Consider the following 144,179-nt stretch of genomic DNA (forward strand, 5'->3'; position numbering starts at 1 on the left):
TGTGCTTCTCATTCGTTTCATGTCCCTTTAATACTTGATCACCTTGAGCACAACCCTCTAACCTCTTTTAATGTCCCTGCCTGCCAATTCCAGCATCTCCCCACTTCTATATGTTTCTGCGGCCTCCTGTACCCCGGTACCGAGCGACGTGCTCCTTCCTCGCGTGTCTTCCCCGCCCAGGAATCTGGGACGCGGTGCGTTTGCGTGGAGGAGAGTGGAATTCTGTAGCCTCCCTTTCAAGAAGGTGAACGTTCGTTCTGTCAGGTACTTAGGTTAACTGCAGAGCAGCCTGACCTTTGCAAAGCTTGTTTTTCCACTTTGTCAGGGTGGGTCTAGAGCAGCCTCATTCCAGGGCCTGGCTGCCTTAGACGCCGGCCCTTTCAGCGCCCCAGGTGATCAACAGTGACCCTCATTCCACCTGGTTGAAACCCCGTGTCTTCCAGCCCTCGTGAGGATCGAGCTCTGCTCAGGCTATGTCTCCCTGATTGTCCTCTCCCTACCTCATGACCGTTAGCCCTACGTTTGCGAAGTTTGGTTGTCATCAACACAATCAAGGGCGTCCCTAGTGAATTCCTAGAGCTTTCTCCATTCATTTCTCTCCCCCCTTTTGCTCTTCCTTGAAAACATAAGCTACCTTATTTTTCCAAAACTGGGCTCTATCTCCTCAAACCCCTCCTTATGACCCCACTCCCTGTGCCATGACCCAGAGAGCACTGCCACACGGATGGCCAGGGCGTCCCTCCAGATGCCTCTGCTTCCTTGCCTCGAAGATCACAGTTTTGTGTTCTGTTTCCAAGACCTGAAAGCCATTCCAGTTTCTGTCCAGTATTCTAATTGTTTATGGCAGAATGAAAAGTCTGGATGCAGTCACTCCATCATGAGCAGAGCAGACCTTGCATTTTGATAAACGCTGTCTTTAATAGATTCTTTCTTTAATGATTAGTGCTTTTTTTCCCCATTTAATCAAAATCATGAAGATAAGCACTTGCTCTCCTCTACTATCTTTATTGGTTTATTTTAGTAATTAGATCTGCAATTCATCTGAAAAGTATTTTTACTGTATTGTGAGTTAAGGTCAAGATCATTTTCTCTTCATATGAATATGCAAAGAGCTTAGTCTATTTATTAAAAACACTCACCTTTTATTAGTGAACTGCTATTTTAAAGACATGTTGCACATCACTGTTTAGATTTAGTCTTACATACAAGATGTTTTTGATGTTATAAGTAATATCTTTCTTGCAGGTTTTTCTATTCATTTCCTAATGGTACATAAACATAACTGCTGTTTGTTTATAATGATCAGTATAGTGACATTGCTTAATTCATTATTTAATAGTTTTAAATAACTACTTTTTCCTTGTACATAATCATATTGTTCTACAAATAATGAAATTTTTACTTCTCTCTTAACTATCCTTACACTTTTATTTTTTTTATCTTATTGGCCAGGGACGAAATTAAAATATTGAATAAAAGACGTGTCCTCATCTTGTTCATAATCTCGAGGGAATATTTTTAATATTTCACCATAAGGTATAATTTTTGCTAGAGGTTCTTTTTTATATTCTTTATCAGATTAACAAAATTTCTTTCTGTTTCTAATTTGCAAGGAGTTTGTGTTTGTTTGTTTGTTTTAATCATTTCATAAATGAGTGTTGATTTTTTTTCCAAATGCTTTTTCTGTATCTAACAATATTATTCCATGACCTTTACCTCTTTATTCAATAATATAGCAGATTACGTTGATCAATTTTTTTAAATCTGTATTTATCTACCTGGAATAAACCCCACTCAGTCTTACAGATAAAACTTTCTCCTGTCTCTTAAAGCATCTTCTCAGACAAATTCATTATAAACACATGGTGGAGTTTTTCTTAAACTTTTTCACACACAAAAAAAGAGCTTATGTCATGACAATTCAGGTCATTCCTCTGGGAGGGACATTTTAGGGAGGAAAATGGCTACAGAATAGTCATTAAATTGGATGAAATATGATGCAACGGCTGGTTAAACATTATAGACTCTTTGTGAGATTGATTAAATGACCTTAGGCTCTTTCTGAGGTTGAACACTGTTAGGATTTTAGGAGGGGCTCCTAAGTTGATCAATTTCTACTAGAGAATTATTGGAGAATTTTATCAGGAATGGTAATTACTTCCAGAAGGAACACCTAATCACATTAGACCAAGGAATTTTCTAGGTTTCGAACAATTCTTTTTAATGTCAAAAAAAATTATCCATTTATTAATTAAGAGGGTTGTGCAAAGCTATGAAACATGCCTAAGATTCCATCCATTTGTAGAACAAAAGAACTAGTTCACAACAGTAGTTTAAAGGCATAGTGGTGAAAAAATAAAGATGCTATTTGCTGGGGCCTTACTGAGTCCTGCTGATCTCTACACCGTGGTCCATACCTTTTGATCTACCACTTATATTTCTAGCTATTTGATGTAAGAGGATAATCATGTATGGACCACATATAGCTATTAAGGTTATTATTTTAACATGGCTTACACCAAAAATAAGTAAGGAAATGAGACACAGTGGGTGGTGGGTAGAAAAGAAAGAAAATACTTCTATGCTTATCACCAAAGGAAGGATTATATAATCAGGGTCCATCAGTAAAACTAATTAATTCTCGGCAACTATTCAAGTGAGTATTATAGAATGCTTTCATTAACATCAGTACTAACCGTTCATTGTTAAATTAACAACAAAAAGCAGATTACAACACAGTAAATTCTCATTAAAAATAATGTGTGTACAAATAATGTATATAAAAATCGCATATATAGGAACACAGAAAGACTATGGTAACTTATTTGGGGAATGGTAGGCTATTTTTATTTTCTTCTTGATTTTTAATATCTTTCCTAAATATTTTTGCTTTTATAATAAGAAAAATGTTATAAGAATCTATTTTGTTATAGTTCAACACAAATACAACCTTCCCATATTATCTTATAAAAGCCTCTAAAACCCTTTTAAAAAGGAGCTTTTCTCCATGCGAAGCAATTCTTTAATATGCTTTTCTGCATACATATGAACTTTTGTCTTATTTCCTACACCACCTTATTGAGACTACAGCTCAATGTGTTTTTATTCTGAGCATGTCAGCCACAAGTAGAAGACATTATTTCACCATAGCCCATGGCATCCTTTGTGCAAATCAACTGTCAAGGAACCCACCAGATGCAATTTATCCAGTCCTCCTTACCGTTGCTGGAGGTTCTGGAATTATAAAGTCACTGGCCATTTTCTCCACAGGGATACTTTGTTACTCCACCAAGCGCTCGAATTCGCCTGCACAAAAAGGACAGGCCTGAGAACGTAGCGGACTAAGTGTCATCTAGTCAATGATGGCAACAGTCCTGGAGCAGGGTCACAGTTAGGTGAGTGCTCGAGCGAGTAAATCAGATTCCCATTCTAACTTTGAGGGATGGCAAGGCGCAGTGGCCAGCTCCCATGGGCAAGCCACAGCTTCTGCAGAAGCCAGGACTGAGGACAGGGTGCCGGATGGCATCAGCTTCTTGCATTAGGCAGAACTCTAATTGGAAAACTCATTGCTGAGTATTCCAAGCTCCGTGTGCGTCCGGTTGATTTTTATTACCACTGCATAGACTGTCTCAGAGATAATAGACAGCTAAGAAAAAGAGGAGATTTTTTTTCTCCCCACATGCAAGGTGGAAATCAATTCCCAATTGTCTTTTGTTCGTAAATGACATAATAAGTGTCGTCGTAATATATTTCCTGACCGTTGGCCATTGTTATCTGCAATAGAATCAATTAACGTGAAATTTTCATTCTAGATATTTCATAATACCTCAACACCATATGCAAATGTTTGTCACCCAATGACAAAATATTTGTTGAACGCATTAATGAAACCTCAAATATCCAGTTCTCTAAGGAAAGGCATTATACTAAATAAGCAAGGATCCAAATGATTGGGCGATCACCCTTCATGCACTTAATTTTTCTTTAGCTTTTAAAAGTGATTGTGTATTTCTCCAACTTTTTAAGCCATCATATGAAATATAAAGTAAACGTTACTGATCTATAGGCTAACTTTCACGATGTTCTGTAGAGGTAGAAATTTAGGCTACGAGTCAAATGTTTTAAAGAGGCCTTTCAAACAATAGATGGAGAGAATTCACCGAGTATTTGGCAGAGACTCGATTAGAGTTTGCTCAATAAGCACTGAGGGCCCCCCCCCCCCCTGCCGTTCCCCAGGCACTGTGCAGTGTGCTGGGGACAGAGGGACAAGCACAACACAGGTCAGTCTGGAAAAAACACAGATAAAAAAGCAAATCGCCACAGCAATGGGCCAGCACCCTAAGAAGCATGCAAGGTGCTCGAGCAGTATTTTCGCATTAATCAAATTGCCAGCTTTAAAAGGACAATGTATCTAAAAATTCACACTGCAAAGTGGAAATGAGACACTCTACTAAAACTCTTAATCGGGGGAAATATTCCAGTCTCTCTCCGATTGGTCACTCGTGTCTACATTAAGAAACAGGTTTTCCTTGCGGTTTGATTTGGGGAGGTTCAGTCGTGAGTTTGGCTCTCGGTAACATTTCAAAAGAGAAGTTGGTATTTGTTTGTGGACGCAGATAACAGGGCATCTGTTACTGTTGTAAAACTTAGGGGGTAAAATGCTAGGGGGCAAAGGGAATTCAGTGTATGCTCTATTTCTTATAAATCAACAGAGATCCTATTTAAATGTTACTTATGCAGCATCGCCACATAAAAAAACACAGAGAGGTAATTTTCTAACTTCGTAAGCTTCCCCTTCTTTTACCCGGTGCAGAGCAAGCACAAAAAGCCATTTTTATGCATATTCTCCTTACAACGTGTAAATGTGTCCCTTAAAAAAAAAAAAAAATGACAATGCCTTATTTCCATGTTTTCTATTTTTTTGCGGGGAAACTAGCTATCCCGCAGATCTCCATGCCTCGCTCTGCTGCTCTGGACGTGCATATTCAACAAAGAACCAGATTTAGAGAAGGGAGAGGAGCCCTAACTCCTGGGAAGCCAAAATCAGAAGAACGTTGCGAGCATCGCTTCCATCGCGGCTCATAAAGGCAGTCTCCATAGCAACATCATTTTCCCAAGGCGCAGAAATGCTGCAGTTTATTTTATTTTTTGGTGGAAAAGCACAGGGTAAGATTATCATTTTTCCCCCATATTCCACTTGTCTTTTTCCCTCACACAGGTCAGACTGCATCCAGAAGGAGCTTTATGGTCATAAAAGATGGCTCTGTATTTAAGGGGAATAATACTCTTATCTGAGTTTCTTCTAGAAATATACAGTGTTAGAGGATTTGGGATCAATCTCAATGAAACGACTCCGGAAATTAGAAACATTATTTGACTATCACTCTGAGACCTTGGGAGCTGGTTACTTAAACATGACTGTAAATCCAACAAAAAAACTGTCTCAAGAGTCAAATAAAATCCAATTTGTATGGCCATACAGCTTAGAGGAACATTTCGCCTCTTTCTGTGTTTTGGTGTTTTTTTGTGTGTGTGTTTTTTTTCATTTGTTTTGAGGATTAGGTTTAGAAGGAGAACGGCTTATAGTAGTAATAATTTTTCATTAATAAAAATGTATTTATATTAATCCTTCAGGTATTTTTACTTTTAAAATGCTTTTTTGTTTCCTTCATAAAAAATAATGGTGAAAGAAGAAATGTAGGAGTAATTGACAGTAATTCTTTACTCACTGGGCTATTTAAAGGATTATTCTTAGAAAAAGTATTGATTTTAAATAGTCTCTTCTTAGTAGTCAAACATTGAATAGTCTAACATCTCTGGCTTTAATGCTAAACAGCATTTTAATATTATAATTGTATCACAATTCTGCAAGTGCATTTGCAACTTGGAGGAGGGGGAATTCTAAAACAAATTTTCATCCAAGAACCTGGAATAAATTCATTAGGAATAAATACCTATTTATTCAATAAACCAGAAGAAGTCTCTTCGGAGCTTTCATGGCCGGTTGACAACATTTGCATAATTAGGTGAGAGGCTTTCTGATGTTTTTAAATCAATCACATCATGAGTCTGGCAAACCAGAGTGATGTTAATGAAAATAGTTTGTACTATCATTAAACAAATAATTCTTTTTGTAGTATATCCATTCTATATTAGAGATTTATAAAATTACTTTGTATCAATTAAAATTACAAAGTGCAGAAGAAAAAACATGAAATTCAAGTATATACGTAGCATAGACCTTAACAGTTTCCTCCAGGACAATGTGTTTTTCTTCTTGCTGTTTGCTTGATAATGATGAAACTAATGCTGTTAGGAGAAAATCATGAACTAGATAAAGAAATTCACTTTTATACATTTTATTCAGATGTGTAACATAACTTATGTAGCTTCCAGACAAAAGAGCTTTTTGGGTTAAGGTTTACGTCTTCCAAGGAGAGACAAATTGACTTGTCCACAAAGAATATTTGGTTGATGGAAAAAGTCTAAGGTCAAGAAATAGCCAACTCCAATGAAACAGAGCAAAACTGACAAATGAGCCAAAACTAAACAGAAACAGAGCCGTCAGACTAAGCACATTGTTTCCTAAAGAACAGTCAGTCACAAAGGTTATAAAAATGTATTAAACAAACATATCAATATCTAATTTTAGTGTTATCCTCATTTGAACATGGAATATTTATAAATGGCAATATTTCTTATACTAAATGATCAAAAGCCATCAAATATTTATCTTAATATGTACATTGAATAAGTGTATTCTATCTACTGCTTACATCGCTGTAGCGTAATTTTACCAATACATGATTACAGAATCCTCTGTTAGCTTAATAATTCTGTTTTCTTTTACTTTAATGCTTGTTTGCAATTTAAAATCCTCCTAGCACTCGCTTACCTTTTATATCTTTGAATCAAATAGAAACTTTTTTGTATCAAGCACAAACTTTTTATGGCATTTACTTTCCTCTGCTGATAATTCTCACCTTACCCATCTGTTCCAATGCCTAACATATTTCTAACCACAAAACTCCTTCGGTACCAGCGTAACTTGTAGGTCCTCTGGGCAGATTTCTCAGTCTTCTACTTGTCCACCTGCCCTGTGAGCCCCACAAAGCTTGGGGCAGCGTTTTCCACCCCGCCTGGCACCTCGCATTCCTCTCGTTCTTTAACAGCAACGCAAGCTTCAGGTCTCCTGAAGAACTGTTCCCAAACAACCTGTCTTTCTCAAACCTACCCGCGGAATATCTACCTATGAAACTTCTACAATTATTGTATCTCTATATTGCTTCAAGCCTCATGCACACCTCCAATTTCCACTCAGGGTGTTGATTCTAGAGGACAGGAGAGTAAATATGATTTCTGACAAATTAGATGCATTTGAACCGCTGCGGAACTCCTGATTTAGAAAGTATTTTCAAATTCCCTCCAAATGGCTGAATGTTGCACATCTACTCACAGCCAGATTTAAAATTTGGGGGGGGGCCGTCTGTAGACTGAGATTTCTTTTCTTCTCTTCCCCTCAGTTAAAAGGTCAAATGGAACCCCCCAGGAGACGCTAGCTGTGGGTGGCGGGACAGGTGGCACCTGTGCAGAAGGATGTACCCCCGGAGTGAGAACAACCTGTTTCCGTTACTCAGCTGTGTGCCCTGGGTCAGTTAGTGCCTGATCCCACACATGTCACGTCCACGTGACGACATGGTGGTGCTGGGCAAGCCCCACTTTAGGGACTGGGGGGTCAGAAATGATGGATATCATCCAGTTCACGACGAGCGACATGGTCCTCTAGTGTTCCCGTCAGGGACCCAGTCTCTACCTTCCGATTCCTAGTACCACACCAAGAGCTGTTTCTTGAAAAAAAAACCCACACAAAACCAAACCAAAAACAACAGAGAAACAGCAGTTATTTGACTAAGCACGCAAGACTTTGCTCAAATATCCCAAAGAAATGGCTTTCAAAAATTGGGACCTCAGGATCTGTAAGAAATGCATTTTTATTTGTAACCCAGTACAATGCACTAAGGCCTTGAACAAAATGAACACGTTTTAATAAATGCTGCCTTACTACAAGCCAGGTACAGATAGTTTCTGTCCCATTCTATTCTCTTTCGTATGTTTTGAATGCTACTCAAGACCTTTTAAATGGATTTCACAACTCACCAGTGGGTCACAACACACAATTTGAAACACGCTGCCCTCCAGGCCTCACAATAATGCTCCTCCTGGGATTCACTACAGGAAGCACAGAACAATCCAATCCGCTATAAAAAGTTCAAGCTAAATTGATTCCCCTGGTTCGAAAGGTCCAAATGGCAGAGCTGTTTGCCCTGCAGGACCTGCTGAAGAGGCTTAAGCCCGGCTGCCCGCAGGGTCACCGGAAGTGGCTGGGGGCAGCAGCCCAGCGGGACACGCTTGGCATCAAGACTGAAGGGGCCTGTGCTGCGTTTTCCTTCCCTGTAATACAGGATGCAGCAACTTGTCCTTCAGTTTCTTTTCTTTTCTTTTTTTAAATATATCTTTATCGATTCCAGAGAAAGGAAAGGAGAGGGAGAGAGATAGAAACATCAATGATGAGAGTCATTGATCGGCTGCCTCCTGCACGCCCCCGACTGGGGATCGAGCCCGCAACCCAGGCATGTGCCCTGACGGGAATCGAACCCTGATCACCTGGATCCTAGGTTGACGCTCAACTGCTGAGCCATGCCCGGCCGGGCTTGTCGTTCAGTTTTGAGGGGGTTTGCCTACATGCTTTAGTAGTGGGAATGATATGTCTCAAATACCACCCAAAGTGTGTTTCTTACCAAGAACCACCACACTCGCAGGGAAGAGATGAATCCTACTATGAGAAGCTGGAGGGCAGAATCCACACAGGAAAAGTGTCTGCCAGACAAAAAGGGAAGTGGGGAGACTTTCAGGTCCCAGGTGGGGTCTGAGGAAAAAGAAGGAACAGAAGGTCAGATGTAATATTGTATGACTTATGTAATATGGATGAATTTGCTAAAAACAGCTATGTAAATTGAGGAACCCCAAAGTTGTGGAATTTTGTCCCCAGTAGGTCCTAGGGGCATTTTAATGGCTCATGACATGAGGGTCACATATGACAACATGTCTTCTGAGCTGGAAATGGCAGGTTGGCATCACGAGTTTGGAAGAAGACAATTTATCAAACTGATTTCTCTTATAGTTGAGGCCTGTGTGATGGAAATTCCTAGATTTACATGGGCCTAAAGAAGGAAGCAGAGGATTGCTCATACTTGGATCAACTCTCCAGATTTAAAAAAAAAAAAAAAATCAACCTGGAAGGCAAGAGAATCCGACAGAGGGGAAAACTTTGGACCACTTGCAAATGGTTGGGAGGTAAAGGTAGCAATCAAGGTGACACTGAATCCCCAGCCCCAGGATGCTGTGGAGGAGACACCCAGCTAGTGCCTGGAGACCATCAGTTATGCCTCATAAGGAACCAGTAGCCCGAAGCCAGAGATCCAGAAACCAGAACCATGAAGTCCTCAGAGAGGTCCCACAATCCCCAGACAGCAGCAAGGGGGGCCACACAGGCCACAACGTCAGCACAGCAGCCAGCTGTACCAAGGCAGACCCCAGAGCGGGTGCCCAGCTAGACAAGAGACCCGTGAGAGTCCTGAGGACACACAACAGTTCACACATAAGCCTGGTTCTCTCCCCTCGTCCTCATGGGAATGTGAGAACTGTCTTCTCACTTGGGGCGTAGGATGGACACCAGAGAAACAAGCCTGAAAGGTTTACATTTTTCTTGCCCTCCGTGGCAATGGAAGGTTGTTAGAAATCTTTGATAGTGATGGAAAATAATGCAACTATTATATTTTATAACATATGAGTTTATAGGTGTACATAAGTGATCCTACTACCACTTTGAACTGTATTTGATTAATGAAACCAAGTGAAAGTGTGGTGGTTGAGCTTTAGTTGTGCACCATTAAATGACCTGATAGGCTGAACTACAGCAAATAAGGAAAGATCCATTTTCTTTGGGGAAAAATGAATATTGTGAATAGGTAGGAAACATCTATCTATTCATTCAACAGACAACGGAGTGAGGGCTAGGCAGTGTCATTACAAATCAAGAAATCCAGAGCCACACTTTACAAATGACAAATGAGACCAAGAGAAATAAAGCTTCTTACTCAACATTCCCACAAAGTTAAGGGCAGGGCAAGGACTCGGATCCAATCTAGGGCACTGTTCATTCCACAAATAAACTAGCTTCCGTAAACTCCCTTTTATGTATACACAGCCTAGATTTGCAACTGGGGCATAAAAGTGGAAGAAAACCTCTGTATATTAAGTTTCTACTCACTGTACGTCAGTTGAAAAGGTGATGCAGGAGATAAGTGAAATACTTCAATAACCTGCTTCTGCAGGATCCATGCATTATGTATGAGCAAGGGGGATGCGTAATTGCCGTTATAACCTCCGAGGGGATGAGACGGTAAAGAACATTTTTCATTCAAACCCTGTGATACACAAGTACCGCATGCATCAGAGAGATAGGTAATTATCCTGACGATAGATATTTAGCCACAGGGTCTAAAGGCAGAGAGTTACACTAAAATAATAGATTTTATATAAGATGGCAATTGTTTCATAAATAATAATATATTGTGTTTGCAACATATATTGAACGATACTCAAGTAAACCAAAGTGCCTAGACTAACACCACAATTTTAAATATGGACCTGTACAAACTCTCATTTGGGCAAACGTCTCTTCCCACTCAGAAACAGAGTCCTAGATTCTAACCCACACCTTGTATTCTTCAAAAGGGCAGTGTTGCTACCTGCTTCATTCATTTCCCTCTTTCGCTGTTTTACTTTCTGCATCCTTTTAAACTCTAAATAGCCTGGCTCTACTTCTCTGAACCCCCTCTAGTGGATGCTGGGTTGATTCATTGACTTCCCTTCTGGACAGATGTGCTCCTTCCCCAATACTGAGCTTCTCCTCTCCCCCCTTCCAGGTGGTCACCCTCCACAGAAGATCAAAGTCAGGCCTCCTTACCAGGGGCTCCAGGCATCCAATGACCGACGGATGTAAGGGTATGGAGGCCTGGACCCCTTGGTCCTGTTCGGGTCAACTCTGAAAGACCACCCAGCTCCACCTGCCTGCTAAGTTGGAAGAGGCCTGGTTGTGGTTACAACGCAGCTCAGCTTCTCTCCCCAGTCAGTTCTACTCCCTTCACTCTCCACAGCGTGGATCCTAAGAGCGCTCCCCACAGCAGCTCCTGCACACTGAAGCGGGCCTCAGAGTCGGCCTTCTGGTAAACCTGCCCATAGCGGCCGCTCCTCACCCTGAAATCCCAAACCCTCCCAAAGTGGCTGTTTTGTTCCCTCATAGCTCCTAAAACTCATATAAACAATTGCCTACAAATAACAAACATGGGATTATGTTCATTACATATATTTAGCCTTTTTATTGTGGTAAACAAAATAACATGAAATCTACCACATTAACAAACTTTCAATAAGCAGTACAGTATTGTTAACCATATAGCATTGCTGTACAGCAGATCTCTGGAATCTTTTTAACCTTGCATGATCCTTTGCATAGCAACTTGCGGCTTCCCCTCCCCCCAGCCCCAGGCAATTACCGTCCTGCTTTCTACTTCTATGAGTTTAACTACTTTAGATCTCTCATGTAACTGGAATCATAGAATATTTGTCCTTCTGTGATTGGCTTTTTTCACTTAGCATACTGTCCTGCCGAGTCATCCTTGTTGCCATCTATGACAAGGATTTCCTTCCTTTTCAAGGCTGAAGAATATTTTATTGTATGCGTAGATCACATTTTCTTTATTTATCATCCATCTATAGACATTTAGGTTGTTTCCACCTCTTGGCTATTTAAATAGCATGGCAATTTACATGGAAGTGCAAGTATCTCAAGGTCCTGTCTCCAATTCTTTTTGGACAACTACTCAGAAGAGCATTTTGTTATTAATTGTCTTGTTCACAGATTAACCTTATATACAGGCCTTAATATGTGATCAATCAATTGAAAAATATATAAATATAATCATTTGAATTATGTCTACCATGTCATGATCTTTGTACATTATGTTGTTATATATCTTAGGAAATTAGGGTTAGGGATATGCTATGCTATGATTTTTGTCTTGCCCAAGATTAAGAGCATGAACTAAACCAACTTTTCACAACCTGTGGTTTGTAAATGACCAGCAGTGTGTCAAAGCATCCCAGAAAGTCCATGACAATGGTTCTCATTTCTATTGTTAATTAATTCATAAAACAAAACTGTTTCTCTTTACAATGGAACATGGAGTAAGCCGGTAGAGATCAAGTGAGTGGTCTGATATGCCCTTGAGAAATACTCATGGATCTGTGACTCATTTGTACCTGACTAAACACCATGGTAGTTTTGAGGGGTGTTGAGTTTTAATTTTTTTTACTACTTTTAATTTTGGTCATATCCTGTGTAATGTTTACTCATTTTTAGACCATTCATTAAAAGCAAGAAGCATAAGGAACATTGATTTTGAATTAAAGATAATGAGAGGCTTATAAAGGATGAAAGTCCAAAATTAGGTTTTAGGGTAATCTTTACTAGATCACAATGTTTAACTATCATTTTAAAATGATTTTGTGACTTTAACAATCAATGTTAAAAAGATGTTACACAGAGATGGAATACCTCCAGTTCGACTTTTGCCTTTTTGGAAATAATGATTACCTAAACTTACATTGTATTTGTGAAGCATAAATGAAACAATTTTAAATGGCCTCTCCTATTTGTTTATCTAAAAACAAAACACAAAATCATGGACAAAAATACAAATAACAAGATTTTCAAAAGCAGATAATGAAAGCTGCTTTTATATATTTTCCATAATATAGTACATACATAGTACTTAAAGTTCCACATACATTGACTTCCAAAATAAAATACATCATTCATTATTATTTATTTTTAAGTCACACCCTTTCTGTATAATTAATTTAAAATAAAGTAACCAGCAGATGTGACTTATTATTTGAAAAAAAGCTAAAACTTGTTTTACATGTCTTGAGAATAGTCATAAAAACGTACTATAATTTAACATATTCCACCGTGTGTCTCAGGAGACACTGTTTCCTGGTTGATCTCAGCAGAGAGGATGCATTTAGATAAAGCACCAGTGTGACATCTAAAAATGATTGGAAGGCAATTTAAATTTTTACTGCTGCTTTTGGAAAGCATTAAAGTGGGACTGTATTTTTAACTCTGAGCAAAATGTGTTAAAATCTCTTTCTCTGAGAACTCTCTTTCAATATCTTACACAGTTGCTCCCACTTCCCTTCTCTGTCCACCCAGCTCCCCCTAATTCTTTCTCCCTCAATTTTTTCAGTCCTTCCATTGTCCTGATCAACATCTATTTTAAAAGAATAATAAAATAAAGAGGCAACCCTGACATCTGCACAAGTAATTAAGCATTCTCTCTCTTAATGTGGAGATGGGGGAAAGACTGTGACATTCAGATTCAATATTTTTTATTTCTACACTTTTCTTTTCATGTCCTTTGAAAAAATTGATGCATAATTTATATTCTGTTTTATATGTGCAGTTTGATATATTTTGACAAATATGTACACCTGTGTAACCAACACCCAAAGTTCAAACTATGTTGAGCATTTCCATTAGTCCAGAAAGTTTCTTTGAACACTTATGAGGCAGTTCCCTACAATTAATAGAGCCGACCAGCATGATAATTTCTATCGCCATTTTGTGATTTATTCATATGTTTCATGGAGCAGTATTTTGTTTCTTTTTATTGCTAAGTGGTATCCTGTTGTATGAGTTTACCATTGTTTGTTTATCCATTCTCTTGTTGAGGCGCGCTGGGTTTTTCTAGTTTGGGGCTCTCCCACTACTTTGTGTTTAATAATATATTGATCTATGTTTTTACTTAAAGCCACTTTGTTAATTTCACATCCATCATGTCAGCCAAAATTTAAATCTCACAGCACATTTAGGAAAGGTTATGCAGAATCCAGAACGCTTATACTCTGCTGGATGGAATGTAAATTATTACAATCACTTTGGAGAGCAATTTGGCAATATTTAAAAAAGTAGTTCAGGCACAGTCTCTACTCTCTAGTGATTCCACGCCTAGTCATATATCTTAAAGACATCCTTAGATAAGTATATGAGGAGATATCTACAAAAAATGTCTATAGCAGCAGTTTTTATGAAAACAAAAGTCAAAACAGCATAAATGTGTTGACAGCAGAATGAAAAATTGTGACATATATCCTTAAATTGCACATCGTAAAGCACTAAAACTAACTAAATATGAGTTACTTATATCTACTCAGAAAATTCTCACAAATATAATATTGAGCAAAAAAATCAAGTTTAAAAGAATGTCATACTTTTTATTTAAATATTTAAAGCAATAATAGAATAGCACATATTATGTAGAAAATGTATCAAGAAATATGTAGAAATTATATACATCAGATGGAGGATAATTATTTCTGCAGAAACAAAAGAGACATAAAAGACAGGAAACTTTAATTTTCTTTAAGCTGGGCTGTGGATACATGAGTGGTCATTATAATATCTCTTGTGTCTTATATTGTGTCTGAAATATTTAATAATAACAAATTTTTTTCCATGGTACTAAACCACTCAGAAGTGAATGCATGATGCAACAAATTCCTAAGGAGATCTTTCAGAAAATATACTAGAATAACAAGAGTTTATGCTACACTTTTTATTTTATGTTTGGGAGACACGGAAGCAGCCAAATTCCAGGTTCTTGATTCTGTGAATCAGCATTGGAAACAGTTAAACATGATGAAGGAGGGGTTGGGTACTATTAAAGAATATCTGATCTTTTCTAGGGACTAGAGTAGTTGCTTTGTGACATTTTCAGATTGATCCTTTTTACTATTTGTGCTAAAATATAACACTTAAATAGATACAAATGTATATAATTTGGGGACAGCTGTATGCTGGTAAATGTTTAGAAACCTGCTTAGGGAAAGGGGGACAACGAAAGCCCGCATTTGTAGCTATGGTCAATTCCAGTGGTGTAAACACTCCCACCATAGCTGATGTATGCTCTTGACCAGCCTTTAATGAATGCAAAGTTGGGAAGAGATGCACACATTGGCTGATATGATGAGATCTGGCAATTCACTGTGGGAGGCAGGTGTCACAGAACACGTCCCCTAGAAACTAGAGAGGTCTGACGCAGTGGAAGTCACCCACTAGCCAAGATGATACTGAGAGTTTCCCAATGGTCAAATGAATGCAGAGTTACTTTTAAAAAATACACTGAAAAACAGGTAGAAGAGCAGGTTCTTCACAGAGAAGTTTACAGTATTTTCTATATTGAACTAAAAACACAAGTCTGCAATTTTCCTGCATTTCAGAGGCCAAGTCTTATCCTTCTGGAAAGCAGATCTATTTCCAATAAAATGTCCCAATGTCTTGACTACCCTAATCAGTGTTGGTGCATTATTATCACAATGAAATAGTGATGTCCTTGATAGAAAGAAGCCAACAAATACAGTTAAAAGAGCTAAGCTGATAGTGACAATATGGCACTGTATGGACTTGGTTGTATATGGAGAAGATTACACATAGGTACACGTTCTCAGTTCCCAGAAAGACTGTAGGAAACCTAGGTGTGCACGGCTGTGCCTGGTTCCATCTATGAAAAGAAAGAGTACGGCCGGGTGAGAGAAGTTTCATGTACATCCACTTAGGGGCTTTAGGTCCTCTTGTCCCCCCTCCTCACTACTGCACTGTTGGAAAGACAGAAACTAGTGTTCTGCCTCCTTGACAGGAGCATGGGCCTAACACAGTTGTAAAAGTTTTCTGAGAGGCACAGGTCAATTTTCCAGGCTCTTTTCCAAGCCCACCCAGACTTCAGGCCTGCTTGAGGTTTATTCCCAAAGGCAGATCAAGAAAAACTTGTGATAAGATTAATATCTCAAATAATGTGGGAAATTCTGCAATTCAGTCATAGTTTTTGTTCTGTGTCTCACGACCTTCAGCTCAGCACCCCAGATGCCTACAGTCATTAAATGATGGTATTTAATATGCTAACTATTTCTTTAACCCTAGATCAAAACTAGAAAGATGATCTAACCTAGAAAGTTCCTTTCTTTAAGGTAAAATAGGAGGTCAGCCTGAACAATGTGATTTTCCCGGGGGGACTTAAGAAAATTACGATGTCGGCTTCTCTGTTAAAGATTTAACGTGAGATAAAATTTCTAAAATTTTCATTTGGGAATGTTCTGTTCATGGAGCTGGCTTATAGTAAATATTGCTATAAATGTAGCTTTAAAAACATTTCCATTATTTCCAAAGAGCCATAAAAATAAATTTTGCTGCTCTCACTGTTTAATAATAGATTTTTAATTACTGCTTATTTTTTCCTTGGGATTTGGGAGGTTTGTTTTATTTTCTGTCTACTTTATGAAGAAAGAATACACTCAAGAATTTATTTTTTCACAAAGTTATGAACATTCAAGAACTTGTTTCTTATGCTGTGCTGGGGCCTCTCTAGCTCTCAAGGCTTCACGGCATATGGACAAACAGTAATTCAAAAGAGAGATGGTGTGAATAATTTTCTTCAGGGATCTCCCACAATTGACTCTCAGGTTATTTTCTTAACCTGTCTTTATGCCCTCAACTGAAATGCTTTTAAAAATGTATTTTGTCATAAATCTGAACTGATTCTTAGAAAAAGAAATGAGCTATCAAACAAAGGAAATACATGAAGGAACCTTAACTTCATATCACCAAGTGAAAGAAGCTCATCTGAAAAGGCCACATACTGGAAAATTCCAACTATATGACATTCTGTAAGAGCCCAAACTATGGATACAGTCTAAAGATCAGTGGCTGGGGGTGCAGGGATGGAGAGCACAGAGGATTTTTAGGGCAGTGGAACTGCTCTGTGATATATTTTTTTTAATATATCTTTACTGATTTCAGAGAGAGGAAAGGAGAGGGAGAGAGAAATAGAAACATCAGTGATGAGAGAGTCATTGATTGAGCCCACAACCCGGGCATGTGCCCTGACCGGGAATCGAACCCTGATCGCCTAGATCCTAGGTCGACGCTCAACCGCTGAGCCACGCTCGGCTGGGCTGCTCTGTGATATTATAACGATGGATACATGTCTTTATACATTTGTCCAAATGCACAGAATGTACATCACCAAGAGTGAGCCTCAACGTAAGCTGTGGGCTTTGGGTGATTATGCTGTGTCAATGTAGGCTCATCAATTGTAAAAAATGGATCTTTTCTACCAATATTTTGAAGTATAAACACTACTTAGAAATGTCATCTAGGCTAACCAATAAAAAAATAGCCTCGGTGTAAAAAATACACTGTTTTGGAAAAAAGATGTGCTTATTTTTTGTTCAGTCAGTTGTTTATCTACAACAGAAAACTTTTGGTTACTATCACACCAGCTGCTTGAATCGTGGAGAGTAGTTTCTCTGAGTTGATCCAGGTTAATCAGATTAGATTGGAGACAATCTTCCATCCCTGCACAACTGACTCAGTCTGAACTTTCAGTCAAGACTTATTTATCCCACCCAGCCGGGTGTGCCCGGCTGCGGGCTCGATCCCCAGTCAGGGGCGTGCAGGAGGCAGCCGGTCAATGATGTTTCTATCTCTCTCTTCTTCTCTGAAATCAATAAAGATATATTTAAAAAATAAAGAAAGATTTATTTTTTCCTTGGGAGTTTTAAATTCTTTTAGACTCCTGTTTAAAAGAAATTCTGCTACTTTTTGTATACTTCTGTGTTGTTTTTATTCCTGCAGACAGAACGTACTTCTTTTGGAGTATAAAAAATATATATGCAGTGTTCCTCCACAGGCTGATTCTTTAAGCTGATATCAAGTAATGCCTTGGTGGAGATGAACTGACAGCTGGTTGAGAACTTTATAGGTAACTTTCAAGGCATAAGTGAGACGGAAATCACGGGGGAAGACTGCAGAGAGAAAGGCGAAGAGAAAGGCTGTTCCCCTCATTCAAAATTCTGTCTCAGGGACGTCTGCTTAGAAGGGCAGATTGCACGGATGCATTTCCCATGCTGTCTTCAGGACTCCAACCAAGATGACGGTAAATAGATTTTTTTTTAAAAAAAGGTGAATGTCATAATCTCACAAGGAAAAGAGAGTAGTAAAGGAGACAAGATCAGACAGGTCAAAAAAATTTTAGAAATAGGAAAACAGACAGATGAGTGATAAAGGATTTAGCTGAATGGAGGAAGCTGGAAGCTACCTGCCTTCCCCAAAGCACACGGCTGGCCTCCTGAACTCCAGAAGGGCCGAGGAGCTGAATGTGTGGGCAGGTGGGGCTCAACATAGGAGAGATGACGGAGATTCTCTACAAGAAACAGTTTGGCCCGGCCAGTGTGGCTCAGTGGTTGAGTGTCGACCCATGAACCAAGAGGTCCCCACTTCGATTCCCGGTCAGGGCCCGTGCCTGGGTTGCAGGCTCCATCCCCAACAGGGGCATGCAGGAGGCAGCCGATGGACGCCTCTCTTATCCTTGTTTCTCTCTCTCTACCCTTCTCCCTTCCTCTCTCTCTCAAATCAATAAAAAACATATTTTTAAAAAAGAAACAGTTCAATAATAGATCCCTCCCCTACCCAATGCCCCAGAATTGAGCACATTCTTGAGACAAGGAACAAATGTTTGAGAATAGCAGGGGCCACATTTTATCATACTCTATCGCCAGACGTGGACAAGAAGGAAGGCGGAGGAGTAGGGAGTAGCAATTTTATTTCCTTTTACACCCCCCCATGTTGTCATAAAGTACTGAGGCCAGTACTTGGGTCTAAACAGCCATCTCTCGAGAGGAGTTATGACACATAACTCAAATGAGCATATAATTAAAAAATCATTTTTTTATTTAGCTTTGAATTGTGTTATGAAAATTGCAGCTTTTTAATTTTTTACACATCTTCTTAATTATGTTTCGTTTTGTGTATTAGTAAAATTAGTTTTAATTCCCTACTTACTTGCTGACCAACAATGGGGAGATACACAGTTTGAAAGTGGAGTGGGTGCTTAAAAATGTAGTAGCCACAAAAATGGACACCTGGTAAACACATTCCCCTATAAAATATCAATTAACTTAAATTTATTCAGGATCTCTAAGACTAGCTAATAAAATTCTAACTATCTTAAGAATCAATAACAATCAGTAATGATTCTATGAATCAAGATAATCATGATCATTCAGGGTATATTTATTTCATGAAAATAAAATGTACATGACTTGAATTCACAGCAAAATTGTCACAGAAAAACTTAAATGCAAGGAATGATGTCATCTAAGCCGGCTTTGTCTCCTAGAACAGTGATGAAGCTCCAGAAGTCAGCAATGCATACAAAATGCTTTATCCCCAATCCTATTACTTGACACATTGAAGATCCATATCCCCACATATTAATATCACACCATAGGTTTGATGTGAATCTTTATAGTTCAAAACAAATAAAGCAGGGCACAAATTTTTACAGAATTAGCAGTGATGGCTATTTGTCCCAAGTGGACTTTATCAGTTTTTGTGAACTGCTAGAAGTGGGTAGCTGTTTGTGTGTTTCCATGAGCTATGTTCGCACAAAATTTCTAAAAATGTAGGATTTCAAAAATATTTTTATGTACCCACCACTCAAAGTCTAGTCTTGAAGGTCAGGTCTTTGAGTGCCCCAAAATGCCATGACGCTGGGCCCATACCTATTTTCCTACTGACTTAATAATATTCTAATTATACCTGTGACTTTCCCATGATCCCTTCCGAAATACGCTGGCCTTCTCAAGGAGTTGGCCACTGCTGCTTTGGCATAAGACTGCCACTCTGCCAGGCCCAGCCATCCAGGACTCGTGCCCACTGCTGTCACCATCCTGAGCATGTCTGGCCGCATCATGAGCCATAGGGCCAAGACCAGGATGGACCTTTTAATGCCTTACTGAAGATTCAGCGATAAAGGGGGAAATTACAACAGAGAGTAACTATCAACCTCTCCTGTATACACTGATCTCAGAGTCCCCAATTCCTTTTCTGGTTTATTTCCAGTGTAAGCTAAAAATTATGTCTATATCTCCTCCTGAAGCCCTTTTCATCTCAGATCCTCATTCCAGAAAACAGCTGCTCAAGCAAGAATACATGCAATCTCAAAGAGTAAATTACAGTATACAAGCAGACTACACTATAAATACAGGTGTGGGCAAAAATAGGTTATAGTTGTTCCTATGGAAAATAATGCAATAATTAATAAATAATGCAAGAATAAACTCTCACGTATTCACAACTGTATACCGAGTTTGCCCACCCCTGTACACTCATAAAGCAGAAACACATCTCTCAGAGAAGCAACAAAATCTGTAGAGACATAGCTTTGCCAAGAACTTATGCACAACAGTTAAAACTACCAAAGAGGCTACATTGTTTCTCAGTTTAAAACATCTGTAGTCATGTTTACACACACAGGAAAGAGCCAGAGAATAAAGGAAGGGATGCTAAATTGCAAAATAAGAAAGACTTGCAGAAAAAATACTCTCTTAGGATGATTAAAATTAGGAGAGAGAAGGAAATGGAAGTCAGAACGCAAGTGGATGGAATAACCTTGGAGAAACACAAAATCTGGATGGAGCTTGGGAACAAAGGTCTGGGGAAAGATTCTAAATTAAAACTGAAACCTCTGCTATGATCTGGGGAACAGATAGGGGGGAAAAACATTAGGTTTCTTTGAATCCCACAATTAACTTCTGGATGGTTAGTAAATAAGCCTCTTCACCTTCCTAAGTTTGAATTAACTCTATAAAAGAGAAGTATTATTGCAGCCCTGCTTCTCACATTAAGAAATAGGAATAAAAAATGCATGGTCCTAGAGAAATGAAAGATGGCAGGCCTGCTTCAAGTATATATAGTCTTTCTCATAGTCAAGAGGGAACATACATGAGAAGCCTTGCGTGCTTGCTGAATAATTACTGAGCAGAGGCACTGATCCCAGTAGGCGGAAGACAAGACTTCCTCCTGGTTAGCTCGAATGTCCCACACTAGAGGCAGGTTTATCATTAGGTCTATGATACGGAATATGGATTGCATCAGATGTTATGAAAGAGGGTCTATGTGTTCACTAAAGCAGAACATCACCGTGGTCATAATGGCGTGAAGGCTGCCTCATTATTGCCATAATTGGCTGTAGCGAGGATGTAACTAAAGAGACTGAGTCTTGAAATACTCTGATTTTAACATTCTGATTCCATGGTTGATTAGTTGTGAATTTACACATCTGTAAACTCCTTTTACATGTGGTAATAAAAGTGGCACTTCGCAAGGTTGCCGGCCTTTCTCTGTCTGGTTTTAGTGAGGCCGCACTGGTACGAGTGATTGTAGAAGACAGAGGCACAAAGACAACCCCAGGGGAAAGCAGGACAAACGTCTGGAGTGTCTGGGGAGGGTGTAAGCTTGTGTATGTGTGAGGAAGCACTGATGTGCCACTGGAGTCAAAAACCAGTCAGAAACCGGGGCAACACCATGGATTCTCCCAGTTGAGTGCCTCGTGGCTTGGTTCTTAGATCTCTTTTGTATATATTCTCACATTGAAGGTTTTCACCAGGTCTTTGCTTTTAAGTACCACCTCATTAGTTTCCTGACCGCTGCTATCGCCTGGTACCACGGCGACTGCCTAGTAGCACAAACTAGGTTGCTTAAAACAACAGAAAGCTTTTGTCTTACAATTCTGGAGACCAGAAGTCCGAAATCAAGTTGTCAGCAGGGCTATGTCCCCTTTGAGTCTGTAGGGCAGAATCCTTCCTGGCCTCTTCCTAGCTTCCACTGCTTTGCTGACAGTCCTTGGCTTCCTTTGGTTTGCAGCTGCATCATTCCAGTCTCTGCCTCCATCATCATCACATAATGTCATCCCCTCACGTGTCCATATCTTTGTGTCTGGTCTCTTCTTATAAGGACACCAGTCATATCAGATTTAGAGCCTACTCCACTCCAGTATGATCTCATCTTAAGTTGACTACTTAAATCTGCAATGACCATATTTCCCTAAAAGGTTACATTCTAAGGTACTGGGAGTCAGGACTTCAACATATCTTTTTGGGGGGAGGGGACACAATTCAACCCACAGCACCATTAATTTAGTGATGAGTCCCAAATCTACACCTGTAGTATTGATCCCGAGCCATCCCCCAGTTGCCTGCTTGGCAGCTCCACTTGGATATCGACATAGACATCTCAACAAGTGCAAAATTCAACTGTCCCAAACCCCCACTTTCAAACCTTTCTGTTCTCAGCCTTCTTCATCTCGGTGAATGGGGCTAACATCTGCCTCATTATTCAACTAAAAACTCAAAGTCATCCGTTGTTCCCCCTCCCCCCTCATCTTTTACAGAGAGTCCATCCACAGCTTTCCCTTGTCCTTCTACCTTCATGAAGGGAGCTGAATCATCCATTTCTCTCATCTATTCTGCCACCACACAGATCCAAATCACCATGAAATACAAAAATAGCTCCCACAGTTTTATCCTTGCTCTCCTTCTAATCCATTTTCTATATAGCAATCAGAGAAAAAAATGTAAAACGTACATCAAATCATGGCACTTGTCTTCTTGAAACTCTCGAAGTCTTTCTGCCACATTGAGAATAAATGTTGAACTTCTCAGTATGGTCTACTGAGAATAATGAGGCTGAGTCCAACACCCCCATTTCATACCACTGGCCCCTGCTTATATTAGCCTAGTTGCTTGGTATCACTGATTCCAGAAATTCTCTCATTTAAATTTTCTAGAGTCCAAATATGAGGTGCTCATGAGGCTTGGGGAGAAAGTGAGTAGAGGAGGGAGAAAATGGAAAGCCCAGCAACTGGCATTTCATGGTCGCAGGGGAGACCTGGAGTCCACCTACTTCTATATACTCACTTTAAACCAATCATTTTCATTTCGCTCCTGCTTCCTACCACTGCCTTCCATGTCATCTACGCCTCCAAGCTCTGAACATTACAGTGGGAGTAACTTTTGCAGATACTCAAGTGAAGGTGTCTTTGCCATCTGCCAGGTCGGGTGCTTCTCCTCAACTGACTTCCTAGCTTCCAAAACCCATAAAAAGTTTTGTCTACAGACATGTTTTCTCTTATCTCTTTGACCTTATTAATCAATACACTTTTGATCCTTAATTCTTCTTTAGTGAAAGTTTGGGAGAGAGAATAGATACCTGTGTGTAATCAACCTGCCTGGTTCATGAGAAGCCTCGCTACGTTAACTTGATTTCTCTATTCCAACTCTTCTATGATAACAACTGGCAGATTTGGATCAAAACAAACACTACATCATTTGTTTAAGAACAATGGGTGGGGTGCTAGTTTACAGCAGTGTTTCTCAACTTAGTACTATTGACATTTGGCACTAAATAACTTTGTTGGGCAGGGCTGCCCTAAGCATTGTAGTATATTTAGAAGCATCCCAGTTCTGTCTCCAGATATTATCAGATGTATCTTGGGGGGGGGGGGGGCCTTGGTTGAGAACCACTAGTTTAGAGAGAAATCAGAGTACTGTTACTAGAGAAAAGAAGAGAGAGTGACAAACATAAGAAAGATCCTCTACTCCTTAATTTAACCAACAAAATATGACTTGGAATGCCTTGCAGCGAGACATGCCAATACTTTTGATCCAGAGTTACTGTATGATCTCGGGACAAGCAGGAAATGGCAGGAGCCGAGGTGGCTCTGAGGAACTCGGCATTTGGATCCTTTGATCTTTGTACAAGTGTTTCACTATTTGCAGAGTTGAGAGTCTGCAGTTCTCAGTATTTCCTCTCTGTCTACCAACGTGACATTATGTATGTCATACATAATTTACACTTATCACATATTTTTAAACAGACATTTATTTCCCACTCGCAATATGTCAGGCACCACTGGGGACACTGCACATACATGCAGCAGTGATTGTGATATGTAGGGCCTCAACCATCATGGTGTTTAAATTGATAGCAAATAGTAAATCCATCAATAAATAAGTTAATTCAGGTGGTGATAAGTGCTGTATATAAAATAAGAATGTAATGTGTTAGAAATGAATGGCGGTGGGGGAAGAAATGGAGAAGGTAAAATTAGCCTGGGAAGTGAGGGAAGACCTGCTAAATAAATGACATCTGACTCGGAGCCCAAAACATAATTAGAGGGTATAATAAAAGGTTTCTCATTTGAAGACCTGGAAAGAAACATTAGAAGGAAACAACCAGAACTGTGTGTGCGTGTACATGTGAATATGTGTGTATGTGTGTAATCTGTGTATACACGTTTGTGTACATGTGTGTATATATGTGCTATGATCTGAATTCTTGTTTCCCCCCCAAAATTCATGTTAAAATCCTAACCCCCCCCAAAATGATGGTATTAAAAGATGAGGCCTTTGGGCAGTAATTAGGTCCTGAGTGGGGAGCCCTCCTGAATGGCATTAGTGTCCTCATAAGAGAGACCCCACAGCGCCCTCTACCTGCTTCCACCATGTGAGGATGCAGGGAAAGGCAGATGGCGAGGAAGCGGGCTTGCACCAGAGCGAAGCTGCTGGCACCTTGATCTTGGACTTCCCAGCCTCCAGAACTGTGAGAAATAAATTTCTGTTGTTTATAAATCACTCGGTCTATGGGATTTTTGTTCTAGCGGCCCGAATAGACTTAAAAACGGTACATATACAGATGTACATTTAATTAACTTTTCTCCACACCCTTGCTTCTGTTTATCCACAGCTACTGCTTCCTCGGTAACGCAGGCCAGCAATGACCCCTCGGAGTTGCCTGCTTTCTCCTAGTATCACGCTCCTGCATTTTCGGCTCCTGCTAGCGCCTGCCTCATTATTTTGGTATTTCTGAATTTGAATTCATCTGACGGGCTGAACTTTCCTTTTGCTGTGAGTAATGCCATAAATGGCTTGCCAGTCTATAGATTGACTAGTCTTGGATCAGATGCCCTTTCTTAATCTAATCAAAAAGTCTGTGCTGGAGAAAGGGCAATTGGTATTGCAATCCCTTCCTGCAGTTTCCCTTGAGCAGGGGCACAGACAAGTCAGTCTCTCTTTAAAGAGTCTGGGTAAGCAAGCTTCCTGACACACATCTCCAGAAATCACCAGCTGGAGCACTCTTGCCTGTGTACTCAAGGTTATTCTACCCTTCAGTTCTGCCATCGTTCATGTTCCATTTTTATCATCCAGAGAAATCCCTGGAAGATATCAGAGAAATCATCCTGGTAGTTGCAGAGGTTAAAAGAAAATAGGTAAGTTTGTGTGTTCCTCAGAACAGTGTCATCTTGAAACTGATTTTCCCAGAATGTGAAACGAACATGTTTTGTATTTCTTAGTACATATTCTCTGGTGTGAACCATAAACTTCTTTATTAAACCAAATATTATTGCACAACCATTTGAGCCAAACTATGTTTAAAGCTCTGAGCAAATGATCCATGAACAAAATGATGAAATCCCTGAGTTGGGAGTTCACACTGCAGTGGGGACAAGCAGTGGCTATTTACCAGACCCTCTGTGACTGCCCAGCACTCTTAGAGCACCTTTCCAGTATTTGCAAATTTTCCACCTGCATGGTCTTGCCTCCCCAAGGAAGATGCCACAACTCAACATTCCCAGACTCTCTAATAACTAGATTATGGGGATATGACTATGGCCCTTCCAGTCATATGCATGAAAAAGAGATTAAATACAGAAAAAAGTGCCATAAAGATGAAGACTCACAGATGTCTATTTTTTGTGTGTGCTTTGGTGTTGCAAAAAAGTCACATAGGCCAGAGAGGGACCAATAATAGGGATTCTTGTAGTAGCACTTGGTGCCTAAGATGCAGAGTCCTCATGGTGTAATTTGGGCATTTTTCTAGATTTGTGCCATCCAATATGGTGGCTAATAGCTTTATCCAGCTCTTGAGCCCTCAGAATGTGGCCAGTGCAACTGATTTACTAAATTTTTTCATTTAAATTAAAATTTCAAATCAGCTGCTTCATTCAGTTAATAGAAAACTTTTAAGTATATTTGGAATAACTTTGATATGTGTATCTACTTGTTCAACTGTAAATTTTATGAAATGAAAATACAGATCAGATTTTTTGATAGAAGTTTAATATCCAAATTGAAATGGGATATTAATTGTAAAACACACACAGGATTTTGAAGACAATATAAAAAATAATGCAACATATCTCAATAATCATTTATGTTGGTTATATGTTATAATAATATTTTGGATCGACCAAGGTTAATAAAATATATCTTTAAATTAATTTCATTCTTTCATTGTACTTTTTAAACATGGCTATGGAAAGCTTTAAATACATACGTGGCTCATGTGATATTTTCATTGGACAGCAATTTCCTAGACAAATGGTTCTCAAATTTTAATATGCATCATAATTTCCTGGCAGGCATGTTAAATCAATACAGTGTTTTAATTGAGAATAACAGAGGGTGATCAGGGAAGAAATCTGAAGAAGTGACCTTCCAGGTGATCTCTGAAGGTTAAGATTTGGGGAGAGGTCTGCCACAGAGAGATGGGAGAGCATGAGCTAGGGTTCTGAGTGAGACAGGAAAACTATCAGTACTTCTGAAAAGCTCCAAGAGGCTCTTGTGGCCAGATCACAGTAAGGAGAGATGAAAATGTGATAAGAAATCAGAAAGGCAGATGGGAACCAAATTGTACATGGCATTGTAGGTCTTGGTAAGGAGTCTATTCAAAATATTATTCAAAATGCAAAGGAAATCCATAAAAAGAATTTCTATCAGTGGGATGGGGGGATCTGAAATTATTTCTAAAAAATTACTCAGGCTAATGCCTGGAAAACTGATGGAATATGAGAAAGTGGAAATGGGCAGAACAGTAAGAAGACTATTGCAGCAACAAAGGAAGGGCTGAGCAAAATATGCTGAAACAACCTAATGCAGTTGTCACCAGCTACTGACAGTAAAGGTTATGGAGATGGTACAAATACTGAAAATGTTCAGGATACAATGTTAACTGAAAAAAGCACAGTATATAAATTTGAGCAAACATTACACTTCAGCTATGTGAAGTTATGTATGCATACGAAGACTAAATGAGAATATACCCCATCTATCTGGAAGCAGGAAAAAAAAACAGTGAAAATCTGGGCGACAAGTTTCCTTTTCTAAAATTTAAATTGAGCTAATATTACTTCAGAACAGCATATATTGGGAACTTTTGTTTAGTTAATTGAAAGGTTTCCCTTGCCTATCCTCTTGGGAAATATTTTTATCATCTCATTTACTCATTTTTAATGGATATTCTTACAGGTTTATTTTCTGTGCAGTTTTTAGAATCAGAGCGGTTTGAAAAATTCATGTTGGTATTTTTTACTGAGTTCAGTTTAATTTCCAGATTTATAGGTTAATTTAGGGAAAACCGATACCTCTAAACTCTTGAATTTTTCCATCAAGAATCGCCGTTTACTTATGTCTTTCATTCCTTCGTGCACATAACAGAACTTTCCAACTGACTTTTAATTTCATAAAAGAAAGCCATTGAAGTTTTAGTCGTGCACCTCTAATTAAGAGCTTTATAGCTGATTCTCTTTGATTTTTCATGTACAAAAGCAAGTGACAGTTTTCCTTGCAGCCTTTATAATCCTATTTCCTTTCTCTTGTCGCATCCCGTAGGCCAGTAACTCTATAGCGCTGTCCAGCAACAGTAACCCCGGCGCGCGCTCTCGCGGGGCGTCGCTTTCCTTACTTTATGGAAAATGCTTTAGGCGTTTAATAAAAAAAGCATCTTTTTTTTTAGCTTTCAGTAGAGACACGGGGTACTCTCTGTGCCCTTTCCACTTACGCTGCATCTGCACCCCTGGCTTTCTTTGCCCAGTACCTTACACCTCGAAAACATCCTACATTTGTTTAAAGACAAAAAGGTAAGATTCTTGGTCTCTTCATCCATTGCTTCAAAAAGAAAGAAAAAAAAAAAAAAAGAGTGGAGGAAAGGGCGCAAAAGGAGCCCGCGAAAGCTCCATAGCAACAGCCCGAGCAGAAAGGTCCCGAGTCCCCCGGCAGAGGGTCGCGCCCCGGGGTCGCCGCAGGAGGGAGGCCGGGAGCGCGGGGAGGAGTCGGGGCCGCCCCCGCCCCCAGCCCGCGGCCGCGCCGCCCCCGAGACCCCCCGCGAGGGGGTGGCCCCGGACGCCCGGCGGCAGCCTCGCCCCCCGCCCGAGCCCCGCCCGGGAGACAAAGGGCCCCGGGCCCCGGCGCAGGCGGGTGCGGTCCCCCGCGCCCCGTCTCAGGCTCCGCGCCATGGCCAGGTCTCCGCGCGCCCTCGCCGTCGGGAGCGCTGCCGTCTCCCTCTGACCGCCCCGCATCCCTCCATCCCCTTCCCGTTCCGGGCTCGCCCTCCGCCCCCCGCCAGCCCTCGCTGCAGTCTGTCGGTCTGTGTGTCCGTCCGGCCGGCCTGGCGCGCAAACCTCCGGCCACCGGCTTGGATGGACGCGCGGAGGCTGCCCGGGGCTCCAGGGGTCTTGCTTCCAAAGTTGGTTCTGCTCTTTGCGTACGCAGGTCAGTGACACGGGGACGGCCGGGGGCGGGAAGGGGACCCGGGGCCGCGCTCGGTCCCGCTCGGGGCGACGCGGCTGGGACCTTGGCGGGAGCGCAGAGATGCTGGGGTCCCCGCGGGGCGGGCGCGCTCGGCTCCACTGGCTCGCGGTTTATTTGTTTTGTTCCTTGAACGTTTCCTTCCCTCTCTTCAATTTTCTTTTCGTTGCCTTTCTCTGTCTACAAAGCAACGTGGAAACCCCAACCCCACATTTAGGGGATTTTACTCTCTGGATAGCGTAACGTTTACCCAGTCGTGTCCACCACTCAGGAATCCGGGCGACTGGAGGCTAAGGGGTGGAAGGAAAACATTTTGTAAAAGCACCTGAAGTTTCCCAGTAAACCCGTGTGGTGACCTTTCCATTTCAGTATAAGCTACTCGCTGCGCCCTCCACCCTCGAATTCTGAATATTCCGCCTTTTCCCTTTTGGAAATAAAAGCCCTTAGGCCTTTGCTTCTGTTCTTTAGGAGATGATTCCCAAGTGTGCTGGCCTGGGCAGTGGGATGCTTCGAGGTCAAACATAAGGCCTCCGGGAGACAGTTCACCCAGAGTCTAGCCTGTTTTCGGGGATTTCGTTAAGCCCTTGCTGGTGGGTGAAGGGCATCTCATTGCCCTCCTCCTAGTCACTCTCAGGGAGAGTCGCTGATGACTGATGGGGCAAAGTGGTTTTCCTGTTTTGCAATTGCTATGGAGCCCCATGCTGTGGCCTTTCATTCCTTACTCATGATTAAGTTAATTAAACGGGAGTTTTGCATCTGTTTTCTGGTCACAAAACAAGCTAGAAGCAAACGTGTTTTGCAAAATGTTTTCGTGTCTCTGATTTCCTGTGAGGAAAACCAGAGGCTGGTACCTGTGGCCTTGCAATGCTGTCTACGTAGGCCTGCGGCTTACCTTCTAATATGCGTAAAGGTTGGCTTGGAAAGCCGTGGAAAGGCGCTAGAACTGAAATGAAGACGCTCGTCAGCATGGCCTGGACATCAAAAGCTTTGAACTCCTCTTGCAGCTTTGCGAGGAGTGACACACAGCAACTCCTGCGGAACTTTTCGGTCTGTTCCTTCAAGTGCAAAGGAGTGGTTTCCCTAAGTTAAAGATACTTTCTTATAGGGAAAATGCTGACTTTCCAATGCTGAAATTCATAAAAGTCGGGAAAGCGCTTCCTCCTTAAGGAGGAGAATCCGCATTGGAATCTGCTCGCTCTCATTTCTTTGAAGTCATCCAAGGCGTTCAGGACTTGAGGGACCAGCAGAATCAGCTGTGTTGATAGTGGTTTTATCTCTTTATTAGTTTACTTGAAGCAATGAGAATTCTTTCCTACCTCCTCTGTTTTTCAAAAGCATCCAGAAATAAGAAATCGGGCAGAGCGAAGAAAGCGGTGACAGCCTCACTTGCCCGCACGCACGCTCACCGTGGAGAACAACTTTCATTCTTTTGCCTCTCCCGTTCCCTGAGGAACACAGAAAGCTGCCAACTCGCACCTACTTCCTCCCCATAGTCCTTTCCCCAGGCTCAGGAGCCCCCAGAGCTGGCCTGCTGCAAGGTGGGGTCCTTTAGAAAGTTTCCTTCCATCATTCATTCCTCCTCTCCTTCCACATCTCTCCCGGCTAAGCTACAAAACACGCAGCCCTAAGCCAGCGACGCTCGTCTTTGACAGGGGATGTTTCCTGAATGTGTGCTTCGGTGCCAATTCCTGAACTCTTTATTTCAGAGGCCTTTTCACGCTGGCCGTGTTCGTTCAGCTAATATTTGCTGAGTGAGCTATGGGGAGTGATACACAGGACAGAGCCCCTAGGCTCTGAGTCTTGGCCAGGAGACAAGGGGTGCCCGTTACTCAAATGGGCCATAGGAGAGGTACAGCCATGTGCTGTCGGTGTTCAAAGGAGAGGGTCTCACTGCTGCCTAGGAGTGTAAGCTCCGTGAAAACGATGTCTGTTTTGCTCAGCGTAATGGTCTCAGACACTAGCAAAACACCCGGCCCATAAGCGGAGCTCAACCAGTATTTGCTCAGAAAAAACTGAATTGAGTAAGACTTTTAGGAACTAGACCTCTGAAAGATAGGGAAGTCTTGGACAAAGGAGATGGAGTAGCACAAAGGCAAAAGCCAAGAGATGGGTCTGTGCAAAAACAGATGATTCCGTTTGGTTGGAAGTCAGAGTTACCGCTGGAAGTGAGGATGGGACGAGATGGGGGAGCCCTGCAGAAGTAAGAATGGCTCAGACACCCTGTTCAATGAATTGCCAGCCTGAATGGGACAGAAACACAAGTAGATGCGCTGTCCATAACGGGAATTATTTTCCCCAAAGCAAATGTGTTAAATTCATGTTCCATTTGTTAAGGAACTAAGAGCACGTTTCTATACCCAGAGCATCATGCTGGACTGTGGAATCGCTTTTGGAGAGGCCCAATGAAGTGTTTATATTATTGTCCAACTCCCAGTGCAGGCCACAAAGACAGGATTTGGCCAAGGTTTTGCCTTCGTGGCTTCTGTCTCCTCCCTTTCCTTCCTCTCTTATCCTCAGCTGTAGCTTAAGAACCTTTTCTGAGCAAACGTTTGCAGCCAGATGCTGCTTTTCCTGTAGGACACATTCCTTAAGGTGGCGTTGGGGTGGGGAACCTTCTTCCAGATCGTGCCTTCAATTAGTCACTGAAAAAAGTTTGAATTGGGTGATTTTCAAGGATATTAACTTGAATATTGGAAGCAATATTATTTGTTTTCTGAAGGTCTTTGGAATGTTCCATTTTTTTTTAACAAATGAGAGAATGCTCCTGTATCGTTCAAACTCTGATCTTCACAGAATTAGTCTCAAATAAACTGGAGGAAGCAAGTAACATATCAAAACAAGCTTTGAGGTGTGGTTGGAACCTCGGTTTGGAAACGTGATTGTGAATGTATCTGCCATGCTATTAAATCTGCCCTTTTCAGTCATTTAATTCTGGGAAGTAGACGAGAGGGCTGGAAAATGCCATAAAACTAATGAACAACGTGTGACATGACGGAAATGTTTGCTGCAGGTAAAATCCAGCGCTGCTTGGCTACAAGATTTTGGGCTTGGTTTCCCGTAACACTGGCTCAAAATATTTTTATATCACCACGTCCTTATAATAATAGCCATTGGAGTACAATAGTAGTAACTGAATCTTTGATATTCATGGAGATCGTAGTAAGATGTCACTGTCCTGGACATCATTTAAAAAGCACCTCATGAAGCTGCTTACACATTGGTTGTCCTGCTCCCACAGAATAAGTGGGGACATCGGCTCTCCCTGTCTCTGAGTGGCTTTTAGTAGCTTTTAAAAGCAGGAAGCAAAACATTCCTGCTAAGCGCTTGAGACAACCGAGCAGTCTAAATATTTGAATTAATTAAACAGCACAAAAAATGAGACCAATAAACATTCCCTGGGAAAATGATACAATAAATAGCCTTTAAAGGTTTTATGTACTCTGCAAAAAGCATGCACTGTCAATAAATCATTACAGTGTATTTCCATCTTCAGATTTTTCGAGTAAATTTAAGCAGTATTACTGCATCTTACGAAGGTAATTATTTCCCCCTCTCATTCCGTCTTCCAGCGTCCCAGAAGAAGGCATTAAAGTCTGTTAACTTATGAGGTAGAAAAAAAATTGAAGGAAAGAAAATGTGAACTTTTTTCACTTGTTCCACAAAGGCCACGCATTATTGATAAAGGTGAATGAACTTTGCTACTTTTTAATCACATCCTTTTGTAAAAAATCATCTTGGCAGGGAGGCAATTTAAAAGCAAAACCTAAATTTCCCTTTCTAGATAAATCAATTGCATGGACATATAGATGTGGATATAACATCTTGTACTTTTATGTTAGGACTTGGGCAAGAAAGCAGAAGTCTTCTATAATTTAGAAAACAGTTGATATTACCTTCAGAGACTGAGCTGGAAATGACTTATTTTGTGATTTTTGAACATCTGACTTAAATTATCAGACCATACTTAATGTTTTCCTGATCCTGTACCTGAGACTCGCATATCCATTATAATTTATACCACTGACTATAATTAAATGGTAACCTTAACGTGTTAAACATAAATTATTTAGGTGGAATAAAGAATTTTTAAAAGCCAGGGTAATTTTTGTTCAACATTTTGGGTATAATTTTCCTTACCAAACGTGGGGGGGAAAAGACAGTAATTTGGCTTTGTTAGCTCCAACACGTCCTTTTTAATCAGAAAATACCTTTCCCCCTTCCCACAGTGCTGTTTCATAGATTATTGATTCTTCAATCTGACATTAAACTCTTAATTATTCACAAGTTAATTAGCCAGGGACACTTTTTATTTTCCAATCCAAATGCATCGACAGGATGTGCAGACTCCTTTGTGTTACCATATGTAGGCAAACTGTGTTTATGAAAGTAGAAAATGGTAAAGAAGGGAAAAGATAAAATGCATTGCCATGAAAAAGTACATTATTTTAAAATTATTTCCATTAAATGAAGGTGAGAGTAACACCCTAAAGTCAAAAGACTTTCTCATTTAAAAATGATCCGAACTCGACTGACAATGTGAATGGGTAGCTGGATCACTCGTCCCTCCCGTCATTGTCTCAATCAGTTCTGGCCGCCGGTTATGGTGCTTGATGCTGGAGACTCAGTGATCTCTCCCTCTCTCTCTTCTTATTCTCACCCGAGGATATTTTGATATTTTTCCCATTGCTTTTTCAGAGAGAGTGGAAGGGAGAGGGAGAGAGAGGAAAAAAAACATTGATGTGACAAAGACACAGCAATTGGTTGCCTCCTGCACGATCCCCGACGGGTAGGGCATCGAGCCTGCAACTGACGTAGGAGCCCTTGGCCAGGATGGAACCCAAGACGCTCTAACCACTCAGCCACCTGGCCAGGGCTGCTGCAGGAGAGTCGAAGAAGAATGGTCTTTGCCCGTTCTAGCTTTATGTCTAATAGGGAAGGTAGACTAGTTCAGATGCCTACAAACTGCTTTAGAATCCTGAGTACGTGAAACGAAACTCTAAATGCACCGAGGAGTGATCGAGGTCTGGAATGGAATACTTTTTCATGAAGCTGCGATTTCAGCACTGTAACTGGACATATGTTGTTTTTATTTTGTAGACGATTGTCTTGCTCAGTGTGGCAAAGACTGTAGGTCTTACTGCTGCGATGGGACCACTCCCTACTGCTGCTCCTACTATGCCTATATTGGGAATATCCTCTCGTGAGTATTGGTCAGATTTGACACTACTGACGCCCTTTCCCATGCCCAGTTATGTTTACAAAGAGTACTAAGTTATAGGAGTGGGCAGGAAATTTTAAGAGTGGCTGTTGACATAAAATCTCTATTGGAGATACTAAATCCTCACTACCTAGCACATTACTTGACAAAATGTACAAATTCATATACAAAATAAATTGCCTTGATTAGGAGGGAGTTAAAAGAAATATGCTTTTATTGCTTAATTTGTGTTTTATAAAAATAATGTTTTAAGTAGACCTTATTCATATCATTGATAATTTTTTCAACCTTGTAAATGACATTGTCTGCTTTGTCAAAAAATTTATGTTAGAATTTGTCTTTTAACTATGGCCGGTTTATTTTGCCATCCATGTATTTGTCTAACTCATTCAGCAGATATCATGGAAAAGGAACATTATGAGTAAAAAACAGTTGAAATATGAAATGTCAGTTTTGTATGTAATGCGTTTAAAGCAACTTCAGGGAACAAGTGTAGAGCCCAGGCAGCCGAGACACCAACAATGTAAAGTAACAGCCGCTGCACAAAGCAGTGAGACCTGCGCCCTGGGACTGTGGGAAGCGTTTCTCCACAATCGACTAAGAATCTGCTCTAGAGATGCCTCTGGTCAGAGGGATCGGAGAAGCAGGAACTGCCTTCGGGGATGTGGGCCTTAAAAGCATGCAGCGCTCAGTTTCCCCACACAGACATGCAAGGTGAGAAAGGAAAGGTAGAGAATTAGGCACGTAAGAATTTCCTGAGTCAGAACCACCCGTGGCCCTGAGATAGCAGAAGCCTGGCCTCTGCTCTCCTTAGCTTTTATTTTTCAGGCGACCATCAGGATGAGTTGGCAGCTGTCCTGCTGTGGCTTAGCTCATGCCCTATGAAGCCTTAGGTGGAGCCAGGCAACACTGGGCCCTAAAGGATGAACATTGAGACAGCTTCCAACTCAGCCTCTATTTCCTGAGAACAGAAAACCTGGGGCAACATAAACTTTCTAGATTCAGAGTTGGGGCTGATGTTAGAGAGCATGTCTCTCTGAGTAAGACTGAGAAGAATCCGACTTCAGGATCTTCTTAAAGGCTGTCCTGATTACGTGAGAAAGGCCAGGCTGTAATAAAGATGGATGAATGGAAGTGCATTCTTTGAAATGCATGTAAACTCTAAATAAAATGTTCGAATTTTTTCTCATGGAAGACTTGGTGGAAAGGAGATGAAGTCTCCTTCTTATGTTAGAGAATGGCCAGAATGATATCTACAGGAATTAATCAGCTCAGAATACCCTAAATATAAGTATATAATGATGTTGCACATTTGTATATCACTTCACACTTAAAATACATTATGACTGAGTTCCAGTTTTATTTTCAAGTGGTCTGCACATGCCAGATACGGCTGTTCAGGTAGATGTGTGAGTGGGCCCGGCAGGTGGCAGATTGGAGGAACCAGGCGTCAGAGTGATTCTGGGGGTCTCGGCTCCTCTGGCTCCTGGCCTGTTCCCCTGTCCACTGACTACTTCATGTGTTACTCCCTGATTTCTCACCTGATAGCTACCTCTATCCTGGTAAAGATACATGTGAGACATAATTACTTATTAATCAGGACACTTAAAAATTAAGTTTACATGTGTGCTTTATATGTTTTAATTTGCGATCAGAGTCGTATTTCCATGGTATATATTCTAAGTATTTGACTGATTTCTCACCACATAATTAAAGTATTAGTTAAACTGATATGTTCATCTGGGTTATTAGGGCCATGGACTTGTAATATTGGTGGAAAAAAGGATTTTGTTTTTTAGGGAAATAAACACAGATGGATATTATATTTCAGGCCATTAAAACTGAATTTTCTGTTCAAAATAGAAACCACTAAGTAAAGCCCTTGCTAAACAATTGTTAGGGGGAAAAAGGAGGGGGTGCTTTAAAGTGTTTTCACCACTGGATAAAGGAGAATACATTTTCAGGATTTCCAGTTATTGTTTAAGATTTGAAAAGAGTTCTTAACTCCACCCAAAGCTTTTTCTTTTTTTTTCTTTTTTAAGTTGGGTGTGGGTGGAGGGGTTCAGAGAAAAAGAATCATTCCAAGAATGCTTAGGAAAGTGTTTTTGTGCACATGTTTTCAAATATTGCTATTTTGGAACTCATAAACTATGCTCTCTCTCCCAAGCATCCAGACACATTCTTAGTAAAATCGTTTTAATCACCTTAACAGAAAATTAAACCTTTCTGGTTATCAGAAAAATAATAAGGAAGAAAGCAATAAACACAATGGGATGTTTTGTCCTCTAAATGAACAACTTTATAAATTGGTTATACTTTGGCTTCTATTTTTGTCTGTTTGAAAATAGGAAATATCTTGGCTCAGCTGAAAATGAGCCAAATAGAGTACAGAATACAATGTGGGTCATTCTAGACTGTTTGGAAATGGCAAGGTAAGGCACACTTACCCTGGTGGCTGACTCCTCTCCCCAGTCATCCTCTAAAATATTCGGGGTGGACGTGTCTCCTTCTTAATTCTATTTACTTCATCTCTCCTCTGTTTTGCAAAGTAACCACTAAGACTCATTTTGAAGAGATCAGAAGAGCTAACTTTCAATTTATCTTTTAGTTGAAAAGTCTTGTTTTACTCAGGTCCCTCCTTTACTGATATTTTACCTGAATATGAGTTAATCTTGACAAATAAATTGAGATCCCCCCCCTTTATTTCCTCTTCTAGTTAGTACTTTTAAAATTCACTTGTGTCTCATGGAAAACTTTACAAATTAAACTTTTAAAATAGCATATCTACCTTTTAATGGAGCTATAATTGACCTATAACATTATATTAGTTTCAGCTGTAAAGATGATGATTTGATATTTGTATATATTGCAAAATGATCACCACAGTAAGTCTATTTAACATAAGTCTATTTAAAATAGCATATTCTATTTTTAATCATTATGGTCACAAATAATGTTCACAATATAGGAAAACAGCAGTGTCATTTTCCAGAATTTAAGAATACTTTTACAGAAGTTGGCATACACTATGTGATCATTTATTTATAAATACATACTGAGTGCCCATAACCGTGGCAGTACTGAGCCGGGTCCTGGGATCCAAAGATGAATCAATGATGTAGCCTGACCTCTAGGATCTCGTAATCTAATGAGAGAAGAGCGTGTGGACAATTCTAATTCAATGAACTAATCTCTGAAGTGTTATTGGAGGGCCAGGAAGACAGAAAACAGTGCAGTCTGTGTTTGTGCGTGTGCGTGTGCGTGTGCGTGTGTGTGTGTGTGTTTAGGGAGAAATGTTTAGAGAAAGCCTCATGAACGTGAAATTTGAACGGCGCTTTGAAGGCACAGTATCTACATAAATGGACAGTGAGGAAGGGGTGTGCACCTTCCAGACAGAGAGACTCTTGCTTTCAAAGCAAAGACATAAGAAAGGAAATGCCCAGTTTGTGAAAACCCATGTTGTTCAGTATTGCTAGCGAGGTAAGAGTAAATTTCGAATATAATATAAGAATGGGTATGTAAGGCAAAAGATAAGCCCTTACTTTTGCGTACTTTTATTGGTAGATTTCATACATTTATTGGTCGGGCCTAACACAACTGAAACAAAATAATCCAGTAGTTTTCTAGAAATAAGACAGCTGGTTTTATATAGAAAGGACACATTATTATTTAGACAGCACTGAGACAAGGGACAAAGGTGAGAAGGCACCGAATGCCAATTATTTTTATTCCATAGAGAAAAGATTTGGAATAAACATTTTGAGTTGTTACACTATTTAGAACTATTTATGACAGAATATGTGACTTTGGAATTATTTTTGACATTTTTTTTTTTTTAATCACAAAAGCAACTACCTGAAAATTCAAAGCCCCGCTATGCTTGAAAACGAGAATTGGGCCAGGTGAAGAAATAAACAATTTCTCATCAAACTGATTCTGAGACATTTCATTCAGCCACCCTTTTGCACGGAAGATAAACATCTGTGATGAATACTGAAAAGGCTATTTCAATTTTTGCTGCCGAAGAAATGGAATCAACATTCCCCAGAGAGAGGATCCAGAGTAAAGCTGGGGCTTGTGCGACAGTCTTTAGAATCGGTGGCATTCAAGGGAACAGGGTGTGCGGTTGGGGGGCTAGTTGCAGTTGGACTTGACCGAAGGGGAAGGAAGGTGGGCTGCTGTGGGAGTGAGAGGGCAAGTGCACAACACTGACCAGGAGCCAGGAGTGACTGGGCTGGACACACAGAGGGGAGCTTTAACCCCCTTACTCAAAAATAGATTTTGCTCTTCCAGTTTTGCCTTTGTAAAATGTAGGTCTGTCTAGGGATTCGTCGGAGAGCCATCTGGCCAACACAAAATCCCCACGGGGAAAAACCAAGAGGAAGAACTGATAACGGAGACCCTGGTGGGATTAAGTTTCTTTTCTCCTCAATGAAATGTGAAAGATGTATTGCCTGCAGTTTTGCAAAGACAGCTACTAAATATCACAACTGTGATTTCAGAGTCGTGTTATGCATGAAAGCAAAACTGAGTTAAAAGATAAAGGTTTCATATTTTCAAATGGCATTTGAGGTTCTGTGCTCATTAAGTAGCTAAGCATTCTGTAAAAAACACACGAGGCTTTTCAAATACTGGCAGAAACATAATGCATTTTGAAAGGCCTTTGGCATTGGCAGAAACATTAAAATTAATTAAATTTAAATTTTCTTAGTACTTAGATATGGAAAAAACACTTCTGGAAGGGAGCCTATGAAGCAAATCCATCTGTGGGAGCCTTATTTTTGTTTTTATAATGATGCAAAGATAAATAACTAATACAGTGTTGAAATAAATATGAGCTTGATTTAAAATTTAACAGATAATTTTTAATATAAGAAGTCAGTATTTCTCAGAAGACATACATTTACATTTTATGGGTTATTTTTTTAAGAGCCAACATAAATGTCTAAAACTTTTCTCAGTCAAATCTATATCCTACTCTTTCAGAATTGTCTTTGTGAATTAAGACTAATGTCAGAGTCATAATTTGTTTTTAAGAAGGAATAGCTGAAGTTTTCAGGACATAGTCTCGGTAACTTATTTCTATAAACAAAGCACTTTAGGTGAGGATCCATCTTCATTTATTCAGATCATGCCCAAACCAAACTCATATCTGCTCAGATATTTCAGATTTCAGGGGCTACCTTAATTAGACAGAAATCAGAGTTGGGTATTATAAGAGAAGGTGTGTTTGGTGGTGGCAGGGGTTATAAAAGTCATAGGAACTACTGTTTATTTAATTTTTTCTGTCCCGGGTACTTAAATTACTTTAGTTTATTAATCTTCAGAATGGCCCTCGTGATCTACGTATTATTTATCACTCCACTCTGTACAGATGAAGAAGCTGAGGCTCGGAGTTAAGTAATTTCTTTCAAAATTCACACAGCTCCTAAATAATGAGCTGGCATTTAAAACCTCATGCAGTGGGTTCTCTGCTTCTGTCGACTGGCTCCTGAAAATCTGAAGCTTCCAGGGTGGGAGAATGGAAACTATTTATTGTCCTAAACGCCAGATTTTGGGGCGAGCCTTTTCTTACCCTCAATATCTGCATTAAATTCTCTCCTATATGCTGCTGTAACATTACCCTTTCTCTATCATGTTATTATTTATCACTTTATTCAAGTTCCTAAATTACCTGGCTGCCCTTCCACACTCTAGACCCTGAGGGGACAGGAAGCCAACCTGACAACTTACCGTGGGAGGGACAGAGCCTGACCAGCTCAATGACCCATGATCCGTTGCTAAACGCAGGTCAACCCTCCATTTAAACATGAAAAACCTGGCATTTTGTGTGTTCTAAATAAAGATGTATCCTGTGGATAAATAATTGCTTAGAAAAAAATCAAATTATAATTTGAATATGTTAGAATTTCTTTTCAGGGAGTAAAATCAGGTATCATTACAAAGTAAAAAGAGTGATTTCTATGGATTGATTCAGTGATCACTTTTTAGTCACACTGTGTGACGATAAACTTATAATCAGATAATAAGGTGAGAACTCAAACGCCAGTGTGATTATAATGATTTAACCGCTTGTCATGTTTCCCTGACAAAGCTCGTGTCTGACTGTGGTCCATCAGTGAGGAGGCCTGATCTGCCTGCCCGTGGCTATTAAGGCATCAGGCTGCTGAACTACTCTATTCAGTTGCGCAACTTTTTGCAGATAAAATGTTTTATTGATAATGTCAAAGAGGGGGGAATTGTGCACACACACAGGGATGCTCATCCCGTTATATGGGAACATTCCTGGTGGGCCGCTGCTGGCTAGAGCTCCACGTGCAGCTGCTTCCCAAACGTAAAATGTTAGGGTGCGCACACCCATGACAAGTGATAGTTTCAGAGGGGTGATAACCCCTCGCAGGGAAATGGGGTTCCATCTGAAAGTGCCAGGGGCGAAGGCCTTGCCCCTCAACTCATAGTATGACTCAGACGAGCAGAATTTCTCGTGTCGATACTCTTACAAAAAGAGGAAGGAGAAAAATCTTACAGGTAACGAGAAAAATGCTTTTTTATGCCTTTGTACAAATCTTACAAAAATAGAGAAAAACATGACAAATTACTTCCAGCGTACTCTGTATGAGTTCACACTGTCAAAAAGGTACGCACAACTGTATGTCTCTATGCTATGCTGCGTTTTGCAAAAAAATAAGTGCTACCCGTGGTTGCAAATAACCAACTGGGCCATGTTGATACAACATTTTCCCATATTCTACAAACACCAGGAATGAAACAAAATCAGTCTCCAAAGTCTTACACAGAGGGAAATATTTGAATTTAAATTTATCGACTAAGTGGTGAAAATTCAACGATGCAGTTGCAATCTTGAATAATATATTAAATAAACAGACTTTGCCCTTTCCCAGGTGGAATTAAACAGGAAGCAACTCTTTGTGAGTCTGTCCTTAATTCATGGTAGCTTCAGTGACAGTAGGTTGTAGAATAATTGATAAAAGTTTTGGGTCCCTCTTTCATGCTGTGTGGACTTTATTCGCCTAATATCACTGAGCCTCAGTTTATTAATTTATAAAAAGAATATCAGTAACAGGTTACCTATATCTCAGAATCAGGCTGAAGGAAATATAAAAGCACTTAGAATGGCTTTGGAAATTTTTCCTGCGATTAATGAAAATATTGGGTGATGAAAACATCTGGAGTTTGGAAAAAGCTTAAATAGATGGGGGGCAAAGTGACTTCTCCGAGGTCATTTGGAAAGCCCATGACTGACCAGCAGAGCACCACTTTGGGTGTGAGGCTCTCTCCCTGGTTCTCTAGTCCAAAACATGGGTGAGCACTCTCAGCATTGAATAAAATAAACGATCTACTTAATCAAATCTGATCACAGCCTAATAACAGCAAAGGTAGCTGATTAAGTACCTTGTCCTGCTGCCTGGCAGTTGCTAAAAGCATAATACAGCCCCCAAAATCATTTGCATCAAGTAGACGAATCTGTCATGTCGCCCTAGGCTGACCTGTGCATTAGAGAAGGTGACTGAAAAATGGGGTAAACCATTCTAAACAGAAATATATAAACATAAGTTATAAAATAATCACACATGTAATACCAAAATTCAGGGGCAATGATTTGCTTTATAAGAGGATTCATTGTGGAGTCCCGGTTAATTCACTATTCAAAATTTATTTTATTCACAACTTTTCAGAAGTGTCCACTGGGCATATGACTGGTTCGCCTCTACTGGTGACCTGACAATAATCAGTGCACAGAACAGTGGTCTAACCACTGGCCATTTCAGGGGCGATCCCAATACTCTATAGATTTGAGCATGTCTTTGCATGTAAAAGTTTAGAATTGCCCTGATCAGGCTTTTTTAAAGAATGTGTTAATCATCCGTTCTTTCAGTATGTCAAGTGCTTAGAAGACTTACCAGAATAAAAAGAGCAGTGGTGTGCCTCTGATGATGTTGTATACAACCTACATTGGCAACAATTGACAGATTGAACGTATTTTCACTGATGGCAAATAAATGCCGGCTGGCATGCCAAATCAAACATCATTGATCCTAGCAAGGATCAACTGAGATCTATCAATTCTAAAATGAGTTTCTTTTTACATAGCTTGTTGGCTTTAAATAGCCAACTTATCATGCTCTATATTTTGCACAGTGTTTGCAGTAGTTTTTGTCTCATTACCTTTTGTTGGAAGGATTGGCTCCAATTTGGGGTAAGACAGAAAGCACACTCCACTCTCTGCCTTCCACTGAATGTAGCTATAGAATTTGGATGGAATGTACAGAGCAGCAATTTCAGGTATATGAAAAGCAAAGAATAGCAAGCAGATTGGTGAACAAGACTAAAATTTGAAGTACTGTACTACCTAACTAGCAATGAGTTTACCAGTCCTCACCGCCCCCCCACCCCCGTTTACTCCACTTTGAACTAAACAGAGCCCAAAACACATAAATAGGTTTCAGGACATGGACAGAGAGAAGTTCTCTAGTTCTGGCCAAATAAGCAAGGTCTCTTCATGCTCAAAGACAGTGGGGGAAGTACCTTGATAATGGTGTTCTCTTGTGTAGCTCCCAAGTGACCTTTTGATTGCTGCAGCAGTGGCAGTAATCAGTGGCAGCAACCGGACCTTATAGGAACCTAAAACCCTGAGAGCAAGGAAACTTCCTTTCTGATTAGAGTCATGTAATACCAGGAAGATGGGGTGAATGCCCATTCCTTTTTTTCTATCTGTGTCCTCCCATGGTTCAACCCTGAATATGAGTGCATTTGTGGAAGTATACAAAGAACAGGATAAATAAAGCCCATCTTTCTGACCAGAGAACCAAAGAGGGTTGTCCCAGGGAACCAGAAAGTACTAGGGAGATCACCAAGATAGAGGGACTCAAGAAAGCGATCACAGAAGTTGCTTGTGAACTCCTAGGCTTATTTCAGTTTGCATATGCATGGCTGTGACCCTATGGTAACAGGCCTTGATAACTGAATATAAGGTAGACAACTGCCCAGGTCTCAGATTGGCAATTGGGTGTTGTACACATGGGACAGATCCAAACATGACTACAAAGCCTTTGAAAATGGAATTTACATTGAAATCACAACCCAAAGAAGCCTGATTGCAATATGTGGTCTAAACTGAACCTGGGTGATTGCCTGCTAAAACAAAAATATCAAAATTCCCCATTAACCTTAAAGAAAACCCAAAGCCTTATAATATTTTAAAAGTCCAGGGTACAATCCATAATTACCCAGTATACAAAGAACCAAGGAAATCTCAACTCACAAAAGAAATGCAATCGTCAAGCAGCAAAGATGTTGGAATAATCTGACAGAGACTAAAGCAGTTATTATGAAAAATAACCCAGGAAGTAAGAGCAAACACTATTTGAAATTAGTGAAAGGGCTAAAAAAGAAAAAGAAAGAAAATATGAAGAACCAATGGAAATTTCAGAACAAACATATAGTAGCCAAGGTTTAAAAAATTCACTGGATGGGCTCAATAGCAGAATAGAGATATCAGAGTAAAGAATAAATGAATTTGGAGGCAAGACAATAGGAATTATCCAATCTGGAAACAGAAAAAAAAAAAAAACATATTGAGAGAAAAAAGAACAGTCTCAGGGATCTGTGGGACAGTAACTAAAGGTGTAGCATTCTTGCTATCAGAGGCCTAGAAAAGAGAAGAAAGAGGATGGTACTGAAAACTTTCCAAATTTGGTTAAAGAGAGAAACTACAGATTCAGGAAGCCTAATAAATCTAAAAAGGATAAGTTAAAGAAATCCACACATAGAAACATCATAATCAAACTATTGAAAAGTTAAGAAAAAAATCTTGAAAGCAACCACAAAATAAACATCAAATTACCTGTTAGAGAGCTATAATTTGAACGAGTCCACATTCCTCATCAGAAACCAGGGAGGTCAGAGAAGTAGTAGTACGTTGTTTAAGTGCTGGGGGGGGGGGGGGGGGATTGTCCAGTCACACTTTTATAACCACCAAAAATATCCTTGAGGAATGAAGGTAAAATAAAGACATTATCAGATTAAATAAAACTAAGAAAATAATTATTGAGCAGACATAATCTATAAGGATTACTAAAGGAAGGTCTTCAGAAAGAAAGCAAATAACACCACAAGGAAACTTGGAATATCACAAAGGGAGAGTAACAAAATTGACATAGACCTAGGTAAATATAATAGGTGATTTTTCCCCTTAAAATATCTTAGACTGTTGAATGTGAAAATATGTAGCATTGTATGTTAGTGCACAAAGAGGAAAGGGTCAATCAGCCAGGCAGACGTGACAATGAAAAGGAGAAATTAAAAATTTTAACATTTGGTTTCTGTAAAAAGCCAATAAACTAATTTTGTTTGTTGAAACTCACTTTACAAGGGAAGAAAAAATGTGTATGTTGACCTACGTACAGGGTTAAATAAAATTATTTGTATTTTCCCTTTCTTTTTCTTCTTTATTTTAAATTATGAGTCATGTCAGTTAATGCAGATAATAAATGGAAGGTTAGATGCTCTCTCTTCCAATTCTAAACCAATATAAAACTTGACAATCCCTGGCTTTTTTATTTGTAAGCCCCTCAACGAGAGAATGAGATCTTTCAGGAGATGCCCACACATAGGCTTTTTATAATGCACCGAAAACCCTCTTCACTGATGGTAGAAATATTAATTTAACATACTGGATGGAGAGTGTGCTCTGTAGGTGACATAGAATAAAGACAAAGACACAAGCCCCAGAAAGTGGAATGTTGATAATTAAGTGTTGGGATGAAAATGACTAAAGTGATTAATTTCAACTTAGTTTTATTAAAAGAAATATATTGTCTCATGAAATGTGGAAGAGAATTTTGGAAGGGAAATGAATGTTATATTAAAACCAAGACTTTTTAATCACTAGCAGGCTTTCCCAACTATATTCATACATTTTTAAAAATTCATTAAACTTTTTAAAAGAATGATATCCTGGGTGTTTTTCTCTCATCTAAATATTGATGAGAAGGGAGAGCTTGCACAGAACTGCAAGACCCCAAAATTCATTCCTTTCTGGAATGAAATTAGTTCATAAGGAAGAAAGTAGCTCATAAGGGGAAAGAGCTTATGCTGAAATGATTCATTTAAAGCCAGTAAAATCTATTCTACTTTTCAGATTATGCTATTAGGAAGACCAACCCCCAGGTGTTTCAATCAATCAATGATCTGATTTAAAGATTTGCCAAACCTTGCGGGGGTTTTTCCCTTATACTACATTTGTTTGTTTCAAATAACACTTAATAAGCCTATATTAGCATAGAAGAAACAAAAATATGTTTTTTTTTCATTTTTAAAATAACATTCAAGCTTTAAAATGTCTTGTGATTTAAATACTAGGCATTAATTATATCTGTTAAGTGGAAAGTAAAGTAGAAATTTCATGGCATTTACATTAGTTTAAATTAGAGGTTCCTGAACTTTAGCATGTATGAGAACACCTGAAAGTGCTCGCTAAAAACATATTTTCCCAGGACCTAATCTAGAAATTCAAGGTCAGTAGATCCAAAATGGGGTCAACAAACCTATATTTTTATTAACCACCTCCCACTAGGAAATTCTGGAATAAATGGCCCTTGGACCACACTGGTCTAAGTAAACCATGCCCAAATTATTTCATTTTGGACTCCTATTATGTTGTTTAGTTATCAAATTAAAAGATATAACAAAACTGTCATTACATGAACTATAGCTTCTTTACACTTATACAGACTTACATAAAAGCTTATTTCAAATTACTATGGTGCGTATATTCTGGAATTTTGAAAATAAAATGTCATGAAGATTTATTTGAGTTTAATCAAAGTAATCCAGTAGAGTTCTTGGTATTGCTTGGGTACCACTGGGTTCTCGGTAAGGCCACGAACAGTCAAACTAACAAAGCTTTTACCTCTACCAAAACTAGGGCTGTAGAATGGTGATAACGCTGGAGTCTCTTCCATAGGTGGCCACGAGGAATAAATTAGTTAGTACTTACGAACCCCTCAGGACAGCAGCTGGTGCTCAGTAGTTCTTAGCTGCCATCTATTCTTCTGCAGCGTGTGCTCGCATGGCATCAGTTATCTCACGCACGCTGCGTGACTCAGAAGTGCTGTGACTATAGCAGAGAAGTAGTCCTGTTTGGTTCAACATGATTTTTCTTGTCAATAGGAGTGGGGGAAAAAGTGGGAATAGAATTACAGCCTTCAGCCGGACAGGACATAACCTTTAGCTTAAATGCTGCACAGGTTGGAACATTTCTTGCTCTATTTTAAGAAAAACAAAAATGAGTGCCGGCACCCGGGGCTCCCTAACCAGACAAACGCACCCTCAGCCTTGCTCAGCTCTTGACTTCTGGCAGATGGCACTTGCGTCTGCGCTGTCTCGGTGCTGGGAAGCTGGCATTCCCATTAGATTGTTTTTTGCGCCTTTTTAATATCCTCTGAGGCAGCCTCCAGCCACAGTGAACTTCCTCTCCAAGCAGGGCATATATTTTCCTTAGTATCCATTATATTGCTCAAGTACTCCAAGCCCAGTAGAATCTACTATGGCATTAAGGAAGCTTTTTAGCCAGGGCTCCTCTCTCTCATGGGCCTCTTCACTGCGTCCCCGAGGCGCATTCATGGGGCCGTGCATTCTGTAACACTTAAAGTCAGATAGTCTCACTGTCTCTTTTAAGACCACAGTCTCTTGCCAGCTCAGTGTTTTCTCCCTCAGGGGGGTTGGAATGGCTGCACCATTTGAGGATCCCGCGGGGGAAGTGGAATTGTGGATATATTCAGTCTAAGTTGAGGACACATTTATGTGGCTCATAGTCCTGGCAAGTATAGTTAAGTTCCTGCGAGCCATTCGGATGCAGAAGCGGCTCCCAACAATGACCAAAGAGCCCAAAGCAGATTTCAGTGCATCATGTTAGTTAGAGCAGCCATTCTCAGTGGGCATGCCGCAAGGATTTTTAAAAGATGCAGTACCTGGCCTTTTAGTCAGGGGCACCGACCCCTTTTCCCTTAGATTGTCAAGTAAAAAAATGACAACAGCCAACACAAGAGCCATCCAGTGTGAATGAATGGAAAGTATACCTATTTTTTTGTCAGATCGGCAAAAAATCTACTTTTTGATGAGCTGCAAAATTTCAGTAATTAGTTTATGTGCCATGAGATGACAAAGGTTGAAAATCTCTGTGTTAGAGAAAACACTGCATTATCTTTCTCTTCTCTGTTTGGAAAAAGATACTGCAAAGTTATTGGCATATCAGGGGGAGCTCAAAGAATTTGCAGCCTAACGATGTAGTAAAACATAGAGGAATTCATCCTGCTGAGTCGTGTCAGGCGGTTAAACTGATACACTTTCCTGGTGAGGGTCCTCAAAGTTCTACACGCTCAGACTCCAGGAAGCACTGCCGCTGGCTTTGGTTAGCAGGTGGCATAGATCTCCACTGGTCTGTCTCCAGTCTGTTTTTTCCATAAACCATATTATTTTTAATTTACGATATTGTAGAACTTGAGTTTTTCTGAGAAATGCATATATCATGTTAGAGCAGAAACGCCTGTAGTTCTTGTTGCTTTTGTTTTTAGCCCTACAATCACTGGGCCTGCGGATGGGGGGGTGGGGGTGCATTTAGCCAAACCTCCTGCTACCTTTCAGTAGCAGGAAGATTTTTTCCCGTACGATTTCGCATTTTATATTTTATTTTATGTTTTTAAAACGTTCCATTTTGTATTTGAAAAGCTGCATTTTAAGAAAATATCAAGAGAATTAAAGCCCACAGAACTACTACCCCAATTCTTTCTGAAATTGGAAACTAAGCCTATCATAGTTTTCTTGACCAACGTGCCAAACTTCCATTTTGATTTAAAAGTTACAAACCATTTGTTCCTGCTTTATTTTCGAAATCTCTGGTATCTGCAGGTCGGAAGGTCCAGTCCCACCTAAGAAAACACCTAATTTATGCATATATTGAAATTATCTGCTTAATCTTTCATTGTTGAGAAGCAAACAGGGTGAGCCAGCTTTCATTTTACTTGGAGGACTGTGCTCATCAGAAGGGAGAAACTTCGCAGGGCAACTGTCTGCCTTTGCTGTCGCTCATTAGCGTTGCCATCCTGGAATTAAACTTCCAATATCTTTCTATGAAAAAAAAAGAAGCAGCCAGGGTGGAGAGTGACATGGGTGGTGCTTTAAACTGGACGGTCAGGAATGAGCAGGTCGGGGGCCCTACAGAGGCGACATTTCAGCAGAGAACTAAACCAGGTGAGGGAGCAGCCATGTGAGAAATTTGAAAAATGCCACTTCACCGTGTAGGAGGCAGACCCAGGGACTCTAACAGGGTGTGATAAAGGAGAAATAGAACTTTAAAAACAAAGCATTTCAAATAGCACGAAAATTTTATAATTGTAATAAAATATATAATTTTAACATAAAATTATTTGCCAAATTAGGAAGTAAACACAGAATAGGGTTTATAGTAGAGAAATTTTGTCATTGAGTCTTTTCTGAAACATTTAACCTGAACTGAAGCGGTTTTGGCTTCCTCGTAAGTTATTCTGTTCATGTCATTTTATACTCAAATTATACTTTATCTTACTCTCTAAACCCATATCTTCGTAATATAAAAATATAGAGATAGATATTTTAATTATAAAATTACATTTTAACATTTATTTAAGTAATGTTCATCAATTTTAATAAAAGTACCTTTCCTTCAGACATTCTCACTAATCAGTATATCCTAAGAACCACCACTGTATATATCCACCAAAAGTGTCACTGGGGATGTACCCTGACTACAAAGAGTTCCTAAAATTTAGTTTTGTAAATCAGAAAAGCAGTTTATAAACATTGCATTCTTATGATAAACATTTGGCTAATAAATCCTTACTAAGTTTTGATATATAAATCCTTTTATTGCACTTGGAATTCAAGTAACTGATTTATGGGTCAGTATGCTAAAATCTATAATTCGATCAGGCATAGATCTTATCTGTGATTTCGGTTTTAACATGTAATTCATAAATCCTGGTCAGTGTACACTATGAGTTTCTAAGTGCTTTGCACTTAGTGGGGCTCAAAGTACATATTTTAGGATATGGATGATTGAAAGTGATAATGTGCACAAAGTTTAGTTAAATGAAAACAGCAGATGAGTAAAATGTTCACTGAGTTAATAGAAGTGATCTCTAAGCTCATTGATTATTTCAAAGTATTTTAGCCTTAAGAACAGCAAAATATTGTAATTAAAATTACGGTTGAACAGATCTTCCAGGATAGAACCGATCTATCAGAAACCACTAGTTGTCTTCTTTTTGTAATTTTAATTTTTATTGATTGATTTTTAGAAAGAGAGAGGAAGGGAGAGAGAGAAACATTGATTTGCTGTCACTGTGTGCCCTGACTGGGGACTGAATCCGAGACCTTGGTGTATTGGGACAGTGCTCCAGCCAACTGAGCCATTGGCCAGGACCTAATTGTCTTCTAATATCCAATCTCGCTTTTTCTATAGTAATATAATTTTCATAGAGCACAATATCTGCTCAAGATAAACACTACATTTCCCAGCCTGCCTTGCGGCTGTGTGTGACCACGTGACTGACTTACAGTCAATGGTACCCGAGCAGAGGTGGGAAGCGCAACTCGAGGCCCTGTGCTCTGGCTGGAACGCACAAGTGGGGAGAGGAGGGCAGGCCCCTGGCACGAGGGTGCCCTCCTGTGAGCCCTGGTGCACTTGTACCATGAAAGATAGATGAGCAGAAAAACATCTAATATTCTAAGGAGTTAATATAAATCTCTGTTACAGCAAGCACTCTTGTTTATCAACAAATTTTATTAAATATTATTTGTCAGGAACTCTGCTAATTATTGTGGAAATAAAGGTAAATGTAATTCAGTCATTGCCTTTGTTAAATTTATTCCTAAGTAATTTGTTTCTTAATGCTCAAATACATAGAACTTTTTTTAATTTTGCTTTCTGTTTGCTGCTAGAATAAATAACTATAGTTAGTATTTGTAAGCAAAATCTGTATACAACCTTGCTAAATTCACTTAGTACTTCCAGTAATTATTTTGCACATTAGGATTTTCTATGTAAAAATTGCCATCTGCAAATAGAGTTACACTTCGTTTCTGACCTGTGTGCTTTTTATTTCTTTTTCTTACCTTATTGCCCTGGGAATATTAAATAGAAGTTGTTAGGTATCTTTGCCTTGTTCCAGAACTTAGGGGGAAACATTCCAGTAAGTATGACAAATATAGTTGTGTTTTTTTTTTCACAGATTCTCTGTCATTTTAAAGAAATTTCCTTCTGCTCCTAATGATTGGGGTTGGATTTTATCAAATACTTTTTTATATCTGTTAAAATGATCATATGTTTAGTATTCTTGTAAGGTGAATTATAGTGGTTGATTTTCACATTTTAAACCATTGCATTCCTCTGAGAATCCCCCATTTAGTCATGATTTTTAAATCCTTTTTATATATTTAGGAATTTAAGAAGGTTTTGTTATGGATTTTTGCACTTATATTAATGAGGGATATTAGTCTGTAATTTTATTTCCTTGTAAATGTCTTTAGTTTTGCTTCCAGAGTTATGCCAGTCTCAGGCAACAGCCCAGGAAGTGCTCTTTTCCCCTCTATTTTCTGAAAGAAGTTGTATGAGGTTTATTTATTCTGTAAAAGCTGAATGGAACTCATCAGAGAGTCCATCTGGGTCTGGAGTTCAGTTTTGGGGAGTTTTTAAATAGTTATGGGACTATTTTGATTTTTTATTTCCACTTACATATTTTTCAAGTTCTTTTTATTTCACCTAAGTTTTCTTTTAATTCTATCGTTTCTACTAGTCCCTTACTATTATATCTATAGGATCTGTAGCGATACGCCCTCTTTTATTCTAAGTATTGCTAATTCGTATTCTTGTTTTTATTCTTCACCAGTCTATCTTATTTAGGGGGTTCTCACTTTTATTGATATTTTCAAAGAAGCAGTTTTGGGCTTTATCAATGTTCTCTGCTGTTTGTTTCCTAACTCACTGATTTCTGCTCTGTATTATCTCTTCCTATTTTATGTTTGCACTGCTCTTCTTTTCCTGGCTCCTTAAGATGAAAAGTTAGGTCATTGATGCTAAACCTTACTTCTTTCCTAATATAACCATTTAAAGATACAAACTTTCCCCTATGCCTGGTATAATTACATCCCACAAATGCGACTATGATGCACTTCCCTAAACATTTACATGAAAACCTATTCATGTCCTTCATTATGACTTTTTTGACCCACCAGTTATTTAGAAGCCTGTTTCTTAAAATCCAGATATTTGGGGTTTTCTCAATATCTTATTATTGGTTTCTAACTTAGTTGTGTTTTGGTCGGAGGACATACTTTGAATATTTCAATTTTGAACTTTATTGAGACTCGTGTTTGACTCAGCGTGTGGCCTGTCTTGGTGAATGTACTATGTGCACGTGAAGAGAATGTGAGTTCTGCATTTGCTAGGTGTAGTGTCCTATAAATGTCAGTTACGCAAATGGTGGTAAGTGCAACTCAAACGGTCTGTATCTTTACTGACATTTTAAAGTTGTTCCTTTCATGCCTTGAAAGCTATCCTGACAATCCCTGCCTTTTAATTGGAATACAGAATTTTCAATTAATGTAATTATTTATGTGGTTGACTTTAGGGCTATGAGCTTACTAAGTATTTGTTTTCTATCTGTTGAGTTAATTGAAATTGCTTTTAGAATTCTATTTTAAGTTATCTATTGGCTTTTTTGCTTACCTTATTTTAGTGGTGCTCTAAAGATTACAATATACATCCTTAATTTTTCAGTCTGTTGAAAGTTAATGTTGTCATAAAATGTAATAACTTCGCAACCATTTTTTAGTGCAATCTTATAGGTTTTTTACTCCCTGTGATTTATGCTATGGTTTTCATGTTTATTACATAATGTGCTATACATGCTACCATTTTAACGTTAAACATCCATAAATACTCTTTAAAATTAAGATCTGAATTTTTATCTGACATCATTTCCCTTTGGCTTAAAGAAGTTCCTTCAGCTTTTCTCATAGAGAAGGTCTGCTGAAGATTTTTTTTTTTTCCCTCCCACCTGGAAATGCTTTTTATTTCACTTTTATTCCTGAAGGTTATTTTTGCTCCATATGTAATTCTGGATTAACAGTTTGTTCTTTTCATAACAGTTTTAAGCTGTCATTCCACTGTATTCTGCCTTCCAGTGTTTCTGCCGAGAAGTCATTGGTAACTTGTTTTCTTGTCCCTATATGTGTAAATGTCCTTTTTCTCGGAATATTTTCAAGATGCTCTTCATCTGTTGCTTTCATCAGTTTAACTGTCATATCTCCAAGGTTTTTTGGTTTGGTTTTGTTTTCTATTTGTACTACACAGGGTTCTCTAAGGTTTCTGAATCTGTACATTTCAGAAATTTTCTTCCATTCTTTCTTCAAACGTTAGATTTACTAAATTCTTTCTTCTCCTTCTAAAACTCCACTTGTATTTGACCTTTTGATATAGTCCCACAAATCCCTGAGACTCTCTTTTTTTTTCTGTCCTCCACACTGTATAATTCTGATTGAACTATCTTCAAGTTGTTGACTTCTCTTTCATTTACAATATGCTGTTAAATTCATCCATTGAATTCTTTGTTTCAGATATTGTGTTTTTCATTTCTAGAATTTTCATTTTCTTTTTTATAGTTAATATCTCTACTGAGACTTCCTATTTATCCATTCATCACAAACGTATTTCCTTTTGTAACCTTAAGCATAGTTATAACAGCTACATTAAAATCCTTGTTTGCTAATTTTAGTATCTGGGTCATCTCACAATTAGTTTCTTTATTTTAAATGTATCTTTATTGTTTAAAGTATTACAGATGTCCCCTTTCCCTCCCCCATTGACCCCCTCCACCCCATTCCTACTCACACGATCAGTTTTTTTAATTGATGAGCAAACATTTAGTTCTGTCAAAAATGTTCTTGGAGACACTTAGACCACACCAACCCATCTACCTAACCTCATGTGCCATGACTACAAGCAAGGCTTCTGAGACAAGAAGGGTTATTATTGCCAATACAGCCACAAAACAATTATTGGACCAATAAAACATGATAGTATTTTTTTTATGTATTAATTCTGTAAATCATAAGTATAAATGACTGTTAAGGGCTGTTTGAACCCGTAGACGTTTCCTAAGCATGGTTGTATATGGGCCGGGCGAAATATCAAGGACCATTTGGCATGGACCAAGTATGCTCACAGACATTATGTATAGGACCAAGTTTTAAGGACCTTTTGACATGAACCAAGTATCTCCGTGGATGCTTTGGATGGGAGCAAAGGTCCTGCAAGGCTTTAATTTCCTTTCCTCTTCACTATATATCTAGTAATTTGTGTCCTGGACATTGTGGAAAATACACAGTAGATTATCTTATTTCTTTGAGAGTTGATTTTTTTGTTTGTTTTATCAGGTAGTTAACATGGCAGGACTCACATCCCAGTCTTTGTCCCTCCTGCAGTGGGTAGCTGCTCAAGTCTCTGTTCAGTTCTATAAGCCTTAGCTGAGCTGCTGGCGGCTTGCCCCGCGCATGAATCATTCAGAGGTGATCCTGAGACTTTTACCAGAATTTATGTATAAAATGCAGTGTCCCCCACACACCCTGTCCTTTCTCCTTTCCCTGATTTACCTCTCACTCGTCTTCTATTTGATAGTCCTAAATTCTGTACTCTGGTTCTTAAACCAGCACACTGCTGGGGTTCTATCCAAGATTTAGCTAACTTGCTTCATCTGACTGGAGTACTACCTTGAACAAAAAGTCTATCAAACAGGGAGTTCACCCAATCCCATTGCCTATTTCTAAGTTTTAACTTTTTTCCAATTTATGCCCACTTTTAATTTCTCTCCAGTGACTTCATGGTGGTATTTTTCATATTGTCAAGAATTTTTCTATGTTTTCTGTAGTGGGGTTGTATCAACAGGACCTATTCCACTCTTACCATTCTACCAGAAGAAACTGCCCACGTCCCTGGTTATTGCCTTTGAGGAGCTCATAGTCTGAAGGCCTAAGTAGAGACACTAAAAGCACCTAGGGAGCGTCTCAGACAAGTTCTTTTATGAAATGATTTCCTTAAAATACAAAATAGATGTCTTCCTTGAAGTGGCATTGTATATCAACCTGTTGCCCACTCGCTTTTATATTAAATCAGAGAGAAGGAGATGTGCTATTATGAGGGGAAGAAAAGATGTGAATTCAGACATAATAAAATGCTGCTTATGAATTTATGAATGCGTCCAAGCTTCTGTTCAACAGCACAGATTGAATGCAAATGTCTATCTGTACTTCCTCCTGAAGCCTTACAGAGCAAAGACAGTAAGAGAACCAAGGGGAAAAACTCACAAGGACAAAAAGACAACAGACAACCTAAGTAGCATTGTGAAATCTGGAATACTTTAACCACTGGTTATGTAGACTAAAAGATGCAGTGATCTGAGTCTGCTGAGACAGAAACTCAAAAAGCTAGTCATTTCCACACAAAACTACAGCAAATCCCAGGGATCGGCAACAACTGATGCTTGAAAGGCAGGTACGCCAAAATAAAACTAAACAAAAAAGGGGTGCAGGAGGACTGAAAGTGAGAGCTTGGACTGAGCATCTTTAAAAGAGAAGCTAGACTTCCTATATCCCTTATCTAACCTTGCTCCATCAAGAGGAAACCCTGGGTCTCCTCCTCTACCAGGGGAGTGGTTTGATCTGACAGCCTCTGGATTTAGAAACAGCGAAGAATTGTTGAGGACAGAGAGTGAGGTCCTGTGCTGAAGTCAGAGGGATTATGGGAAAATCTTTCCCCTGAATAGTGACTTGCTCCCTGAAGAGCTCCAGAAAGGCCTGCAGCCGGGCGTGGGAGATCGGTACTTCCTTCTGGAAAAAGGCAATCTACCCAAAAGTGTAGACCTCCAGCAGGGATTTTTAACCAGAGGGTCTGTGAACTTAAATGAGAATAATAACTTATTTTCGTTTTTACTATCCTCTGAAAGCTAGCCTTTCTGTTATTTCTGAATGTAGAAAACAAACCATCACAGTAATGGCAATACCTGTGCACCTTTGTCACAGTTACTTTCTCATCATATTACTCTGAGGTAGTATTTACACGCACCATCATTTTAGCAGTTATCAGACACAACTCTACAGCTTATTATATGATGCATTAATAATGACACACATATTACTGTATCACAAACTTAACTTTTAATATTTTGATTTAATTGGTTTCATGCATTTAAAAACATTCTGAAACAGATCTTTTTCAGGCTTCACCAGATGACCATGGTGTGCACGCACACAGACACACACACACACACACACAAAGTAAAGAACCTCTAATTTGAGGATACAGGCATTTGAAGACCCCCAACCAAACAAACGTTCCCATAGTAGCAATCCTACCGTGAGACTCTCAAATGGACAAGCCATGCTTCCAAATGAGGTGTTTTCAGGACTCATTTTTTTTACCCCCATTGATCCCCTCTACCCCGCATCCACCCCACCCCCAGGTCTTCCCCAGACCAATGCCTGTGTCCATGGGTTATGCTTGTAAACATCGAAGTTCTTTGACTAATCTCTCCCCGCCCACTCCCCCATCCCCAAATGTGACCTGACATCTAAGGAAGACTAGACCTGTGAGGGCAGCCTCTACCCTGAAAGGCGGAGACAGGACAAAACAAAATAGGATCGAACAAGAAACAAAGTCAAGAAAAACAAAGTGGTGAGAAAATAAATGTGAAAGAAACATCATTAATATCCTAGGAGAAATAAGAGGCTATGTTGCATCCATAAAACAAGACCAGGGCACTGCATACAAAGGAACAAAGAATGCAAGGAGCTCTTGGAAATTCAATTAAGAGAGCTTTAATAAACCGTTCAACAAGCATGCAGAATGTAAGGGCATGACTCATTTCCTTGTTCCAGGAGGTAAAGTCAAAGAGATGGAAATGGCGTTTTATCTGCTCTACCCAGTCTCATGTACAAAGCATTGCCCTGCTTAGCAAAGGCCTCCGACCTCCACTCCCGCGCCCCACCCACGCCCACGCCCCGTCCGCAGCAGCACATACTTGAAAATGAGCGAAGGTTAGGAAATGAATTGGTTACGGGCAGGGCCTCAGTAATTTGCTCTTTCCATAGACGGCGATATTTGATAAGCCAAGGTTCATCTCCACGGTGACCACGCCTGTTCCTCGCCGAACGTTCCTGACTCTCTGCTCAGCCTCACGCAGCAGGCTGCTCCCTCTCCCTGTAGTGTGAGCATAAGCTTTGCCCTGCGGCTTGTTTTGTCCAGGGAATTGTGCAGAACTTGCAGAAAGATTTCAGAGCTGATTCATTTTTATGGCTGGTGCTCATCTCTCATTAAAGCCCCTGCCAGCTTGGGCCACTGAGTGTCCATAAAGGACAAAAACCCCTTCCTGTCCACCCAACTTGGATACAAAGCTCGAGCACTAGATAAACCTTGTTTGGGCCGAACACTGAGTTCTTGAGGTTGGTTGCATTGCAAGGCCGACTGGAACCTCCACCATCGACCTCCCTGCGTCTGCCCTTTATGTGATCTGACTTGTGAGCCAAGGCGAACGTCACACAGAAGAACAGGACAGAGGAAGCCAACTCGGTCCCTTTAATATCCAAGCCTTGTTTTTATTCATAAGTTACCTAGAGTCCAGTGGTTTTAAGTCAAACACTGTAGCTATCCATCCCTTATCTCAGCACCACGCAGTCTCTGGGTCCCTGCATACACCATTCTTTCCAACTAATAAACACTTATTAGACCTTTTCATTTACTTTTCAATTAATTAACCAATTTGTGCCTACTCATCACAGCCTCCTCCAACATCATTTCCCTAAGAAAATATCTCTAAACCCAGATGCCAGGTAAAGTTCCTGGTTTTATACTCCTACACTTGGACCATTCCTTCAGTGTTTACTGTTATCAGTGTTTACAAATATTTCTTTCTTTTGCTTGACTCCATGAGGGCAACCTCTCTGTCTGGGCCTGGCACATAGTAGGTGCTCAGTAAATATTTAATGAGTAAATGAGCACGTTGACTGTAGTATCAAGAAGGCTGAGAATAAGTCTGGATAATACAGAAACAATGTAGTCTGAGGGGGTGCAGAGGTAAAGGTCGCGGCGATGATGAAAACAGAGCCGGTTCAAGGACTGGATTGAGCGTTGCCCAGGCAACATCGAGAAGATACATTTCCATTCCCTGTCTCAGGGTTGCCAGTGTTACAAAAATAGTGACAAAATCAAAGGGAAAAGGTTATCATTTTCTTTCTACCCTAGTATTGAATTTTAAAAGCAAAAAGGCCCTTTGTAATCACATTAGAGTGACTCCTGCCATTCTTTTCTAAAAGGAAAGTCTCTGAAGTATGGAGAAAATGGTGTTTAAAATGTACTAAGGTGGCTTACGCTTTCCAAAAAGTCTTAGGTTCCTGTCTTGCCGGATTTTGGAATGTTAGCATTTGACATTGCCTTCCTTTGATAATGTGCGTCATTTCTTAATTCACATAGACTATACGTACACCTATTTGTTAAAAGCATAATAGAGCATCTCCCAGAAAAGCAGGGCTTAATGCCCATGTGGTTTTCAACAATATGTTACATCTGCCGCCTTTTTCATGCTCCTCTGGCAGCTTCAGGCAAAGAAGGCCAACAAACTCGATGCTGGCCTATCGGATAAGCAAGTCACAAATATGCCCTGGTGGAGATGCCTCGGAGTCCCCCCGACTCCTGAGCCTGATGGGGAACCTGAGGCAGTCCTCGGAGGGCGGGATCTGAGAGTGGCCGCCGACTCGCTGCGGCAGCCCCTGCAAGGGAAAGAAGCCCCAGGGTGCAGACACTGTGTATAAAACAAATGAGATTAGGGAGTCCCCTAAATTTTAGAGGGTACTGGAATAAAACCTGGTTTAGAATTCATTGACTTCACTCCATTGCCGCTGGGCTCAATACTAGTAAAGTGTCACAAGCCTGTCCCCCTCCATCCAAATACTGCAATGAGCAGAGCCTCAATAGGACTGTTCTTTACAACAGCAAACATTCTGAGCTGAGCCTCCTCCCTGCTTCCTTTTATCACTTTCCCCACCCCTTCTGCCCTCACAGCAAAGACCCTCTTAACCTGGTTGATTTGTTGGTGCAGCAGAGGCACTTGCTTTGGGCCAGAATGTCTCTGGTACTCGGCTCTATCAGGAATTACACCTAGCCGTTGCAATGTTAACAGACAAATTTGCAATGACTATGGGAAAGAAAGGAAATGAATGAATGAATGAATGAATGAATGAATGAATGAATGAATGACTTTGAATGAATGAATGAATGAATGCATGAATGAATATAATACAAGTTCCAGGTAACACGAATTTCTATCACAGCTAAGTTGTAAAATAGGAATAGTCTTATTTCCCTTGCAAGTGCAAGGAGTAAAATTAATTATGTAAGATCTATGCAAGCAACTATTACACTACTAGGACGGGGTCCCAGCAGAAAACAGCATCCACAAACCAAAACTAGAAGAGAGTTTAATAAAAGGACCTTCCCTAAAGGTGCAGAGAGGGACTGGAGAAACCAGCAAAGGATGGTACAGTATTCTGGGCTATCAACACCAGAGTCTCTACCATCCTTAAGCCTGAGAGAGCCCAGGGGAGGGAGCAGTTACCAGAATTCAGAGAGAGGAGCTGCGTGAAAAGGACTTCTCATGCGAGCCAGGGCTGTCTAGGGGAGGCAGCCAACTGGCTGCAGCTGACCAGATGGGAGCCAGAGATCAGAGGCCTCACTCTCACTTTCAACCCGCTGTCTCCTGCGGCAGACGCTCATTTGCCGGGCCCCCAACAGAAGGCAGAAGGCGGGCTGGTCTGCTGATGCAGTTATGGGTCAGCCTTCCTCATTACTGAGCAGGACAGAGAAGGGTGGAAGGTGGGTCGGGAGGGGCAAGAGGAAAATACCCAGCACATTAACACAATGTGGAGATGCAATGTGTGGCCACCTACTCTGCAGCTGAGCAACGGAGCGAGAAATCAGCAGCTTGTATTCATTGACTCACTCATTTAACATGAACCCTGTATCCAGCCCTGATTAAGCAAAGGAACTCTACCAGTTCCCTGGCATACAAAGAAATAAGATGCCATTTCTGCTCTCCAAGAGTTGCGGTGGAGAAATCAGACAAATAAGCAGGCGAATTACAATACGTCACAGTGGTATTAGTGAAATATTGGCAAAGTAGTTGTACAAGGTCACTGACAAATTCCTTGAACTGATTTGAAACAAATGCTGACAGAGTGACAGAAATACTGGTGAATGGTATGCCATGTGTGCTTGAAACTCCATGTATTTAGAATTTGATACTGAATTTTATGTCGTTTGAATCAATGTACAGCAAATACACCGGAGTCCTAAAGTTTTGACAGAAGCTTCTAGGCCTTTTGCCATGAAAGAATAACTGGCTTTGGCTGGCTATGTTATGTAAACTAGTGTTTGTTAACATTCAGTTTTACAGTCTTTTCACTCTCAGAACCAATGCCAAGCACTGAACACAAGACAGGCGTGCGAGTGAGCACACACACACACACCACCACCACGGGCAATAGCAACGGTCAAGTTGATGTTTGGTCATGAACAGTTCTCGAATGTGCTGCCTATAGTGTGGCCAAAATAAGAGAAAACTCATCTTCTAAACACCAGTAAAATGTCACCATTAAGAAAACATAATTTTATTATGGCAGAACAGTCGTGCAGGCTACTTGTAAACAGTCTGAATTCTATAAGCAGTGTCTCAACTTCGATGACTTTCACAACACACAAACACAAGCAAACTGGCTGGCAAAGCTAAGCTTCACGGTGCACCCCAAATAACACAGCTTTAGGGTTTGCTGTCTGCCATGGAGGGACTGCTCATTTACTTACCATGGCTGCGGAGTTAGCTCCTCACCAATACTAGCATGTGGGCATTGCTGTTGAGATAGACTAGTGTTGCTACACAACTCATCACTGTCAGGAGAAAAGATGGGTTGAGTGCAGGAACAAAATTGTCAAGAAAGGAGCTTCCAGATTCTTTGGTTTCTGCATTTTGAAGTCCATTGTTACCAAAGGTCTAATTCTTCATCCATGAAGAGTTACACCTCCCAGTACACCTCTGCCCCTCGACCATTCCAGCAAACAACTTAAGTGCTTAATGAGATAAAATCCAATAGCATTGGACCAAAGTGACCTCGGTCAAAAACACTACCTGCAGCTGATATTTTAAAGGAAGTGAAACAGAGGCAGATAATAACCCGTACTGTGTGATCCATGCTCTCCTGTGCCTTCAGGGTCTGTGTGTGTGCGTGCCCTGCTGTTGGCCCAGCCACACTCCAAGTCTACAGCTGTGCACTTATTTCCAAACCGTGCTAACGGCTGCCGCTGCTGCCTCCAACAAAACCATGTTTTGCACAGATTTCGTCCACTTTAGGGGGGGAAAAAAGTTAAATAAAAATTGTGGTTCCCTGTTTTCTTCATGAATTGTGTACTTTATAAATGTAAGGCATAGCACTCATTGAATTAACAAGTGCCTCTTATATATGTTAGTATGTCCCTCGATCTATAAAAGATAATTTATATCCAGTTTATCAGAAACTCATTTCTTTCATAAAACTCTATACCTTTCTAAAAATACACAGAAGGAACATATGCAGGAAAACCTGATGTGTTAGACGGGCTTTGCACTAAGCAGGCTTCTATTCTAATTGCCCCCTCTGCCACTTCACTAACTAGAGGACCTTAGGCGAGTTTCTGAACCCCCCTGAGCCTTACTTCACTTACATGTTAAGTAGCAGTGACAATGCACACCTATCGGATCGCTGTGAGAAATAAGTAATATGTGTCTGGTATACTTGCAAAGTGTAGAGAGGAAAGGCTCAATAATTGCTTAAATTTCACCCAGGCACCGTTTTTTGCTATTAATAATGGAGTGGATAGGTGGGAAATAAATAACAAACCAGTAAACGTTTCTGGTGTTAGCCTGCCTGCCTCAGGTGTTAACCTTTCTTGAGAAGGCTTATGCCAGATTTATGTTAATGTTTTTCCTCCTCTTGAATATTTTATCTTCTGATGGCTGCATATGATCAGTAACCGAGCTCTTCAATAACACTAGGTCAGGTTGATTTCTGATCAGGAAGTTGCTTCTCTCCAAGCATATAAATAATGGTATCATCCCAATAGATGGAACTAACTCTTACATTAAACTCGCACTTTTCCCCCCACTTCAGGGTCTTTCCAAAGTTGCATCAACAAATTTCCAGAAGTTTTTATTTACCAGGAATTTCTAAAAAGAAATCAAAACTTTTAAATGCAAACCTTTTTGAGCTAAAAGCAGTAATTTAGTTATTAAACAAAATGACAATATTTTGGCTAAAATAAATATTTTTATTTTTATTATGTCAAAATAGTTTCTCTGTAATGACATCTGCCTCTTTGTGATAGGCAGTTGACCAGACTTCAATATAACATTTCTAGATTTTTATTCATTCTAAGTGTTGCTGAACTTTTTTTTATCTTTTTTATAGAATTGCCTCGCTTCATTTCTTGGCATTTATATGATGTTTGTATAAAATAGTTCACTCCTCTGTCAGAGCTTTTGATAAAAAGGGAAGTAAAAATAAATGCTTTGACCTTCATTACCTCTGACTTTGTAGAATATTCTATTTCTAGAGACCCAACAGAACCTCTGATCATTGAGCTGTTATATTATCTGAACTAAATATTCACCTAGAACCTATGAAAGATTCTGATACCTCAAACCTGAATTTAGCTTTGAATTTGGCAGCAAAAGTCTTTGTAAAATAGCAGTGTTCTGGAGGAGCTGAGTTTTCTCTATAAATGATTCAAATGGCCATATTCATGCCAAAAAAAAGTGCAGAAGCAGCAATGACATGGAATATATTCATCCCAACACAGGCCATTTTTACTTGACGATGAAAATATCTATTCAGCAATCAAGAACTGTCCATAATGAAAGATTCCTAAATTCAGGGAGAATGTTAAAAGCTACTTAATAGATAGATACCCTTTTTAGTTGGCTTTCTACCTTTGAGGTTTACACAACATTCACTGAGAAAAATAAGTGATTAGGCATTATTGGTTATGTAAATTAGATTATTTCACATAGTTACAATATACTGAGCTTCCACAACTTCATGCTTGCAAAAACAAAACAAAATAAAATAAAAAGCCATAATATTTTAGAAATGCTGCTTGGTTACCTCCAAATTTCCATCCTTTGTTTATTGACAGAATACTTGTTTTGGTGAGATGGTGGCCAATGGAGGCAGAAAAGATGGAATCGGGCAGTGCTTACGGCCTCTGCTCTGGCTCTAATTTGCTCCAAATGTCCAAATGCCCTTTCATATGTTTCCAGAGCAGAATAGAGTTACATGGGGCAGCCATTCCCTGACTTCTCATCACTCATGTTATGAACACACCAGTGTAACTGCAAGAAAAAACAACAACACAGAAGAGTCCAGAGCCTCTTTATCTTTGGGGTCAACATACTTTATCGTCTAATTCATTATGAGTGATTGGCCTGAACTCTTGGCTTCTTTTATGCAGGGAGAGGACATCTCAGGCAGATATTGAGAATTAACGGGGCCATAGTGTTTGGAGGACATTTGATGTGTTCCTAAGTGGGGTTGCTGAGTCTTAAAATGCTTTCACCTCTCACTTCTTTTGATTCCTTCGAACCCTGAAGTAAGGACAGGAATTATCCTACCACTTTAAAGATTAAAAACAAACAAGAGACACAGGGTTTGCACAGTTCCTTAGCTAATAAAAAGTCATAGCAGGGTTCAAAATTAAGGTAAATATCTCTATGGATTAAAAAAGAAGAGAAATACACAGATGTTAGGGCTGGAGTCTCCGTAGAGGGTGGCAGGCAGAGGAGGCCAGATTGTTGATCTGAGGTTGAAACATGTTTGTTTTTTTAATCTTACGCTGGGATACCAAGGTGCAAATAGGTGTTCCTGGAATCCTACAGTTGAAATTGGATTCCTATTTTCATTTGAAAAGCCTATAAATTCTTTTAAATGCAGCTGGAATGCTCATCTTCATCAAATAAATTATAATTCAAAATGTTTGTCGTGGTCTTAACATGCAAATAGTTTCTATATTACAATAAGATTTAAAATGTAACTTCTGTAAAACTTTTAGTAAATTAGAGACTGCCTCTAGTTACTTCAGCAAGCTAAAGTAAAACTCTTCAACCAATGGGAACCACCCACCAAGTAGCAGAGTAAAAGGATTTTAAGTGTAGACAACGATTATAGAGCTTCATGGGGGTTCAGATAGCCTAGAATAGCTTTAATTAATAAGTGGGTCCCGTCAGAAAAATGGTAAGCTTCCGTTTAAATATCTCTGATACGCATAAGAATAACTATTTTTATTTAAACAGTTGTAGTAGGGCTCCATAACGAATGTCTCCATGGAAACCTGTGGGAAGGGAAGCAAGCAGGGATGGCTAGTTGGATTCACAAGTACTGCACTCATCCTGGGGGGTGGCACCATGGGACTGGGAGTTGGAAACAGACTCACTGCTTGAACCTGTGGCAATTATGGGACTGAGGTCAGCTCACCTACCTATCAGAGAGGCAGAAATAGCTGCAAAGAAATAATAGGAGGCACGGACAGTTGGTTCAGAATAAATATTTTGAAGATTCTCACAGACACAGAGGAACAACTTCATGAAAATTTTTGAAAGAGCAACAAAGAAAAACAGGCAGAAATGAAAAAAAAAAAAAAGTGAGGGAGGAAGAAAAGGAAGAGAAATAATTAGAAATCCTGCAAATAAAATAAAAATGTGGCATTGAGATGAAAGAAAAATTGCATAGACTGAGATCTGTGTATGGTGGAAGAGAGAGTTAGTGCATTGGAAATTGGTACTGAGAAATTCATAAAGGGCATCAGAAAAGGGTGACAGAGAAAATGTCCTAAAATCTCCATGCCAGTTATTAATTTATTGCCTCTTAGTTCCATATTCACCCTTCAATACCTTTGAGAACAGATATAATTTTTTTAAAAATATATATTGACTTCAGAGAGAGGAAGGGAGAGGGAGAGAGAGAAGAGAGAAACATCAATGATGAGAGTCATTGATCGGCTGCCTCCTGCACACCCCCGACTGGGGATTGAGCCCACAACCCTGGGCATGCACCCTGACCTGGAATCGAACCCCGATCTCCTGGATCCTAGGTTGATGCTCAACAACTGAGCCAAGCGGAATTATTTAAGCATTGCTCTTATAAAGTGAGCTTGATGTTAAGCTTTCTCAGTAGATGCCACTGGAGGCACATGGGGTCGGAGAAGGTCAGCAGTGTAAACGTGAGCACTCACCAAGAATGCAAAGTCCATCAACAGCCTTGCAGCTGTGGCCTGATAGTAACCTCTTCCCAGCCCTTTAACCAAGGAAACCAGAGCCCTGAAGGTTTCCTCCAACACCAAAGGTCTCCTGCCCACACAGGCACTTAAGATTTCCTCTGTAGGCCCCCTACTTGGCAGCGCATCCCCACCCAACCTCCACTCCCTCTGCAGAGGCCCCTGCAGCCTGCCAGCACCCCCCGCTTAATCCAATTATTGACTTTTTACAAGAGACAAAATGACACAAAAATGTTTAAAAATAAAGGGAGGAAAAAATATACCATGCAAACATTAATCAAAAGAAAGCTTGGCATTGTAAATTTAATTAGACACCAAAAAAAATCTTTAAAGCAAAAAGCACTATTAAGCAAACTTGAAAGCAAAAGCATTATTATGTAAGTATGTTTATTACTTTTAGAGAAGAGGCACAACCCACCAGTCCAGTTATCATGAGAATGATACACGATCCTAATCCTACACATCTATCAACATAATCTTAAATTACATAAGGCAAAACCTTATAGAACCACAAAGAAAAATGATAATGCACAACAATGACAATGGGAGATTTTAACACACTCCTCAGAAACAAATAGGCCTTTCAGATACATAATTTGTAAGGATCTAGATGATTAGAACACAGGTAGATATGTTGGTCAAAAACCTTGCACCAAAAAGCAGAGAATTCACTTTTCTTTCAAGAATATATGTGACGTTTACAAATTACTACTCCCAAGAAAATTTAAACAGATAACAAGAAATAATATCCTACAGACCACCCAAGATACAATTAAAGTTAAATATCAAGCATCTAAAGACAGTTACACTACAACAACTTAGGTTTAGAAAATGGGGGGGTCCAGCCGGGCGTGGCTCAGCGGTTAAGCGTTGACCTGGGATCCAGGCAATCGGGGTTCGATTCCCGGTCAGGGCACATGCCCGGGTTGCAGGCTCGATCAATGACTCTCTCATCATTGATGTTTCTGTCTCTCTCCCTCTCCTTTCCTTTCTCTGAAATCAATGAAGATATATTTAAAAAAAAAAAAAAAAGGAAAATGGGGGGATCACTCATAAATAAATCGTGGATTAAAGAGAAAATCTTAATGGAAATTGCAAAGATGATTTGAACTCGATGGCATCAAAAGAACTATATAAAGTTTTCTGAAATGCAAACTAAACTAGAGAAAAATGGATAATCTTGAAAAGATTGAAAATAATTGAGTTAAGCATTCAGTTCAGGAAGTCTGAGGCAGCAATAGAGCTTCAAGGAAAGTAGAAAGAAGCAAATGATAAAACCATCTTTTTGAACCACTAATTGGAATGTAAATCAGTAGACCCTTTGACACATGGTGAAGAGGAATATTCAAAGATGTTCATTGGGATTTTTTTAGTCATAAGAAAGAGATAAAGCTAAATAAACTCCCAAATATTCATCAAAGAGAGAAAAAAAAGGGAATTGTTGGATATTCAGGCAATGGAATACAGTCCCGTATGCTCACACTCTAGTTCTCTTGCTGTGCCTGGGAAATATTGTTCATCTTTCCAGGCCCAGTAACCCTTGGCAGAATTCAGTTACCCTGGGGATGAAACTGCTCTGGAATTCATTTCCCTAATAATGTTTTTCACAGTGTGTGATGCTGAGTTGTGTCTGCATCTCTCCTGATACAGTGTGAGATTCTCAAGGGCAGGAACCTGGACATTTTTTTTCATCGTTTCCCCCAGTGTATAGTGGGTGCCCATAAATATTGGTTGGAATAAATGAAAGTCTATTCCACCATAAAAAAACAAAAACAAAAAACTATAGCAGGTAAAATGGAATATTTTCTTTTAAGTTTTTTTTTTTTTTTTGAGAGGGATGTCAGGTGCCTTTGAAATTGTGATAAAAACAGAGAATTTAATTAGATTCATATCAATGCACGACTTTGCACATAATTTGAGAGGCTACCATACCCACTTAAACCCACTCATGATCAAGACTAAAGTATCATTTTTGAGATTAAAAATAATGTGCAGTGAATCTCTGTGATTAGAATATTGCCCCCATTGTCAATTGTTACTATTCTCATAGTATATGTAGGTGTCTAATACTATGGTTGGTTTAAATGTGCTAATAAATAAAGACGAAATCTTTGTTCTAGACCAGAGACTTTCAACCTTCATCTCATGGCACACATAAACTAGTTACTAAAATTCTTTGGCCCACAAAAAAAATGTTATATTTTTTGCCAATCTCACACACACAAAAAAAACAGGTATAATTTTCATTCATTCACACTGAACGGCTGCTGTTGTGGTGGCTGCTGTCATTTTTTCCTTTGACAGTCTAAGGGAAAAGAGGTCAGTGCCCCTGACTAAATAGCCAGGTGTCACATGTTTTAAAAATTCTTGTGGCACACCAGTTGAAAATCACTGCTCTAGACGGCAAACAGTTTTGACACAGAACAGTACAACATCCGTGTAAAACCTGGTGAATGTTCACGTCGGATAGAGTTTATTTGTACACGGATGGCAGCGTAACCTTTTCAGTCTGTACCACCACAGATTCTTCTCTTGAGGACAAAGCAGCTAACAAGGAGCTCCGCGGAAAGAGAGAAATGTTACAAATGCTACCTGAGCCTGCTAAAGAGATAGGCTGACTTCTTCCTGAGCATGAGCCAGTGCCCAGTTCTGTCTTGTCCTGTTTTTCCCCTTGAAATATGGTGGCCTGTGTGACTCCGGGGCTGTGTCACAGAGGAGCTGTGGGCAGGCATCTTCCAGTGGATAGCATGTGCCCAGGACCCAAGGAAACACCATTCTCTTTGGAGTAGGACACCCTTGAGCGTTCAATAGAGCAGCAGTTCATCAGGAATTCTTTGCAAAAAATAGATGGTAATATTATTACATGGTCGAAATTAGAAAACATTGAAGGACGCTATAATTTGTTATTGATTCACGTGAATTTGAATGTACCTTTCAGATGAGTGGGTGCTGATGGGTTTTACTGGAATCTGTTACTGAATTCAGAATCTATTCAGTGTGCCACCTGTTTACAAAGTATAAGAATTAAGACAATCTTGAGAGTATCTTATTGGGAGAGCTGCAGCTAGTTAACGCGATTTCTTAGTTCCCATAGAAAGCAATTTTAGTGTAGCACAGAGAGCATGACAGGTTAATTCATGGAGGGACCAGGGTTGCCGATTTCATCTCTTACCTGGATTCCTGCAATTGCTCCTACTTTCCCCCACTCCACACTCTCTTCTCAGCTCAGCATCTACAGTGACACCTTTCAAAATCTCAGGGTTTGATTGTGTCCCTCCTCTGCTCACAGCCCTCCAGCACCTCCCATTTTCATTCAGAGTAAGAGCCTACAAATCCTTCAGACCTCTTAGCCCCTGACTTTATCTCCTCCCATTTTTCCACTGAGGCAGGCTCCCCAGCCACACTGATTTCCTTGCTTGAATCTAGGACACATGCCATAGGCAATTGCTCTATCTGTGCCACCTGCCTGAATGTCCTCGCCCAGGTGTCTGCTTGGCCAACTCCTACACCACCTTCAAGTCCTCCTTTGTCTCTCAGCAAATCTGCATCCCTTCCCTGATCCTCATCTTGCTGACTTATTCTCTCAGTCCCTGTGGAATGCAGTACCTCCGGATAATATTTATATTTTATTTATGGTATAAATATATATTTGCTATGTTTATTGCTTGTTCCCCAACTCCTTCCACAATGTAATCTCCTCAAGGATAGGTATCTTACTTAATAGCTAAAATGGCTCTTGGCACATAGTATAGGCTCTCATTATATTTGTTGAATCAGATGAATGAATGGATTGGCTGGACAACCTAAGATTCATGTATTAATTCATCCCGAGGATACAAAAATGAATAAAAAGATATGGTCCTGTCCAAAACTGAGTTTACCTCTGATCTTAGGAATTATATCAAAGTGTTTGCCACTGATCTCGCACAGGCCTGAGTGAAGGAGCAGGGGTAGTTCTACCAGATCTATTCAACTTCAGGAGAAAAGACATCTGCTGCCAGGAGTTCAGTGATACTCAAAAAATGTAAATTACTGCCTAGATTTCTGAACCCAGAGTGACACCTTGAACCTGAGCCTTTTCTTACATAGTCCATTGGCGGGAAACTAAATTGGGCCACTGTTTGGTGTGGGAAAGCTGAGCTTTCGGAAGATAGCGGTGTGGGAACAAGTATGAAGCCTCAAGGCATAAAGTAGCGTAATTTCTGCTTTTCACAAATGAGATAAAAGCAATTGGTTAAGAAGTTAGCATCCCATACAACCATGTCAGGGGCCTAAGTTTGGATCTCAGATGGTTGCAGATACACAGGAACTGATTTCTGCTTTCATGACTCACTCACATTTGAAATTAACCCTTGCTTGTTAAAATCCAGTGTCTTCATCATTGCTCTGCTCAGACAGTGTAGGTGCTGAGACACAAAGATTCTGTGATGTGGGCCAAGGTCTTAGGGCCAAGTGAGAGGAACACTGATATAACAGAATATCACAGGCGGGGTGCTCAAAGAACCAATATTGGTTTCTCACAGTTCTGGATACTGGGAAGGCCAGATCGGTCAGCATGGTTGGGTTCTTGGTCAGGGCCCTCTTCCTCAAAAAGCTGCCTTTTTGCTGCAGAGATGTGGGGGCAGGGCAGTGAGAAAGCCAGTTTTCTAGTCTTTTTATAAGGGTATTAATCACATCATGGAGCTCCACCCTCATGACCTCATCTATACCTAGTTACTTCCCAAAGGCTCCACCTCCAAATATCATCAAATTAGAATTAGGGTTTCAGTGTATGAATCTTGCAGGGACACAGATATTCAGTCCATAGCAGCCCCTGAAAAATACTTGTGTATGCCTGTGTGGAAACCTGCTGGGGTCTCTTGGAGATTTAATGAAGAATTGTCTGGGCTAGCTCAAATTTTGGAATTCCTTCTCCCCTCCCCCACTGCTACCCCCACTCCCACCTGTGCCAATATGTCTAATGCCCCATCCATCAGTATCTTCTTCTTTTAGATGAAAGAATAAAAAGAAAAATATTTTTACATAAACTAAATATGTCTAAATGAATGAATAAGTTTTCAGCTGCTTTTTTTTTTAATAGCAAGCCATTTCTGGGAAATAATTAGGTTTTTCTGATAGCAGTACTTGAAAGATTAGAAGTAATGCCATATTAAAATTGCATATAATAACATGAAAAGTAAAAAATGGATCCTGGAAGAAATAGGCTCAGATAATCCTAGTATAGGGTGTTCTTTTTCTTCCTTGTAATTCACTTTATTGATAGGTACATTATTTTTAGCCTTGATGGCAGTCAGAATTATAATTGGATAGATTATCCTAGTGAATTCTTAAATCCTGGCTAAACACTTCTTTTATTATTCCCTAGAATCCCTTCATTACTTGCTAGCCCTTAGAATAATTTTAACATTAAGTTAAGCAAAGAATTTTGAAGCAAATAGTCCTTAAAATATGTAACACATTCTAGGGACCAATATAAGTGGCTTTAAATTTCACCATTACAGTACATAATATAGACAGCTACTATTGCCTATTTACATAGATAATTAAAAATTGATTATATTTTGAGAAGCCTCTGTAAACCTATCAAAACTGGGGAACTTATCATCTAGCGAAGCCCATCAGTTTGATATTCTGCAATCAATAATTTTAAGGTGCAATTTTCAAAAGAATGTATTTTTTCCTTTTAGCTCTCATAATGGTGACTTATAGTCATTACAAACTCAAGATTATTTTTTTATAATTTAGTACCCTTTGGTTTTCTATTAATAAATGCATTAATATTTATGCAATGAAAAGTCTCATTTAATATAATTTTTAAATATCCTAAATATGTTTTGCTCTCCAGTTCAAATTGGCTTTCAGAGGGCCCTTGAGAACTATAGGACTGTCACAATGATGTAAATTATGTAGAAAAAGAAATTATGCAGTTGTTTAAATAGAATTTCTTGGAAGGATATGTGATCTAGGATGCAAATCATTATATTATATTCAAGACTTTGAAAAACAGCTTGAAACAATAGTTTGGTGAAAGCCTGGGGAGGGGGCTGATTGGTTCAGCCAGCTCTTATGCCCAGCCCTACTCCAGTGTTGTCTCCCTGGCGTCACACTGCATCTTAAGAAGATCATTCCAGAGTTGGCTGCTCTGGTAGACCTGAAGAGTGCTCACCAATATCAAGGTCTCCTCCTTAGAGGGCACTTAGAAGACTACTTTCTACCCAGCCCTCTTGTAGTTGAGTGAACCCATGGAACAGCTCTGATCATTGGACAGTGAGCAAAAACGTGCACCACTTTTGGACTGAGTTGGCTAAAGCCACAGTGGGTCCTTTCAGCGCTCTTTCCCTTTCGTGTCAAGAACAGATGCCATAAGTAGAGATAGTGGAGCCATTAGAGGCAAAGGGCCTGAATCACTGAGTCACTGAATGGAGGAGAGCTTTCTTGGTGAGTCATCTGCCTTAAGCAGACTGGTTGAGGAAGAAATAAACATTTCCAGTTTAGCCACTGAGATGTGACGCTTGTTTGTTATAGCAGCAAAATCTCAGCCTATTTTAATACAACTCACCTCAATCCTTTCTACAGCTGCTATCAGCACATTTCCATTCTCCCAATACACCATTATCTCCCATTAAGATGTTTAAAAGAAGTACAAAAAATATTCTGTGGTGCTATGAGGAAATAAGGCAGGAGAAGGTGGAAACTTTTGCCAGTTACACAAAGTTGCTTGTTGTTTTACAAAAATGATAAGCTATTTCACACATCAGTGACTTTGTACATACCCTCTGCTGGAATATTTTTTCATCTTGTTTAAATGGCAAATTCCTACTGCTTTCAGCCTCTGCTTATATGTCCTGCCATTTGCAAAACCTTCCCTGATCTCCCCTCCAGGGCCCCTCAGATATAACTTTATTTCAATGGTGTCTTTGAGCTTACATCTGTCACCCCCCACCCCCGCAAGATAACTCTTTGTGTGCCAAGCTCCTAACACAGAGCCATGCATAGTAGATACATAGTAGGTGCTCAGTGCATGTTGAATGAATTAATAACTCTAACTACCATTCTAGCTCTGTTGCCTGGTATTAACATAATTAAAAAGATGTCATGTCTATATCTCAATACCCATCTTGTAATGCTCCTTGGGTAAAATAGACATTGTGTAGTCATATCTTTCGTGAGGGAAAATGTAGTTATTTCTTTCAGCAGTTTGTTGGGAAACTTGCAAATAAACAGTACTTTAATACTGAACTTGTTCTTACTTGGGTTTTGAGGGGGGCACTTTATTGCTCCAGATTGATTTATCTTTGTAATTCTTTTTTTTGGCTTACAGCCGCTGTTATTAGACGATTACCATTCCTCTTAGGGCTGACCTTATTTTCATGTGCACTCTATACTTTGGCTTTGAAAGGGAAACTGGTTGAGAAAAATCAGTTTCTGGTTTCCTGGTTCCTATGGGAGTCTGAATTCTGAAATTTTTGTAAAAATAGGCTTCATTTAAGAGAGCAGCTATTTTAAAATTACTAACCAGATAACGGGGAAAGTAAAGGTGCCTGATTTTTTTTAAGGGATTACGTTTTAAGAATACAACGTTGTTTAGTATTTAGATTGGACTCTTTTTTTCTATCACAGGATAACATATGTTCTGAGTTGGGACGTTCTTCTTGCCTCATCAACTTGAAACCCCTCTCTAGACAGCATAAGTCATGTTTGGCTGACTACTGCAATAATATGCTGTTATAAGTGGGGGCTGACTCATCTGTTTTTACAGGGTTGGTACTGTAAAGAACTGAGTCATATGTCTCCTGTCAAAGTTGAGTGAGAATTTTAAAGTCAAAAATAAGATGAACCCTTTAGAATAGTCAAGTGAAAAATCACAGCAACCTGTGGGCCGAGGGTTTGTATAGCTACCATTGGCATCTTCCCCAAGTTGCATTATTATATTCTTCATACTTCCGTGCAGCAAGTGGAAAAATGCAAGCCCAGAGCTCACTAGCCCTGTTATGAACAGGATGGTAATTGGAATGATTCTAATTTCTCTGCAATCAGCTGTACGCCTTGATCCTCTGTTTCTTACTAGCTTTGTTTGTAAAGATTACAGTGGTCACATGGCTCAAATGAGGCGCCAGGGTCATTTTAGCAAGTGGACACTCACCTGGATTGGGTAGGGAGCCTACAGAGACCCATGCACTTTTGGAGGCTTTTTTCTTCCCAAGAATGAAAGGATTCACAGCATGAGCCCTGAGTCAGGTATGCAGTATCCAAGGTGTACGACTGGGGACACAGGAGACACTGACACTAGACACACATGGAGAGCCGCTCGGACTAAAACCACCAAGCTCATTCATCTGTTGCATCACGATTTAACTCTGACAATGAAACCAAAACAATCTTTGGGGATCCATAAGTCTGTTTCTGTTTTGTTTGTTTGTTTATTTTGTTCTTTAGAAACCCTTCTCTAGACTAGATTCTACATAGGTGTGCAGATATCTCTACAGTGAGCTTGTTTCCTTCAGATAAATACCCAGAAGTGGAATTACTAGATCATATGGTAGTTATACTTTTAGTAAATTTTTTGAGGATCCTTCATGCTGTTTTTCATAGTGGCTGCACCAATTTACAATCCCACCAACGGTGCACAAGGGTTCCCTTTTCTCCACAGCCTCGCTGTCATTTGTTACCTTGTCATTTTGATGTCAGCCATTCTAACTGGTGCGAGGTGGTGTCTCACTGGGGTTTTGGTTTGCGTTTCCCTAACGACTAGTGATGAGCACATTCCATGTGCCTGTTAGCCATCTGATTCTCTTTTTTGGAAAAATGTCTATTCAGGTTTTTTATCCATTTTGATTGGATTATTTGGGTTTTTGCTAATGAGTTGTATGGGTTGTTCATATATTTTGGGTGTTAACCCCTATGAGATATAGGATTTGCAAATATTTCCTCTGATTCCATCGATTACTTTTCCATTTTGATTGATGACTATGTCTTGTTGATTGTTTCTTTTGTGATGTGAAGTTGTTATAACCACATTTTCTGTCCTTTATTGTTGACTTTTTTCACGGTTGTCCTTATGCCATTTCATTGAATTCACTGCTTCAAAACTCCTTTGGGATAAAAAGAATGCTAATAAACACTCGATAGAGCTAAAAATATGGATAATAGAGCCTGTAGAATAGTCATTAAAATGATAATAAATAAGAAAAATGGGGGTCCTAAAAGGTTCTCTTATTTTTAAAAAAGTACAGATTTTAATTTTTGTCCCACTTCCCTTTTGCATGGAGTTCTAAAATTCAGATTTTCCAAAGGTATTTTTTTCTCCCCTGCATGTTATGCTTTGGCTGTTATGATAACCTGAATAGGTACTATCCAGACAAGTGTTTTATTGTGACTTTTAAAAAATGTTACTTGCTCGAGGAGACAAGCTGATGATTTCTGTCAGCTCCTCATTAAATGCCTTAAATCTCCAAGAGGCCATGACAGTGGATGTTCTTCAAGAGTGGTCTCCAGGCAACAAGATTCCAGGCAGATAGAGACTGAGAAGGACACGAAAGGGAACAGAATAAAGTGCTGAGGATGGAAAAAGGAAGAATTTAGAAAAATGTAGACATGTTTGAGATATATATGAGAACATTCTAGTGTCTTGGAGAGAGGAGTTAAAAGAAAAATGTTTAATCTATAAATTTATTTCTTAAATTAGACTATGGTATTTTTAATTATTCAGGATTTATTTAATAGCATTTAAATTGTTAATCAATAAAATGTGATGCTCAATAATGTACTCTTAAAAAAAACTGAATTTTGATTCAGTTTTGAACATATAACTAGAATTACTTGTTCCTCTTTTAAAGACTGAAATACGTGGTTAAAGAAGGCAGGACGTAAATATTTGAAAGCATGTCCCATCACTCAAGAACAGGCTCCACATTATCTCACTAATATCCTAAATAAATGAGGTCCCCACATGTTCTCTCCATCATAATAGAATCACCAAGTGTTTTTAATGGTAACAAAATTACCCTACTGAGATTACAATTAATGTCATAGAGAATGATTTTTTTGTGTGTGTGTGGACTCCAGTGCAACTCTAAAATTGAATTTTGTAGAAAAAAAGAATGTTAAACTTGTTATGAGTTCCACCTAATTTTATTTTCCCTTCCTTGTCCCACCTAGCTCCAGAATCTAATATAAAATAAACACTTCTGACTACAGCAAATACACTCTTGACCATATCTATAGAGCAGGATATAAACATTTGGGCAAAAACAAACTAGCACGTGTGAATAAAGAATGAAAAGAAGAAACTTCATCGCCAAAAATATGCATCCACAGAAGCAGAGCACCGCCTGTTCCACACGTGGCATTAAAGACAAAAGAATTTAAATCAAATGTCTTATCTTCGCTTTAACACTGGCTACAGCTCACTGGTCTGTTACAACTTAGAGACAAAGAGGGTGAAAAAGAAAATACATTTGGAGTTAAACATATAGATTTATGACACTTGTTTCAGGAATACAAGGAATGGGTGGCCTCTGAAAGGAAAGACGGACACTGTAATAGCTCGTCCTCGTAGGTGCAAGAACCAAGAGAAACTGTAACGACCAAAATAACTTAACTATTTTCTATTTGCTGGGTGGTTTACAGCCTAAAATAATTAGTGTAAAGGAAGCACAGGGTGACTTGGGCTTTCTTTTAAAATGCTTAAATTCCTAAATAACTCCTTCTTCTCTTACGGTTCTATAAATGTAACTTACTCTTCTTGTCAAAATTGCTCTACACTGCCTTCTGCTCCCTGGCTACCTCCAAGCAAACAACATTCGCATCTCCACTTGATCGCCTTTTGAAAGATAAAAAAGACAACAGCCATTTATCAAATTTCTACACAGCCAATGGATTCCGTCCATGCTGCGTTTTGAATTGGGAGGGAAAATGTCCTTGAACTATTTGCCTTCTAACCGTCTCTGTCTTTAGTTCTGTGCCCTCCTCTGTAGACTGTTCCAAGCTTCCAAGGCATGTGATTTGATGTCATTACATCCTGGGTGCATAAATCAGTGCTTCATTTTAAAATCTTTATATCCCTTAATACTTTGTCTGTCTTCCTTCCCTGGCGTCATCGAAAGGAGACATCTTCTGGACCACTGTTGTATCTACAGCTCTTAGACAAACACCTGGATAGGTACTTCATCCGCAGTTCACAAATGTACAAAGAGACCTGTTTCTCAGTCTTTTTTGAGAATTTACCAAATGTAAAAGATGGAAATCTCGTAAAGCTGATGTCAAATTTAGCTGCTTGAAATTTCAAACCCAATGAAAATATATGACACAAATGACATATGGGAACTCAATCTGAGATTTAATTCAGACTTTTTCATTCAGGGGAGAGCATGAAATCGATATTTACACATGGGTCTCCCGAAAGAGCCGTGTTTCACTTGTCTTTTAGTGCGGAAAAGAATGTGTGTTTCGTAGTCATTTTAAAACATAACATTTAGGGTCCTGATCTTAAATGAATTTAGCCCCCAAAAGCAATGATTAGTTTTACATGATCACGATATTGTCAGAAGCATTATGGATGACTCCTTCTCAGGTTGCTCACGTGATATGAACCACATTTCACTGAGTCCATGGCATTTTAATAACTTGAACTTAAAATAATAAAAGACAAAATTATATTTCTTAGCCCCATGTGGTACCAGAACTTCCCTTAGGGACTAATATAAGAAGCAAACTATCCACTAGTAGCAGATGGGGGGAAAAAGATGCCAAGATTTATAGAATAGAGCCAAAAGGTTCTATGGCCATTTTTCTTTGTAGGTGTGCTAGCTGATTTGATTTTTAAAATGAACCTTATTTAATAGAATAAAATCCAAATTTTTGTTAAAAGGTTTATTTCATATTCTATGACTTGAGTGATAGAAGACTGATAAAATAGTCTCTGAAATCATGAACTGGTGAATTGATGGACATAATTCTAAACTGTTTACATAGAATAAGTTATTGATTCTGTTCCCTAGAATATTTATGATTTGGATTTCCTAATGAGGATACATTGGTGGAAAAGAGCTCGTTTTCAAATTAAATCTGAGCAAATGTGTGAATATTTTAAGGACCAGAAAGAATTATTGAGACTGTTGACTTTGATTCCAAGTAAAGAAGAAAAAATAAAATCCCTTGGCACCAATGCAACTTAGCCGAACTGAGTGCTCTTTAGTGACCTTTCCACATCCTCAAAGCCAAGAGATTAATACGTTACTGTCCAATTAATACTTTTCATTACCAGCAGATACTTTCAAATTTGTCATCCCACTGGGCCTTAGCAGTTCAAAGACCGCTTAGGAGAAATGTTAGTAACAGTTATAAATGACTAAAGGAAATTGAAGTATACCTTTTCACTAAGATTTACTTACATCTTCTAGAAAATTGATCTTCCTCGCTGAATGTGGGTTAGGTCAGCAATAGAACAGGACGGTGGATAAATAATGGGTCTGAACCAATCTGGCAATTCCAGGCTGCTAGACCAAGTTTTCTCCCCATTTGGGGAGTACTGATCTGCCTGTTTTCATAGAGCCAAAGGCATCTTTTAATGACTATCTATGAGCAGAAAAGATTGCAAGCAGTTGCTCAGTTTCTGTATTTCTGTAACATTTTATAAACATTTGCCTAGTTTTGTATATTACCAAAAAGAAATATGTTTCTATGTTGGAAATTCATTTTGTACACCCGTGATTTCTTCCCATATTTTAAATGCATTTAGTAGACTGAAAATATGAAATAAAATGAAGACTGAAAAGAAAATAATAGTAATATTCATAATGACATTTATTCTATTTTATCTCTGTAAACGGAAATGTTTTGACTTAAATTACTATCTCTTCTTGGTTGAGAAACTGCTGCTAAAATCATCTCTTTTTTCCAGTTCCACATATCAGATTCTGCCTTATGTTTCTTTCCCCTGGCTCTGTCCTTCACCTCCTGAACTACTTTCAGCTGAAACAGAAAGCTCTTAAGCAGCTTTAGACCTCTTTGTTACTGCAGCTCATTGATCCTCAACTCTGGCTCTAGATTAGCACCAGCAGAGTGACTTTAAAAATAGAACAATATCTGGATCTCATCCTCAGAGATTCTGATTCAATTAATTTGGATTAGGGCCCAGGCATCGGTATTTTGTGTGTGTGATTTAATTTAAATCTAACGTGAAACCAGAGTTGAGGACCACAGCCTTCATTCTGAGGCATAATGGGACGACTCTCATAGTCTTGGCCAAATCAGGTGCACTGTGCACCCCACTCAGCTGTGTAACTCAGGGAGCCTGATAGCCACACGTGATTCCTTTGAAATTACACGTGTCTTGGGAGGTAACATTTCCAGGGCCCACCCCTGGACTTCCATAATTGTTTCCTGAGTTGAAACCCTTTTATGAAGTCTCATTCTGGTAGCAAGATTCTTGCCCCTCCAAACTGAAGCTCAGAGAGGTCAAGTGCCAGAGCTCACTAGTGGTGGAAACTGGATTTAAACTTTGTCATGCTAAACCCACATTTGTGGGTTGCTCTGAATCACAACACCCAAAGCTTAGTCAGGATAGTTAGGCTATTCTGCAGAAACAGGTACCCTGAAATCTCAGTGGCTTAGCCCAAAACCACTTTATTTCTTAATCACATAAGCTGTATGTCTGTCTCTCAAGCTGTGACGCAATGACTTAGTCACTGAATCCCAGTATCCTTCGGTTCCAGTAACACATACAGCTGGGATAGTAAAAGGAAACAAAGAAGAAACACCGAGTCCTTACTGACCTTGACAGGAAGTGATGCATCCCTTCCTTTAATATTCTGTTGGGGAGAATTTGTCACACAGTCCCCCCTCCTCCGAGAAGGGGAATGTAGAGGAGCATGTGGCCCTCACTGTCTCTGCCACAACCCCGCCACTGCACTCACCTGCCTTAGATGAATCCGTGGCACTAAAGATTATCACACACACACACACCCTTGTTGGATCTGCCTCTCTGCCCAACCAACCCACATTCATTTGATTAGAAGAATCTTTAATCTATAGCAGCGATTTTCAAACCACTGGAGCACCGCAGAATTTTTTAAAGCATGCCATACCTGGCTCTTCAGTCAAGGGCACAGACCTCTTTTCCCTCAGATTGTCAAATTTAAAAAAATACAGCAGCCAACACAATAGCAGTCCAGTGGGAATGCCCTGTCTTGAACCATAAATATATAGGTCACATAATAGAGATGCATCTTATTGGTCACATTGCATAATAAGGTTTGCATTGGACTGATTAGTTCTTGGTTAAACTAGAAATCTTTATATACAAGGATAGGCACCTGATTTTTTCAAAAGTCACTTTGGAACAAAAAGGGCAGGTAATTACTTTCACTTTTTGTAAATCAATCAAAATTATACCTTTTTTTTTTTGTCAGATCGGCAAAAAATAGGTTTTTTGTGTGTGCCACAGAATTTTAATAATTAGTTTATGTGCCATGAGATGAAAAAGGTGGGAAAGCACTGATCTCTAGTGAAGACCCACACTATAACTTGCTATTCTCTTTGTCTACACTGGCAAGATAATTACTTGGATAACTAGTTCGCTTCATTCTGCCAGGCTACACAGCTTGTATTAGCTAATACTTTTTTCTCCCCAGTAGGAGGACTGTCATTTCCCAGTCCAGGTCTGCTTCCTTTTGTCTGTCTTGGAACAGGATATGAAGTTTGCCTGTCTTCTGAGACGCTCCAAAGAGACAAACGTGGTGTTATACCACTCTGATGGTTCAAACACGGCATAATCCGCACCCCCACGTTTCATGGCAGCTGGAGTGAGGAGCCCCCTCCCTGGCTACTGGGATTTCAAAGAATACAGTGAAGCCTTCAAGCACATTATGATAGCTGCTCCTAAAAATGCACAGAATCAATCCCACTTTCAAATCATTTAGGCTCTTAAAAAAAAAATCATGTACGATACCTTCCAAACCAACTACTGTGTCATGGTACAGCTGTTTTTTCCAAAATCTTCGAGACAAAACTCTATCGTTGAAATTAGAAATAATTAATTGAGAGCCGGATAGATGATATGAATAAGTACATGCAGTTATAATTACTTAGATAAAATATGTAACACTACCTGGATGGTTATTATGTCTCTACAGACTTGAGATTGTTGCTTAAATTGACAATAAATGAGATAAGAATTATTGAAAAACATTATCTGTTTCCACCTCAGAACCGGAGGTGATGTTGGGGGAAAGATCTTTGTGATAAGTATAGCTTATATTACAATTAGCCAATATTCAAAGGACTTTGTTCTTGTCGAACTGTAATTAATTATCACACAGAAATTTCAAACTCTTCTAATCTTTTTTTGTATCTTCATCAGGCTGAGATTTCCATCTCTGCTTCGCTTTCCTTTCTTGACCTGCAACAGCTGTATCATTAAAGGGAAATTTCTGTTAATTAGCTGTGGTACCGAGGTGCTGGAGGGGACCTTGGGCGTTCTCTGATCCAATTAGATTTTATCTGTACAAAGCCCCGGATCGGAAGATCAGACTGCATGCAGCAATCTAAGCATAACTCAAAGACTATTATTTTTAATTTATGTTTCCAGAAGTTTAGGAACATTCGTTTCAGAGAAGGACAATTAAGAGTTCATTCATTATACAAATAAAGCAAGCCTCTTATCTAAAAGTGTATGCAATACAATAATAAAGGGTGCATATGCCTTTTATAAATATATTCATTTTGGAAAGCACACTTGGTTAAAGTCAGACCAGTAAGCAACAAAGGTAAGCAAAGTTTATCTTCTGCCCTCTCGGTCCTACCTCCCGGGCCTGACACTTCCCTCCTTTCCTAGAACAAGTCAGAGCTTTCCCTCTGCAGGGACCCCTTCCCTGGGAGAAACAGGAGACCTAGTGAAGTGTCACACACTTACCGGCTATCTCTCTGTAATGGAATGAGCTGCCTCCAGAGTCAATGACTCTTAAGTACGAGGAGTGTCCAGAGCTTTGGGTGACTGGGGAAAGCAAAGACTAGAGTTATCATAATCCTTTAGGTGTTTCAACTTAGTGCCCTTAAGGCGCCACTAACTTTACCTTCTATGTTTTATGTTCCTGAACTCCCTGCTCCCCACCTTTTTCCCTGACCCTCTGCCATTGTCAGGTTCAGTCTTTCACCAAGTTTTGCCCAGATAATCACAATGGTGTTTTAATAGGGCTACCTGGGGACAGTTTGATGCCCATCAAACCCACTCTCCTCATAACTCTTAGGCTGATCTGTGCTTACAGATTTTCACTTGTTTTCTGTTCCTTCCAATAAAAAGGCCAGGTTCTTCACTGTGTCACTGAAGGCCCTCCTGACCAGCCCCCCAAACCCCTTCTTGTCCTCAAGCCCCACCTCCCTCTTCCCTATTCCAGCAACTCTTGACTTTCCTCGGTCCCTTAAACACATCTTATTATGCACATTACATTCCTATGGCATTTATATGCTGTTCTTTTGATCTGAAATGTGCATCTGCTCTAATCCCCTCACATCCCTTAGATTCATTCCTAATCTCCCTTTAAGATTCAGAAGGGGTTACCACCTCAGGAACCCATCCGCCAGCACCCCAAAATACACATATACACCCGCAGGCTCTTTTGCTCACGTGCACTATCACACATGCCTTCTTTCTACTCACACACCCCGATCTCTACTGACACACACTCACACACGCTACCACATTTGGACTAGACTCTGTCCTCTGTTCTGTAGAGCCTAGTCTGTGTTTCCCTTTGACTCAATGCCATGCATTATCATTACACGCACGTGTGTCTTCCCCAGTCTTTGTCTCCCTTGAATCTCCAACATCATATCTAGGCTAGAGAAGGCACTTAAAAATGTTTGGTGTTACATAATTTATGATTCTTGCCAGCCTTGACATTAAATAATTTTTTCTTTTTTTTTTTGGAATAAGGTCTGCTAGAACAGATGGTCACGGGAAATCCTCAGACTCCCACACCTGCAAACTTGTCTCAATTTCTCAATTTACTTTTTTTTTTTTTTGGTCTCTTCATTTTGGCTCCTATTTGGGTTTGTTTCTATGTATTAGTTAGGCCTGCGAGGACTCTCAGTCTTTTTGGAGGGTCCCTGGTACAGGCCAATGTCAGAAGCAGTTTGTGCCCTGAGTACCCTGTTTGGAGCTATCAACAACCCTCGGCTTGAGGTCCCCTCTGCTGGGGCCGGGTGTATTTGGACGGGAACAAGATGCACACCAAAGTCTGCTCTTCCAAGGCCTGGGTCCAAAAGCAAATCAGGCAAAGATTCAAAGCACCCTGAGGTCTGCCTCTGCCTGCAGGCTGATTAATCTGATTCTCTCAATGAGCTTCAGGCTGTGGAAGCTCCTCACGGCTGGGTGAGAGGTTTTCTAGCAGGGTGGGGCAATAGCTTCCCCCTCAGGCAAAAGCTGCTTGGAAGGTCAAAGACAGCCTATGAAAGATGTCCTTCACAGTGTGGGGGAATGACTAGGCCCAGGAATCCAGAGGCGCGGCCCTGATCTCACTCTCCAGAGCCCACAGCCCCAGGCTCTCCCCACACAGCTCCAGTCCACCCCACTCCCCCTCCGCCGGAGCCCAGGTGAGTGGCTGCTCACGAAACGTTGTGCGTTGGCTCTGTAAGGGGCCTGCAGCTCCAGCCGCCTCTCCCTGGCAGACAGAAACCTGGCTGCTTTTCACAGCCAGATGCTATGTGGGTGCCTCAGGTCTGGTGCTCTGCGCTGGGGAGCCCAGCCTGGGGTTTAGGCCCCAGAGTCCTCAGTGGGACCCCCACAGCTGAGATCCCCCTGGGGACCCTCAGCTGCTGCCTGTGGGAGCCCAGCCAGCCCTCTCGCGTCCGCGCTTCCTACCCGTCTCTTGTGGGCTCCACTTTTCCTCCTTGGTTATGAGGGTGCTCTCCAGCTTGTCTTCAGTTGGTTTTCAGGATGGTTTTTCTGTGTTTTAGTTGTAAATCCAGATTGGTCCTGTGAGAGTGTCAGTGAACTTCCACTCAGTCCGCCACCATCTTTAATCTGAATTTACCTTTCTGACTTTGTAGTACCACTTATATGTTTAGGTGAGGGGTGGACAGATCTGAGATTTGGGGTGAATTGTCTCTATCTGTCCTTCATTCTTTATAATTCTGGCTCACATCTATAAATTCTGACTTGGACCTGGAATCCTAATAATGCCAACTATACAAAGTTATAGTGTGTGCCATGTTTGCCAAGCCCCTTGCCTGTGCTCCTGAACAGACTACCTCTCTTTCCCATGTCTTTCCTCATTGGTTACACATTGCAGGTCTGGGGACGGGCATTTGACCCAAGCTGTGCCAATCACAGTATTCCTGGTCCTGGCCAAGTGGGTTGACTTAGAGGTGGGTCCTCAACTCCAGCTGGACCAATCACATTCCTTCTCTGGGATTGGCTCTACTGGAATGAGACATGTTGAAATCAGTTTCTCTCTCATGGATAATTATAAGGCATGAGACCCAGAAACTGTTAGGAGTTTTGCAGCAGCAGCCATCCACAGGGAAGGGAAAGGATAGTGATGCTATGATGTGCATGTATTCCTTGGAATGACTTTAAGAATCACTAAACTGAGCTTGAGGCTCCATCCTACAAGGAAGCCAAAGTATGACATTTCCAATCAACCGCATCAGGTGGGGCACAGGTGAGCTATGAGCAAGGCTTCACAGAGGTATGATCAGGCAGCAGTCTTTGGGTCTTGGAAGCCACAAGCTCATGAGAGCTGTGTGTTGATAAACAAATGTCAGAGCTGAGAGAATCATTGGCAGGCCTAGAACAAGAGATCTCCCCACCAGATGGTGATCAGTCCCAGGCTTGTCTCAGCAGAGAACTGGACCTTGTTAAGGCCTAGGAAGCGGATCACAGCTGTTCGGATGGGCAGCCCGCTTGTAATGTACGGTCTAGCAGATGGCAGAGCCACAGGAGAAAACACTGGGTTAGTTAGCAAGTGGGCTCACTGCCTGGGGTCCTTTGTGCCATGGTGATCAGTGACCTGTTTCAGTAGTTAATTTGGAAAGGTTTATGACTCCCAACATTCACCCCAATCCTATAGGAACCTTATTAAATTTTTAAATGCCTAAGCCTGAAAGGTAGTTGCTATTCTGCAGGGTCAATAACTGTAGGAGCCTCCATATTTATTTGAAACCCTCCAGGCTAAAGTCGACGACAGAAAGGAAAGCAGGTTACTCTGAGGACCCTGCATTTTCATAATTGGATTCAACCTCCTAAGTCTTAGATGCTCTTAGGACTTAAGTCTCAACAAATAGATTTTTCAATAGAAATCCTCATAGTCACTGTTGAAATACTGCTTCGTGATTTATTCCCCCACTCAATATATGATAAAAGGGTACAAAAAGAAAAAGAAGAAAGTCCTGTCTAAAGTAATCATGATAAGTTGAGGTAATTATCTCAGTGTGAAGTTTCAGCAAAGGTTACTTTAAAAGGGTGAACTGTGCCAAAGCATTAGAGATGAGAGAACTATAGCAGTAATTGGGACATTTTTAGGTTTGGAAGGCAGAAGATAGGGACACCTCTGTGCAGTGGCTATTTCTATTTAAATCTAGCTTATGATTGCATGTCTCATATAGTCTTGTTTCAATACATTTTATGAACTATATATTGTGCAGCAAGGGGCAATCACCCACATGGAAGATACTCTACACCTTTGCCTCTCACGTGCTCCCCAATTCAATCTAGTCATCAGGTTTCAGAGCTTCCCAATAAGACTTTGTCCATTAATCTGGCAGAGTGAAGAGGCTCCATAATGTTTGCTGAGTAGATGAGAGAATGTGAGCAAGGCAGCCCACTGCAGTATAAACAGATCTGGGGTGGGAATTAGGACCGAGGAGATCTATTCTTTACCAGGAAACTAGCTAGAAGATCTTTATTTTAACCTCTCACAGATTTGTTTTTCTTGCCTGCAAAATAAGTTGGATTCTATTTCACAGAAGCATCATCTGGGTCAAAAAACTGTATATGCAACTAAGTATTAAGAAATCATTAATACTCTTTTTATTACATTCATATTGTTGATTTTTAAAAAGAAGCAGTTCTCTTCTGCTGAGTATGATCAAATTCTTTAATTCTTTTTTGTCTTAGCCTTCTATGTTTAGAAATAGCTGACCTTCAACATCTCTCTTTGCTTACTGTTCCATACATGGTTCCCAAATCCTTGATGGTTCCATGTATCAATCAGCTTGGTATCCCATTACCCAGATTAGTGCCTAGCACATGATAACTATGCCATATATATATATATATATATATTTCATGAATGTTGCTATCTAGTGGCAGCCATTTAGAATTGCAGGCATAATGACAGAAATAAATCAAAAGCCTCTAGGGCATACCTGGAAAAGTAAACTGATATATGTGTGGGTTAAAACTGCTCTTCCAAATATTGCTATGAAATGAATCACATTCATGTATACTGCACAAAATTTTTCTAGAAACTTTACTAACTATGAATGACTGTACGTTTTGCTAAGACTATACTGGCAGGATATATTTGGAATCCATACAGTACACAAAACATATCATGTAATATAATTTGGGAAATCTTGACTCAGATTTTTGTTTTCCTAAATAAAATACAAATATGTTGATATATATATATGTATATATACATAGTGTGTGTGTGTGTGTGTGTGTATATATACACACACTTAGAAAACAACATTTAATTGCAGTTATTAATGTTAGTCTTATGATATGCATTTGAACTTCACTGAACTCACTTTAGGAAACAACTTATTTATTAAACTGCTAAACTTTAATATAAGAATTAGACACTTGTTCAAAAAATTTGTTCATTGAAAATAAGTATAAACCAACCAATTCTCAAAGGGTATTTTTTGGGGAAAAGTGTTATTGTGCAGGTCAGCCTCTCCAGGTGCTCCACCCTCCCAGCACCACAGTGTGCTCACCAACCCAGAAACCCTCTGAACCTCATCATGAAAGGGTTTCTATGGAGCGGTCCTTGGGTAGATATGATTGATTACATCCCGGCCAGTGGTGATTAACTCCATCTCCAGCTCCTGCCTCCTTCCCAGAGGGCAGAAGTGAGGCTGAATGTTCCAGCCCTCTAATCACCCTTCAGTTCTTCTGGTGACCAGAAAATGTACACACCCTGAAACTCATTCTTTCAGAAAAAAATATCCCCTAAATATTTTTCAAGGTTTTTGTGATGCCATATTTCTCTTGTCTGTTTCCGATAGCTGACTAAACCAAATTATTTACATGCAGAAAGATAAGTTTGTTTACTGCTTTGTTGAATTAATAAAAGTAAATAATGCTATGAATTTTATACTTGCCATGTATTAAATAATTAATTTACAGTTGTTAATGGGTATCAGAGGATCAAGGACACCAAAATTATGATCTAATATAAAACATAACCTAACGCATTAGTTGCAACCTCGTTATTGACCTCCAGAGCAGGCACTTTGGTTGGAGCTGCCAAGGAAACAAAGTGTAACTAATTTTCTACTTTCCTCTATTTAAAAAAGAATTAATGAATACAAATATATCCTGATTTGATATCAAGAGCTTCTATAACACATACTTTGGAAACTCTATGCCTGAATAACTGGGCTACCGATTATTTCTGGAAAATAAATTAAGCCCTCCAATTTAATCTTATTTAGACATAAAAATCACAATTAAAGGAGGTTTCTGGATCCCTTTACTTTTCTTATTTCAAATTATCTTCCTTGATAAATCTTTTTTCTTGAAAAAACTTATTTATTAAACTACTAGACTCTGCCATTCTTAATTACTAATAGCAGGTCATCCAAATATCTTTCATTCTGCTTCATAATTGCTAATAAAGTTAATATGCAGGAAGGAATGTTTTAATGGAGTCTACTAGAACTCTTAATGGTATTCCATTGATCTGTTTTCTCAGTGAGTGGGAAAGGTCATGAGAAAGTCTCTTCTAAAAACTCCAAATACAGGTTTAAAATCCCTTGTCTGCAATTCTGAAATTCACAAAAAACTCTGGCAAACCAAGGGTTTTATATAACTCAGTTGGTGGCAAGACTGGACCTCAAAAAACCTGGAGCTTTTTTTTAGTCCCTATGTGATCCACAAGTGTTAATATTCTTACCTGTACTGCAAAAATGTAAATGTGTTGTGCTTAGGATGCTAGCCCTGGGGGCATCATACAATATAGGGTATACGAACTGCATTCACTTTTCCAAACCTGAAAACTCATGACTTTCATACAATATAGGGTATACGAACTGCATTCACTTTTCCAAACCTGTAATTTCATGTCTGGCCACAAGAGTTAGGGATGAGAGATGATGAACCTATCCTAGATAAGGACTATATGGGTATTCATATAGCACTAAGAACAAGAACTTATTTATCTGGCAAGTGAGCCATTAGCACAGATATTTTATGACATGAAATGTCAAATAATATGTTATTAGTAACTTCAGAAGTTAGGGGGAAATTACATCCATGAAAACAAGACAGGACACTCTAAAGGGGGGGTTGCAATAGAAGATAAGATAGAGCACCTGGAATTTAAAAATATGATAGCTGAAATTTAAAAGTTTGATAAAACTTTGAAAGAGAAAGTTAGGAAATTCCCCCAAAAGTAGTTCAAGAAAATAAACAGGGATAAGAAAAATTAGAGAATTTTTCCAGGAGGTTCAGATTCTTATTTCAGAATAGGCTTCCAGAGAGAGAAACAGAGAAAATGGTGGAAAATAAATGATCAGTTTATGAAATGGTTTCAAGGACTGAAGAAGATGAGCCTCAGACATGAAAAAAATCTTCAAGGGCCTGGCAAAATATTTTTAAAAACGAAAATCCAAGCGCATTATGGAATTTCAGAATACTAGGAGTAAAAATAAAATATAAGAACTTCAGAAAGAAAAATAAAAGTATCACATAAAGGAAAGTAATTAGAATCTATGGGATTTCTCTATAGCAGTCCCAAATTCTGGAAGACAATAAACAGTGCCTTTCTATTTCTGAAAAATATGTTTCAGCTTAGAATTCCATACCCAGTCAAACTATCAACAAGCGAGAAGTAGCGTTAAGTCACTTTCAGGCATGCAAGGACTCTGATACATTTCTCTCCTTTAAACCTTTCTTTAAGAAGCCGTTCAGGAATATGCTTCAGTGAATAGGACATTTCACCAAGAAAGAGCAAGAATGGGGTCCAGACACTTGACATCCATGGACCATCAAGCAGGTCTAGAAATAGTTCCAGGTTCAAAAGACACCACCGGAACTAGCAGGCTATAAAAGAAATCACGATGGGGACAAACAGAACTGATAAAGTGATCGTTGCTGTGTTTGAAAATAACTGATAATTGAAAGATTTCTAAGAATTTGGGGGGGGAGGGGAGAAAAGGGCATAATAGTAGGTATATGGAAACTCATGGAAATAAATGCCTTATAAGAATAAGTGTAAGAGAAATGAAAGGTGACAATGGTACATTGCTTGGCTCAGTAGTAAGTGATGTCATGGTAATATATATACTGATGGTTGATTTAATGAAGGATTAGGTTCGTCTAAGGGATCTACAGTCCCCAAAACTATAAAACAAGCCAACAGATAATATATAGAAATAAAAATTTAAAAAATAAAGGAATGTAAAAATATTTTTGAGAAATAGGAAGAGAGACGCTAAAAAATGTCAAGAGTTGGAAATGATAGATAAAAATGCAATTTATCCCATTACAGTCATTCTGTTGATGCTGGTATTATTCTGTTAGTATTTGACTTTTTATTTGTAATATTATTATTAAATTAACTATCATGAACAACTCAATCCATGGGCCACTTCACCTCTTTTAATCGTTGTATAGGATTCGTTCTTTGATGTGTCATGTTGTTGTTGTTTTGTCAGCCCCGTTTTCACTGACATTAGGCCGTTGCTGATATTTTTCTCTTAGCAACAACACTATGATGAACATCCTTAGTACATTATCTGTGCCCACATGTGCTCTATTTCCTTGGGAAGCATTGCTAGAAATGATACTGCCTGTCGAAAATCTACGCTTTGATAAAGAATTTCCCCCGTTATTTTCCAAAATGATGGACAAATAGACTCTACACAGAATGATAATGTTGACTCTTTCAATTAGTATTTTCTTCTTTCTATGATTTTGTGAAAAAACTTTCTGGAGAAAAGCATTAACACTGATAAAATAAAGGTTTTGTTTACATTGTTCCTGAATCTAATGGGAATCTGTCATACTGTTCTCTGTATAATTTTTAAAAATGTTTGGTTTTCTTAAGAAAAATATTCTAGTTCTACTTTATGAAGAGTTTTAATGAAGATAAATGTTGTTTTATTTAATATTTTGACATTTATCAAGTTGTCTTCATTAAACACCTCTATGCTACAGAAAATAGACAAATTCTTTGATGTTTACGTACACAGCAGGATGTGCTTTTTTTTAATTTTTTTATTTTAAAGAGCGTATCTGGACAATCATGTTTTATATAAATACCTGAGTTTTTAAAACCAGAATCTGAATGATGGATGGGTTTACTGTTCTGGAAGAGGATTCCCTAAAGATTTGTAAGCTTTATTCATCAAAATACACAAGACTATTTAACTGAACCAGGGAATTATCTTTTTAAAAAACATTTTCCTTAAGAACATTAGTAAAAAAGCACTTGTCATATAGTCATTGAGCTTTATTTTAAAGTCTGAAGAATCCTTAGAACTTTGCAATAAACGTACTTTGATTTTTCCTTTTTAGGGGCACGGCGATTGCCGGTATCGTGTTTGGAATTGTATTTATCATGGGGGTCATTGCTGGGATCGCCATATGTATCTGCATGTGCATGAAAAACAACCGCGGGACGCGGGTGGGCGTGATCAGCACCGCCCGCATCAATGCCATCACCTCCTACCCTGGTAAGCAAAATTGCTCACTTCTCAAGAAGAGTCAGAATCGTTAGTTATGCTCTACCCCTTAGAGAGAGGAAACATTAAACAATTTCACTGGAATAATCTCCAAGCAAGTAGTGTATTTCTAAGTTAATGTAGATTGAAAATCTAGCTTTCATTGGAGATTACTTAGATCCAAATAATGAAATCCACCTGATATTTGAAGATATAAGTATTTTCAATGGTTGTCTCATTGACTACAGTTGACAATCAGCCAGAGTTAAGAGAAATAAACAATTCATACCCATTGTGTCTATATGCTAGTGAGTCAGTGAGTTCTGACAAATATAAAGTATAAGCTACAGGTCTAAATAAACTGGCCTCTAAACTAACAGGCGTGTGTTTTGAGAAAAAGTATTTTATGTGTCCTCTTTATGCAAATAAAAGTTTTAACATAATATTAAAATTCTCAACAAAAAGCAAAAGTAACAATAATTTGACAAATATTCATCAAGAATTTGTTAGAAGTCCCACATATAAATATCTTGAACACATATAACTCTGTTAACTGTGTTTTGCATTAGATGATTACAATAATGTTTTCTGAGTCAATGTGCATATATACAATTTAACATAAAAAGGAGTCAAGTTCGAAATTTGGCATATCCTTAGGAAGATAATTTATTATCCATACTCATGTCCTCTCTCTGTCTCTATATAGAAGAACCGGGGTACCTTCTACATGCAACCTGCCCTTTGTGCCAATTCCCTGATCTTTCCTTCCTTTCTTAACCTTTTCCCTATCATCTTCAACTTGAGGGAGACAATTTCAGATGAGTGTGCGAATAGCCATTTCTCCTGTTTCTCTTTTGTCAGTTCCTTCTCCTCTTCAGCATCTTCATGTTGGAGTTCCTCAAGGCTCAGTCTTGTGTCTTCTTGCATCCTGCATCTACACGTACTTCTTTGGTTATATCATTTGGCCTCATGATATTAAATACCATTTCCATGCTATTGCTTCTCAAAGTTATATATTTCCAACCCAAACCTCTTTCTGCAATTTCAGATTTATTTGATCCCTCTGCCTATTAGACATCTCCACTTGGATGCCTAAATAGATATCTCAAATTTAACAGGTCTAAAGCAGTACTTCTGACCATCCCCCCAAATCCATCTCCACTTAACAGGGTTTGCCATCTCAGTAGATGGCATTTCTAGCCTTCCAGTTGCTCAAGCTAAAAATCCTGGACTCATCCTTGACATCTCTCTTTCTTTCAAACCTACAGGCAATCTACCAGGAAAACACCTCTTCCCTAGTGAGAGCCACCATCAGCTCTCACTTCTGTCACTGTGATGATATTCTAACTGCTCTCCCAGAATCTACCCTTGTCCTCCAGGGTCTATACTCCACACAGTAGCCAGAAAGAACCTTTAAAAATAGTGGTCAAATCATATCACTCCTCTGCCTATATTCTGCAGTGGCTTTTCATTTCCCTCAGAGGATGAATCAAAGCCAGTGGTTCCTCATTTTATCTAAAGTCAAAGACAAATCCTTTACCAGGACCTTCAAAGCGATGTATGATTTGGCTCCTCTTTTTATTTCTCTGACCTCATTTCCTGCTCCTCTCCCTCTTGGCACTCTGGCTCCAGTCATGCTTTTGCCCTTGCTGTTCCATGAACAAACAGGGCACACACCCATCTTAGGGCTTTGTCTAGAATACCGACTCCCTCACTTAATTCAAGTCTTTGATCAGAGGTCATCTCCTGGATGAGGCCTGTCCTGATCACCTTATGTAAGATTGTGATGTGTCCTTCAACACAGCACCCAGTCCTCCTTCCTCTACTCTACATTTTTCCCCAGTGTTTTTGATCTTCTAATATGCCATGTAGTTTAACTAATTGTTACATTGATTGTTTAGTATGCATTCCTTCCTTCCAGAATATTAGCTCCATGAGACAAGGATCTTTGTCTACTCTGTTCACCACTAAATCCCAAACATATAAGGTCGGGACTGGCACATACTGGGCACTCAGCAGAAAAGGCTGAAAGAATGAGGCTCACAACTCATGGCAGGACCTGATTTAGAAACCAACACCTAGGGAATTTACCTTAAATTTCAATCTGCAGTGTGTAGCATTTATTCACTGCAAAAGTCATTCACGATTTTGAATCTTCCCAACTTCCTGAGACTACTGTTGGGATTAGTGGGATGATGTTAGGACTAGGACATAAGGAAAAATAGGAGAATTATTTTTTATTCTTCACATCTCCCCATTTTTACCTATTCAACCTGTAACCCAAGAGAAGAACAGAGGAGAGAGAGACAGAGACACTAACTGGAAAGCTGTGCTCTGTAGATAACATTCCAGAGACACTTTTGCTTGACCGAGGAAAGTTTCATTAAAATTAATTTTTGAAACATTTAAAAAAAATTATTTCTAAAATTAGAATAGAAGGTACAAAATATTTTCGTGTGAAGTCTTGCGTTCTCTCAGGTTTGAAGTTTCTATTTCATGCATGGAAACACGTTTTTAAAAGTTGATAGTGGCACAATTAATACTGGGAGATCATAGGCGTGTTGCATTTTTAGTAAATGCATGGTTCTGGGAACTGAGTAAATGTAATAAGCATTGTAAAATGCTTATGGTAGAAGCATTTTTACTGCAAAAAGACAAGGTCTTCAAAACATAATGCACTTGATTACTTCTCATTTCCTTCTCAAAGACACTAATTAAGCTTTTACTTAAAGGACAGGGAAACAACTCAGAGTAGAATGAATGCTTTTCAAAATCTTTCATGTGTAGAAATATAGAATGTTTTTATCCACATTAATTAATTAACCCTGTGATAATAGAGATAGTCTGGAGGCCACATAAGTGAGTAGAAAACAATTTAGCCAAAGTTATATTATCCCCTGGTGAAAGTGCTCAGTGAGGATCCCTACAGTGAACATAATTACTCTGCACTGGGGAGAAGATTACCAACAAAAGGTGATCTGCCACCCCTGACCCTTGGTTGGACAGTGACCTTCTAAAATAGTTTTTTATTCCTGTCATGTTGAATAGAATGAATGGTGTCCTGTTTAATTACAGTTATTTTTAAAACCATCTGTATGCAAATAAGAATTATTTGTCCAGTCTTTCATTTCCACTACTTGCCAGAAGTTCAATGTAAACAAAGAAAGGTGATCATATTAACCCCTTCTTAAGAAGTAGGTTTGAATTATACACACCTGAAAGAAAATAATACAGAAAAACCGTAACAAAAGGTTTTGCAAAGGTATAAAAATCAAATGCCAAAGAAGGGAAAACAAGGCATTTTCATGCTAGCAAGAGAGTTGAGATTTGAAGTCCCCTGATGATTAATTGATGATAGATAGATGATAGATAGATAGATAGATAGATAGATAGATAGATAGATAGATAGATGATAGATAGATGATAGATAGATAGATAGATAGATAGATAGATAGATAGATAGATAGATGATAGATAGATAGATATAGATCGATATAGATAGGCAGATATAAAAATGAAGGAGGGAGAGGCTCTTGCTAACAGAAAAATGCCAGAGGATATATGTAAAAAGGAGTTGTAGAGTTGGAAAATTCATTATTTTAAAACCATCATAAGAAAGGTTTAGGACAAGAATCAGTTGATGGTAAATTGGGGGGAAAGACTGCTGAGGATACGTGCATGCTCTTAAAATGTCTATTTCCAGACTCTTGTTCATTATCAAAGTGAAGAAACCAGACATCTCAACCAGGAAATAAAAACTAGTATCACCAAGGAAAGACAAACAGACATCTTACACCTTTGGGTGTTACTCTGAGGGTGACACAGCTTCATCTATGTAATATTCTGGCTGGAAGTTGACAGCCTGAATCTTAGCATGAAAAGCTATCTGACGAACCCAAGTTTATTTTATTCTGTAAAATAACTGGCTTGCAGTATTTAAAATCTTTTGGAAATATTCCATTAAGAAACCAACACTCTATTTGCATCATCAAATTAACAACTGAGGGCAGCCTTATCCGGATATGTACTGAACGTGGAAGACTTTCAGGTACCCATCTGGGAGGAGTTGGTGATAAGGTGCCTTCTAATTGTGCGTAGTTTCTTAATGAAATAAGCAAGTCTTATCCTAAAAATAGGTTAAGGAGGTGTTTGTAGTTGAGAAAGAAAAACGCATGAGACAATAATCTCAGAGAATGGAGGGGTGCTGAAATGCTTCATTTCCAAGCACTGCCAACAGCCCCCACACTTAAGATTACAGTCATTCATTTAAAGTGAAATCAATCAGTCCGATTGTGCATTACGCTCCTACGCTAAGTTCCTAGATACAGAGCTGGGGTGGCCAAAGTGTTGGATTTAATTAGAATTGGAGTGTCAGGCAGTGGGGAGAGATAAGAAGGTTGACGATAGATGCACAGAAATAATTTCTGTGAGGGACCATAAATCTAAGCTGAATAAAGATATGAAGACAGAAAAGAGGTGACTTCAGTTTAAATTATTATTTTTGAAATGTCACCGGTAAATTGAAAACCCAGGTGAGGTTCAAGATGTTTTGGAATGTGTATTCTAGAATGATAGAGGGCTGTGCTCAGATTTACAAAATGGTAGCAACAAGGTGAGAAAATGATTTTTGGATGCAAAAAAGTCCAAGGGGCAGAGAAGAAGGTTACATGTGTTTTAAAAAAATGATTAAAGCAGACAATTCAGATGATACAAACCAACAGCATGAAGTCGGCTGTCTACATTTGGAGAACTACAAATTGGGCATAAGGCAGGAAGCTTTCATAAGGTAAAAAACAGAAACAGGAAGACAAAATAGTAAGCGATGGCCAGTTGATTCCCAGAACTTTAAAGAGCCAATTCAAAATCATAGGTCTACATATAGAAAGATATACATCACTCTGTTATTTATAATAATAAAAAAATTGTTAATCTCAAAATAAGTGAATGGTCAGTTGAATAATATGCAGCTATTAACAATAATGTTTATGAGGAATATATAGCACAATGAAAAACACTATAATACAAAGTAAAAAAGCATATGCCATTTTATATGACCATAAGGATATAAAAAACAGAAATGACTAGAAGAAAATACATAAAGATAATATTTGTTAGATTGTGGTGACAAAATTACGAATGATTTTTCTGTATAGTTGTGATAACACCCTGCATCTTCCCTTTACATTTGCATTAGAAATGCTGGCCTGAGTGGGTGGAAAGCATTAAATTTCTTCTATGAACTTCATAGCATCCTTAAATTTTCTAATATTATAGAAAACTATAATGACATTAAGGAAAAGTGGCATGCTTGCTCTGCTCAAATAAGAAAATTGGAATATTGATTATGAAAGAATTTCTAAGATATCATATCTCCATTTGCATTCATACATCTTTTAGATATGGCTTAACCTTTTAAGAAAGAACAAATCCTCTTAGAGTTAATCCGGAATTCTAAAAATTGATACTATGCAAAGTCACTTCCTAGTGAAACCTTATTATCTGCAAGAAAGAAAGATAGCACAGCCCACAGTTATACAAGTATTATTTCAAAATCTCTTCCCATAGCTGGTACCATAAAGGATGTGCCATGCCTGTTTCATGATGGATCGTCTTCCAAATATCACTCTTCAGCATAATGTATCACTTCATCGAAATTCAGGGGCAATATGAATGCAAGAACACTGTTTCATATGTTCGATTTTCATGTTCAGCATGCATCTGTATAAACCATGGGGAATCGCACTGAAATGTCCTCCAGCAGTTTTTATGCAGATGGCAAAACATAAACACTTTGCTGCCGAGGCGTAACCACACACCGCGGCTTTGTGACAGAGAGCGATGCCACCAATCTGGAGAATCATTTGGTGTGCGCGCCTCACGTGGGAAGCGGGGGAAAGCTTAGTATAAAAACAACTTAAAACCACATGCTGACAAGAAGCAGTTCAGTGGATATCCAGCTGAAACTTCCTCCTTCACATGGAGGCTGCATTTCTTAGCTTGGAGGAAATTTATTACAAATCTCTTTGCCTCAGTCCTCCTAGACATAATGAAGCAAAGGAGTGGGTGTAACGCAGAGGGGATGTGTGTTTAGACTCCACAGGACTTATTCTGTTTTGTTGTAGAAAACAAAGCTTGGAAGGGCCCAGCCTCCGCAGGTCTCCCAGGCAGCCGCGGAGAAGCTGGGATATCACTGCTGCTTTCTCTGTACAACTCTGTGCTCTGCCCTAAGCCCTCACCTGCTCAGACCACGAGAGGCTTGCAGAGCCTTTGCTTACCAGAGAAGTCCTTGGAGGACATCCCCCCCGGCTCTGTGACTCCATCTTCCTCTGCTTAAGTGACTCGATCCTGCTTCCCCGTGTCCCTGGAGATAGGCAGACCTGTAAATGATTCAGATCATTCGGCTGCGGGTAAAGTTAGCCCATGTAAAGGGATCCAGAAGGAACAGTCGTGCTTGCAGGTAGGATGAAGCCCAGTGTTGGCACGTGCGTACCCATCAGAACGCTGTCGGAACCCTCCTGGTATGAGCGCATTTTAGAAGACGTCTTAGAAATAAGTTGGTGAAACGCTGCTTGTCCTTTTCTCCCAGTCGAATGTTCAGAGCCTGGCCTTAGGTTTTGGTTTGGTTTTTGCATTATTATGACACTAGTCTTGTGATTTAGGCTACGTTCCCAGTAAAGCAATTAGACATGTCAGTTCCAGGTAGAATCATGCTCTCAATGATGACCCAAGCCCTGGCAAGTCATCAGAGGCCCGCTGAAGGTTTGTTCAGACGTTGCAGAATGGCTGGGCCCTGAAAGACATGGTGTACTCAGGGGGCACCTCTCTCCCAACCCTAGAGATGGGGTTGAGATCACCACAAAGCAGACATCCGTACAGAGTCATAATGAAGTGTATTAAGTGTGCCTTAAAACTCACTGACATATATTACAGTAAAAAATTCATTTAAGAAAAGTTTTCAGTTAAGATTTAGAAAACTAAATTCTTCACTCTTACTCACAAACCTGCCTGTCCTCTTTGTTTTTTTCTTGTTCTTGCAATGGTTCCACGACCTTCCAAGCTATGGGAGCCCAGCAGTAGGTGCCCAATACTTCAATGCCTTCTCTTACTCTCCATACCTTTCTCCATCTACCCAGCCATCACCTAAGTACTCAGCTTCCTAAGGGCTCTTATGATTTTCCTCCCTGCCACTGCCATGAGTCCCTTATAATCCCTCACATAGCTCTTATATCATCTCACCTCTTCTTTGGTCCACCTCAATTCATACTGCAGAGAGAGCTGTCTTCCCAAAACACATTCACTAGCATATTAAAAAACATCTGATAATTGCATATCATACCCTCCCATGTGATTTTCAAAGCCCACCATGATGATAACACAATCAGATTCCTCAGCCTCTTTCCCATTTCTCTCCTTCATGTACTTTTTGCTTTGAACAAAAAGGCTCTCCTGCTTCTGTGCTTTTGCTCAAACTTAAATTATCCCCTAGCCTCTTCTCTGTCTGCACTCTATTTCCAAAAAACGTACCCTAAGCACCAACCCTGAAGACTTTGGCCAATGGCACCACTCTTTATAGCACTAGCCCTTAGCCTGATAAAACTCAGATTTTTGCAGGCAAAAACTATGTCCCCTCCAAAAGCACCCAGCCCAGTGGCATAAATATTGTGGACTCTCAAATATTTGCTACTTGCCTCATGCCTGTTTCCTTTCCTCTTTCAGTGGCGCCGCCCCCCTATAGTTACAACCATGAGGTGGAACACTGTGCAGAACTGCCTCCCCCCTACTCGCCAGCCCCACAGTCTTCAGCACAGCGTTCGCCACCCCCTCCGTACCCTGGACATTCAAGGAAATAACCCTTCTCCCGGAGGGAATATGTGCCAGCCACAGATCTTGCCATGAATAAAATGCCTCTACTCAGAAACAGACAGGAAGAACTGCTGTAAAAAATAGTCTTTTGGGCCAAACTAAGTGTCAAGTAGAATGTCCAGGCTGAGATACAGAGCCTTTAACCACCCTCGGAGCTGAATCTAGACTATTATGTCTGGTTCCATGGAACCGCCTTTGAAGAGATCTACTGATCAACCTAAGCACATTTGGAAGAGAGTAATGAGATGGAAAAAAATGTCTGAAAATCATGTTGCTTAATGAAATTGCAATATTGATCCAAAGAGAAGATCTATGTGAGACAGGAAATAGCCTGGACTACTTAAAGAAAACACTATATTCTATATTTCATGTAGCCTTGAGTCAGAACTAAAACTGTTCATTCTTTCGTTCGTCAATAAATGCTGGTCAAGTGTGTGAGAACCTGCTCTGTGCCTTATACTGCTGGAAGCACTAGATGGAAGTTGCAGCAATTTTGGTTTCAGTATGAGAAAGAGCAGTTGGAGCTTTTGTGAAGAGCCCTGTTACCAAGACTTCACACAGAACCTGGCTGACTCTCTGTTAGAGAGTTGCTCTAGATGGGTTAGTGAAATCAAATGGTCAAAGGGTCCGGTGGACCTCAAAAGTTTCTGCTCATGTTTTATGTATGTGTGGGGTAAATTTGTATGTCTTCAAAAAGTGAAAACTACTGGAATCATTGAACCTTATCTCTTTAATTTGAGTCTTAAAACAGGATCAAAGGGATTCAAAGTTGCTTGAAGCCAAGAACTCTTCAATGCTAGCTACTGCCACCTAAAAATCATGACTTTTAATTAGTGTATTATGACAAAGGTTATTCCAGTAGCAGAAAAAAAAAGTATCAAATCCCATAAGCAACAAAATCTTCACTTCAGATTAAAAGATGAAAAGCCAAATATTTCCATTTTATATCAGAAGTAAAATCTCAGAACTTGACCATGGAGATAGACACACTTACAAACAGAGAGGAAAAAATGAGGTTTGTATTCTGTTCTGTGGAATTCCATTCCAGAGTAGTTTAGACACACTTCTCTTTTGTGATATTTTTATAATCTGCTCCCTTGAAAAAGTTACACAGTTAATGGAAAAGTTAGGATATTAGCATCAAGTTGTTGCCTTTTGCCAAAATCCGAATGTTATGAAGTGCCTGTCGTTAGGTGTAAATGTTGTTAATAAATAACTCTAATGTGCCATATTTTGCTGCAAGTGGCCTTAACATTTATGTTTTTATGTTGGATCTTTCATGTATTTAAAATTTACACTGAGAAAATATTGGGAATGGATGATTAAATTTTTGTAATTTTTATCACTTTGCAATTAAATCCAAAATGTTTAACCCAACATTATTATCATGTTTCTGTGAAATCCCAAAACAATGCTCAGAATTTTGCTGAATAAAACAGAAAAATGCCTTACAGTATAAATTATAGTCTCATTCTTGTGGTCAGGACATCGAGGAGCTGATACCAGTAGCATGTTTTACTTACCAATACACTGATCTGACCGAAATGTGATGTAACTGCCAGTGAGATCGCAAACCTAAATGTGTTTTGAATGACTTGCTCGGTTCTAGGCACCAAGACGCATCCAAGAGTTCCACCTATTGCAGTGACAGAGATGTGAGCAGTTTTCACAGTGCCTACCCTCTCATTCATCTCTCTCTGCAAGTGTGATCAGACCAATCACACTGACTCTGTGCAGCTCAAAGTGCCAGGGTCTCTGTGACTCTCAGAACGTTGGTTGCAAATGCACCACTCATTTCTTAGGAAAAACGGAGAGGGAAAGAGCCATGGAAATTGAATGCTCATCATCTCTCTCAATAAACATTTATCACATGCCTCCCGTGTGCCGCAAGCATTACCCACAGAGGAGCCATTTCCTTCCACGTCATCTCTCTTCTTTGAGTGGTTGAATGGCCTCCCGTAAGATAGATCACAAACCCACAGGCCTGCAATAGATGACTCTTTTTATTATTTGTATTTAGTGTCACAGTAGCATAAATGGGCACATTATCAGTATAGACTTTTAGAGTTCACCTATAATTTTCATAGATGAAACATCTTGAGGGAAGCAGTATATGTTGTGATAGCTTTGAATTATGGTTATACAAAAAATAAAGTATTTTCTGAGGCCAAAATGTTTACAATAAGCAATAAAATGAAAAAACCCATTATAACAAGGGTTACATTTCCATTGTCTTGTGTCCGTTTTGTTTCACCCTCCATCCCTGCTGATTTAGCCTCGTTCTGTACAGGAAACACAGGACTGGAGCCAGATAGACTTTATTTTGAATCCTGTCTCCTGCCCAAGTGACCTAAGACAGGCGACTCCATCTCTCTAAAATGTGGCTTCTGCTCTGGAAGGTGTAAATCATACAATAGGCTTCATCAGGTTTTGTGAAAATTGGATGGATGCATGCACAATTCTATGTATGGTGCCTGGCACATAGAAAATGTTCTATTAATATGAGCCAAAAATAAATTAACAAAAGAATGACATAAGGATGGCAGCCTCTGGGACTGTGCTATCCAACACATTAGCCCCCAACTACATATGGTTATTTAAATTTAAATGAATTAAAATTAAACTAAATGACAAGTTCAGTTCTCAGTCTCTCTAGCCACATTTCAAATGCTACACAGCCTCACATGGCTAGTGGCTGCCTTATTGGGAGTGCTGTTCTAGAAAAATCCTCTATGCAAAATGCAATGAAGTAGCAGGAAGGAGTTGGAAGCAGCAGCTTCTACAGTCATCTTGTCCAGGAGCAGACTTTGTCAGCTAATGGTGATGTCTGTCACCAGTATGTGTGAAGAGGCCATTGCTCTGGAAGAAAGGCTGTGGTCTGCATGAGAACCCATGAGCAATGAGAAGCTCACTCCGGGTCAGGGCTGGGGAAACTATTACAAGAGCTGAAGGGCTGAGTCTAGATGAGAGACCTTGGACCTGGCCTGGGAGCTGGTGAGAGAGAACCACAGCCGGTTCTCAGAGTCTAATCCATCTGCGGCTGCCCCGCTCAGCTCTAGAAGCTGTGGCAGGAGGTATTGAGGGCCACCTACATCTTAAGGCGTGGTGCTGTAGCGGATCCTATTATTTCATAACCTTGTTGCCACCACCAATGAAAGCTGCACTCGCCACTCACCCACACTACTCCCAGCTTGTTTTTGTTTAGCCAAACCTCTTTTGCCATTGTTGGGCTGTTGCTCAGGTAGGATCCGGTACACATCACATTGTGATGAGCCCATCAACTAGTAGAGCTCTGGGTGCTGTTGTTTTATTTTTAACTTAATTAAAACAAATTAACACCAGAATGTCAGAGTCACATGATCATCTTACTAATCACCAAGGAGGCTGCTAAGGGCTACCAGAGCCTCAAGCAGAACCTGGTGAAGATGTGCGATTTTAATTTTAGAATCACAGGCCCAAGCTGCAAGTAGTATAGCTGAACTTGTGTACGTTCAGTGCTCTTGTGGCAACCCCACTGTGTGGTATGGTTCAGTGCAAACTGTATTAGGGCTTCTATAAATAAAAAGTGATGTTACTAGCTTTAAAAAGATCTTACAAGTGATTCTGATTGCCACCCTAGCCCCAATCCGGCCCTTGCCTCTTATGACTCATTAACACAGAGGAAAGAACAAAGGCTTCTGAAAAAGAGAGACTTGGGCTTCACTCTCATCTCTGTCACCTTCTAGCTAAGTGTTCGGAGCCAAATAACTGAGTTTCCATAATCTCAGTCTATCTAAAATATGTAAACAACACCACCCTTGCCAGGTTGTTGCAATGATTATAAACAGTGTATGTAGAACTTCAGTCATAAAGATTCTATCTGGGTTGGTGACTCAAACACAAATATATCCACTATTCTCTTTCCAAACTTTGTGCTCCCATTTCCAAGCCTTGCCATTTCTCTAAGGAAGTGTAATAGTTATCCATTGCTCTGTAACAAATTACCTGGGAACCTTGTGGCTAGAAACAATGACATTTATTATCTCAGTTTCAATAGCAACTGGAATCTGGGTGTGCCTTAGCTCGGTCCTCTGCCTCAGGGACTCTCACTGGCTGCAGTCATCTCTATGTGCAGCTGATGAAGGATCTGCCTCCACACTCACTGGCACGCACTCACAGGGCCATGCTAACTGAGTAAGTGCCACATTCCTGAGGAATATTGAAGGTGACACAGAACACTTATGTTTCTCATGAACTTCATTTATGAGCCGTGCTAAAAGCACATTGCATCTTGGCAAGGAACAAAGAATACCACATAACTTATAAACAAGTCTTAACGTGACCCCAGTTCATTCCAAGATATGCAATCTTCAAGAAGAGAGTTCCAAAGCAAGCTTCTGGATGAGTGTTCAGTTAATCGAGTCACCACCTAACCTCACCCTGAAAACCTTCACTGACAATGGAAAACACATCCAAGGCAATGTTTGGAGCTGCAGAAACACGTGCTGGGAATGATTTATCTTCTCTGGCTACATTAGCATAATTGGTTTTTTAAAAATTGTTCGGAGTCAGGCTGTTCGATTCTTGTTTCTACTCCGTTCCCCTCCTCTCACCCAGTACGAGCAGCCTCTGCACGTGTGCCTCCTGCCCTTGCCTGGTGTGAAGAGGGGGATCATTTTCTGAATCATGTTTGGTTGTGGGCGGTAAGTGAGTAAGAGCTCTCACATTGTTTCCATAGCCTGAAAGATGGATAATTTAGTTTCCTCACAAAAATCCAAAGAGAACCAAGTGATCTTATGTTCCCATCTTTATATCTTATTGTATTATTATTGCACATTGTGTGTAATCTTCTCCCTTGTCTGGGAACAACTTGGAAGCCGTTCAGAAGTTTGATTCCTTCTGCTTTGCCTGTGCAAACGCACATGGAGACCCAGGTATCTCACCACCACCTGGACACCCAAGACAAACTCCCTCATCTCCTTCCCCGGGACAGGCCTCTCCCGCTGCTTCTGTAGATAAAGTGTTCGTACTCGGAGGAGAGGCCTGATCATTTTTCCAGGCAGAATTAACTTATCCCTCCTCTGTCCCTTTTGCACCTATTTGTACCCCTCTTATACCCTTCACAGGTTTGTTAAATGTCTGTCTCCCCCGTGAGACCATAAGGCCTTGGAGAATAAGGACTGTCTCCTGGACATTGCAGTCCCCAGGGGGTAGCTCTACAATATGTGGAACACAAAGTAAATAATTGAACATATCAAGTAAGCAAATAATATTTGACATTAAAGAATGTTAAAGTAACTTCAAGAATTAGAGAAAGGGGGTTCAGAGCGAGTAGCATGTTCTAAGTGGGATCCATAATCCAACATAAGGGTTAGAAAACTGGACAAAAGGGTGATGGTGTCGTAGTTTGTAACGGATGACACGTGTCACTGCGGGTACCGTTTGATCGCGTCACTAAACATAGTGGTAACACATGTTCACTCAAGTCCATGAGCAAGCTCACCTGGACGGGCTCACTCAGTGGGAACAAGACAACACGCCAGCTGGGGAGAGGCACTTTTATAATCCTTCAAATTAGAATTCGGCTCACTTTTTACATAGAAAGAGTACCAACCAAATATCAGAAAAGAATTGCCTCATAAGTCACATTTCCACAGAATGCAGTCTAATGTAATTTAGGCTTCAGAAGCAGTGTCCCCAAAATTCACTAAAGACATTTTTACTAAAATAAGATGCCATAGTGTTCACATTGCAATTTCTTGAGGGTATGTTGAAAAAACACCACTGAATGTTCTGAAATGAAACAAAAAAGACTAAAACTGTTGGAAATGGGTCATAAAATGGCTACCAATCTTTGTGCTGTTATTATTTAATATGTAGAGGGAGCAAAAGTGCGTTTATCCAAGCTCTGAAAAGCAATAATACTGTTGTGAAAAGATTGATTCTCAATGGAATCATCCCTAGAAATACGTTACCTTAAGTCATAATAATGTTGACAATAGTGAGGGGTTTTAGGGGGGGTGGGGAGAAGCAGGGATTGTTGCCAGGAACTGTTCTAAGCACTTTACATTTAATTACATTTCAGCTTCCAATTTCCTGCCGTAAGTATTACTATTTCCCCATTTTGCAGGTTTAGAAAATATAAATGTATCACTTCATAATTCTCAAAAAAAAAAATCTTTTGGTGAGAATAAACTTTTAATGCTGCAAAGAAATATATCTGCATTTACTTTTTGCTTGGAAGAGCTACCTGCGGCAATGTTGGCGCTGATCACGAGGCTATCTTTGCATGGCCTAAGTTCCGAGTGGATGATTGTATGTGTTTGAGCAATCTTAATGACTCGCATCCTTCATTTTTCCTACTGCTGCAATTCATCAGCCTCCATCAGTTCCAATTTTTATGTGCAGCAGGGATGAGACAGAGAGTAAAAAGACCCTTTTATCTCTGATACAGCACCTGGTCCCAGCAGACAACTTCACCTGTTATCTCCCAGGTCACAACTTTTACCCCTACAGAAACCACTATAAATTTTCCATGGATGCTCCATATTTTTTCTTGATCAGAACAAAGCAATGAGTCAATAGCTATGGGAAAGAAAAGGGACACCTGCAAAATGTGAAGTTTCAATTAATTTCGAAGGAACAATCATGAGTGTTGGTAAACACCAATGAAAACTGCAGAAATTAAATATCTCAATATTCCTGTGGAATTGTTTGTTGGTTTTCTGTTATATATTTTGTTAGAAACTCAAGATCTCTACAGAATTTAAAAAAAAATACATATAAGCAATAAAATATTAACTAGACTATAATAATACGTTAGAATACTTAGGGAAGTACTTTTTTATTGTTGACAGTATTACAGATGTCTCCCATTTTCTCCCTTTTTGCCCCCCTCCACCCAACACTCACCCCACCCGAGGCCTTTCCCATGCTATTTTAGAGAAAAAAATTTAAATGAGAAAAAGGTTAGTAGTAGTCTTCCAGATAATTCTGCATGAGCAGCAGAGATCTATGGTAATCAAAGAAGAAAACAGTTTTTGCCCTGCACAAAGCCATATACACATAAATGTCAAAATTAAAATATTTATGAAGTCTGTGTTTCTCGAGGCCACAGCAATCTAATAAATGATGCTTTTTCTCCATCTTGGGCTTGTTTACTATTGTAGGACTTCCAGACTCCTGCAAAGTACAGCCTATATGTTTGGGAGTCCCCAGAAGGTATTTTCTTTCTATGGCCTCTGTTACCAGGTTGCATCTTCCAGGTGTTTTTTTCTCAAGCTCCCCTTTACTGATGTTTTTTCTAGACACTTGCCAACCAGTTACTAGGTTGCATGAAGGTCACTGGACACGGCCATGCAGCTGAGAACCACCGTTGAGATGTGTGAATTGGTTGGCTGTGCCCAGCCACCAGTATCGCTGTTACCACAGGACCTTTCATGTTGCAGTGTCACTGCCGCAGTGGCAGAGTGATCATGGAGAGTGACTGGGATGCTGTGTCTGCCTCTGGCTGTGGTCGAAAGCTGTTGGCCTCAGGTGTCATTAGAATTAGGACACACACACCCTGAGGCCCGGGTCACTGAAAAGGGGAGAGTCTCCAATATGCTAGAGTTTTCTATGTTCTCTCCGTTCCTCAATAAACCAAGAAAATGTTGCACTCTGGGCTAAATGGGAAAATACCTCTTTTCCTTTTACTGAAGACATTAGGCTCATAGCAGCAATACTTCATGTTCCTAATATCTCAGGGGCTATTTTGTGAAAATAGTGCTTTCAGTTTTGACATAATATCATCTCCTGTTCCTCATACTTAGACAGGGATCTATACGGAAAGAGCTTTAGGACAAATTGTGGTGATAGACATTGTACTTTTATTATTTAAAAAAAATCACCCTCCTCTGAAGATTGGAACCTTTTATGGGAACATAATTCTGGTTCTTTCCTCCCGTAGATGAACTTTGCCCAGGAGACTTCATAATCTCATGCAAGTAAAATCTTGGTGGACCTGCCCACCATTCAGTCTTTGAGACAAGCCAGGGAGTGAACAGTGCAAGTTCACCACAGCAGCTGCCTTCTGCACTACACACAAAATACAGTGTTTTCAATGACTAACCCATTTCTCCCAGGAAGGAATGAGCCATAAAGTAATACTAAACTATTGTTTAGCAAAATTCAAATGAACTAACAATCATTTTATCAAACTATTCAGATGAACTTATTTCAAGCTTTTATGTGAATTGACTGTCATTTTGACTGTCTGTAGACAAGTTCTTAAAACTATGTGAGTAGAAACCAAAATAAGGGCCAAATGTATCTCTATCATATAATAATTTTTGAGCAAATACATGGTAACATAAGACACATAAAAGTGTGGGATGAACAAAGTGTCCAATAGAAAAAACAGGTAAAAGGACCCTTTGTATTAAACCTTTCTGTTTTGCATACCTTCCCCCCTTGACCTTCCAGGTCCAATCTCTACCCCTTTCCCCTCTATCTCTGCCCCAGGAGTCCCACTGCATGGATGAGCACCCTCACCTATTGGGCTTCTGGTTGAGTTTGGCCAATAGGGAGCCCATCCAGGAGATCAGATGGAAAATGGAAATTAAGGATATAGGGTATTCACTTGGAAAATTTTGGAGGCTGCACCTCTCAAATAAAAGTCTCAATTCCCATGGGATGTCTTATCCAAATAGCTATTTCTGTTAACCCTCTCCTCTGGCCCATTCAGGCCAAAGGCTGGGGAAGCTTCCCCATTGGCACTAGCCTGGGGATATACAATACCCTTTGTAGTTTCCCTCAACTCTGCCCCCACAGTTCATTAAACCCTCTTCAAATTACTCAGTTTGAGTGCTCCATTTTTTTTCTTGCCCGATTGAAACAGTCATTCTTTTAAAAATCTGCATGTGAGTCATTTAACATATTAAAATAGACTGGAGTCTTTTCTCAACTTCTCTGGGTTTCATTGACAAAGTAGGCAGGAAAGCTGAGTTCTAGTTTCAGTTCTACCACCACCCAGCTTCAGAACAGTGAAGAATTCTCCAGGGCCACAATTTTCTTAAAAGCAAAATGAAGGTGTCAGGCTAATCTCTAGGATCATTTTTAGTTCTGTGATCCTATGAGGGACTAATGAATTACTGAGTGGCAGCTTTCAAAGATGAATAAGCCGATATAAAGATTCCCATAGACTCAGAGCTATAAGGCGCCATAAGAATATTCTTAGGTAACACCATTATTTTTTAGATAAGGGTACAGGCACAGAAAAGAGAAGAGATTTGTTCAGAGTCATTGGTGATGAGACACCTTGGTGGCAACCAGCAAGACCCTGATGTCCTTGCTCTTATCCACTGCAGTATGCTACCTCTCTACACAATTGTTGGTTCAGGCTCTTATTGCCATGCTCTTTCCAACCTCAGGGTCTTTGTACAGGCTGATCCTTGTCTTTCTTATTGTTTAGGCCTCAGTTTAAATACCAAATCATAAGGTAAGGCCTCCCTGACAAGCTGATGTAAGTTTCCAACTACCCATTAACCTTACTCGGCATCACTATTTCCCATGTTGCCTTTCCAGCACTTACTCCAAGATGTAATTAAATATTGTTTGTTCACTTATTTCTGTTCTGTCCCATTTCTCCACTAGACTATAGGCTCCCTGAGACCAGGGACTTATCTGTTAAATGCATAACTCTGGACCCAAGAACCAGGAAAATACCTGGGGCAGTACAGGCACTCAATAAAAGTACTATGTTGAATTCATTATTGACTGTGTTTTACAGACCTACAAACCAACGTATAGAATGTAGTTACCCAAATGATCTAATAAGAGAAAATTTAGATTTAAGCCCCGAGTTCTTAATGTGAAGTGACGATCTCAAAAATCTATCTCCTTTCCTTTCTATTTCATTTTTATACCGCTTTCCCTAACGGGTCATGATTCGCAATGAGGGGTGGTATCACCACCACTGAAGACAATCACATACAACAGAGAATCATAGTGCCCTGAAGGCCACAAGGACCAACATTTTCCCCAAGATTTTCCTTCTTGAAGTACTTCAGAGTCAACCCAAAGGATAAAAGTCCATAATTACATGAAGTATCATTAATTTTGAAATGTTTTAGATAGTTAATGACCCTAACACATGCCATTAGCAATGAATTGCTCAGCTGACTGGGCTGGTCTAAGGAACACACAGGAGTATAAATAAATGTTCTACCTCCATTCTCTTCTTCGAGCATCAGCCACTGGTAGTTAAACAGCAAGAATATCCTAAGTAGTGCTTGGCCTCTCTCACTGCAGTTTTGCTTTGACAGCTATGTGTCACCCAAGTGATGGCCCCTGTGCCTGCCTCCCAGGAATAAATGCAAATATCCATTGTTCAAGTCAGGATATATTTTTACCTGACAGCAACCTGCATTCTATTCCAAGTAAAGCTGCATTTTATTGTTGGTGAAGAGGCCAACTCATGGATGCACAAGTTGCTGGAGTATGAATAATTTATATTGGACATAAGTCCTTTTTATGGTCTCCATTTGTTAGGGGAAAATCCAATCAGGCAGCACTGTTTAATGTCACCAGGTTTGAAGTATGTTTTTGGAAACAAAAACATTGGTTTTTTACATGTCCTGAGCATGTATTTAAGTAACTCAGGCCTTATAACTATGACAAAGCATTACAATTAAAATAGTAGAGGCAACATTTCTACTTATATTAAGGAGAACAAAAAAGAAAATTACTCAAATGAGTCAATTGATATAATGGCATCTCCAGACCTAATTTTAAAAATGAAATAAGTTTGATAGATTTCACAGGAAAAAGGAGATAACCTCCTCCTGGCAACTTACCAAAAAGTAAGCCTGGAACATTTGTGGGCACCCTCTTTAGACTCATTTTAACCCACTTACTCACTCTCGCATTAGGGTGCTTATTCAATCAAAGGATTTTTATTGAAAACGTAATTTGTGTCAGACACTAAATGCTGGGTTGATAGTAATAAAGGAAATGGACATAGTCCCTTGACTCATAGAGGTTACAGTAGTCTCTATATACTGTACATGAAAAAAAACAACACGGTCACTACAAAATTAATTTATCAAATTCAGTTGTAGGAAGCGTGGCAAACACACATTAGCCCAAGATGCAGCCTTAGCGGTCATTGAGCTTGAACCCATTGTCTCAGCATGGGAATGTTGATATCCTTGGGGGTGAAGTGATTCAGCTGAGAATGTAGACAGAGGAAGCAGCATGCCTGGGTTCAGACCAGTATCAAAGATGAAGCTGATGGGATTTTCATCTACACATAGGCCTGCTAGGCCCACTAACAAACAAACCAACAAACAAATCTGTGTGTATGCTTTTGCTAAATTAGGCTCATAGCGTTTAAGATTCTTAAGAACAATTATCTTTCTCTTTTATTTATTTATATTTACAATAATGTGTTTAATTCAAATGGCTGTAATATTTAACACTTGTGCATTGCTCTTCAGATTCCAAAGTGCTTTTATCTATATAACTGCATTGTTATGCTCATAGATGTGCTTAGTGGTGGAGTGTGAGAGCTGTGAAACAGATATATGGGTTAAGGCAAATACGCAAATATGTAGCCCAAGACCATTTCAAATCAGGCCATGGTTATCTGTCTTCAGGCGGCATGCAGTAAGTTATCAGTGCATTGCTTCATGTAGCACATCCCTAATGAATATTCATAAACTATAACAGAAAAAGGAAATTTTGGAAATTGGGTCACTGTCGTAGATCTTGAGGGGGCTGGGGGCATGGTCGGGTTGTTGGGTAGCAGTTGGGAGTAGCTTGCAGAGAGGTAACATGGAATAAAATTAGGAATACTTCCAAGTGGGGAGTTAGGGTTCCCTAAAGATTTTATTTTACTTCAAAGTGCCCCCTAATACCTGGAGAATACTGGTCAAGCTCTATCCAACCTTTCTTAGAATGTCCCCCAGAGGCACACCCAGAAATAGGACTTCCCAGAACAAGATTAAGTCTCAAAAATTCATTTTTGTTTTGAAAAACCCTTAGTTTTTTTTTCTCTGAAATGTCCTACCATCCAATTTGTTGTTTCCTGGACTGAAGAATCAGGAGTTGAATGATTGTGTTCTAATAAAGTAATGCCATTTGATTTCTGACGTCTTAAATTTCCCATCTGATGTTTCTGGGTATCAAGAAGGAACACTCAAGCTTTTTGATGCATAAAGAATGAAAATTAACTGAACCCAAGGCTGAAATTACCAAATTGTTCAATTACCTAGGATAGAGCTGATGAAAAATAAAACATTCTAATTTCCCTAAAAGAGGGAAAGGAGTGAGAAAGGAGTCGAAAATGCTCCAAAATGCCCCAAAAGGATATAAACTGCTGCTTCCAAATATATATTCCAATGAATGAATATGTTTGAAAATAATTTTCCTTTGAAGTTCTGTGTAGAGAGGACTAGGTCTAACTAGAGAGCCCTGCACAATTTTATTTGTCTAAAAATGGTGGAATTTTTAAAAAATAGGCCTAAACAAAATCGTAAGGTTTTGGTTTGCTATTGTGGTAGCTGCCTTCCTTTCTGGCCCAATTTACCCTCACCCTCCGGTGCACTCTCCCACATGAGATGTAATTGTGAAAGGTGATCTGGGTTACTTTTCCTCCCCCATAACATGGATTTTCTACGGATCAGGCTAAAAAGGTAAGAAAGGTTAGTGCACACATGCGTGCACATGCACGCGCGCGCGTGTGTGTGTATGTGTGTGTGCAGTGAACACACTGTGGACTTTGGAGTCAGCCAGAGTACTATTTAAATCCTGGTGCCACTGCTTACAAACTGTGGGTTCTTGTTGAAGTTATATACTTTCTCTGAGCCTCAGTTTCCTCATCTGTACATTGTAAGGCATTTTGCAAGGGCTATTGCTCTAAGTTTCCAAGAACCATTATATGTATACATGTGTATATGTGTATATGGGTATGCACGTATGTGTATATGTGTGTGTGTGTCTATGTGTGTATATGTGTATATGTATGTATGTATACACACATACACACACTATGGTTCTGTTTTCTAAAGAACACTGGTTAATATACTATCTCATATTGTTGTTTGAAGATGAAAAGAGTTCCATATGTTTCTAGAATATCATAAGTGTTCCATAAATTGTGGTCCCTTACCCACTTGCCCCCCCCCCCCCAATGAAAGTTATAGGAGTCCACTCCTAAGGCTAGTTCTGAAAGCAACTTGACATTGTCTAAGGATTATATGATCAAAAGACAACCTAATTCTACCAATTGTCATCCAAGGCCAATCCTGTCATGGGTCAACCAATTACCCTTTTTGCTTAGGAGAAAGATCTTTGCACAATTTGGTGTTGCCCCAACTTATGGACAGTACCAATAATGCATGTCCAGGTACTTCTAAAATTGACACTTCTCAAAACAATGAGTAAAATAATGGCCACTTTAAATTATTTTGGTTCCTGGAATTTTTCAGCCATTTCTGGAGTTCTAGAATCCAAGGCAAAGCACTCTTTTAGTGATTCTTATGGCATGGGATCTGCAGAAAGACTTCAAAGTCATATGTTTTTGGATATATTGGGAATCAAAGTGAAAAAATAAGGGATAAAATAGTAACTTTCAACATCAGCAAAAACTTAAAAATGTCTACCAGGTACTTCTATAGAAGCCTACTAGGTTGTACATCAGGGTGGTTACACTTAATGCCACTGAACTGTACACTTAAAATGGTTAAAATGGTAAATTTTGTTATGCATATTCTACCAAAAAAAGCCTACTTGGAAAGCCTAGTCAAAAAAGGCCATTTTATGGTGTAAAAAGCCTCAAGATGAGTCCCTTTCTAAAATTATAGGAATTTATTGCAATCTGGGTCTATGCTAGAATTTCTGTAGCAACAACTATTATCTGCCCCCTCTTTAACTTTGATGGTATTGTGCATAGTCCTACCATGTGTTGGACATCTCTTGTGCTTTTTTTCATGTTCTCTTGGCTCAACATTTTACAAGTGTGGTTTCATGGTACCTCTTCTCGGTGTACGACCCATCTACCACTCTCTGTCCAGGGTTTCTCTGCTGCTCCTGCCTGGTACACCTGTGGAAACCACTCAACCATTCTGATGTGTGCACGGTCCACATGGGAAATACATTCCACATAGCTCATTAGAGGGTCCCCAGCATATAGTATATCTATAGTTAAACATTTTGTGTGTGCAGAATAGAATTTTTCTGGGATGATACCCAAGGAATCAGTGATACTCTTGCCTTGGGGAAATGAAAGTGGGTGGCTGAAAGACATGGGTGAAGAGAGAACCTTCAATGAATATTCTTTTATGCCTTTTGAATTTTGAACCATGTAAATATATTGCCTATTTTTAAATTAAATTAAAATAGAAATAAATGAAGTTATCCTTTATTAATGTTAAACATCTCATTCAGTGTGAGAAGACCTAAATATTCAGGCCTATTTCAGTCATATAAATTGGAGGGGAAATAATATAGATATGGCAGGATTGTCACTTTGAGAAATTACCTAAAAAAGTGAAGCTTGCCACAGATTATCTGCCCATAAAAGATACTTTTTATAGAGGAAATAGCCTTAGTAGTTCACAAAGGAATCATCACATTAACTAGGTCACATTTTAGACAGTACATGTTGGAAATGTTGGAATGAAACTATTGGCTAGAAGCTATTTCAGGTGACCTCAAATGGATTTTATATAGAAGGCAGTGGAAAGATGTATATCATACACCAGACTACTAAACTAACTGACATAGGCATTTTACTTTTCTGTGCTATTTTATGTAGAAGTTTTGTTTCAGAAACACATTTAGGTGAAATCCAGACAAATTTTGTGGGATCATTTCAGAAGAAGAATTTCTCGATTTTGGTAGACTTCTTTTCAGAATGGCACCAAGTACTTCTACTGTCATATCCAACCCTGGCTGCAAAACATTTTCATATCACAAAATATGGATACTCTCCATAGCAGCACTGAGTTTATTATAAGCACAGTGGCTTCCTTTATTGATGGTCTCTGCTATAGTTCAAGCAAGCATGAGATATGAAAATCTGTTTTATAGGGACATTAATCAAATACACTTTAAATAACCAGTTCACCTAGTGAATTTAATTGGAGAGTATTACGCTAAGTGAAATAAGCCATTCAGAGAAAGACAACTATCACATGATCTCACTTATATGTGGAATATAATGAACAAAATAAACTGACAAATGAAACAGATCCAGACACATGGTAGCACAGAACAGGCTGACGAATCTCAGAAGGAAGGCGGTGTTAAGGGAGTGGATGGGGAGAGATTAAGCAAAAAACTTATATGCATAAATGCATAACCCACGGACATAGACCATAGTTTGGTGAAAGACTGGGGAGGGGCGGAAGTGGAGGGGGTCAGTGAGAGGAATAAAAAGGGGACATCTGTAATAGTTTCTACAATAAAGATAATTTTTTTTTTTTAAATGTGACAACTAAATAAAAAAAAAAAGATTTACAATGAAAACCTTAGGAAATCTTTTTTTGTGTGCATAAAACATAACTATAATATTTTATACTACTTTAAGCAATTTTTTTGCTATTTTCTTGTAGCATAACTACAATTTTTCCATTTTTATACATGGGAACACTGAGGCTAGAAGAGGGGCTTGGCTTACCCAGCTCACACAGTGTGATGGTTTTCAACAGCCACTGTGTCCACAAAAAGAAGGTGCTGCTCGTTTGCGCATGCCCAAACCATGCACTGTGTTCTCTCATTTTCTTTCTGTTTTACTGATTAGATATAGATCTACTCTTGATAAAATTACAAAATCAAATGTGAGTTGAACCAGATTAAGGAAAGTGATAAAACTAGGCATAAGTACAGCAGAAAAGCAAAAAAAAACACACACAGTGCGACCACCCTAAAACCACACTCCTGGTTTCTGTCCCAAGTGTTTGCCCACAATAATTCATGGGGAATCCGATCACATGTTTGCAGAAAGCATAATTAAAATTGCCTTCTGGCATTTCCCTACGTAATATAATCTATTTATTCTGAAGCTCCACTTTGTCTTGCAAAGGTTGATCCAGGAGCTTTTTAATCTGACAGGATATGTTTTATTATGTTTTCCTTCGTAATGAATATTGGAATACTTAATGTAGGGACTGCTTCTTTATTAAAAGCAATATATTACAGAGAAAAAGTCTCACTCTGTCTGAGAAAGCAATCTCCCAGTTCCCAGTATGGGTTTATTAACCATCTAAATTTGATCTTCTCATGAAGCTAATTTTTAATTGTTTTCAGAAAGTACTTGCAAGGTCTTTTATACAAGCAAGAAGGTAACTATTTTAAGGTAGGTACTTATTAAGTAGCAAAAGCAATGAACTTCACTTAGTTTGTGTTTAATAGGCTGTATATTTACTGAAGCCTGAAACTTTTGGTTATTACCACTTATATAATGTTGAACTTGGTGCTTACGTAAGAGCATGATAGAGGTAACATTAACCAAATTAAAAAGAGAAAATTCCCCATGAGAGAGTATCTACTGATCATCAAGGAACATTTTAGAACTACCTGGAGATTCGCAATACTAAGGTAAGCTCCTGAAGTGGTTTAGAATAATATCCCCTGGAATTATGGAAATGAACCATTCAATTTTGAAACATCAATTTCCCTTCCTGTCATCATTCAATGCTATTATGGAAAATATACATTTAGTCCCAGATATGCTGTTTCTGGACCCCTGGCCACAATGATTTTCTTTCTTCACCATTCCAAAAATTCATAGTTTTCCTGGGAATGAGGGTTTTTCTCACAAAAAAATATAGTGCCCACTCAGTTCCAAAACAGTCAGGGCATTGTTTGAGCAAACAAGTCAGCCAATTCAAGCAAATTGAATCTGTGATGTCTTATTAACAAAACAAAATCATTGGTGATGATACTTAATTATTTAACCTGTCATTTGGTAATTTTATAGGTTCAAGAGCCAAAATATGAATTTATATTTTCAACTTTAATCCATATCAAATTTATTCTCAACTCAACCTTGAAGGGGGAACAGGTGAAATACCAAGAAGCTTTTTCAAGAATAATCTTCTAAAGTAAATTTTAAGGAGGAAGAAGAATCTATCCTGTTGTTTTTTCTCCAGAACCACCTGAAGCACATTTAAAGTATGAACACATCTTATCCATGGACCTGTTCAAAACATTCTTGTATTTGTGACTCTCAGTAGCAGACAATCCCCCCAGGAACTACTCTGGGCATGTTAGACATGATGGACCGGACAATATGTGGGATGAAATATGACAGGCTGACCTTCCAGTTGAAATCGATCTATTCCTTTAAACTTTGAAGCTTAAAGAGTTGTCATTTTCACTCACTCTGCAGGTATGGAAGTCCCTTGTAACCGTTTGCAGAGCCGAAGCTTTGGTCACTGTGCAGCACTTTATTTCTTTTCCTCCTGCAAGTCTTGAATATGACCTACAGCCTAGGCAGTAACCAAAATGACGACCTGCAGGAAAAACTGAATTGAATGACCCTGGAAATGAGTATCCATCTCAGGGATTTACAGTAGGGACCACAAGAGATATCTAGCAGCCAAGAATCACTGCTAGACCCCCTCAAATGCATAGTGTTCATTACAACCCACTTAAGAAATTGGGATTGAAACAAACATTGTTTTATATTCCCCTCAGACTGCAGTAATGGTGGTAAAGGGAGTCACACTATTACTAGTAATAGTAACATAGAAATATTACAACCTGATATTCTTAGAGTTCTACAGTAGATTTTACTATAACCTTCTGAAGGAGGCTGACTGAATCTAACTGAGAAAGAGCAACCAGCCTATGTGTGGCAAAGCTCTTTTTTTCCAGTTTATTGAGATACAATCAACATAGACTATTGTGTAAGGTCAAGAGGTACAGCATATGACCTGACTGTACTGTGAAATGATTACCATGACAACTTTAGTTAACATCCATCATCTCATATAGATACAGGAAAAAGAAGAATGTGTCTTTTTGCCTTGTAATGAGATCTCATAGGCTCTACTCTTTTAAAGACTCTTGCCAAGAGATAAAGGAAGACTCTTTAGGTGATACAGAAAAAAGTTGATGGGGCCATACAAAGAATTTGGACCCAAAATATTAGACCCTTAAGTAGCTACCCAAACTTGAGTTATATATCTAATCTCCCAGGATCTCAATTTTATCATTCAGACAATGAGATTAAAGGACATCTAATTGCCTTCTCAATTCCAAAATTCTAAGATTCTCTAAGGAAATACGTCAGTAAAAGTAAGTTAATATTAGTTTCTCACTAAAATTACTACCAATCCCTCATTTTACATTTGGTATAAAGAGATTTTTATTTCCTTATTGAACCGTGAGCAATACTTGAGAAGGCATCTGATCAAGACTATCACATACATTTCCTCAGAGGGTGACCAGCAATTAAAACAGGATGGCTTCTCTTTTACAACTCAGAGGCCAGTGTCCCAGGAATCCCCTCAGTCCTGGGCAAACCAGGAAGACTAATCACCCTATCTCACCACAACACTGCACCTGTCACTCCCTTCCACAGTTTCCACAGCTCTTTCTCCTACAGGAATCAATTCCTTCAGTCAGAAGATTCAGTTCCCCCCAGGAACTGATTCAATCTCTACCAAGACGGGCCTTACATAAGGAATCATAATCTAGAGTTGTCTTGGCTCTATTTCATCACTTTCATCTAATGAGCCTGAGAAGAACCTTGGTCAGCTGCTTGCCCACTGAGAATTTATTCCTGTAATAGATCTGAAATCCTGTTATAAATAACCCCTGACCTCTTATTTTTTGCCTTGACAATTGCCACACCCTTCCCCAGTTCTCTCATAGGTGCTTTACCTGCCATGTATACTCTTTTGAACCCGCTCCCCTTTCCACCTGAGAGTGCATTCCACTACTCCCTCTATCTCTATGCAACAACACCCAGACTGGGGTCTCCTCCCACTGTTCCTAACCCACCATCCAATCCTGAAGAGAATCTAGGCTGTGCGGATCAAGCTGAAAGGGCCATAACCCTTTGAGCACCATAATTTGTGCCAACAGTCACTTTTGTGAGCATCCCTGGTTCCCCTCAATCCCAGTCTGCTCACTCTCCCACTAGCTGGCATTGTTGGAGGTTCAACTATGAAGAATGGGGTAAGCCCAAGCTTACCCACACTGGAATATGGCCCTGTCACCCTAAACATGGCATTTCTCATATTTGACTCCTTTGGCTTTAATCTACTGCTGAAAGCTGTTGTAGAACAGGTGGTACTGATGCTCGAGGCTCTGCCCTCTCCCACATTGGGACCAGCTGTCTCAAGGTTGCTGGAGCATGGCTATGGAAAGAAATGAGTCAGTACAAGAATGAGATTTCTCACTCATCTGAATATTTCCACATAGTTGATGGCCAACTAGAATTTCATGCAATATTTTAATGGATTATATGGCTAACATTATTTTTACATGGAAAAAGTATTCTAGATGAGGAATCAGGACCTTCACCTTCACGTGATGCCTTCCGAGGATATTGGGTAAGAATCAAATCTGCTGTCAGTTGGCCATCAATAGTCCAACCAGGAGTATTGTTTGGATCTAATTCACACTTCCTGGTGGAGCTCTCCCAGGCTTAGTGGCAAGACCCAGGAACTGCAAGCGCAAGCCCTGTGGGGAGTTAAGACCACCCATGCCAGAAGGTTAAGATGGTGGCCATGCTGCAACCTTTAGGAAAGTAATATCTTTATTTAAAGCTAAGATATAGACCTCAAAAAAGGCACAGTCAGATATGTACAGGGGAGAAAAAGCACCACAGTAAGTATTGTCCTCTGGCCCTTTCCCCAAGACCAATGTCAAAGGATAGGATTCAAGTGATTCAAAAAAGGGGGCAAATTTTACCTGAAATGGAGCAAAAGACCTGTGCGTGCTACCTGCTAGATAGGGACTGTTATATGGATTGGGAAATCTGGGATAGAACAGGAAACAGAAACAGAGACTTGGGTGGTCAGGAGGCAGAAGCCAAGAGCTGCTGGAGCTAGAAACTGCTGAAGAGGCAGGGTTGGCAGCAACTCTGGAAAGGGGCAGCAGAGCAGAAGGGAGAGGCAAAGGGAACCAACCGAGTCAGAGCAGCAGCCATCTGAGTCAAGGCACAACTGAGTTCTGTCTGCACAAGGCAAAGCTAGGCCAGGACCCAAAGAGGTGTCACAGAGATGACTCACTAATTCAATAGGTGGGAAACCAGGAAGTCGGGGAATTAGTGAGTCCGCTTTTCCATTATGACTTCAAGCTTAAAACTCTAGACAAAAGGTACACATCGCTAAGGTGTTGTTCCTGCCTTTCTTCACTGCCAGCATCACTTTCCAAGTGTCAGAAGAATCACGTGTGAGAGACCAATCCAGTGAGCAATAAGATACTGAAGTAGTAAACTAGTCTATGTCCAAGACTTCCTCCTAAGTGGAGGAAAGAAGTGGTCCTAGTAACTTGTACCAATTGAAAAGTATACAAAGTAATGGAATTTGGTCAAATTCACATTGCACTCACCACTGGCCCTGAATTTCAGATGTGTAAGGTGAACAGGAGAGGCAACTGGTTTAGAAAAGGGCAGTGTCTTTCTCTACTGATCTTCTAATGACTTCTGCCACATATATCTCCCTCCCAAAAATACACACACTGGAATAAAAAACCCTGAATAAAGAGTTAATAGACCAAAAGTTCAAGGTGAGGATAGGCCACTAATAGATTATAAACCTTAGACACTACCTAAATTTTCAGGGCCTCACTTCCTGTCCCTGTAAAACAGAGGTGATGCTGCTGCTTTCTCATTCTTGTCTTAAATAAAAGATAAGAAAGGTAAATGTGAAGAGAGAAGGTGCTACAAAGGTGCACTACAATTACAAATATATAAGGATAATATGAGACATTTTCTTTTCTTTTTTTATTTCATTTCATGTCTTCCTTCTCTCTCTTTTTATTTCTCTACCTAAACATATGGGGAAGATGCTACTTCCAGACTGAAAAGCTTTCCAAATCTAATAAAATATGATAAAGTACAGGAAGCCAAAAGGAGTTTGGAACATCAGATCCATCCAAAATGCTATTCACTAAGAGCAATTTATTAGATAATGTCTGCATACTAATCATTGACAGAATATTAACATCAGCTCAATAGCACCATGACGTCACCAAATGTTTCTCCTGTTGTCCTTCCATCCTTCCCACATTGTGCATTTTCCTTGTTTTCCCTTCAAAATGGTGACATTTTCCTGATTTTCAGCCAAGTTCGTCTGTTTATAATTGTGTATAGAATTTAAAGCCACTGAATTATACACAGAAATCTTATTAAAATAGGCTTTATGTTAAAATGTCTGTATGATACAGTGAAAATGTCTGTTAACTGTCAAAGTCTCCATCTAATAGAGACAAATTCTGAAGTCACTGCTCTGGCCTTATGGTGTTCTCTATATTCTTAAAAAGGAAAGGGGGCAGGGGAAAGTGAAATAGAAAGGAATTGGAGAATTAGAAATATTACCAATATTGTAATTTAAAATTCTAGGTCACCCTCTGCTAGAGACTGAACATTTGTGCCCCACCCCTCATTCTTATGTTGAAACCTAATCCTTGTGTGATGGTATTTGGAGATGGAGCCTGTGGGAAGCTGATTTGGTCATGAGGGTGGAGCCCCTGTGAATGGGATTAGTGCCCTTACAAAAGAGATGGTGGGGAGATCTTTTGCCTTCCATCTCTTGAGGACTCAGCATAAGAAGGTGCTGTCTATGAACCAGGAATCAGGTATTCACCAGACCCTAAATATGTCAGCACCTTGATCTTGGATACTTCAGCTTCCAGAACTGTGCGAAATACATTTTAAGCCATCCAGTCTCTGGTATTTTGTTACTGTGGACTGAACAGAAAAGATATGCTGGAATCCCCCTTCTTCTGTATCCTCTATACCCAACTGGTCACTAAACCTATCTATTTTTTTTTTTAATTCTCACCCAAGGATATTTTCTCCATTGATTTTCAGAGAGAATGGAGGGGAAGGAGAGAAACATCGATGTGAGAGAGACACATCGATTGGTTGCCCCCCACATGAGCCCCAGCAGGGACAGGGATTGAACTTGCCACCAAGGTACACGCCCTTGACAAGGAATCAAACCTTAGCCCCTTGGTCTGCAGACCGACACTCTAACCACTGAGCCAAACAGGCCAGGGCTTAAATATATGGCCCTCCCTCTTTTAAAGCAATTTCTTTTTTCCAAACCCTTATAATGGGGACTTGTACAAGACTCTTTAAACTGATTCCTTCTTTCAGCTCTTTATTTTTCCAGTCCAGCCTTCAGTTGCCATCTGGCTTCTCTATTTAAAGGCATCTAATGGTTCCTTTTGCTTACAGACTGACATCAAATCTCTAGAGCAGGACCCCAGATCACATCTAGTGGACCATGTCTTAACACTTTTGCACCAAGCATTCTCAAAAAACTACGCACTTAAAATGGGGGAGGCAGGGGGCATGGAGGGATTGGGCAAAAAAAGAAAAAAAGAAAGAACTCAGAGGCACAGAAAACAGTGGGAGGGAGTTGGACAGGGGGATAAATGGTGATGGAAAAAGTAAAATACATTTGGAAAAAAATAAGTAAACTTAAACTGTTACATTATATTGTTTATAAACTGTACTTCAATAAAGTTGATTTTACAAAAGTTGACATCTATGAAAGTTTTGACATGTAAAATGCATATTATAGAACTTACGCTCTCTCTGAGTACAATAGTGTGCTCTAAAGACAAACCCTGATTTTGTCCTGCATTCCTCTCAGCTGTATTAATTAAGCGCAAAATATTGAACTCAGCAAAATAGATCCTATTTGTCCCGTTCATCCTCATACATGAAATTATTCAACTCTTATTGAATACTACTTATCTCTCACATAAGCCAACTGATTTCCTAATAAGGACAAACTTTTCTTTAAAATACAGGATATGAATGCAGTTAATGTTGAAGTGATGAAAAGAGTGGCCAAAATTTCGGATTCCAGATGATATTAAAACACTTGACTATGGTCCCATCAATGGAGTACAATGTAGAAGAGAAGCACCCGTCAGTGACAGGAAATCTCACCCTGGAATTAACTGTTGGGGACTCCATAAATCCAGAGACTTGCAGAACAAAATGCCATCATAGAAGCCAATAAGAACACCCTCTTTTTAGAGAGACAGAGAGAAGTCAGGAGCTTTGCCCGAGATCCTATGGCTAATGCGAGTAAAATGGGGCCTGACAACCCAAGCCCTTTTCAAGCTCCTGCTTTATCCACGTATGACTCTTGTTAAATCCTGTGTGAAGTGCAAAGGAGAGAAAGGAGAGTAAACACCATCACTACAGGAAAGGGAAGACAGAATTTCATGTCCAAAAATGTCAACCTTAGTTTTTTGTATAATAAAAATGCAAGCATGGAAGAACACAGCCTTGTAAAATCGAATATATTTTTAACTTATATTTGGATACACTTTTATTGTGGCTATGTAGGTTTTGTTTTGTTTTAAATATGTCTTTATTGATTTCAGAGAGAGGAAGGGAGAGGGAGAGAGAGATGGAAACATCAATGATGAGAGAGTCCTCATTGATCAGCTGCCTCGAGCCCACAACCCAGGCATGTGCCCTGACTGGGAATCGAACCTCGACTTCCTGGATCCTAGGTCTACGCTCAACAGCTGAGCCACACCCGGCCAGGCAGGATATGTAGTTTTTTAAGTTATGAAGTCACTGTGTGAAAGCTTAAAAAACGCAGCTATTTTTGTCTTACATGGTACTCAAACTACAATTTATATTTGTAAGAGTTCATCTTTGGTTAATTAAAATACACTTATATTTTTCTTTCAATTACAGAAAGTTCTTTGTCTTTAAACCTAACTAAGCCATAGAGAAAATGTCACAATCGTCTTATACTCACATAAAGCAAAGTGAAGTATATTTTATTTGCCTCAATAAATAACATTTTTAGCATTAGAGTCATAGTGGTTGTAAAATAAGAAATTATCTGAAGACCTAGTAATTTGTAGCATGATCTCTGTGTATCTCATAAATACACCAACATTTATATACATTCATTCACTCATTCATTTATTAAACAAAAATTTATTGCGCACACTTATTATGGTCCTGGCTCATCACCACAAGATTTAAAAAATAAAAATATAAAATGTTCTTTTTATTCCCATATCAGAAATATTCAATTAGACAATAACCACTGTTAGAAGAACATAACAACTCCAAGCCATCTGCCAAATGTTTACTGTTATCAAAACTCTCCCTGGAGTGAGATGCAACTTTAGCTCACCTCACTGCAGTCATTTCCTTTTTCTTAGGTTCTACGTGTCCTGGGTGCCCCAGACGCAGCAGAGAAATAAAGTCCCTGACCCAGGAATCTTACATTTCATTGGAGGAAACAAAAATAAACAAATAAATATATAATATAATGTAAGGCGGTAGAGTTCAAAGAATGATAAAACATAGCAGAAAGATAGTAATAGGAGGTGGGGAGTTACTATTCAAATAAGAGTGTCCAAGAAGTCCTCTCTGAGTAGATGATATTTGCACAAAGGCCAGAATAAAATAATAGAGCAAGCCTGTGTGTATCTTGGGGAAAAGCACTGTAGCCAAAGGAAATAGCAAGGGCAAAGATCTAGGTAGAAATATATCTCATATGTTTAAGAACAGCAAGGGGACTCGTGTGGCCAGGTGCAGGTGAAATGGGAAGCTTAATGGAAATGTAGGGCCTTATCTTTGTATTTTGTAGTCACTGATGCAAAGTCTTTTGGAGGGTTCTGAGATAAGATAGGATGTAATCTCTGTAGCATTTCTGAAAGGTGACTTTGTTTTCCATATGTAAACTGGACTTTAAATTGGTTTATAAGGAAGAAGTTATTCTACCCAGAATTTAATGTTCATAGGTGGGGGGTTTCAATTGTAAAGGCTTCTTCTTACATTATAAACTTAATTTTAGTAATAGCCATAATAAAACAAATTTAAGCTCAAGATGCACTTTTGATATTATCTGGGAATGATCAGCAGGAAAAAATGCTGAGGAAAGCAAAGCAACATCTAGTTTCATTTAAGCAAGCAAGCATCTTAAGAGTTCTGCATCTCCCAGAGGACATAGCCAATTACTGTGCACACCAAAAACACTTAATAAACGCTAGTTGGATTGAATTTTACCTACCAAATCCAGAGAAATTAAGGTTTAAAGGAACACCAAAACAAAATATCTCAGGTTACCTAAAGCTCAGGCTTTTGCCAAGAAATCTTAATGACCATGTTCACAAAATGCAGGTCAAAGCCAAAGCAAATACATAGGCAATTTTGATAAGAAATGTCTAAAAAAAAGTTATAAAAGCTAGAAAAATAAAATCCAATTAACCAACTGAGAGATGGGTAGCTAATAGGAATTCCCCTATATTTTTATTGTATTGTATATGTTTTATATATCAGAAATAAGGAGTGAGCCCTCTCCATAATCTTGCATCTCTTCTGCATGCAATTGTTAGCTTCTTTACTCTGAATCTGACATTTATGAGAAAATATTCTATAATGAAAATAATTTTGGCTGTGCTCTTCAAGTTAAACATCCCACCTCCACACACTCAGGACTCCATCTTCAGGAGACTCCATCATTGTCATCAGAGTAAGACTACCCTTCTCTGGCCTCCACACATCACTGAGAGGCCATGAAGTGGGTGTCCCAGGCCCCCACTCTTTACTATCTCTCAACATTCAAAGACTCAGCACCACTCCCTGCTTTGAAGTGAACAGGGTTCATCAAATTATGGCCCTTTCCACTATTTATGTGTATCATCCCAAGAAATTCCAACTCTCAGGTGACCCTTCATCTTCTCGAATCCCCACATCTCTCCATATCCTGGAGTCAGTCCCAATGTTTGATACTTCCCCAATTCTGGAAACTCTCCCACTGTGCCCTCTGGACCCCAAATTATCTCAACCTCTCTCTTGGGGCATTACTGCTCTTCTAAGTCTAACACCTGGATCTCCCTGGGGGCATGCTGCCACTCAATCCCTCTTAAGAGGTAGTATTTCCTCCAAAACCTCAATCCCTGAGCGGGGGTGCTTGGAAAATGACCTTGCTCCTCATTGTCACTTTCACAACATTCTATCTTTCCTAAAAACTTCAGCTTTGGATTCCTCTTTTTTCTCAAAATCCTTAGCATCTAGTTTATTGTTACTCTCTTCTCAGTACTACTCAATCTTTAATTCTAATGATTTAAGTAATCATATAAATGATTTTTCCAACATGCTCAATTCTCAGATCATTAAACTTCTCTCTTCCATAATCTTGATCTGAACAATTTCTCAACTACAGACTCCCATAGTCATAACTCAGGCCTGGTCATAATAAATAAATACAATTATTCCTTAATCTCAACTATAAAAATTGTATTCTTTAACATACAACAATCCTTCTGCTCCAATAAAATCTTGATTCCTTTAACCCTGTCACCTTTCTACTCCTTCTGCTAGTGTGTTTCTTTTCCTCCTTACCCAAATTTAAATTCCATTTCAATCATCATAAATCCTCCCTTGTAAACACTCTCAGTCTCTTATTCCTCTCTCACTTTGTAACACTCTTTTAGCAAAACTTGACCCATGGTCAAATTCATCTTTCCACCTTCTCTACACTTCCATCTATGCACTAATTGTGGCTAGAGTAAAATGGACAAAAATGCTGGTTGGTCTCATTTTAAATTTATGACTTCCAACTTCTGATGGGCCTTATTGCCAAAAAATTATGCTACATTTTCTCAGACTATTCACACTCCTGTTTTCTAAATGATTATAAGATAATTTCACCTCTTTTTTTGAATCTCTGACACCTCCCCACCCTTTCACACTCCCAAATTCCCTCCATGCTTTCTACTTTACTGAGAATAATTAAATAATCAGAAGATAATTTTTTCAATTCTGGCCACAATTGCATTGACTGGTCTACCAGCATTGACCCCCATATACTACAACTTTGCTCCTATTACTACACATCAGCAGTCCTTAAAGAGTGGTCCTCAACTCAGCAGCCTCAGTATCACCTCGGGTATTATATATTCAAATCCTCAGATTGACTAGGACCTATTGAACCAGAAAATCTGAGGGTGGGGCCATCAATCTGGATTTTACCAAGTCCTCCAAGTGATTTTTGATACATGCTAAAGTTTAAGAACCATTTTGGGTGCTCAAAAACATTTTTTAAGATTGTGCTTGGTCCTCTCCTAGATTGTACATTTTAATTTTTAAGGAATGAGGTGGTGGGCATCAAGAGTTTTAATCTAATGAACAAAATAAGCTGATGAACAAAACAGGTCCAGAGGTATGAATGCATGAAACAGAATAACAGATTTCAATGTGGGGTAGAGGGTGGGAAGGGACAAGAAGAGATTAACCAAAGAGCATATATGCATATATGAATGAAGGATGGACACAGACAATAGCAGGAGGAAGGTCTGGGTTGGGGTGGGGGTGAGTGAAGGGGGTGCAAAAAGGGAGAAAAATATAAGACATCTGTAATACTGTCAACAATTTCAAAAAAGAGTTTTAATGGTGATTCTAATATGCAAGTTTGAAAACTATTTCTATAAATGAACTGTTCATGCTCGTATCTAAGGACAACCTCTCAATTTTATCAGTAGCTTCCTTCTACTCTTGCCTTCTCAAAAACATTGTCCAGCAATTCTCTCTTTCTTGCATCTTCAATTTTTCTTCTCTACTAGAGCATTCCTATTTTTCAAAAACATGCTGTTTAAGCTCTTGTTTAAAAATAATCTCTCTTGGCTCCCCCTCTGTCCAGTTACTGACCTATTTTTCTACTCACCTTTAAAGCAGAACACTCTTAAGAGAAATCTATATTAATTATTTCCAATGCATATCTTTCCATTCTCATTCTAATTAAATTCACTCTAACCAATTTCTTCCTCCCCATTGCTCAATGAAATCTGGAGGTATCAAGGACACTAATGACCTTGTGCCACTAAATCTAATGGTTAAGTCTCGATCTTCATTGTACTTGATTTGACAGCAGCATCCATTGACATTATTGATCAGTCTCTCCTCCCAGAAACATTTTCTTCACCTATTTCCAGGAAATCACCTTCTGTTCTTTTTTCTCCCTGCTGCACTGCAGCTACTTCTCTATCTCCTTTGTTGATTTCCCCTTAGTGGTGGAGTGTTTCAGTCCCCAGTTTTTTCTCTCCCTCTCTTTTGTCTCCACACTGATTCCCTCAGTGATTTCATCATGTCTGATTTTAAATACCATTTAACACTAACATACTCAATATTTCTATCTTCTGGTAAGACCTTCCTCCTAAACTCAAGACTCATATAGTCAACTGCCTACTCACCATGTCCTAACATGCACCTCCACTCAACATATCCAAACTGATTGCTGAGCTTTCCTCAAAAACCCTGCTCCTTCCCCAAATCAATCAATGGCAATTCCATTCTTCCAACTAGGAGCCATCCTTGATTCCTGGACTCCTCTCTTTCCCTCTCACACACACCTACAGCTCAGTTAGTCACCAAATCCTATGGGCTCTACTTTGCAAATTTACTCAGGAACCCATTTCTTACCACCTCCACTGTGTCTACCTGTCCAAACCACCCTTTCTTGCCTGAATTTGGCAACACTATTCTCATTGGTGTCCCAATTCCACCCTTGTTTCACCACAGTCTATTTTTAACTTAGCAGCCAGGAAGATACTTTCAAGATATGTCAGTTCATGTCATCTTTTCACACAGAACTCTCCAAAAGTTCCCTGTTTCACTCATAGTAAGAGCTAAGGACTTTATCTTTCCTGAAAATGCTCATCAAATTCTAGTCTGCTATTTTTCTGACCTCATTTCCTGGTACGTTTCTACTCAATCACTCCTCAATCACTCATGGTGACATCCTTGCTGTTCCTCTCCATTTCAGCCATGATTGTGTCTCAGATCTTGCACCATATATCTGAGGTCTACCCTTCCAGACCCACCCCCACCCTTCTCATCCCTGCTCTGTGCCCAGGAAGGATGACATTTATGAGTGATGCAGTGGTCTCCTTGGCCCTCTTCTTCCAGGTAAGTTTGGCCAATGGAGAACCCAGCAGAAGATCTGAAGGGAGGGATGAGAGTGAGGTTACAGTCTTTCCTTTTCTCTCCTTTCTGGTACTTCCTTCCTGCAGTGTTGGTACAGGTGTTGCATCACTCAACCTAAGGTGACACTCCAGTCAGGTAGACTCTCGACACAGCTGTCTCTGACTCCAAGTTCCAATAACCAGTTACCCACTCAATCCTAGCGAAAATTATATTGCCCCCACTATCTCTAGCTCCACAATACTAGATTGTCTCTTGTCATTTCCCTACAACCTGCCAACAGCTTTGTAAATGATCAGTTTTTTCAACTCTCCTCCAAGTGTCCAATTTGATTGTGTCATCGGCCTTCTGCTCTGACTGATGCAGTGCCTTTACATTTGCTGTCTCACCTACCTATAGCAACACTCTTTTCCAAAATATGCACATCTCTCATCCCAAGCCTCTTTCAAGTCTTTGCTCAAATGTCACCTTCTCAGGAAGGCCTTCCCTATTCTACCAATTTAAAATTGCACCCTCCTCATGCTCTTTTCCCTGTACATATTTTCTACTTTGTTCTTTCCCTTGGAATTTGTCTTTCTCTAATGTACCAATTTATTTACTCGTTAGTTCCATTATTTGCTTATCTTTTCCACCCCCCACTAGAAGCTAAATTCCTTGAGAGCAGAACTCATTGTTGGGTGGGATTCACTGCAGTATTCTGAGCACTCAGAACAGTGCCTCACTGCAGTAAACTTTTCTTGAATGTGTGTAAAACAAAAACAAAAAATGAGCAATCAAGAGACCTCCTAAACCCCCACCTGGTTAAAGAGCTGAAAAATCTTGCCTGGTTTTCATCAATTGCTTTACGATCAGTTTACTGTTATCCAAACCCAGGCAAGTCGTTAACTAGAGATTGTATTGAGTCTCGCCACTGGTGACATATGATTCCAATTTGAACAGGTAGAGTTTAGAAAGACAAATTTGCCCTTCAAATTCCACTTTTAAAGTAAATGTTAAAGTCCATAAATCATTTCAGTTGCTTAATTAGATATAAAGTCAGGTCCCAGCAATGTGAAGCAGGAATAGCTTCAACTTGATACAAGTGATTACTCAGTGGTTTCTGTCTCCTGGCAGTTTATTGATCCTCTATTTTGTGAGTTTGCAGGAATAAGTAATTTTTTACTCATGCAGTTTTGCATGGATGAATTCCCAATGCCTCAGTGCGGTTATTCCTGACAGATGTAGAAGAGCCGACAGCCCTGCTCTGCTCTCAGCCATTGGTCTGTAATTCTCTCTGTAATTGTTTTGCTTTCTTAGTTCATCTTGCCCTCACTAAAAATAGAAGATGTGGATTCTTTTGTGAATAAAGCCCTCTTGACACCAGCCTACCCAGGATGCAGGTACATAACCCATAAATAATTTAAAGTTTAGCCCTGGCCCATGTGGCTCAGCTGGTTGGAGCGTCATCCTGTGCACCAAAGGGTGGCTGGTGGGTTCAATTCCCGGTCAGGGCACATGCCCAGGTTGCAGGTTAAATCCACAGTAGGGCGTGTAAGAAAAGCACCAGATCAATGTGTTTTTCTCAAATCAATGTTTCTCTCTCACTCTCTCTCTACCTTCCTCTCTCTCTACGATCAATACAAACATATCCTCAGGTGAGAATTAAGAAAGAACTTCAAGTTTAAAGAGCCATCACTCTGATGATTTCACTTGCATTCTGCTCTGAGAAGTTCCCTTCATGTGAGTATCTGACAATATTTTACCTGCATCATGGAATGACAATGCCTGTCTTCCTGCTGGCCCTGCTGCCTGCTTCGTGAGTCACCACCGCTTCCTAAGCCTGCTATGAGAATTCCATTTTTCAACAGAAATAAAATGATGCTTTTCAAGGTTTGTGTATAGTGTTAATATCTTTGCAATAATGCATTTGAATGCCTTGTATACTCTGGTAGAGATACAGGGTAAAATTAAAGAAGGCAATAAAGTTGATGTCTATTTCAGATGCCAATATCAAACTGACATATCAATTGATATGGAAGAGAGATTATTTAATAAGTGACTCATTGCTCAACAGTTAAGATTATTGGTTGCCATATATTATAATAGTAATTTATTTTTTTCTGATTTAAAACTCACTTTAATTCATTGTTAGAAAATGTAGAAAACACAGAAATGCAAACTAAAGGAAAATAAAACTCACCCTTATTCCCATGTGGCAGACGTGGAGATGTGTCATTCATTCTCATTCAAAGAAGGAATGGCTGCCCAGCCTTAAGAAGTGGGCTTGGGTGACAGCCTCCAACTGTTAATTCCTTCAGCATTTGCCTCAGTTGTGTGTTTTTTATTTAAAAAAAAATTTTTTTAATCCTCACCTGAGGATATTTTTTCCATTGCTTTTCAGAAAGTGGAAGGGAGAGAGAGAGAGAGAAACATCGATGTGAGAGAGACACATCAATTGGTTGCCTCCCAAACACTCCCCGACCAGAGCCAGGGATTGAGCTTGCAAACCAGGTACATGCCCCTGGTCAGAATCGAACCCAGGACCCTTCAGTGGTAAAAACTATTAAATTCTGTAGAACCAACTGGATCTGCTGACTGATTAGACATGAGCTGTTAAAAAGAAAAATGGGTCAACCTTGACACCAAGGATGTGGGTCTACGTAGCTGGGGGAAGAGAATTGCCTTTGCTTGAGTTGGAAGAGTCAGCAAGAGGAGCAGGTTTTTACAGTGAAATAAGAAGCGTGATCATGATCTGAGAGTAAAGAATGGAGAAGAAATGTTGGAGTTTGAGGAGAGAGAAGGAAATGTCTGGGGAAGTATATAATCGTCTATGTCCTCTGTGGTTTGGAAGTGAGAGGAAGACGAAAGATGAAATGTTTAATCTTAGATGTGGTATGTGTGAGATGCCTGGAATAACAGCAGCAAGCATTTATACAGTAATCACTATGACATGGAATCGCTGGATGCGTGGTGTGAGCTTCAGTCCCACCCTTTGCCTTTTAGTGGTGTGGACCTGTAAACGGCATCTAACTCTGCTTAACTCCATCTTCCCCAAGGCCCCGACTCTCTGTGTAGGTCTAGGGGTGAAAACCTCACACCGGACGGGTGAATGCCAATTAATTCCCTGGGAATTTGGGGCCTGGAAATAAGAATCAGCCTCTCTTGAAAAGTTTGATTTGTGGAAGCAAAACCTTGTTTCAGGCCATGGAAAAATGAGCAGCATATCTTTGGGGAATGAAGATGTGCTTAAATAACAAAGTGAGAGAATCTTGAGAGTGTTGTTAATCCTAATTCCAGGCATTCCTGAATCCTAGCCCTTGGGTTGCAAGAGAATCCTTAAAACCATCCCATGCCCCTTTTTGCCTAATATAGATGAAATTCAGTTTCTATCACATGCAGCTGTAAGGTTCCAAAATAATCCGCCCCCAACCACGCTGGCCTTGTGAACAGGCAGAACAGGCACTAACCATATGGTGTGAGGGACTGAGGAAAGGATCCTCATCTTGACTCACCAACTGTGGCTCATGAAATTCCACAAAGAGAAAGGGAATCACCACTCACAGAGTATCTTCTAGAAGTATAATCCTAAACTAGGTGTCTTAAAAATATTCTCATTACATAAGCCTTAAGCACTGGAGAACAGCTTACTCCAGAATGCATAGAAGAAACATCTCTTCCCAAAATATAGACATATATGTCCAAAATATTATTGCATATACCTCTGCTCCAGCATTAGGTGGAAGTGATATTAATTAAAAATATCATATTTAGAAATGTTAAAATTATGATTTAATGACAAAAGAAATCAGTGAGGCAAAAAAATATAAACACTTGAACTGGAGAACACAGCATTAGAAATGAGATTAGGTACAGAAGACAGAAAGCAAGGAAGTAACTGGAAGCCACAAAAAGTACAACAGACAGAAGGAAATCAGATATAAAAAGAAAAGCCTCGAAAGCTGTATGCAGCTGTTGAAAGAAACATGTTCAGACATAAAATGTGGAGACGGGTTCATGGTAATGCCTTTTAAGGAATCAATTACTGCTCAAAACGTCAGATGGGCATTCCCAACTGGATTATAAGGTTTGAAGAGATTACACAGAAAGGAACAAATGACATTAGTTATCAGAAACTCAAAAGGGAAAGACCTGCCTGGATTCAGACTAGACGCCAGTTGTAGAAGAATGTGACATGGAAAACAATTGTCTATAAAAGCCAACTTCCTATTCCCTGGGCAGCTTTTTATTTCCAGCTAGAATAAATACAGGATGTTGTACTTACTGTAATTTAACAATTCAGAGAGATATCTAAAGCATATTTATATAATATGTGTGCAAGCTATGTATCGAATATCTCTCTGATAAATATAAATATATATAATGTTCTACCAAATATATTGTTAAGAAAGGATTCTGGGGAAAGATTCAAGGTCAAGGTGACAAGGTAGTCATTTGGGGTGGGGAAATTCTTAGAAATAAGTTCATTGCAGTGAAAAGTATTAATAGTAGAATCCTCACTCACACTCACTCCACTTTTGGAAGCGGGGAATCTGTCAAATACTTAGTTTAAATTTTTGTTCTACAATTTTTCTTTTCTTGCATTCAAGGCCTGCTGAAAGATAGCTGCTACAATGTGTGATATGTTCATCAGTTATTTGAAGCTCATGGGCAAGAGACACAGGCAGCCAGCTTGGTTCTGTCCTAAAGGACCCTTTGATCAGGCAACCTGGGGCCTTAGCTTAACCCAGACCACCAGTGACTATGAATCATACATTTCAGCTCTAAGTCATTGTAACACAGATGCCAAATGAAACAAGAAAATAGGGTGCCTGCCCAGCGGAGCAGAAATGAAGAGCCTGCTCTCCCTTCGGTGCATTAACCTTCAGGGAAGAAAACAGCCTTCAGGACGGAGGAAGCAGCAGCTTCTCAGGCATTAAAAAGATTAAGGGAAATAGTACTGGACTGGAGCAGAGAGGAAATTATTTGCCTGTCTCAGAGAGGACATTTCTGCTGTTATTGCCCCTATAAACTATCTTTACCCTTGGTTCCAAATCGGGCAGGGCTGATGGGATTTGTTGAGGCAATATATCAAATTAGTCCAGCTGAGGAAACTCCAGAGGGGGGTCTGGAGCCAAGGAGTGCCCTGAAATTTATCTAAATGACAGGACACTTAGAGGAGCAAATGGAGCCCCTAACTTGCCACTGTGGCCATCACAGCAGAGAATGACACTAATAGAAGAAGGCCTGTGCCTTTAGTTCCAGGAAAGAAAGGAAGAATTGAAGAGTAAACCAATGACCACCTAGAGTCTTTATTACGAGCTTGGACTTGGGCGAAAACCAGAAGTTCAGAGATTTGCCGCAACATTAGAAGACAGGAGGGCCAGAGTGATGCATGCCTGCACCATTCATTGGATTAAGAACGTTCAAGATCACACAAATATTAAAAAGGAAATAAACTGCCCACTATAAGGGAAGAAGGCCTGGACAAGTATTCAGCTGCTAAGCGAACTCTGAGGAGCCACCGGGGGCCCTGAGGAGCCCTCGTCCAGCCTGTGCAGCTATGGGTTGGACGTCCAGCCTCCAGAACTGTGAGAAAGTAAATGTCTATTGTTGAAGCCACCCAGTCTGTGGCAGACTGACAGCTACCCTGCCTTAAGTGAGGTAGGACAACTTGAGAGTGAGAGTGCAGCCTTGGGGAAACGTCACTCCACCAGGGGGGAGCGTTCATGGAAGAGGTGATATGGAAAGGAGTCCTGAAGGCTGAGTCAGACTGCGGCAAATCTGTCTCCCTGATATAAAATAACAAGTTAGCAAAAGCCGGTTCAAAAAAGACATGGTTAGAATGGCATGACTGCCTGCTCCACGAAAGCTGACCTGAGGCACTTTGAACCAGTGAGGGTCTTGCCTAGGTCAGATTGCAACTGGTGGGAGCACCTGCCTGGGACACTGGGCTACTTACGAATGCTAGCTCGATGTCTCGGGGAGTCATTCATGAGAATGAGCGCGGCATGCATGGGCCAAAACGGTAGTTGATTCAAGTCCCAGCCCTGCCAAGTCCCAGATGGCTGTATTACAGTCTTCAGGCCTTTCTGGGCCTCAGTTTTTTGTCTGGGGTAGGGTGCAACCATCCACATTCAACAAGCCCTCCATGTGATGTTGATACAGGCTAGAGTTGGAGAATCAAGGCGCACAGGAGGTGAGAAGGCTCGAAGTGCAATCATAGGTGCACTTTTATTTACCAGTGTCACTGGTAAATACTAGAGTGACTACAAAGGGAGAAATGGGAGTTGAGTTGGGCTTTGAAAGAGGTGGGAAGGTGGGCGGGTGTGAGGTGGAGGAGAGGCAGTCAGAGATATAGAAATACCGTGAGTGGAGGCTTCTGCCCCTGACTTAATTCTGAGCTGGGGACTAGACATCCAAGCATTGACATGCTCCAAGGTCAAAACCACCTTAAAAATAGGGTGCTTAAGACACCCTATTATCCTGGGCACATTATCCTGGCTTTTCTACCAAAACAACAGCTTAATGAAGAACTTTCTCAACATTAATCTGAGGTGGTGAAAAACTCTCAAAACAGTCCATCCGGAAAAATGATCAGTTATAGAATTATGGTCAAGAGATATTTTAGAGCCAAATTGAAAAGTATGTTAAAGTTGCATTACTCGTCCAAAAGGCATTGTTTGTGTTGAATATGAGAACACAATGTCAGCTCTAGGCTTTTAATGAAATTAAATCTCTTCACACCTCGCCCAACTCGTGGCTTCCCTGTGTGAAGGTCTGGAGCCCACCTCCTGGAAAAGGGCCGCTGCAGCGCTTACCTGCCAGGGCCTTACAGCAGGGGAGCGCTGCAGAGGCTAAAAAGGAACAAAAACCGTGATCACCGCAATGAAAAGACAATCATGCTGCTTTTAACCTAACGAAATGCTGTGCTAGCAAACTGAGTCCTTCAGGTCTAAGACTGGAACGTTCTAACTAGTCTTTCATCCATGCTGAGTTGGTTTTTGTTTGCACAGAATTGACGGAGTTGATTTGTGCCCCATGAATGCACCTGACCAATTTTCCCCCTTTCTACCTCTTGACAGGGATAAATCCGTGTTCTAAAATTCATCGTCCCATTCAGCTCCTTCATTTGGGACCTGGACTTCTGTGCTGACAGCGGGTGACTAATTCCCTTGCTTCTCTCCCCTCCCTTTCTCCATACCTTGAACAGATGTTATCACTTATGCTTTAACTTGTTTAGATCCCTTTAGAGCATAAACTAGTTTCTTCATGTTCATGGAACTGCACCCTGAGAAATGATCTATCCACATACTCAGTGGCCAAAGGGAAGAATCATGTTCAGGGGCTGGGTTATGTGCGTTTCACATTTTTAGTTCCCATAAAAAAAGTTGACTTCTTTAAACCAGATATAGGTTGGATCAAAGCATTTATTTAGCAGAGGTTGACTTGCCCTCCTCCAGCAAGGACATAAAATGCCTGGCTTCAGGGAAATGGAGCATTAGCTTTCCTCACTGATAAGAAAACTATCCAAATGGCTAGCCATATTTATTTAATTACATTGCTGGAATCACTCTTCGAAGAAATAAATGCAGCTCTTCCCTCTTTCCTCTTTTGACCTATCAAGTAAGGCTGACTTTCAAGTACTACAATACTTCAGTGTGATTTAAGTCTCCCAAAAGATGGAATTGGGGAAATACAAATTTAGAAGAAGCCTCCTATAAACCGTACAGTTATTTTAATCAGCACTTCTATTCACTCTCCTTTTTCTATTTGCCAGCTTTGCTTTTGATTGTATCATAATAACTGTCTAGACTCTGTTCTCCACTGTGATGGATTTTAGGAGACTTGGTACAAATGGTACTAGGAAAAAAATTAATTAGCAATACTGTGCATTAAATTGTCACAGTTTAAAAAGTTATGAATAGAAAAGTCATTGACTGCTTATATACCAGCTAAGATAGCCTGCTATCTATTCAGGTTCTTCTGGGTTATACAGCTTGTGATTAGAAAGCTCTTATCCACCTTGCCATCAAAATGTATAATAAATAATGACTTACAACAGTAGGTATTTTTCTATGTTCCTATTTAACTTTTTGTTTTATACTAGATGTGAAAGTTTTGTGGGAATCTTAATTTTGGGTTGTTACAGCTATAATTATAATTGTATTGGGGACTGGTCTTACGAAGGCCTGACTTTGTTTTTGATTTGATGAACTGTCATAAGGTTCAAAGCCAAGTTAATTAAGGTTTTACTTAAAGCAACACAGTAATAATAGCGACAACAAATAATATCAGAAGCAATTTTCTCAGACTGATATTTAATCAGTAGGGAGCGGTACAGCCGTAATGAAATACTTCCCAGAAGGTTGAAAATCAGTTTATGCCCCGAGCATCCCCCAACCCAGCTCCCTACCCCTCCACCCCCGCTGCTCCGGCCCTTCCTCCAGTGCCCTCATCTCCAAAGGTGAACGCTGGGCCCAGTAAGAAGCTCCACCCATGGCATGCTGATTGGCTACTATTGATTGGTGAGTATCTATAACATAAATATCTTTAACTTTATTCCTAGTTAAATCTTGTCAGTTGCCATCTCAGCTAACATCTTAGGATCCAGTAAAGCCAGATAGGAATGCGTTCCAGAACAATTCCCGGGTGTGTGAAATGAAACGGGAGGAGGCAGAGGGAGCCATGAATAAGGGACATTGCAAAAACTGTTGTATTTACAAGCGAACCTCTATTTCACAATTTTCTTTTAGGTCAACCTTATCTATGCCAATTATCTAATTGCTCTACAGGATTTTCTCAGAGACAATGTGATTTATTGTGTTGTGCAATGTGGTAAGTCTGTCCAACCCCTAGAGTTTGAGCTTGGGCATATCCACGGCTGGGAAGGACTCTGCCTACAAGCTTCCAGGTATCTAGTAGATGTTGTACCCCACCCAGATCTCCTTTCCTGGGCCAGTGCACCCCTCCCGAGCTGCTGGTGTTGGTTTTGGGTGGCTCACAGATGCACCTTCTTCTGGATAACTGCTGTCAGCTGGGGAGACCCCCTCCCTGGAGACTCCTGGGAGGTATGCTTCAGCCACCACCAGAAGAGCCTGCTCCTAAGGACTGATTCTACACTCGCAGGACAATGTGGTACCATCCATGCTCCAGGCCTGCCTGTGGAGTCAGGTTGAGCTATGCAACCGCACCTCTGTTTAGACTCTTCCCCTGCACTGTCCAGCTTCTCTCCTGAGAGTCTTTGAAGACTCCTGAAGGCACTCTCGTGAAGAAACCTTGTGCCATTCTCCAGTCCTAAGAATCTAAGGCATTTTACTTTTGAGACAGAAATGAAGATTTTTCTTCTTTCTAAATATAAATGGCAAAGAAATTATATGGACAATTTTTAGACCTTTTATCAAACAAAACTGAAGGACATTAATAATACTCAACTTTGATTTTCTACAAATTATACCATTAGGAATCTAAAGTAGATTGCAGTTCTATTTTTCTTTTCTGTTGCAATGCTTTTTTTTCTTTCTGTTGGACTTTCAGCACTGAAATTCATGTTGTCCCTATTACTGTTCATTCTGCACATATATAGATAGGAAGGAACACATCAATACTTTGTAGACTACAATTGGCCGCCTCCACTGGTAGAGAAGGCATCTAGGTATTTTGGGTTTGGCTCTCCAGATCCACTCTTCACCCTTCTCCACCCTGATCTGAGCTCCAAGACTTTTACCTCAAGGGTCTGTACCAATAGACTTCCTTGACTTCCAGCTTTGGCCTTCAATTTAGCCAGTGGAAAACATTTGCGAAAAATTTGAAAGATTGTTAGAGAATGAAAAAGGCATTTTTATTCCAATAGCAGCCTTCCTGCCAGGTCATCCCAAGTGGGCTCTGACCCTGTACCCAAGGCTACAATTTCTATCGGACAGCCCTCTCCAACCAGCAACCAACTGCTTCCCATGCCGACCCCTCACAACTCCTGCTTTTCCTGGCTCTAGGGTAGTGTTATCCTTTGTTGCAACACTGCACTTAACCCTGCCCACATCATGGTAAAGATCCCTTCGTTTAACTCTCTTCAGTGGTCCTTTTGGGGACGTTGTTTCCTTCCTAGACACTGGGTGAAATAATAGGATTTCCTAAGTTGGTTAACACTAGAAGTGAAAATATTTCCTACTTGGGAAAAAATGCAACCTGCTAAAAAATATTTAAGTAATTTTTATAGTATCTGGTCACTGAGTAGCTCCTCTACTCATTACTGCTCAGTGATTTGGGGGTTATAGTCATTCACCCCATTCAACTGTTCCATTACTCATCCATTCTCTATATGGTCAGTTATTGATCACCAACGAAGACTAATGGTCTGTGAGCCATGACAACCATGTAGGCACAGACTACAGTGTCATGCACTGCATTATAAACTTCTCCCTGTGAACACTTTCCAGGTTACCTTTTTTAAATTTCTCCCTGTGAACACTTTCCAGGTTACCTTTCAGCAGTGACTGACTATAGGTGAAGGAAAATGCTCAATAATGGAAGGAAAACATTCTGACCTCTGATTGGGACTGAAATGAGAAAACTCGTGGATTAAAGGAGTGAAAGTGACTTGTCAGACAAGTTCTCTTACAATAAGCAGCTGAAATACCACTCTGGAGAGGGGTCAATGGGTGAAAAAAGTGATCAATCCTTTGTAGGAAAAGTCCATGCCCTAGAAGATGCCTGGTAGCTAAGTGGATGGTCTTGAAGCTGTGCTGAAAATCGGGCTGAAAAAAGCCGTATGTCTCAAATGCTTTGGAAACAATTTCCCAGCTCCCAGTCTGTCCTACCTCAGGGGCACATCATTCAACAGTGACTAAACAATCAATTTAGCGAAAGTCAGTCAAATAAGCTGCTTATTATTCTCAAGACTGAAAAACCAATTGTGTGACTGCGTTTCATTTTCCAAGGCAGTCATTGCAGAAAGAATCTAAATTTTGCAGATGATTGCTTTTAGAATAACACTGATGTTTAATCTCTGAGTTGTTCTTTCTGCTACAAACATCTTGAAAGAGAGGAAATAAATGCTGCAGAGTAAAAGAAAAAGTCTTCAGGGCAAAGCCCAGTTTAGGGTACACTTACAAAGTATCTCTAAATTTTACCTTACATTCTATGTTGCTGGATCATAATTAAATATTTTTTCCAAAAAAAAAATGTTAATCTTTAAATGAAAGGAGCTGAGAATAGGCTGATATAATCAAGAAAAGGTATTGAGCTTAACAAAAGTAGAAAGGGGGGCCTTCATCCTTAGCTACCCCACCACCACCTGGTCCGGTTCCTGGCGCTCCTGGTGTGTCATGCAGATTGCTGAATGACTGCAAAAGAACAGAGATGATCTGTAGATGACAGTGATCCCACCTAAGAAGATGAAAGGCTATTTGATCAAGATATTGACCAGTACACTAAAGATTTAGGAGCTGGCAGGTCCATATAATGTAAATTTACTTGAAATTATATTATTTGGAGATCTGTAAGCACATGTTGAAATATAAAGAGCTGCTTTTATTTTTGTAAAATACAGTCATTTCTAGCATATGCTCATACTCACCAGGCCAGCTACATGCATTCTGAGGACATGATGGGAAATGGGAAGCTCTAGGTACAAATTTATCCTCAAGAAAAGTGAGACTGATGAGCATTCCCTTGGCTAAATATTCAGATGTGGGACATTGTTGGTCGGCTCCGTTAAATACGACTTCCTTTACAGGGGAAGAAATTTGGGAGTGAAGTAGGTTGTCAGCACAGGGCCTCTGAGTGCCTTGAGGGTGAGGTGTGTCACTAATCTTCATTTTTCAAAACCTAGGTCAGTGCTTGGTGCATTGTAGACAGGGTGTATGCAAACACTGGTTCTAAACATTTGCGGAGTGAATCAGTGCGTTTTGAGTTTTAGCAAAGGGTAATATTCACCGCACCTCTCCAGGCGATGAAAGTGTCAAAACAACAAAATGACCTCCTTTGTCAGAGTAAGAAACATATATATTATGTGCACTATTTGACATGAAGTGCCTTTAGGGGAGATAAAGCATAAGTGTGATGTTGTTCATTTTCCTGGAAAACTAACAGCTTCCATTTATATTCAAGCCAAAAGGTTTGGTTCTTTGTGTATAATCCTTATGAGTCATCTGTGGTTGAGACGAATTTAGTTCACACTTAAGTGGGGAAAACCATCACGCCTTTATTTCCTTAAATCAACTAAGTTCAACTATGACCCATCTCGTTGGAATTCCCACCCCTGCTTGACCCTGTTCTCCAATCCCCAGCCCCATGTGCACATACGTGGTTTGCACACGTGTGCACACACACGCACACACACACAGATACAAATGACAAATGTGCTCATGGATAAGGCTCTGAGAAGGCAAAGATAAAGATAAAACAGTTACAGTCTTTGGAAAGGTCCTTCTAAGATTCGTCAGTTTTCACTCCGCTGCTGCGTACACTTATGTCTTGCATCTCAGCCCCTGGGTCTCACTTAGGGCAGAGAGATTTGGGTAAGTCTGGAAAAACAGAGCTATTTCTTCTCCCCGATGCCTCACTCTCCCTGGCGCTGCCAGACAGCAAGGCTCAAGTCTCTAACACAAGGGACTTGTGGTCCTTTCTCCCCTTTCTTCTCTGACTTAACTCTTTCCCCCGCTTTCAAATCCCCTCTCCCACTCCTCAACAGCTCTGGGACTCCACCTCTTCTAAAGGGCTGAGATTTTTATATAAAACAAAAAAGAAGCTTTGGATTTAAAATTACTTGTGTTTTCTGCCAGGCTGACATCCATTCAGCAAGGAATTTCAAAGCCCGGATTCTACCTTGAAATAGAGCAAGGAAAAAGCAGAAGTAGAACAAGTACAATTGCATGTCTTAAATTGTCTGCTGCAGGATAAAATCAAAGTGGAGATCGGTAGCACCAACATGGGCTAAATACACAGCTTCATGAAAGATGAATTCAAAAACCCTACTGCAGGCAATGGTTATTAAATCATCCTTATAATTTTGGAAGAATCACTTTAATTCTGCATTTTTACTCATCTCATCTGAAATTCTAGTAGTCTATCGAGTGGTGGGCGTGTGGTGGGATTGCACTCACTGTGATTTGTGAGTGTATCTGTGTGTTTCCTTATAAACTCCTACCTTTGGTATAATTTCTCTCCCAGAAGCTTAGCTGCTTCAGGAAATAAATTTAGAACTCAGGTGGCATGCCTGTTAAATAAAACTATAGAAAGCCTGGAAAACACTTTTTTTCTACTGTTGGACTCTACCTCCAATTTACCACAATGTTATTTTGAACTTGACCTAATCCCTCCATACCTATTTTTCATATGTGGCATATTTTGTCAAATATTTTACCTTAAGTACAAAGAAAACTTACCTGTGAAAAAAAATATATGAAATCTTTTTTTCTGAGCTGTTGGTCTAAAGCAATTTTAAAAACTAATATTGGCCCTAGCTCAGTACCAAATGTTTGCAAGCTCGATTCCTGGTTAGAGCACATACCTAGGTTGGGGGTTCGATCCCCAGTCAGGGCTCGTATGGGAGGCAGCTCATCCATGTTTCTCTCTCTTTCTCCCCCTTCCTCTCTCTCTAAAAATCAATAAAAATATATCCTGGAGTGAGGATTCTTTTAAAACCTAATATTGAATTATTTATTCTTTTTACAAGATCACTAAGACTACTCTGCCTAAAAAAGGGAAAAATGAATATTTGTAATAGGAGTAAGAAAGTGGATGGATAAATGCATTTTTCATTAGGAAAGAGTAATAAATATTCAAGACCCACAGGCATATCACTGAGCTACGCTACATGAGTTTATGTGGAGTATATTTTCCTAAAGTTTTAACCACCTACAGAGTGACCAGAATATACTTTGTTGAATAAGTTGTTTTCCATTATAAAATTAATCTTTTAATTCAAGCAGTGCATTATTTTGGAGACTCTATTAATGTTATCAAGAAAGGCAGACAAGAATTGGAAATTTGATCATGTATCCAGTGCCCCTCCACCCCCAGGTTCTCGTGACGACCCCTGGAGTTAGTCTTCTCTGCTCTGTCCTTCACTGTGCGTCTTCTTACCCAGCCCCCCAAACACCTCACACTCAAATTGGTTTTCCTCACTCAACTTGCCCTACCTGGGACATCCATGTTCACCTTCACAGATTTCTCCCATCTTTTTTATATAATCCATCTATCCAAATGGCTCTAATGGTCTGACCCTATCCTTAGGACTCTCTCTGTTTTTGGCATGCAAAGGAATGAATTAGCTAAACAGTTTCCTGCCACTGTGATCATTACTACTGCCATGGGAAGAAAGAATTTGTATCTAGTAAACTGTTTTAACTGTGACATTCTGGAGGCAGGATCCTCCCCTGTTTGTTTTTTTTAGCAAACCCAATGCACATTCTCAATCTGTGAGTCCTACAGGCTTGAGAGGGATGCTGACTCATGAGAAGCTGACTGAGCCTTGTGGAGCCACCATTTACTCTTGCTTCCTGCCCATCTGTGCAGTTCTTTCCAGAATTAGCATTTTCCAAAATTGTACTTATACAGCCCCAGTTAAGCAGAGGTTTTTATACCATTATTTAGTGAGATTAAGAGGCTGTTCACATTGCTTGCCTGCATGGGGCAAGCAAAGAAGAATAAATCAGTCTGCTTTAAATTTTCAGAAGAGCTGGACTGAGTCCCAGATCATCAAATTATTATGGCCCCTTTGTTTTGCTTTGGCTCTGGAGTCACCGCCGGGGAATATTCTCTAACTCAATTGTACTCACCCTTCTCTCAAGTTCTCTTGTGTCCGATATGGATAAACGTTACTCAACGGTATATTACTTTTTAAAAAGGTCTCAAACACCATGAATATTAGACTCTATTTCTTCTAGCACAATCCATTAGCCACATCTCACTGCCTGATATTTCATACCTCAAATATTTAAAATCTACTCACTATTCGCTCATTCTGATTCATCTCAGAATCCATCACGCCAAACAAAATTTATCTCAGCTTATGGGTTTTCTGTGAAAGAGCCCTAATATTCTGTCTCTATATTCCACAGACGTATTTATACAGTGTACTGGTCCTGTTCCGATATTTAAGAAAAATCATCAGAATATACAGGTTTACTAAAAATGACCCAGACCACTGGAAGGAAAAACAGTAGCTAAGAGCGTGGGGTAGAAATGGTAAAGATGTTGCTTGGTTTTCAGAAATATCAAAACCATCTGCTATGTCAACGGCACTTCTGCCCTAAACCGGCTGCTGAGAATGAAGGCTCGTCAGGATGGCAGGCCTTGAAATGAGAGAAAAAAGCCTTCCCAGCAGGGCAGAGCTTGTCTGGGGAGGGGTCTGACAGTGAGGGGAGACAGCCAGTAGAGAGCTGCAGGCCACAACAAGGTCCGCACTTGCAACCGAAGTGTAGATCATGCCACTGATGAGGGCTGCTTTGTCCCGGACACGTCTCAAGTACGCATTAGTCACGCCTGTGGCATTTCGAGAAGTGAGATGCCAAATTACTCACTGGAACTCCATGTCCACACCTTGTCTGGAGATGTACTGGGGCATCGATAACTTTGACTCTCTTCTCTTCATCTTCTAGCTGTCCTGGGAGAGTGTAAGAAAGCAGGAAAAGGAAGCGGGCATGGCGGGGTGGGCGACTGTCATTAGAACGCCCTGGGCAGTGGGGCATCAGCCCACAGGACGAAGCAGGTGGGATGACTCAGTGGAGGAGGGGGAGGGTGCTCTCCAGGAAAACACCCCCCTGAGCTATGTGTATGCAGAAAACAAGTCATTCTCTCCGCCATTTATTCCCTCCTGGCCCCAGACGCCCATCTACTTGCCACCAAAAGTTCATTTTTCTGGTTCTCTAATGACAATGTTTCAAAATATCATTATTTCAAGGCAGACAGAATATAATTTGAGAGAAAGTATAACAAAGACCTGCATTAGATCAGGTGCATCATTAAGGTCTGATAAATAAAGTGGAAAAGGTTGTGATTCGATTGTATTTTGGTTTCAACCCTGTAGAATGCTCGAGTTCATTTGATCTTGACAATTACAGGTCTAATCTTCTACATTATAATAGTAGCTAACCTTTAGCCTCTTTCAAACTTCTATAAATATGATAATTAGGACTATTTTGTGGAGCCTTATGTGTGTGTAAATGTTCCTCTGGATTTTCATCCAACTATTGACCTGTATTGTTCTGTTGTACTGAACTATGGCGATAGTTTTTTCAAGAAAATAAGCATGTGATAATCTCCATTTTAGTACATCCTAAAAACTAAAATAGCTTTTCCTATGTAAAGACAGAATGATCCACCCTCCCAATTTGACTTTATTTTTATTGGTAATTCTCAGAATCACCATAGTAGCCAGTTCCCAAAACAGTTCCCTTGAATAATACATAAAATCACCTTTATTGCACTGTAGTCCAAATGTGAATCTTGCAGAGAATTTTTTTTCATGGCAGTTCATAAATATTCTATTTTCTTTGTAGCTAGACTTGTCACAAAACAGTCAACATTTGCAGGGTGGTTATTAAGACTTAATTCTGTTTCTCCACACTAAAGAAATTTATGTGCAGACGAACACAACTGCTCAGACTCATTAAGGACAGCCATAAATCTTTCTCCTGAAATGGTGATTCTGCTGTCTGCAAGTCTCCGCACTGAGCTTGGTGCTAACCATGCTGTAGGGTGGCTTTAGCCTGCACGTAGACTGCTACTGAGACATAATGATCTGGTAGACAGAGTGTGAAAATTATTCACGTCCCCATTCTGCCCTGAGGTCCCAGGTGACCTTGAGCAAGTCTGGCCTTTACTGTGAATTTCAGAGTTTCTTTCTAACACAGTGGGGAGAAGTCTGTGAATCTTTTCTCTTTGCAGGGGTCATTCTAATATTGCTTTATTTTCTTCCTATTATAACTTCCTTCTTATTATAGTTGTGTGTTTTTTCATATTCCTCATGGCAGGACCATGCAACATTCCATGGTAACTGGTTGACTATGTCAGAGAGTCAGAGGAGATGTTTGCTTTTGGCAAGAAGTTGAGTTAGAATAATCGGGCAGCTGTAGAGGCCCATGAGTCTCCTTCTCATTCTTTACTGACATCGTCGGTGCCATGAAGTGTATTTTCTTAATTAACTTCTCTCGTATCTGCTCCACGCCCCTTTCCCAGTCTTCATTTATATAGTCCACATTGGTTTATAATTTTCCAAACATCCTAAACAAAGGAAAAGGCTCCATATGACTGGCTTCTAGTGTATGGGAGATGATTTATTCATCAGCAGGCATATATCCAATAACAAAGTCCAAAGGCTTTCAGACAAAACCAGGACAAAGTTGGGAGAGTTTCAGAGAGATCCGTTTTGGCTCAAGGCAAATCTTTTCCTTCCCCTGCAACTTGCTCAGGCGGGAGACACGCAGGACAGAGAATTGCTTCGCCAGGAGGCGGCTGTGTGCTGGGGGGGGGGGGGGGGGGGGATGACTCACCACAAGCTGTGTGCAGCCGCCCCCTTGCACAGGCTGGGCCAGCAGGATCCCCAGCTTGTCCAACGGGGCCGATGGAGGCAAGAGGAGATACCAGGGGCCCTGGTCAGTTATTGGGGAAAAGGTTTGATAAGGAAGAACCAAGGTGGCAGGCCACGATGTGATGTCAGATTTCAAGGTTTCAGGACATTTTCTCATCTTCGGCAGCACCCTAACCAGTGGCTAGAGACCCACCACAGCCACCGCCCTCACTCTCAGCAAGAGCGGCAGCCCAGAAGTGGGCAGATTACCCGCCCCAACAAACCTGGCTTCTGGCAGTGTCCTAGTTTTAAAAAGAAACAGATTCTTGGCGGTAAAACCGTGCAGAGTAATGAGAAAGAAAAAAGAAAAAACAGCCCTTGACACCCAGACGGTGGCCTTGCATGCAGAGCTGAGCTGTCATTCTCCTGCTAGACATAACTGATCTCATAGAATAACAATTGCAGAGACCATGATAAAGCGAGACAAACAAGTCCGCTTCATAATTTTGTCTAAGCACAGATAAAACCTGTATCT

General features: G+C 39.8%; 1 protein-coding gene across 1 annotated transcript; it reads left to right on the forward strand.

Annotated features, from left to right (window-relative positions):
* The first annotated feature begins 28,177 nt into the window (after window positions 1-28,177).
* CYYR1 (cysteine and tyrosine rich 1) lies at window positions 28,178-99,270 on the forward strand. The gene is made up of 4 exons (XM_081139224.1): window positions 28,178-28,569; window positions 33,703-33,805; window positions 89,035-89,192; window positions 96,897-99,270. Exons 1-4 carry the CDS (start codon window positions 28,497-28,499, stop codon window positions 97,028-97,030), a joined length of 468 nt encoding a protein of 155 aa, XP_080995350.1. The 5' UTR covers window positions 28,178-28,496; the 3' UTR covers window positions 97,031-99,270.
* The last annotated feature ends 44,909 nt before the right edge of the window (window positions 99,271-144,179 follow it).

This window comes from Miniopterus schreibersii, assembly GCF_964146895.1.
Source record: "Miniopterus schreibersii genome assembly, chromosome: 5".
NCBI lineage: Eukaryota > Metazoa > Chordata > Mammalia > Chiroptera > Miniopteridae > Miniopterus > Miniopterus schreibersii.

What these genes read in the sequence shown, in the direction of transcription:
- CYYR1 (XM_081139224.1), top strand. Translation starts at nt 28,497, where the DNA reads ATGGACGCGCGGAGGCTGCCCGGGGCTCCAGGGGTCTTGCTTCCAAAG. An exon ending in TCTGCTCTTTGCGTACGCAG is followed by an intron (nt 28,570 to 33,702) that starts GTCAGTGACACG and finishes TTTATTTTGTAG; the next exon opens with ACGATTGTCTTGCTCAGTGT. An exon ending in TATATTGGGAATATCCTCTC is followed by an intron (nt 33,806 to 89,034) that starts GTGAGTATTGGT and finishes TTTCCTTTTTAG; the next exon opens with GGGCACGGCGATTGCCGGTA.